Genomic DNA, 139,633 nt, shown 5'->3' on the forward strand with positions numbered 1-139,633 from the left:
AGGAGAGCAAACTGAAAACAAAATCCTTTACCAGAAGCCAGAGCCCTCCCATCAAATTGCCAAATGGGACAGGCAACAAATCTTGGTTAAAATGACACCTTGGCTTTTGCCACTAGGGTGGCGCCCACTTCCCAAGTGACTTGCAGGACGTGGGGTTGAAAATCTGCTGGCATCCCAGGACCAGGACCACCAGACACCCCTGCTTTCCACCACTGGCCCGGGATGTTGAACCTTCTCGATGCTGTTTACCTTGCTTACACGGAATTTTTGAAAACTCATTTGTTGTCTCCCAGTGGCTTTCTTTATGAATTGTAGCTGTTTGTTGTTGTTTTTTAAATTTTTTTTAATGTTTATTTATTTTTGAGACAGAGAGAGACAGAGCATGAACAGGGGAGGGGCAGAGAGAGAGGGAGACACAGAATCTGAAACAGGCTGCAGGCTCTGAGCGGTCAGCCCAGAGCCCGACGTGGGGCTCGAACTCACGGACCGTGAGATCGTGACCTGAGCTGAAGTCGGACGCTTAACCAACCAAGCCACCCAGGTGCCCCTTGTTGTTTTTTTTTTTAAAGCAGTGATACTATCACTGAAATAACTGTTCGCTCCCAGACCCTGCAGTGTTCCATCACCCTTACAATTTTTCTAACATTCTCATTAGCATTTTCAGCATTAAAAGGCTCATTATGTAGTGAAAAAGCATATATCCTAAACATATTTCCAGTATAAGGATTTGTTGGCTGGGTAACATTCGTCCTCGGGAATTGTGCCAATCACATTTGCGGAATTTGGAAGCTGGTATAGACATAGACATCATTCCGCCTGACTCGCGGTTTCTGTCTTTAACAAATATTGATTGAGTGCCTACAGCCACTCTGATAAGCACAGGATGTGGAACAGGGCAAGCTTCCGCCCTCAAGGAGCTTGTGTTGTAGGGAGGGAGACAGACACCAAGCGACTGGTCATGTGCTTACTTAATTATGATGATGGTTAAGTAGCACTGATTGATTGGTTGTTATACCTAGAGGTCAAGGAGGGCTTTGCCGGGGAGGGGGCATTTTACCTGAGATCTGAACCCTGAATTTGAGAGCTGAGTGTCTGTTGGCTTTGCCTGGAAGGCGCCTCCCCTAACACCCTCTCCGTCTATCCATTTGCTCTCTATCCTGAGATCCTGTTTCTTTCTGTGTTGTACTTACAATTACCTGGATTTATTGCCTTGTTTATTGTTGGTCTCCCCACCCCTAGAATGGCAGCTCTTTGAGAATAGGAGCTCTTCTCTGTCCTGGTCATTGCACCCTGGGGCCTGACGAGGCCTGAAGGAGTAATGAGCACACGGTGGCTCCCGGGCGGGTGCGAATCAGGGTGGGAGAGGAAGGAGGCCTGGAGGGGCCATACCGCAGGACCAGAGAAGTTAGGGAACAGCCACAGGGCCCAGTTTATATTTTAGGTCCCTGGTTGCCATGTGGCAAGTGGTGTGGAGGGAGTCAAGGGTGCTTGTAGAGAAAATTGTCGCTTACCACGCTAAGCACTGAAAAATGTACAGAACTGTTGAATCACCACACTGCGCACCCGAAAATAATATAGTACTGTAGGTTAACTATATTGGAATTAAAAATTAAAAACAAAAGAAAAGTGGGGCAGGGGGTGCCTGGGTGGCCCGGTCGGTTAAGCCACAACTCTCAAATCTCAGCTCAGGTCGTGACCTCACAGTTCATGAGTTCGAGCCCTGAGTCAGGCTCTGCGCTGATGGCACAGAGCCTGCTTGGGATTATGTCTCTCCCGCTTTCTCTGACCCTTCCCCGCTTGCACGCTCCCTCTCTCAAAATAAATAAACTTCAAAAAAAAAAAAAAAAGGAAAAGAAAACAGAAAACTGTGTCAAAGTGTTTGTTTTGTGATCTTTGACTCTCTAAATTTAAAATTATAAAACATTTGAAGCATACTGAAAATAATATCGATATGCATATACTCACCCACCAAGACAGGTGTTAAAATTTTGCCTTAAAAAAATTTTTTTTAATGTTTATTTTTGATATAGAGAGACAGAGCACGAGCAATGGAGGGGGCAGAGAGAGAGACACACACACACAGAATCTGAAGCAGGCTCCAGGCTCTGAGCTGTCAGCACAGAGCCCGATGTGGAGCTTGAACCCACGAACCACGAGATCATGACCTGAGCTGAAGTTGGTGCTTAACCGACTGAGCCACCCAGGCACCCCAACCTCTTTTTTTTTTTTTTTTAAAGAGAGCATGAATTGTGGAAAGGGGCAGAAAGAGAGGGAGAGAGAATCTTAAGCAGGCTCCACAGTCAGCACAGAGCCTGATGCACCGTCTGATCCCAGGTTCATACACCTGACGCAGGGCTCAATCTCCTGAACTGTAAGATCATGACCTGAGCCAAAATCAAGAGTCAGTCACCCAACCAACTGAGCCACCCAGGCACCCCTTTCCTCTTTTTTTAAAAGAGAAATCAAACATTATGGATACTAAAGTTCCCCACCCGTTTCTCTCTTTGTCCCTCTTCCACTCCCATTTTAGAGAAGAGGAACCTGAGGCACAGAGAGGTCAAGTTTTGTCCCCAAGGTCTCTTAGCGAGTAGGAGGGAGAGTCGATCTACACTAGGTGATCTGAGCTCTGGGCCTGTATGTTTTATAGGCTTTTGTACTTTGATGAGACATAAATTATATATTACCATGATGTACTATTGTTTGGTAAGTTTTTTAATTTCCTGTAAGTTGAATCATTCTGGGTATAATTTTGCAATTTTTTTTTCACTTAGCATTGTGGTTTTGAGAGTTCTCTGTAGAAGTCTATTTCTTCTTCTAGAACGTAAACTCCATGAGAATAGGAGTTGTTGTCTCTTATGTTCACTGTCTGGCACAGAGTAGATGCTCAGTAAAACTTGCTGAATGGGGCGTCTGGGTGGCTCAGTCAGGTATGTGTCCAACTCTTGATTTTGGCTCAGGTCATGATCTCACAGTTCATGAGACTGAGCCCTGTGTCGGGCTCTGTGCTGACAGAGCGGAGCCTCCTTCTGATTCTCTCTCTCCCTCTGCCCCACCCCTGCTCACTTGCACTATCCCTCTAAAATAAAAAATTAGGGGCACCTGGGTGGCTCAGTCAGTTGGGCATCTGACTTCAGCTCAGGTCATGATCTTGGGGTTCGTGAGTTCGAGCCCACGTCAGGCTCTGTGCTGACAGCTTAGAGCCTGGAACTTGCTTCAGATTCTGTGTCTCCCTCTCTGTCTCTCTTACCCTATCCCACTCGTGCTCTGTCTCTCTCTTTCAAAAATAAATGTTAAAAAATTTTTTAATATAAAAAATAAACAAAATAAAAAATAAAAACTTGATGAATGAATTAATTTTTCTGCTGTAGAGTATTCCACTGCATTTCTGAGATAATTTCTCTAGGGTAGATAAAAATGGAATTAGTGGGTCCCAAGTAAGAGCATCTTCAATTTAATAAGGGTCATTAGAATGACTTTCTGGAGAAGGTCTCCTGACAAATCCTTACAGAATATTCATGGTCAAGGTAGAGGAAAAACCCAACTCCTATGGGGCTCCATATGTCTAACCTCCATGAGGCCATCTCCCTGACCTACCTTTGTACCACCCTCGCCTTCACGCTACTCTAGCCACAAGAGCTTCCTCGCTCTAAGTCAAAAGTGCCTAGCACATCCCTACCTCAGGACCTTTGCACTTGCTATTTCCTTGGCCTAGAGTGCTCTTCCCTCACATGTCCACATGGCTCGCTCTCTTGACTCATTCTGGTCTCTGCTGTGTGTCATCTATTCATCCATTGGTCTATTCATTGTCATCTGCTTCCTTCCTCCTACCAGTCCTTTCCCTACCCTGCTTTCCTTTTGTTCCTATAGCACGTAACTCCAGCTGATAAATATGTATTAAGTATGTATTGTGTATGCGTTCCCCCATTAGGATGTGTTTCATGATGGCAGGGATTTTAGCCAACTACTGCTGTTGTCATTGCCTTGAACAGTGCTTGATAGTTAGCAGACATTGAGATAGATGGATGGATAGATAGACAGATTATTTTGGCAATAAGAAATAAGCTTTCTTTTTTTTTGAGTATAGTTGATGGACAATGTCACATTAGTTTCAGGTGTCATTGGTAAATATTTTTTGAATGAATGAATAATCCCAGGGAGTTTCAGAAATATGAACATGATGAAGTAAGTCAAAATTTCGCATTAGTATTTTTCTGTAGCACTTTTGTGTAATCATTACCTATTTGATATTTTAAGGGTCCCAAATGGCTTAAGAGAATTAGACATACTGGTGTCTACCAGGTGGAACTTTATGATTCTAATTTAAAATGTAAAATTGAATTAAGTTAAACTTGTGATTGTAGGTTAAAATCTTCCTAAATTTATGAATAGTATTAGAGTATTTAAGGGACCTTAAGATTCAACATATTATAAGTTTAATAGATTTGTAAGATACATTTAAAGACTTACACATTTTGTCAGAAAACTGAGATACTTAAAGGAAACCAAATATATTACGTTTATAAATGTAGTTTAAAATGTGTAAGAGGTTTTGGGGTGCCTGGGTGGCTCAGTAGGTTAAGCGTCTGACTTCAGCTCAGGTCATGATCTCGTGGTTCGTGGGTTCGAGCCTCACATCGGGCTCTGTGCTGACAGCTCAGAGCCTGGAGCCTGCTTCAGATTCTGTGTCTCCCTCTCTCTCTGCCCCTTCCCTGCTCACACTCTGTCTCTCTCCCTGTCAAAAATTAATAAACATTAAAAAAAAAACTTTTTTTAATGTTTAAGAAGTTTCAATTATTCTGTAGTTAAAAAGACCTTTAAAAGTATTGTCACAATTCACGAGAGTTGTAAAAAGAAAAATAAGGTTTGTAAAGTGAACCTGAAAGCTTGAGGAGGAATAAGGTTTCTCAAATATATAACTTTACAAGTCAAAAGAAAATCTTTAACTTTCCAACTAAACATTTATTTATTTATTTATTTATTTATTTAAAATGTTTATTTGAGAGAGAGAGAGAGAGAGAGAGAGAGAGAGAGAGAGAGAGAGAGAATCCCAAGCAGGCTCCGCACTGTTAGCACAGAGCCCAATGTGGGGCTCAGACCCGTGAACCATGAGATCGTGACCTGAGCCGAAATCAAGAGTTGGACTCTTCACCGACTAAGCCACCCAGGCGCCTGCCTTTATCTATCTGTCTGTCTATCTATCTATCTATCTATCTATCTATCTATCTATCTATCATCTTGCACACCCAGTGCAGGCCTAAGGCAGGGGTTGAACTCAAGACCCTGATAAAGATCTGAGCTGTGATCAAGAGTCAGATGCTTACCCGACTGAGCCACCCAGGTGCCCATTTGTTTATTTTAATTTGTAAAAAAAATTTTAAGATTTAATTTTTAAGTAATCTTCATACCCAGTGTAAGGCTCGAACTCACAACCTTGAGATCAAGAGTCACATGCTCCACCAACTGCGCCAGACAGGCGCCCTTCCAAAGAAACTTTTTTTTTTAATGTTTATTTATTTTTGAGAGCGAGAGAGAGACAGAGTACAAACCCTTAACCAGCTGAGGCACCCAGGCACCCCAGAAACTTTTTTTTTTAATCCTTATTTATTTTTGAGAAAGAGATAGAGACATGTGAGGGAGGGAGGAGCAGAGAGAGGGAGACACAGAATCTGAAGCAGGCTCCAGGCTCCGAGCTGTCAGCACAGAGCCCGATGCAGGGCTCGAACCCATGAACTGAGAGATCATGACCTGAGCCAAAGTCAGATGCTTAACAGACTGAGCCACCCAAGCACCTCCTGAGATGCATCTTTTTTTTTTTTTTTTGAGATGCATCTTTTAAAAGGCCTTTGCTTTTCCTCACAAGGTGGCATTTTAGGATGGGTAAGGCTGGTGATTTCAAGGGTGAGAGCCTGCCTTGTACTAAGCAAATTCTGAGCAGCAGTGCTTTAATAATCCTCCCAGAGGACACGCTGTTCTACATAAATACACGTTCTGGTTAAGTGCCCTCCGTATGCAAAGTTTTTCGTTTTAACGATTCTGTTATATTTTAACAATCAGGAAACTTTGAAAACCTGCTTTACACACTTCCTTGCCTTCTTGGGAAAAAAAAAAGGGAGGTACAGAATTTTTCCAAATGCTTTAGAGCCATCAGTACAGTGGCCATGGGATTTGGGTGCTGTGATGGGGCCTTGACCCCAGGGCTGCGTAGGGCATGTGGGGGACTATTTGCCCCACACGATAGATCCTGGTTCGTTAGGCTGTTTGGATTCTTTACTTCTAATTTTGTTCCGTTTGTTTATTCATCCATGCTCTGCCTTCTTCCTGTCCTCGGTCGGCCTGTCTGCCCTGACCTTCCTGGGGCTGCTTCTCAATCTGCTGAGGGGTGGGGGACCAGAGCACCAAGCTCATTCCTGTTTTGTCCAGTTACCCCTCCATCAATGACTGATGCAAGATAGGAATGCATATTTCTTTTCTTTCTTTTGAAACATTCTTGATTATTTTTAAGTAATCTCTACACCCCATGTGGGGCTAGAACTCACAACCCTGAGGTCAAGAGTCACATGCTCCACTGACTGAGCCAGACAGGCGCCCCAGGAATGCATATTTCTGTTTGTTTGCCAGTGCGGTGTCCAGATATATATACACATAGGCACATTACATGTAACGTACATAGTATTTGTAATATATAATGTGTGTATATATCATTGCTGCTTTAATTTTCACTTTCTTTTTTCAAGTTTTTATTTTAACTCCAGTTAGTTAACATACAGCATTATATTAGTTTCATAATTTTCATTTTCCTGATAAGCACATGTTAATATGTGCGTTGACCTTTTATATTCCTCTCCCGAGACTTACCTGCTTGCCTGTCTTTCTGTTCTGTACAAATTGTAAAGCTCTTTTGGAGAATAATTTGTCAATTTCTAGTAATGCTTTAGAAGTACACATTCTTGGGGCACGCGGGGGGCTCAGTGAATTAAGTGTCTGACTCTTGATTTCGGCTCAGGTTATGATCTCATGGTTCATGGGTTTGAGCCCCGAATTGGGCTCTGTGCTGCCAGTGTGGAGCCTGCTTGGGATTCTCTCTCTCTCTCTCTCTCTCTCTCTCTCTCCCTCCCTCCCCCACTCATGCTCTTTCTCAAAATAAATAAATAAACATTAAAAAAAAAAAGGATACATTCTCAGACCCAGAATTTTCTTCTAGAAACTTGTCTTACAGAAATGCTTACACACGTGCACAAAGACGTATGTATGATGGTGATATTCACTGCAGCAGTTTAGAATGGGGGAAAGCAGGAAATGAGAGAAAAGTCCATCTGTAGGTGGAAGGGGGAGGCCAGTTGTGCTGTGTTCATACTACGTAGTCACTAAAAAATGAAGGCCATCCTTGAATACTGAGCAGGAAAAGTCTCCATGCAAAAAAGAGTCATGGGAAAATATATATATATAATGCAGTGTATTTTTTTTCAGATTTTATTTTTAAGTAATCTCTACACCCAATGTGGGGCTTGAACTCGTGACCCCCCAGATCAAGAGTCACATGCTCCACCAACTGAGCCAGCCAGGCCCCCCCAATCCAATGCATTTAAAAAGAAACTTCATGTCCAGAAAGAACAAACAGTTGTGTTTCCCTCTGGGGATCTGGCAAAGGGGAGAAGGTTCAATCCATGAATTTCTGTTTTAATCTTCTGAAACAAGAATGATTTGTGAACCATTGGCATCCTAAAATATTTATTTCAAGGGTGTCTGGATGACTCAGTCAGTTGGGCCACCGACTCTTGATTTTGGCTCAGGTAATGATCCCAGAGTCATGGGATTGAGCGCCGCATCAGGCTCCTTGCTGAGTGTAGAGCCTGCTTGGGATTCTTTCTCTCCCTCCACCCCTCTCCCCTGCTCTCATACACACACAGACACACACACACACACACTCTCTCTCTCTCAAATTAAAAAAAAAAAATTATTTAAAGTAAAAAAAATGTTTTTAAGATCTTATTTTTAAGTAATCTCTATACCCATCATGGGGCTCAAACTCATGACCCCAACCGAGATCAAGAGTCACATGCTCCACTGATGAGCCAGCCAAGTGCCCCTCAAGTAAAAAAATATTCTGCCTAAAGTCTTGCCCCATCAGGTGTGGTACGGCGACATCCGTTATCAGCTGGGAGCAGGTCACAAATGCAGTTTCAGGAAGCATGGTCAAGGGTTCTCAAGCCTGGCTGCATAGAATCACCCAGAAGGTTTGACACAAATGCGGAGGCCTGGGGAGGGGGCGGGGGCACCACAGAGGTTCTGATGCAGTAGGTCTGGGGGCCCTGGCGTGCAGCAGGAATGAACCTCCGATCTAAGGCCTCCATAAATGATAAACATGATAAACTTAGGGACTCTAGTGTGAGTGGGGGTGTGGGGGCTCTTCCTGCAGAAGAGGGAGTACCAGGCCAGGCCCTTTATGGCTGCTCTGAGACTCCCTTCCTCCCTCCCTTCCTTTCTTCCTTCCTTCCTTCCTTCCCTCCCTCCCTCCCTCCCTCTCTTCCTTCCTTCCTTCCTTCCTTCCTTCCTTCCTTCCTTCCCTCCTTTTGCTTCCTACTGGGTTCTCTGTGGCATGGAATATTTGGACAGCTGGACCAGGGAGCCCACTTGAAGCTAAGAAGCCCTATACTGAGAAAAACTACATGTCCACACAGGATCAATTAAGGGTTGACTAACTGCATTTTGAAAACCTCACCCAGGGAGTTCGACACTTCTTTCTATGGCAATCTCCCGGACATTATTCTCAGCGTGAGGTCCCGTCCGCCATTTAAGACCACCTCCATCCACCGCAAACAGGGTGCTTCTCGGGTCCAGCCTGACCTGCTGGCATTCCAATGTGGGGGTGTATTCTGTTTTCCATAATCCCAGAAACGGCCAAGCATGGGTCTCACTGTCTGAAGAAGGCTTACTTAGCCGGAGCGTGCCCGCTCATGCGCACACAACATTCTTCGGGAAGGCCCTGAGGGTGTCAATTCCAGAAGGTGCGTCTCACAGGTAGAAATGTTTGCCTCATACTGGAGGTTGTTGGGTGCGGGGTTTAACTTTGGAAATCCTCGAGGCCCTGGGACATTACACCAAGACGGCAGCTTTATTATGCCCCAGGAAATGTCCTAGGTGTAGAACACAGGCTGTGGGATGGGGGTGGGGAGGACACAAGCGAGAAACAAACTGACGCTGTGTACATAAGGCACCAAAGAGTGGGGACTGCCATCCGCGGTGCGGATGCGTGGGAGCGAAGGATTCCATCTGGGGGGAGTCGCAAGTCACAGATGGCCACAGACACAGGTGGTAATAGAGCCACGTCTTTATCCAGCCAGCCAGCCAGCCATCCGTTTAGTCAACAAGTATTTATTTAGTAAACAGGACCAAAGTTGGGACCGTACCGTATCGGAGTGTGGGATACAGAAGAGGAAGAGGTTTAGCTCAGCACTGCAGATGCGGGGACGGGGGAGGGGGGAGGAAGGGAACTCTGAACCCAGATTTGGAGGGGAAGCATCCGGGACAGTTTCTTGGAGGAAGTGATGCCCACCCACGCCAGGCCCCCAGAACTCATTAGGAGTTATTCTCGGGGGAGAGTCCAAGAGGTGGGGCTGCCCCAGGTTCCAGAAAAGGGTGTAGTGCGCGCAAACACAAGAGCGGAGGGGCGGGGGCGGGGGGGGGTGTCTTCTAGAGAAGTCAAAGCTCACAGAGGTGGAGCAAAGGCTGAGCACCAGTACGGCTTGGGGGACGGCCGGAACTCCAGCAAATGGCCGAGACAAAGGGTGTCCAGGTGCAGGAAGGCCAGGTGAGGGGCTGCAGAGGTGGCCAGGCACGTCTGCAAGTCCCAGAAAGCCACTCCCAAGTCTCAAGCTGAGGAAGGCGGGATGGAGCCCTGATGATCGAGGAAAAAGGGGGGGGGTGGGGGAGCACCAGAAGGTGAAGCAACGTCCCGTCGCACTTGGAGGGCTCTGGAGTCCGAAACGGGGTCTCCAATCAGGGGTACGTGCTGCACATGCCCCCCCTACCACACACCCAGCCTATAGACGGGATAGAGGTGGGCGGGTCCCAAGTGAGCATTGTCCCGGACGTCCCCACTTAGGACAGCCCCGGCTCAAATACCACCTCTTCCCCACCACCCGCAAATATTTACATCCTGTTTATGCCGAGGCCTCCCAGGGCCTCAAATTTTCATGAATAAAATATGAGTTTCTAGGCCCAGCCGTGGAGGGAAGAAACCCCCGCCAGCTGGTAGGGACCAGAGGCAGTTTAGTGTTTCGGTTGCTGTCGCCTCCCGCGTGGTATTTGGAGGAAATTTGAATTGGCGGATCAAGGTGACCCAGGGCGGGAGATTTGGGCATTTTCTATACCTTCTGCGGGTTCTAGGAACTAAACCAGTTGCAGTGAACGTTCCCTATATTTTATTCCTGGGGCTGTTTCTTGAGACACTCAGCCTTTCACTTGTTTATCCTTCCGAAATGTTATAGGAAAGTCAGAGGTTTTCATAGGTGGAGGGAGACTTTTAGAGATAAGCCAGCCCCCAGTGCCCTCCTTTGAAAAAAGAGAAAACCCAGGCCCAGAGGGCAAGGGTCTCGCCCTGGGTCATTTAGGCTAATCAGTGATACGCTGTCAGGGTTCCCTGTCACCTGGTCCAATATTCTCTCCACCACATCACACTTCCTGCAAGTACAAAAATTTTGAAACTCATAGATGGTGTATTTCAGAGTGGTTTTGGGTTTTCAGAAAATTAAGCAGATAATCCAGAGAGTTCCCATATACCCCCTTCCTTCCCTGGCACACAGTTTCCCCCATTATTAACATCTTACATGAATGTGGTACATTTATTACAATTAATGAGCCAGTATCAATACATTAGCGTCAATTAAAGGCCATAGTCTGCATTAAGTTTCCCCTTTTATGTTCAAACAGTGTTATGGCTGCTGACAAATGCATGTCATGTAGCCACCATTTCAGTATCATACAGAGTAATTTCACCTCCTTAAAAATCACTTGTGCCCGCCTTACTCCTCCCTCCTCCCTCCTCCTCCCCATCCAGTCCCAAGCAACCACTAATCTTTGTATTCTCTCTCTCTCTCTTTTTTTATTTTTAATGTTTATTTATTTTTGAGAGAGAGAGAGTGTGTATGAGTGGGGGAGGGACAGAGAGACAGGGAGACACAGAATCTGCAGCAGGTTCTAGGCTCCGAGCTGTCAGCATACAGCCCAACTCGGGCTTGAACTCATGGACCACGAGATCATGACCTGAGCCGAAGTCAGAGGCTCAACCGACTGAGCCACCCAGGAGCCCCTAATCTTTGTGTTTTTTTCCACCACCTTGCCTTTTCCAGAATGTCATATAGTTGGAATCATACGGCATGTGGCCTTTTCAGACTGGTTTCTTTCACTTAGTAATATGCGCTGCAGATTTTTGTTTTAATGTTTGTTTATTTGGGGGAGACAGAGTGCCAGTGGGGAGGGGCAGAGTGGGGAGGAGGACAGAAGACCTGAAGCGGGCTCTGTGCTGACACCAGAGAGCCTGAGACAGGGCTGGAACTCACCAACCTGAGCTGAAGTAGGACACTTAAGTGTAGGGGCCCATAGATTGTTTTTTTTTTAAATATCCATAGAAACTTCTGTCATGAGTAATGGAGACCTTATAGGTTGGTTGAATATTCCACATTCTTATCCAATCCTGCTCCTTCCAAAGATGTGGCAATTTCTGGAAAATGACACAAATTTCTTCCTTAATTATAATTAGAGACAGATTCAGGTTGATGCCTGGACTTGCTTCTTGGAACTTCAGAGTTGTTTTCTTTTCCCCTTAGCCCTTCTGATGCCTTCCCTTCATCTGGGTCCTTTCCTTTTTCTTTTTGATCAAACTGGCTAGAGGTTTATCAATTTTTTGAATTCTTTCAAAGAACCAGCTTCTGGATTCCTTGATCTGTTCTACTGTTTTTTTGGTTTCAATAGCATTAGCTTCTGCCCTAATCTTTATTATTTCCTGTCTTCTGCTGGTTTTGGGTTTTATTTGCTGCACTTTTTCCAGCTCCTTAAGGTGTAAGTTTAGGTCGTGTATCTGAGACCTTTCTTCCTTCTTTAGGAAGGCCTGGATTGCTGTCTACTTTCCTCTTATGACCGCCTTTGCTGTGTCCCAGAGGTTTGGGGCTGTGATGTTATCGTTTTCATTGGCTTCCATGTACTTTTCAATTTCCTCTTTTACTTCTTGGTTAGCCCATTCATCCTTTAGTAGGATGTTCTTTAGTCTCCAAGTATTTGTTACCTTTCCAAATGTTTTTCTTGTGGTTGATTTCGAGTTTCACAGCGTTGTGGTCTGAAAATATGATCTCCGTCTTTTTGTTCTTGTTGAGGGCTGTTTTGTGTCCCAGTATGTGGTCTATTCTGGAGAACGTTCCATGTGCCCTGGAGAAGAACGTATATTCCTCTGCTTTAGGATGAGATGTTCTGAATATATCTGTTAAGTTCATCTGGTCCAGTGTGTCATTTAAAGCCATTGTTTCCTTGTTGATTTTCTGATCAGACGATCTGTGCATTGTTGTAAGTGGGGTGTTGAAGTCCCCTACTATTATGGTATTATTATCGATGAGTTTCTTTGTTTGTGATTAATTGATTTATATATTCGGGTACTTCCACATTTGGAGCATAAATGTTTATGATTGTTAGGTCTTCTTGGTGGATAGACCCCTTAATTATGATATAATGCCATTCTTTACCTCTTGTCACAATCTTTATTTTAAAGTCTAGATTGTCTGATATAAGGATGGCTATGACACCTTCACTTCAAAAAATTTCTTCACCAACCTTTTTTTCTCATCTATTTTAGCCTCTCCCTTGGTCTTATTGTCTCTTCTGCCCACTCTGTAAAACTTCGATTGGAGAGAATATTGGACCGGGTGACAGGAACCCTGACAGATTATCACGGATGATTAGCTGAGTGGCCCTGGGTTAGGGAGACATTTTTAAAAATTTTTCTAATTAAATTTTTTGTAACGTTTATTCATTTTTGAGAGACAGAGAGTGAGCGGGGGAGGGGCAGAAAGAGAGAGAGGGGGAGACACAGAATCCGAAGCGGGCTCCAGGCTCCGAGCTGTCAGCACAGAGCCCGACGCGGGGCTCGAACTCACAAACCGCGAGATCATGACCTGAGCTGAAGTTGGACACTCAGCCGACTGAGCCACCCGGGCAATTAGGGAGAAATTTTGTTTCTTTGGACACTGCGTGTTTTTCCTGTGCCATGCGTGTGCGAGAAGCCATTTCCTGTGACATTTTATTCAGTCTCTTACAAACATTAGTGAAGAAATCCTTATTCCTGTGTTTAATACGTGAGAGAACCACCGTGAGGCCATGAACTACTTGCACGAAGCCAGGCAGCCAGCAAGTGTCTCCGGGGGGATTTGAACCCAGGTCACCAGGAGGGACCAGGGCTGTAAACCTCCTCTTCTTCCTCGGGCAGGAGTTAATTTTCATTTTGACTCGAATACAAAAAAAAATGTCCCACATTTCCCTGGCTTTCACAGTGGCGTAACAGTGTCAGTAACCTGAAGAAACACTTTTTATGGGAAAGAAAGTTCTGGTTTAGGAACTGCTGACCTAAAACCAAACAGGAAATCGAGCATTCCCGGCTTAAATGGACCATCTGGGAATCTACTAGGATCAGCCGTGCCGCGGGCCTGGCAGTTCGCTTCAGCCTGGGCTCAGAGGAGAGAGGAGGTGGGCTCAAGGCTGCAAACGGGCCTGGGTCCTTCTGCCCTACCAAGGGCTGGAAGTCAGGGTGCGGGGGTGGGCGACATCCGGGCTGGAGCTCAGGGCACAGGAGAGAGAAGGAGCAAGAGGGTGCAACCCCCATGCGGATGGGGAGGCGGTGCTCTGGGAGGGGGCTGATCTCAGGGCGTTTGCCTGGCTGGGGCCGGGAGGCTCTGGCAATGCACTGGAATGTTCTGTCTCAGGGAGCCCTGTCTCTTGACTCCCGGCCTCTGGTGGAAATTCCTGGCAATCCCCGCTCTGAGAGAGCATAGTTACTCCTACAGAGTGCTCACACCATCCCAGGTGCCATGGGAACTCTAGAGAAAATGCTATCTCCTTTTGCTCACCCAGAGAGGGAAACTGAGGCACAACGCAGTGAAGGTCGTTGTCCAAGGTCGTGCAGACTGTAAGTGGCAGCAAATGGGGGAACAGGGATGAGGGTTCTCAAATGTCTGGGGCCTCCATCTGGTTGGCAATTAGTTCTCTTTAAGGACCGAATTGGCCCGGTAGTGGGGTGGGCATTCTGTGAGGGGTACATACGTGGCTTCTTTTAAATAAAGAGCCATGTGGCTGAAAAGTAAACTGAACCTCTCTGATTTAAACCGTGAAGAACATGATGATGAATGTGACTACGTTCATATTAAAATCTTCTGTCCGTTGGGCGCCTGGGTGGCTCAGTCGGTTAAAGCATCCGACTCTTGATTTCGGCTCAGGACATGATCTCACGGTTCATGAGTTCGAGCCTCGCTTGGGGCTCCATACTGCTTGGGATTCTCTCTCCCTCTCTCTCTGCCCCTCCTTACTTGCTCACTCTCTCTCTCAAGATAAATAAATAAACATTAAAAAAAAAAACAGGGGCGCCTGGGGGGCTCAGTTGGTTGAGTGTCCAACTCGTGATCTTGGTTCGGGTCGTGATCTCACGGTTTGTGGGTTCGAGCCCCGTGTAGGGCTCTTCACTAACAGTGTGGAGCCTACTTCAGATTCTCTCTCTCCCTTTCTCTCTCTGCCCCTCCTCCGATTGTGTATGCATGTGGGTACTCTCTCTCTCTCAAAATAAGTAAATAAACATTAAAAAATTAAAAAAACAAAACAAAGTAAAAAAACCAAACTGCTGTCAGTTCACAGACACGATGATAAGCCACAAAGCAGGAGAAATACTGGCAATTTTTCCAACCGGTAGAGGAATAACATCCAGGACGTTTAAAAAATCCTACAAATCGTCAAGGAAAAAGACCAAACAACCCAATAGAAAATGGGTTGTGGGTAACTATTTCATAGAAGAGGAGACTCCCGCCACCCACAAAGTTTTAAAAGATGCCCAACCCCGCCCATAATCAGGTTTTGTTTGTTTGTGTTGTCTTTCTACAACAGCCAGACGGGCCATGGTGAAAAGATCTGAGAATACACAGTGTCATCGTGGATATTGGACAAAAGGAACTTAGATTTTGCTGTGAGAAGGTAAATCACTACCAGCACTTTCGAAAACAATTTGACATTATCGTGTGAAGGGGAAGGCAGATGTTCCCCAAGATTCTGGAATTTCCCACCTAGACGTGCCCCCGGGCCACCTGTGCGGTGAGTAACACAGGACGGGGACAGAACAGCAAAAACAGAACAAATCTAGGGGCGCCTGGGTGACCCAGTTGGTTAAGTGTCCCACTCTTGATTTTTTTTTTTAACGTTTATTTATTTTTGAGAGAGAGAACACAGCGGGAGAGGAGCAGAGAGAGAGGGGGACAGATGACCCAAAGCGGGCTCCACACTGACAGCAGTGAGCCCAGCATTGGGCTTGAACTCGCGAACTGCAAGATTGTGTTATGAGTGCAAGTCTGATGCTTAACTGACTGAGCCACCCACACTCCCCCTGACTCTTAATTTCTGCTCAGGTCACGATCTCATGGTTCGTGATTCCGAGCCCCGTGTGGGGGGCTCTACGCTGACAGCACAGAGCCTGCTTGGGATTCTCTCTCTCTCCCTCTCTCTCTGCCCCTCCCCGTTCTCTCTCTCTCTCTCTCTCTCTCAAAATAAATAAACTTAAAAAAAAAAAAAAGAAAACCCAGAACAAATCTAAACAAGAACCCAAACTGGAAGCAAACTAAAGGTCCGTCAGGAGGAGAACGGGCAAGTACTTGAGGGACGGCACGTAAGGGGACGCTCGGTGGCCCCCCCCAATTTATGTGGACAAATCCACCAAAAATCATATCGAGCAACACAGGGAGCCCACAGAAGAATACCTCCAGCAGTTACACATGGGCTGAAAGCCCACAAACCTAACAGCATTGTTGAGGGGCAAGGTGAAGCCAAGGGAGGGAAACCAAATTCAAGAAAGCCTGCCTTTGGGGCGGGGACAGGATGGAGAGGTTCCTGGAGAGGATGCAAAGGCAATGGAAACATTTTATTTCGTAAGCCTAGTGTTTTTTATTTTATTTTATTTTTTAATTTTACTTATTTTTGAGAAAGAGAGAGAGAGTGTGAGCAGGTCAGGGGCAGAGAGAGAGAGAGAATCCGAGGCAGGCTCCAGGCTCTGAGCTGTCAGCACAGAGCCCGACGCGGAGCTTGAACCCACGAACCGTGAGATCATGACCTGGGCCTGATCAAAAGTCGGACACTTAACCAATGGAGCCACCCAGGGGCCCCAGTGCACGATGTTTCATATTAAAAACTGAAAACAGTTTACTCCCCACATGCTTATGAACCAAGGACGGGATGGGTGGGGAGAAACCTGCCCAAAATCACACAGGGAGTTGGGGGCAGAGCCCCAGGATTCCACCTCCAGCCTGACACTGATCTAGAGACCCCCCCCCACTACCACTACCCTGATCTTGGGTCCCTGGCTCGGCATCAGCACCGCCCCTCCCCGCACTGGGCTGGAGCCCTCTCACCCGTTGCAGGGCACCAGCCCTGGGACCCTGTGGAGCTTGGCTAAACGAGGAAAAGGAGCTGCATTGCCGTGGTCGGGAAACTGAGGCAGGGGCCGTTCGTGTCTTGCACAGAGCCCCAAGGAAGTTTCATGCAGAGGCTCTCCAGCTCTCCAGGCTGGGGGAGGAGAGGAACCAGCTTGCTGATGACATTCACAGACACCCTCCCTCCTGCCAGAGAAGAAAAGTTTGTTTCGGCCGCTTCCCCTGTCCCTTGCCACATCCTTGATCAGCGCTGACCCGCTCCAGACTACCTTCTCTGCTTCTGCCCCTCCTACCCCACCAACATGAAAGGACAGACACCAGTCATTCCCATTTTGCAGACAAGAAGACTGAGGCTGGGCCATGAGGCCCTCGTCCAGGGTCACATCATGACTACATCCATGTTACTGCATCGGTACCACAGCGCCAGAGGGATTCCCAGCGGGGTGCTCCCCACACCCGATCTGGACCCTTCCCCCCCCCCCCACCGCCCCGAAGCATCCCTGTTTGGGGAACCGCTTTTCTTTGGGTCCAGCCTCCGTTCCTGAGTCAGGGAGCTCTGTGCCCAGAGAGTGGGATTCTAACACGACACCCCTTCAGGAGCTGGGAGAATGCGGATTGTCAGGGCAGGGCAGCAGGCTTGGAAAAACAAGGGTGTCCTTGTCCCCGCCTGCCGGGCTGGGCTAATTACTGCCCGGACCCCTGGGAGCTTTCTTAGGCAGCTGGAGCCCACCCTTCACCCGAACTGCGGGGAGCAAAACCCTCCCCCGCCTACAGGCATCAGGGGCCGGGGGGCTTCCTCTTGCTGAGAGGAGCTGGGAGCCCAGAGCGTTGGGGGGGGGGGGTCCCATCCTCGATGATGTTCTTTTTCACAGCCCAGTCCCTGCCAGGGATGCCAGGCATGCCAGTGACCTTGCCTGTCTGTCCACAGGGCCTCTGCCCCAGCCCCTTGTCCTTGACCGCCGTGTTCCTCCTCCTAGGAGGCCTAGGGAGCCAGGCTTCAGGCCTAAAATTCATGTCCTTCCCCTGCTTAGAACCCTTCAGGGCTCCCTGTTGCCCTTAGAAAAAAGTCCACCTCCGCAGCCCCGCCCTTATGAGGCCCTCGCTGACCAGGCCGGCCGCCCCTCGGCCCTCATCTGAGCCCTGGTTTCCCTGTGTCCCTGCCTCCTGAGCGCCTTAAGATTCCTCCCAACGTCACCCTGAGGCTGCCCCCGCTGCCTGCCATCCACTTATCCTGGGAGACACATCCAGGCTGTCACCTCCTCCAGGAAGCTGCCTTTGAGAATTAGATGCAGCCCGAAGCATCCTGCCCATAATTCCGTCAGAGCTCCTATTACTTTATACCTTGTATACCTGGGGGCGCCTGGATGGCTCAGGCGGTTAAGCGGCCGACTTCAGCTCAGGTCATGATCTCACAGTTCGTGGGTTCGAGCCCCGCGTCGGGCTCTATGCTGACAGCTCGGAGCCTGGAGCCTGCTTCAGATTCTGTCTCTCTCTCTCTCTCTCTCTTTCTCTCTCTGCCTCTCCTCTGCTCACACTCTGTCTCTCTGTCTCTCAAAAATGCATAAACGTTGGGGCACCTGGGTGGCTCTGTCGGTTGGGCGTCCGACATCGGCTCAGGTCATGATCTCGCAGTTTGTGGGTTTGAGCCCCGCGTCGGGCTCTGTGCTGATGTCTCGGAGCCTGGAGCCTGCTTCGGATCCCATGTCTCATTCTCTCTCTGCCCCTCCCCCACTTGTGCTCTGTCTCCCTGTCTCTCAAAAATAGATAAAAAATGTAAAAAAAAAATTCTTTTTAAAATGCATAAACGTCAAAAAACATTTTATACTACATACACCTGAGTATGTAGAGCAATTTCGTAGCCACACGCCGGGCGGAAAAGGGGCCACAGGATTTAAAGCAGTAAAAGGGGTTTCGTTGCTGGGCCAACTGCAGTTTGAATGAGAGTGGTAGTTTTTGTATTTTATACACACCTGGACCACATCTGTGGGATGAAGGGGCCACAGGGTAAGCTGTAGAGAAAGGGACTGCGATTTTGAAGAGGGCCGGTAGCTTTCCTGATGGTGCTTTGCCTAATGGTACTTTATCTCTGCTGCTGCAAAACAGGGCTTGGACAGATGACCTCCTCGCTTCTCCCCAAACATCTGGCTCGCAGACATGGTGGCGGAGGGGGGCTGGGGGCGCGCGTAACGACATCCAAGGCTCAGAGGGGCCCCGGAAGGCAGGGGGGAAATGGAAGGATGTGTGAGCGGGTCTAAGAAAAGCCAGACTGGGCAGTGCAATTCCATTAGGAAAGCAAGATGTCTGAGAACACCAGGATTGGGGTGGGACCAGGAAAGTCACCGCCCTGGGCCCTCCAAGCTGGAGTGTGCACCCTCCACAGGACACCGGTCCCAAACGTTCCGGGAACGGCTGTCAACTTTGACCAAGTGTTCCCCCATCAGCAGCAAAGTGAACAGAACAAGAGTTTTCCAGAAAGCTAGAGGTACTTAAAGGGCCGTCCTTTATTCCAAAAGGATGCTCTCACCTTTTCCTGGTGCCCAAACACCCTTTCTTACAGGAAATGGTGACAGCACATTTCCCAGCGGCTTTTCGTGGTGAAGTAACAAACGGGTAACATTCCTGCCAGTCTCCGGTTTCGTGTTTTTGGCGCGGGTGATGGGTGATCGGTATGACTTTTCCGAAGAACTCAAAGGGACCCCAAGGAGACGTCCCCTTGGACCCAGGCCACTTGTGAGGGGGTGGGCAAGCCCTGGTGGGGGGGGGAGTAAAGGCCAGTGGGCAGTGTCCCAGGGAGAAAGACACTGGCGGTCTCCCCAGGCAAGAGGCTCGCAGAAACACAGAATAAACACGCCCCCAGGGTGTGACGCGAGGCCCAGATGTCCACACTTGGGGACAAGGAGGAGGAGAGAGGAATGAGGAATAACAGCTGTGAAAGCTGGAAACCAAGGGACTGCCCAGGGGCCCTGCAGCCGGCACCTTCTAGAAACTTTCCTCGGCAAGAGGAGACCAGGCGGCTGGCCCAGCTTGGGACCCAAGTAACTCCAGGAGGAGTGGAGGCCGGAGGCACCTGGGGCCTCTTCTCTGCCTCATCAGGAACCACCCAGCAGCAAAGCCCTGAGACAGGCATTTACCTGACTCTTGGTGAGTACTGATGTCATCCTCCCACGAGGGGTGGCCTGTGCCCTCCTCGTTCCCCCATTCCCAAAGTCTCCCCCACCCCCCGCATTGGAGAAGCCCATTCAGGAGTCACCCAAGGAAAAGCAACTCACCTCATCAGGCGCCCCTGCTGTCCCTTCAGTCTCTACTTTGTCCGAGGGGCAGGAAGTGCGGGCACTAAAACATCAAGTCTGGGCCCCGGGGGCCCTGGGTTCCACACAGCGCTGCTCCCTACCTGCCCTGTGAACCTGTGTCAGACCCTCGTCTGTAAACGGGGCCAGAAACAGACCCTGCTCCCGGGGCATCCCGAGGACGACACAAGTTTACAGGCTCTCAGTTGCTTAGACCCATGCACGGCATACAGTAAGCAATAGAGAGAGCACACAGTAGGCCCTCAGCAGGTGCACATGGAACTGGCACATTGCATGCAGAGGTCCCTGTCAGTGTGGCTCTGAGGGACCGGTTTCCCAGGCTGCCTGCTGCGGGTCACAAGGCCGGAAGGTGGCAGAGCTCACATCAGAGTTCAAGGTGGCCTCTCTCTGCTCTCTCTACGCCCAGCACTGAAGCCCGGAGGCCTGGCCAACCTTGCACCCAGGAGCTGTGTGGCCTTGGGCCTGTCCCTTAACCTCTCTGTGACTCGTTTTCCTCCTCTCTAAATACAACGGCCAGACCACATATGAAAATGAAGCGACCCACAATTTGCACCCTGCGGTCCGGGAAGACAAATGATTAACCCCCGTAGTGATCGGCCCCAGATGGGCTGGACTCCGTCAGTAACTGCCAGCTTCCTGAATCTTTGCCTCCACCACCAGCTCAGGACCAGCCAGAAAAAGCCTCACCGACGTTCCCCTCACCGGTCACAGTGGTGACATACATCCCGATTCAAGTTATCCTGCCTGCAGCTTCCCTGTGCTAACAGCCTCCCATCCAGACATCTTCCCTTTTGCCCACTCTGAGGCTCTCCTGCCCCCTGCCCGCCTGGAGTCTTTGCAAAAACACGAGTGATGGGGCGGACTCCTTTACTATATAGCTCTGGAGAAACTCCCTTTCTCCTCCTCCAAGGGGTCCCTCTTCCTTTATTTCTGCAACCCAAGCACAGTTCTTCGCTTGAAATCTACTCAGTAGATAATCAGTACTCAGCAATGCCAGCTTTTTGTTCACTCGGCCAGCCTTGGTTTACCATCTGTCCTCAGGAAATCAGGGAGGCCGCCCGGACAAAGCCCCCAGAACTTGGAAACCCCCAACAGAGAGAAGCACTCCAGTCTCCAGTAGCTGCTGGGCTCCTTACACTAAGGGGCCGTATCAACCCGGAGGGAGGTGCTGTGATTCTCTGGGAGGGAAGGCAAAGAAAGTCCACGTGTTTGCAAGACAGGGTGTGGCCTTCAGAGGGATGGCCTCAGCTGATATCTCCATGGTGATGTCACTCCCAGCCCGAGGCTGCCGAGACAGCATCCAAACAATCATTTTTTTGTGTTTTTAGCAGAAACACAACATCCAAACAATCATCTTAACAGAAGCGGGTTGGTGTTTAAATTTCTTTTGTTAGTTAAGTAACACATGTTGATTGTAGAAAAATAACAGAAAAGGGGAGAGAAATATCTCAGAGATCCCTCTCCCCTCCAAAGCCCACCAGGGTTACCAGTTTTTCCCTCTGTAGGTGACAAGGTTGAAAGTCTACCACACCCAGGGTTTTATGATGTGATTAAAAAAAAAAAAATTGAAGTATAATTAACTTCACAGGATTATGTCAGTTTCAGGTGTATGTGACATGCATTTTTCAACTGACCTAAATATAGGACCGTTGTTACAAATTCCTAGTAGAATAAGCAATTCAGAGGCTGTAAAATATTCCATCACGACCGATGTGGTGTTGATCCTCAAAATTCAAACAGTAAAAAGTGCAGCAGAGAGGCAGCAACCTGCTGGGCAGTCCGGCTTCTCTTGGCTCTGCCCTGGCCCCCCTCTTATTCCCAATGTGCTCTTCCTATGAAAGCCCCCCCCCACCTACCCCTCCTCCCCCCACCCCGTCCTGTGGGCTGCCAGTCAGGGCCAGTGTCAGCAAGAAAATGGCCAAATCAGCGCTTTCTGGGGAGACAAAGCCCTGCCTGAGAGGTCAGCTGGGAGGGCTCTCCTCCCCTGGTCCTCACCCCCCACACCAGCCCCACCCCAGGCCTGATGCCCCGGGGCATCTTGCCCAGCTCCACCCTGTACATCTACAGCATTCACGTGGCTGCAGGAAGCAGCAAACCCCAATCCAAGCTCCCGGGAGAGAGAAAGTATCTTTTCTCATCTACAACAAGCGTGGCAGCAGTAAGGGCAGAAGGTGGTGCTGGCCCAGGTGAGTTGCCCCTTTGCAACTCCACCCTCGGAGTCCGAGGCTGAGGAAGCTAGTACTCTGTGTGCACTGTTGGTCTGAATAGCACTGGGGGCTGTAAGTGAGGGAGGGGCTGGTGGGGGGTCAGGGGTGGGTGGAAGGCAAGAGGGGGTGGCTGAACCCCGACAGGCACAGGGGAGCTCAAATGCATCACAGCAGGACCTTGTGACCTGGATAAATCCCTGCCTCTCTTTATTATTATTATTATTATTATTATTATTATTATTCCTGCCTCTTTTTTTTTTTTTTTTTTGAAGGAGTGAGAGAGACAGAGCATGAGTGGGGGAGGAGCAGAGAGAGAGGAAGACACAGAATCCGAAATAGGCTCCAGGCTCCAAGCTGTCAGCACAGAGCCTGACGCGGGGCTCGAACCCACAAACTGCGAGATCATGACCTGAGGTGAAGTCGGACGCCCAACCAGCTGAGCCACCCAGGCGCCCCTCCTGCCTCTCTTTAGACCTCAGTTTATCCACCTGTGGAAGGAGGGGTTGGACTAAATGGTTTAGTTTCCAACAGGGAACCTTCTTGGTCTATTTCTGGTGGGTTGATGTCCTGGGAACTTTGGCCATTTTCCTGGTTCCAGAAGCTGTATGTGTCAAAGAAGGGAGAAGTGCCCCCAGAATACAGGTGCCATTTGATCTGGGCCAGAAACCCACTCATTTGGGTAAATCATACTCTTTACTACACCCTGCCCCCCGCCCCCCTGATGCACTCACCCCCATCTTTTCTGAGCTCTCTACCCTAGAACCTGGGTGTATGGACCAGGTGGGGATCCAAGGGGGTCTGTGAATTGCCTGAACCTGTCTGCAAAACTCTGTGTGTATATGTATGTGCATGAATGTGTGTGTGTGTGTGTGTGTGTGTGTGTGTGTGTGCACACGTGTATGTGCATGCGTGTATTGTACATTTCTGGGAGATCCTCCCCAGGGTTCAAAGTTTCGAAGGCCTGCGTGTCCTTAAAAGCTTGGGAAACCTCTGGCCTTGGGGCGCCTGGTGGCTCAGTGGGTTAACATCCAACTCTTGATTTCGGCTCAGGTCATGATCTCGTGATTTGCGAGTTCAAGTCCCACACTGGGCTCTGCGCTGACAACATGGAGCCTGCTTGGGAGTCTCTCTCTCCCTCTCTCTCTCTGTCTCTCCCCTGCTTGCACGTGTGTGCTCTCTCTTTCTCAAAATAAATAAATAGACATTAAAAAAAACTCTTAAGAGGTTAACTCATTTCTCAAAGATGATGGATACCAGAGCAGTGGAGGGATGGTGGGGGTAACTGAACCAATTCATTCATTCAGGTGTCGTTGTCTACCCTCGGCCAGGCACAGGACTGGGTGCCTTAGGGGACATGAAGAAGACTGCCTGGTGCCTGCCTGTCCTCCTTGGAGTCAGTGTCACTGTGTGGACCACAACCTTCCTCCACACACCCACCTTCTCATGCTCAAGGGAAATGGAGGTGAATTTGAGCTGGGCTTTTAAAGGGAAGGATGATTTGTCAAATAGAGAAGGGGACAAGGGCATTACAGGTAGAACTAAGAGCAATGGCTCCGAAGTTAGCTTATCAAGGCCGGGGAAGGTGGCACAGAGGCACAGAGGCCAGTCACAGTGCAAGCACCTATGGGTGTCGGGAGTCCGATATTTCTTGCTCCTGGGCTGCCACTTAACCTCTGCCCCCCCCCCGGGGTGTGTGGGGGGTGCTGGCAGCTGTGTCAACTCCTCTGATACCCCAGGAGACGGGTCTTACTCTGGGGAGGAGGGTGTAATATTCATCTGGGTCTTGAGTATCACTTTTTCCAATAACAAGTTGGGAGTGTATCACCAAGACCCCCGTACCTTTCCCCCCCAACCTGCCTTGGCCTCAGGACAGCTCAGTAAGACCTGGAGTTCTCAGCTCGGCTCTACCGGCAACATCATCCCCTCCTCATCAGTTCCTGTCCAGTTCAAATGTCACCTCCTCCGTGAAGCCTTCCGGGGAAGCTCCTCCCCATCTCTCCCAGCATCTCGAGTTTGCATCTCTCCCAATGGTCTGAGATAGCCTCGTGAGCCGAGCATCAGCACGATTTCGGCGTCGATAGGTGACCATCGCCGAGGCGGGTGTGGGCGCACCCCAGACGCCCCACAACTGACTGCCTCCGGCGGAGGACAAGGTATACGGCAGCGTTTTCCGCCCGCCCGCCCGCTTGCGGCGCGGCGCGGCGGCCGGAGAAACGCAAGGCCACGTGAACGCGCGCCTGACCCCCGCCGCGCCAGGCCCCGCCCTCCCGCGCCCGCCCCAGCGCCGGCCCCTTTTGTTCCCTCCCGGAGCCGGGCCGCTCGCTCCGCTCCCGCTCGGCTCGGCTCGGCTCGGCTCGGCCGCGGGGCGCGCAGGCGGCGGCCGGGGCTGCTCGATCCGCGCCTCCCGCCTTCCCGCCGCCGCCGCCCGGACGCGGCTGCGGCTGCGGCCGCGGAGCGTGGCCCGGGCCCGGAGCGCGAGCGCGGAGCCCCGGCCCCGGGAGGGGCTGCGGCCGGTGGGCAGCGGCGCGCGGGGAGGGGCCGCAGCATCCTCTCCCCCCGCGGCGTCCGGGCCGGGAGCGGAGGAGGCCGGGCGCCGGGCCTCCCGCAGCGCAGCCCGCAGCCGGAGGGGCGCAGGTAGGAGCGGCCGGAGGGCCCCCGGGGGAGGGGGCTCGCCGGGCAACAAAGGAGCGAGGGATGCGGGAGGCGGCGGCGGCCCGGCCTGAGCTGCAGCGGGGCGGCCGCCCGCAGGCATTGTCGGGGCGTGGGAGAGGCCGGAGGGCCGGGGGCCGGCGGGTGGGCGTGAGCGGGAGCTGCTCCCCGTGCACCCCCAACTTCCCTGTCGCCCGCAGGCGAGGAGAGGACGCTGCTGGCGTTGGTGGGGGGGGGGGTGCTTCCCGGGCTGCGAGTCCCTTCGGTGAAGGCATCTCCGGCACCGTCGGCGTCCGCATCCGCAGACTGGGGTTCGGCACATCTGTTGTGGGGGCTGCCTGTCCCGGCTCTCAAGGGCAGCGCCGGGAGGCCGGACGCGCCGCAGGGCTCTCTGAGCTCCCAGGCGGTGGGGGAATGGGGGGGGGGCACAGCCCGGTGGGCGCGGCCATACAGCCCCCTTTTCCAGACCCCGGGTCTGGGAGAACACGGAGCCCCCGCCCCGCCGGCTGGGGTCGCCCGGCCGATTCCCTTTGCAAAACTTGGTCGAAGTGCATGGTGGAGGGGGTATGGGGGAGACTGGGGCGGGGCGGCATCCCGCCAGGGGTGCCCCCCCAGGCTGGCGCTGGTAGCTGGTGAGGCAGCAGATTTTCTGCCCTCCCCACAGGGAGGGGCCATCGCCACCGAGATGCTCTGCTGGGCCTCCAGGGCGCGCCCGTTTGGGCCCTTCAGGCGGGGCTTGGGCGGGGCGGGTGCCCACTGGGCACTGCCACGCAGGCCCTGGCCCCACCCTGGGAAGGACGGACAGAGGGGGCACCTTGGGGGGGGGGGAGTCACACACCCAGCAGCGCGTTCCCAACCTTGGATACCCCGCTTCTCCAATATGAGGGGGGAGATGTCCTCACCCCTGTAAGATGCCCAAGGGAGGTTAGTGGGGGTAGCAGTGGCCTAGGGCTGCTGGCAGAGGAGGAGGAGAGTGCAGGGAACACCACGTGGGGCAAGACTCCTCGCCAGTTGTAATGTAAACAATGAGCCCTTCATTCATCCAGCTGCTGTCACCTGGCCCAGCACTGCCAGGAGCTGGCAGGTACACAGAACAGGGGCCTCGCTGCCCCCAAAGGGCACAGCCCTGCAAGTCTTGGTGGCTTGCTTGATGAGTGCCTTGGTGGGGTAGCTGGAAATACAGAGGAGGGACGCCTGGAGGATGGGGTGGAGCAGGAAGCTTGATGGGGGCACCGTGCATAAGTTTGCTGCCAGGATGCCACACAAGAGCTTCAGGCAGGAGAAGTAGTGGGGGTAAGTGCTTGGAGTCCTAAAAGGAGGCCTCGTGGCTGATGGGAAGGAGGAACAGTAAAGGATTTAGGTGATTGGGGCATGGGGTTTGAGGGAAGGGATTGTTCTGTCTCTTCTACTTTTTAAAAAAATTTTTTTAATGTTTATTTATTTTTAAATGTTTTTATTTATTTTTGAGACAGAGAGAGAGCATGAGCAGGGGAGGGGCAGAGAGAGAGGGAGACACAGAATCCGAAGCAGGCTCCAGGCTCTGAGCTGTCGGCACAGAGCCTGACGGGGGGGGCTCGAACTCACGGACGGTGAGATCATGACCTGAGCGGAAGTCGGACGCTTAACCGACGGAGCCACCCAGGCGCCCCTAATGCTTATTTATTTTTGAGAGAGAGAGGAGAGAGAGACAGAGCACAAGCAGGGGAGGGGCAGAGAGAGAGGAAGACACAGAATCGAAAGCAGGCTTCAGGTTCTGAGCGGTCAGCACAGAGCCCGATGTGGGGCACGAACTCATGAGCTGTGAGATCATGACCTGAGCCGAAGTCGGCAGCTCAACCGACGGAGCCACCCGGGTGCCCCGTCCCTTCTACTTTTGCACATGGAGGGGCGGGGGGGTGGGGGTGGAAGGGGTGGCCAGGCACCTTCCTCCAGGGGCTATAAGCCCAGATTGCGCTGGCACCCGCAGTGTCTGGCCCAGGAGAGACGTTGGGGTATGGGCTCAGGTGGAGGGGGGAGGGTTGGAGTGGAGCTTCAAAGGCAGGGACCTTGCAGAGGGAACCTGGGAAGAGCCTCGGCTCACACGAGCTTTTGCACCAGCAAGCTTCTAGGTGCACCCGGCAGGCTGGGAAGGTGCTCTCTGGAATTCTGCACCCGGAGCTCAAACTCCCAAGGAGGGCGACCCACCCACAGAGGTACCAACCCCCCTGCAGTATCTGCTGCCTGATTTGGCGGTTAAGCGTTTGGATGCTGGCACCTGACAGCCTGGGTTCAGATTCCAGCTGTGTTCCTTCCTAGCTGTGTGACCTCTGATAAGTCACTGCACCCCTCTGCCTCAGTTTCCCTGTCTATAAAGTGAGGGTGCTTATGGTATCCACCTTTTAGGGTTGTTGTGAGAACCCAACGGATGGATGTGTGTGAAGTACGTGCGCTATGACAGGGCGGGTGACCAGTGTTCATCGCTGCTCTACCCACATAGCTCCCGTCCACACACACGTGGCTCGTCCCGTCCCCCAGCTTGTGTCCGTGCTGGGGCAGCCGTGCCTGCCTGTTGGCCGCTCACCGCGGCCTCCTCCCAGAGCTGCCCCCTCCATTCTGGTCCTTGACGTGGGGGACAGTTCCCTCCTGGTGTCCCCTCCCTGGGCCCGCCACCCTGAAGGTTGACCCTGCCCTCCTGATGCCCTCTCCCCGCACCTCTGCTTCCATGCTCAGAGGAGGGGCCAGCGGCCTTCCTGACCCTGCTGGTTCCCTGCCGGCCTCATCTAAGCGGCGGTGACAAAATACCACGGACCAGGTGGCTTATACCCAGCAGAAATTGATTTCTCACGGTTCTGGAGTCTGGAAGTCCAAGATCAGGGTGCCAGCATGTTCCAGGGAAGGCCCTCTTCCGGGTCGCACACTTCCTGTATTCACACACGGCAGAAAGGGCTGCGGAACGGTCCGGGGTCCCTTTTATGAGGACACTGATCCTGTCCTGGAGGGCCCCTCCCTCCTGACCCTGTCACCTCCCAAGGCCCCTGGCCTCCTGACAAACATCACATTGGGGCTTAGGTTTCAACATATGAATGTGGAGGTTGGGGGGGGGGTAGTCACAAACGTTCAGACCGTACCACCTGCCTGATGGCTCTTGAGGGGGATGGGGAACCCCAGCTTTCGTGTAGGTTTTTAAGAAAACAACACATACCGAGGGCTTACTCTGTGCCAGGAACCGTCGGCGAGCTCTCTAAATGCGTGTTTCCGTTTGTGGATATCTTCACGATGCTGCCTGCATTTTACAGATGAGGACGTCGGGGCACAGAGAGGTTTCCCTGTTGGCCTTTCGTGCGTCAAGCACCTACCGGGTGCCTGGGGGACACGCTGCCATGTGCGTTTCACTAAAGCCTGGTTTGGGCTGTGCCTTCCTCAGACACCACCCCGGTTGCCCAAGTGCAAAGTCCAAGCACTTTCTGGCTCCTGGCCCCCCTCCCCGCCCCCAGCTGGCTGTGCCTTGGCTTCCCGGCCGGCTCTCCCCACCCACCCAGGCTGGCCTTACCCAGACGTGTCTCAGCCTTCATGAGCTGGGAGCGGTGGGCGTGGCTTGGTGAGCAGGGAGGGCCCTGACCCACGTCTTCGGGATTATTTTCTTACAGGGGAACAGGAAGCTTCTCCAATTAGGTTAAGTGAAAGGAGAGTTCGGAGGGAAAGGAAACTTCTGCAGCAAACAGTTGCAGGCCGCCCGGCTCCCCCAGGACCTGGGATGCTGGCAGACAGCCCCTCCTCTGGTTTTCCTCTTTTCTGGACTGCGGTTTCATTTTCTCTGCCTCTCATCTTCTCTCCTGGTAGGCTGTGTCTCTCTGGGTTGCTGATGTGACTGCCCTGAATGGGGGCTTTAGCTTGAGGCCACAGGACCTCCTGTGGGCACTCCCCTCAGTCTTGGGGTGCTGGAGAGACCAACCCGGCACCGGCTTGGGCGCCCAGCTGGTGGGCGGCAGGCCACGTGATCTCTGGGGCTGGGGGTGGGGGCGGGGAAACGGTGCCGGGCACCAACTACAGTGTCAGCCGCTGGAGGATGCCCACGTGGTGTGTGCTGGGGGAGGACGGGTGAGCGGGGCATTGCTAGCCTGGAAAACTGGATCTGACGGGAGAGGCGGACCCAGAGCCAGTTAACTGCGGTCTCCACTGCGGTCTCCACCTCTAGGCAGCGGCATTTCTTGGGAGTAGCTGGAGTGGCCCAGCCTGGCCGGCGTGGGGACCGAGGGTGCCCTCCCCACCCCCAGCCCTGGCTCAGGAGCAGATGAGGCTCCTCCCTTCAGGACCTGGAGACCTGGGCCACCCCACTGCCCACCCTGTCCCACCACCCCCTTCCAGGGCTGCCAGGGTCGGTGCACAGAAACAGGAATACAAAACTCAGGATCTCAGAGGAAATGCTTGAAAACGACAATGAAGAGTGTCCCTTCTGAATAGAAAGCTGATGGGACGCCTGGGTGGCTCCGTTGGTTAAGCGGCCAACTTCAGCTCAGGTCACGATCTCACGGTCCGTGGGTTCAAGCCCCTCGTCAGGCTCTGTGCTGACAGCTTGGAGCCTGGAGTTTGCTTCGGATTCTGTGTCTCCCTCTTTGTCTCTCTCTGCCCCTCCTCCACTTGTGCTCTGTCTCTCTCTCTCTTTCAAAATAATAAATAAGCATTTAAAAAAAAAATAGAAAGCAGAGCATGTCAGGTGGTTTTTATCAACAAGGTGTAAATTCGGGCCCTTGTCCCCTAATGCTTCTGTCTTCCCTGGGCAGCTCTTGGTACATCCCTGGAATCTGCCTTTGGCTCTGCCCAGGAAAACACCTGCTCTGCACACATCCCTTTTCACCTTCGTGGCCTCTTTGCCACGAGGGGGTGGGCTTTCAGGCTCACAAGGAGTCCCTGTTTTTCCAGCCTGGAGTTCTCAGCCTAAAGCCCACCACTCGTGTGGTCCCTAAGTCACTTGTGGTCCCACAAGTGTGTCACCCTAAGTCAAGTGTGAAGCTGGACGCTGCCACGAGGGAGGGAGCAGCATTTGGTGCCCGGGGATGTTTTGCTGCCTTGTGTCCTCATTCTGCTCAGGCTGTTCCCTTTTCTACTGTGGACTGTTCCTTGCATAAATTCGTTGGTTCTCCGACACAGCTCACACTTCAGTTTCTGTGCCAGGGGTTGTGCCCAGTACCAGGAGCTCAGGGCAGAGGAGGGGAGACATCCGAGAGGGTCTTGTGTGTTCTTGGTGTGACTCCAGAAAGGGCTGGAGATGATTCGCAAAGGTAAACGCCCCATAACGAGATGAAAATGACCGGGGTAAAGAGCAAAGCCGGGGTGGCAAAAATCAAACGAAGCTGGAGGGGCTGCCGTACCTTCCGTGGCAGGTAACTTGCCTCTGAGCTTTCTAGTAGCCTGATCTGAGGGCGAGGCAGGTATTTTGAGCGGTTGTATTGTCACCTCGCTCCTGTGAGCCCTGCTGTATATACCACTAAAGCCTAAGGGTCGGGCTGCCAGCCATTGTGGTCCTGGTATGGCCCTTGGTCCAGAAGGTAGAGGGTGAGAGCGGCTGCCTTCTGATCTTCCTTTCTTTAAATTTTTTTTTTTAAAGTTTATTTATTTGTCTTGAAAGAGACAGACAGCGTGAGCAGGGGAGGGACAGAGAGAGAGAAAATCCCAAGCAGGCTCCGTACCATCAGCGCACAGCCCAATGTGGGGCTCAAACTTCATGAAACCCCGAGATCATGACTTGAGACGAAACCAAGAGTCGGACACTTAACCGACTGAGCCACCTAGGCGCCCCTGTATCTTTAAATTTTTAAAAAATATTTGTTTATTTTTGAGAGAAATTGAGAGAGAGAACAAGCAAGTGTGAGTGGAGGAGGGGCAAAGAAAGACGGAGATCCAGAATCCGAAGCAGGCTCCAGGCTCTGAGCTGTCAGCACAGAGCCCGACTTGGGGCTTGAACTCACGAACCATGAGATTATGACCTGAGCCAAAGTTGGATGCTTAACCGACTGAGCTACCCAGGTGACTCTGCCTTCTGATCTTTCTAAGCCTCCTCCTGGAGGGTCCCTGTGGACCGCTGAGAGCCAGGGTTCGTGCTCACAGCCAGCCTGTTCACTGGGGTCTGCCTGGCCCCAGGGGTGCGTGAGAGCTGATGAGCTAGGAGCCACACTGGCTCCTGCCCAAGAATCCCCATCTCCCGAGGAGGCGTGGGGGACATGATACAGGGAGTGTACCCAGTCGGCCCCAGGAGTTGGCTGAAGGATAGAAGAAGGGTGAAGGCGTCTGGCAGAATGAGCGACGGGGGGAGGGGTCTTAGGGAGCAATGAGAAACTCAAGGAAGCTGGAACGAAGGGTGCTGGTGGACAGGGTTCCCAGGAAATGAGGCCAGAGGCAGGCAAGGCCTAGGCTAGTGGGCAGAGAGACCACAGGCCATGGCCTTGGCACCCAGGGCTGGGGGGTGTCCTCCTGGCCTTGTCCTTGAAACCTCTGCCCTGTCCCCCCCAACCTGGGTGCCAGGAGGAGAGTTGGTCTTGATTCTGAGGAAGTCAAGAAAGGAAGTCAAGAAGGGTGGTTGAGAACTCAGGCTGTGTGGCCAGAGGGCCCGAGTTCGAATTCCACGTCTACTATTGGATCAGTTGTGTCACCCTAAGCAAACTATTGACCACTCCAGGCCTCAGTTTCCCACTAGTAAAGTGGATGGAATTCATAAGAGGGCTGTTGCAGAGGTTAAACGAGGTAGTATTTATAAAGCACTTGGGCTGGCGTGTGGAGCAGAACAGATATTGTGGGTCTGTGTCTCCTTAGGCTGGAACAGCTCAGCAGAAGAGGGGGGGCCCATCCCACCTGGACCCCCTACACCAGGTGCACCCACACAGGCTCTGAGTCCAGCACACTGAAGAATCAAGCTCTGTGACAGAGAGTGGTGTGGACATGGGGTCACCCTTCCAGCCCTGAGTAGGGGGGCGGTGCTCAACATAGTTGGTTAGTGTTGTTATGGACAGTAATAGTAGCTGTGTGAGTTTGGGAGAGCCTCGTGGGGCAGCTGTGCCACCTGGAGCAGATACCTGCTCTGAGAACAGGTCTTGGTCTCTGCTTGATCTCCTCCAGTGATGGGGGGCTCACCGCCTGCCTCTTTGTTCATTGGACCCAAATGTGGTTAGCATCCACTCTGTGCCCGATGCTAATTGTTGGGAACCTTCTGCCCTTCCCAGAGCTCGCTCCAAGCCGGCCAGTGAGTGCGGCTGTGGTGTGTGAACAAGCTGCCATGGATGTGGAGAGGAAGAGGGTGGTGGCCGAGGGAGGGCGTTTCCACGCGTTTGTGTTTCCTTCATTCATTCGCGTGCTCGTTAGGCGTTTTGAGCTGCTGCATGTGCTGGGCGCTGTCCTAGGTACCGAGAGCTCAGCAACGGATACGATCTGCAAAGAATCTGCCCTCTTGAAGCTGCCGTCAGCGAGATATGAGGGAGTTTGCCAGCGAATGAGAGGACCTGCGTTAGGCAGAAGGAACAGTGTTTGCAAAGGCCTGGGGATGTGGTAGGATGCGTATGGGTGTGGGTGGGCGTCTGTGGCATTCAGGCAGCTTTTGGTGGCTGGGGGTGGTGGCTGCCTTTCTGGAAGCACTAAAACACCATGAGGGCTTCTTAGTGACTGACCTCACCCCTGGGGCCACCAGGTTCTGCCCCTCCTCCGCCCATCCCGTCCCATCACCCACCCACAGCCTTGGGTTGCCCTTTGTCCTTCAGAGGTTTAGATGGTGCCCCTGGCCCCCTGGCTGGTTCATGCGTTCTCCAGGGTGCCACGTGGGCCCTGGTTTGTATTCTGTCCCCACAGGCCCAGACCTCAGGGGGGCTCAGCCTCCTCCCTGCAGGGCAAGGCTGGAGAGAGGATGCTGGGGTGCTGACTTGGCATGCCTCGTTCAGGGAGGAAGGTTGGTGTTCGGGAAGGTTGTGCAGTGAGCACGGCACCGCTGTGGGTCAGGCCCCGGGTGCTTGACGTCCATGGGGCTTGGGCCTGCCCGCAGGGAGCTCGCAGAACCGTGGGGAGCCAGATGCCCCGTGGGTCCCCATGGTTACGCACCACCGCCCGGGGCTGTCTGATAGGCGGGAAGGACCCAGAGGGGCTGGGACCACCCCTGCTTCCTCCACTTCCGCTGCCACCCACCCCCAGCCCAGGTAATTAAAAAGAATTTTAGGGGCGCCTGGGTGGCTCAGTCGGTTAAGCAGCCGACTTCGGCTCAGGTCATGATCTCGCGGTCCGTAAGTTCAAACCCCGCGTCGGGCTCTGTGCTGACTGCTCAGAGCCTGGAGCCTGCTTTGGATTCTGTGTCTCCCTCTCTCTCTGACCCTCCCCCGTTCATGTTCTGTGTCTCTCTGTCTCAAAATAAATAAACGTTAAAAAAAATTAAGAAAAAAAAGAATTTTAAAGCCTTTTTATTGAAATACAGTATCCACGCAGAAAAGTGTGCATGACATAAGCATACTTGTTGAAGTTTCCAAACTGAAATCCTTGTATAATGAGAGCCTGCTGGCTCCCCAGAACCTCTCCTGTTGTCCTTCCGGTTAGTACCCCTGACCCAAGGGGAACCCCTTCCCTGATTTTTTTTTTTTATGTTTATTTATTTTTGAGAGACAGTGCTAGTGGGGGAGGGGCAGAGAGAGAGGGAGAGAGAGAATCCCAAGCAGGCCCCACACTGTCAGCAACAGAGCCCGATGTGGGGCTCGAACCCACGATTGAGTGAGATGATGACCTGAGCGGAAATCAAGAACCATATACTTAACTGACTGAGCCACCCAGGAGCCCCCCCTGGTTTTTGATATCATCAGTAATGATTGTCCACTGACTTCATTTTTATTTATTTGTTTGTTTATATTTATGTACGTATTTAAAGTTTCTTTATTTTGGGGTGCCCAGGTGGCTCAGTCAGTTAAGCATCTGACTTTGGCTCAGGTGATGATCTCACAGTTGGTGGGTTCGAGCCCCGCATCAGGCTCTGTGCCGACAGCCCAGAGCCTGGAGCCTGCTTCGGATTCTGTGTCTCCCTCTCTCTGCCCCTCCCCCACTCACACTCTGCCTCTCCCTCTCTCAAAAATAAATAAACATTAAAAAAATTAAAAAAAAATAACACACAAGTGTATAATCACAGAGCTCAGACACGTGGTTGCATAGAGTTGTAGTTCATTCATTTGCATTGCTGTATTTTCTTCCATTGCAGGAAGAGAGCCCGCCTTAGTTACTCCTTCTCACGGGGTTGGATATTTTGGTTACTTTCAGTTTAGGAGCATTAGGAACAGTCTGTCTTTGGGGCACTTATGTCTGCATTCCTTTTGGGGGCGTGCCTAGGAGTGGAGTCTCTGGGTCGCGATCAGGGTTAGTAGGTGAGATCAAACTGGTTTCCAAATCGCTTACCAGTTGACTCTCATCTCAGCAGTGGGCGAGCGGTCTGGACATTCTGCAGCCTCACCCACCCCTCGTGTGTCTGCTTCACTTTCTGCGTTCTGGTGAATATGGCGTTAGCCAGACGAGCAACAAAGGAGAACGTCTTTCCATGTTTGCTGGTCTTTTAAATACCCTCTTTTCATGTAGTGCTCTTTGAGGTGTCTTGCTGATTTTTCCAACTTGATTTGTTGGACTTCTCTCTGTATTCTGAATATGAATCATTCTTGGAATGTAGGGCTTGCAAATGTCTTCCCTTTCTGTGGCTCGTTCCTCATACAGTACTGTCTCTCTGTCTCTCAGTGGTATCATTTGATGTACAGAAACTCTTAATCTTTTTTTTTTAATTAAAAAAACATATGTATTTAGGGGTGCCCAGGTGGCTCAGTCAGTTAAGCCTCCGACTTGGGCTCAGGTCGTGATCTCGCGGTTTGTGAGTTCGAGCCCCGCGTCGGGCTCTGGGCTGACAGCTCAGAGCCTAGAGTCTGCTTCGGATTCTGTGTCTCCATCTTTCGCTGCCCCTCCCCTGCTCATGCTCTCTCAAAAATAAACAAAAAACATTAAAAAAATTTGTTTTATTTTGAGACAGAGAGAGCAAGCAGGGGAGGGGCAGAGAGAGAGGGAGAGAGAGAATCCCAAGCAGGCTCTGTGCTGTCAGTGCAGAGCCCGACATGGGGCTTGATCCCACAGACCATGAACTCATGACCTGAGCCGAAATCAAGAGTCAGACACTTTACTGAGCCACCAGGTGCCCCCAAAAGCTCTTAATCTGGTCCAATTTATCCGTCCTTTCCCTGTCTTCTGGTATTTTCTGTGTCCTGTTAAGAAATCTTTGCATATCTCAGTCTTTATTTATGTCTCTTAAATACTGTATTGTTTTGCCTTTCACGGTTAGACCTGCTGTCCCTCTGGGATTGGTTTTCGTGTATGATGTGAAGTAAACATACTAGTCTCCCTTTGCTGCCCTGACAAATGACCACAAACACAGTGGCCCTCAAACAGCACAGATGTATTATTTTATATTTATGGAGGCCAGAAGTCTGAAGTGGATCTCTCCCGGCTAAAATCAGGATGTCAGCAGGGCCGTGTTCCTTCTAGAGGCTCGGGGAAGAATCTGTTTCTTGCCCTTCTCCAGCTCCTAGAGGCTGCCCGCATTCTTTGCCTGGTGGCCCCTTCCTCCATCTTCAAAGCTACCAATGTCACCCTGAGTTGTTGGCACGCTGCCATCCCTGTGATTCTGTCCCTCCCGCCTCCCTCTTGCACTTGTAAGGACGCTTGTGATCACATTGGGCCCGCCTGGATAATCCAGAATAATCTTCCCATCTGGAGGTCGGCTGACTAGCATTCTTAAATTCCATCTACAACCTCAGTTTCCCTTTGCCATGTGTAAGCTAACATCGTTAACACATTCCAGGGATGGGGACATGAAAATCGTTGGCGGGGGGCCATTTGTTCTATCAACCACGGGTGGGTCATGATTTGTTTTTCCCCATGTGGTTATGGGGACCCAGAACCACTTGTTGTAAAGATCATCCTTGGCTCAGGGGTATTTTTTAAGTTGCTTGTGCAGATTCTAACCCTAGGGAGGAGGCCCGGCTGGCTGGGTTAGGGAGGAGACCCCGGGTGTTGGGGTATTTCCTGGCCTACGTGTGTTGGATGTAGTTGCAGCGAAAAGAGACTAGGTCAGGACACTGTCCTGGGAGACAGGACGCAGGAGCACTTTCTTGCCTGTTCTGCCTAGATCGCTAGGTGACCTCAGCAGGCCCCTTCCCTCCCTCAGCCTCTGACTGCTTCTGGTCTCAGGGACCCCTCTGCCCAACACACGTTTTCGGTCACTTGGACGCTTGAATCTCATCGTCCTGTTCACTTGCTCTGTGACCATCAGCCTGGGCCTCAGTTTCCCATTCTGTGAAATGGGAATAAAGGTGGGTCAGAGGGCAACTTGAGTCATGTTGTTCCCAAGCCCTTCTCCTTGGGCCTGGCCGGGACCTCATCCAGTGGAGCCAGGCTGGGTCAGTGGCAGGAGGGCCCCAGCTGTCCAGTCGCTGGGGCCATGAGTGGCCCACAGTCAGGAGCGGGTTCTCGGGGCCATGGTTGCCCCCTGGTTCTGAACGTGCCAACTGTGTGTGTGTGTGTGTGTGTGTGTGTGTGTGTGTAAGTAAGTGTGTGTATAAGGCCAGGAAGTATATTGACATTGGTGTCCCTTCCCCTCCCCAGACCCGACACAGCCCTGGTCCCCTCTGCTCTGCCGAGGACAGCATCTGAACCACCTCCAAGCTTGAGGGACGATGGCCGCGCTCCAGTGTGTGCAGCTCAGGTGAGACTGACAGGCCGGTCACTCCCAGGGCTCCGTGGTCACCCCGGGCCACGGGCGGGACAGGGAAGATGCCAGCTTACAAACTGGGATCTACAGCCCTGAGCTCAGAGGCCGAGAGGTGCGAGGATGGTGAGCACGGGAGCCCCGTCTTCTGGACGGACTTGGCCCTGCTCGTCTCGCAGCCTCAGGCGCCGGAGAAGCTGGGGTCATCTGGGGCCCCGGGGCTGTCCCCTGCTCCGCCCCGCAGGTGCCCCGGCCTCCGCGTCCATGCCGTCTTCCCAGCTTCGGCCTGCACCTCCCGAAGCCCCGTTGGCTGGTGGAGCCTGGGTTCCGGCTCCAGCTCTGCTGTGAGGCTCGGGCGGGTCCCTTCCCCGGGCCGGTTCTGGATGGCTGCCAGGCTCCTCGTACTCCCAGGGTGACCCCGCACCCCAAGCAAGGCCCATCACCACCCTCTCCTGCATTGGTCAGCGGCCATATGCGTGCCGGGCTTGCACCGCCTGGACTGGCTCCAGCGTCCTCTGGGGCCTCGCTGACCGGGTGGGAGCGGAGGGTGGGTGTGGAGGCACAGGCACGGGCCGACGGGTGCCACGTCCCCGGCCATCCCGGGCCCACCCGAGGGGCAGCTGGCACGGGGCTCCGGACTTTGGCTTTCACCTCTAGCTGGCAGGACTCACAGGGAGGGGGCCTGTCTCAGCCCCACCCTGCTCTGGGCTCCCTCCCACGAGGGGATTCTAGCCTCACCGCCGGTCAAATGCAGGCAGAGTGAGCCCCCCTTCCAAGCAGGATGGGACAAGCAGCGAGTGCCAGCTGGGAGTAGGCCTGTGCGGACGGTGGTCACGCCTGTCTGCTAGGTTCAGGGGTTGGGGAAGCACTGGGTTTCCAGTGCAGGCGTGAGTGCTGGGGTCCCTGCTGGGGCGGGGTTTGGTGAGCCTTGGCCTGGTAGTTGGCCCCCCTGGGGGTCACTGTCTGGTTCCTCAGGGCAGGTGTATACGGCGAGGGGAGGGACTCTTCTGTCTTGAAAAAAATTTTTTTTTAATTAAAAAAAAATGACTATGAAATATTTTAGGCACTCAAAAAACAAAAAAAAGAAAAACAGGGCACCTGGGTGGCTCAGTCGGCTGGGCGTCCGACTTCGGCTCAGGTCATGATCTCACGGTCCGTGGGTTCGAGCCCCGCGTCGGGCTCTGTGCTGACAGCTTGGAGCCCGGAGCCTGCTTTGGATTCTGTGTCTCCCTCTCTCCCTGCCCCTCCCCACTCATGCTCTGTCTCTCCCTCTCTTTCAAAAATAAACATAAAAGAGAAAAGGACCTGACAGAATATGATGAACGCCCATGTACAGTCTGCAGGACTCAAGATACAAAGAAATAAAGCCCCCAGTTACCCCCGCCCCAGCCCTGTCTCCACCCCACACGCTGGCTGCTGCATGGAGCCCCGTGATGTACGCCCGGCAGGTGCCTCCCGGGCCACGCCTCGCCGCCCCTGTTTGGGCTCCGCGCCCACCGGCCCCTACTCTCCGCCCCTGCTCTCCGCCCCTGCTCTCCGCTCGCCAGCTCTTGGTATCACCTGGCTTTTTGGCTTTTTGCCCATCTGATTGGGCGGGAAATGGGATCTCCTCCTGGCTCGGATTTGCATTTCCCTGCTGACTGGGAGGCCCGGCGGCTGTCCGGTCGCGTCCTCTCCTCGAAGGCTTCCTCGTCTTACCTGTCGGCTGTTCTTACCTGTCTGTCTGGGGTGCCCTCACGTCATCCTCCGTCACGTCACGTACTGGTGGGTGCTCCCAGCTTGTGATGTTCCCTGGCCTTGGCCGTCCCCGGCGACTCTCCCAAGGGCCCCATCACTCTGCCCCTTGCTGCCCCTCCCCAGGGTCCCTCGGGGACCTCACGCCAGCCCCCGCCTCCTCCCAGGTCCCACCCAGTGGGACCCTGGGTGCTCCCTCTGCACCCACACTGTTTGCCACCAAATGCTGCTCGGCACCTCTCCCCTCTCTGTCCCCTCCAGCCCCCGCCTCTGCGCGGTTCAGGCTGCATTGTCGTGTCCCTTATGTATCCCAGCAGCCCGCGGGACAGTGGCCTCCCCTCCCTCGCTCCCCCCAGTGTCCTCATCCCCTCCCGAGCGGTCTTGCCAGTGTGCACATCTGATGTGTCGCACCCCTTGTTTGACATCCTCCGTGGACCTTCATCCATTGAGGCTGATGCCTGTGTGTGGCTGGGAGACCCCACTGTCCCTCCCAGTCTCTGGATTAACGCCCCCGCCACACGCACACGCACACGCTTTGGCCAGTAAATGTCCAGCTGTTTGGCTGACCTGCAGAGCACGGCCTGCTCCTTGAGGTTCCCCTGCCTGGCCCCTGGTGTGCTGGGCTCCCTATTACAGAGCTTTCCCTTTCCGCCCCCAGGGTGTTGCTGCTGCGGCCTAAGCCTTAGGGCTTGCGGTGAGTGGTCAGGGGCCACATGAAGTTCATCTGTGGGTGCCACATTGCCCGGCACTCGGATCACAGGGTCAGGAGAGGAGGGGGGAGTGTGGGCACCCTGGCTGCTGACAGCTGAGGCAGGAGGAGGGGGAGGAGGGCCACCCCTGTCATTGGGGGTGGCAGGCCTGGACCTGAAGGCTGGGCTTCGGCCAGCAGCCCGGTCTTGCCAGAGTGCCTCCCTCCAGCCAGAGGCCCCGGGTGTGAGTGGCGGCCGGGTCTCCGGAGCCGGATTCCTGGTGCCGGCCTCTTGCACGCCCGCCCCGGGCATGGGCTTTCCACTGCCCTATTTGGCACCTTCCCCCGTTCCGTCGGGGCCACACCCTGGGCCTCCGATTGGCGGAAAGTTCTTGGGCCTCGTCCCCACTCAGACTGCGGCCCGCCCACCCCCTTGCAGCTGAAATGGAAACCCTGAAATGCAGCCCGGGTTTGTCTTCGGTAAATGGCGACTGAGGGCGGCACAAAGGGGGCCTGTTGGTCTGAATGCCGCCCGCCCTCCTCCGCCCCTCCCGTGCCCGCCTTGTCTGGGCCCTGAGTCCCTGGGGGAGGCGACGTGTGCACCCCGGGCCTCCCGAGATCTCAATAGAGAGCGGTTGTAGTGGCAGCTGCCCTTTCCCGGCGGCTCCCGTGTGCCAGGCACCGGGCGACACCTGTAGGGCGTGTTTGGACTCGCTCATCTGTGCCCCCCACGGGGCAGCGGTACCTTCACCCCGTCTTACGGGTGATGCAAGAGCCTCACGCCGGGCCAAGGACCCACAGCCACGCGTGGTGGGTTGGGGTTTGGACCCACATTGCCTTAAGCCTGTTCCCTCCTGTCTCCCAGGCCTGCCCCGCCCCCCACAGTGTGGCCAGAAGCCAATTTATCGCCAGGTCCCAGCTTTTCCCAAGAAAGCCCTTCCTTCCTCTATCCCACGAGGAGGGCTGAGTCACAAAGGGGTGATTGGCCCCAGGCTCCTCCCCTTCTTCCTGTTCACCATGTGTTCTCTCCTCCCCTCTCCCCTTTGCGCCCCCCCCCCCCCCCGGCTCTGGAGACCCTGGGGGGTGGGGGTGGCTGCTGCCTGTCCTCCCTGGCTGTCCCCGCGTCACCACCCAGCACTGGTGGCGGGACCAAGCGAATGCAGCCGGCTCCTCTGGTTTCCTTTGTCCGCGAGGCAGTGAGGCCACGGGTATCACAAATGCTAGCTCGGGCCCAGGGAGGCAGAGGCGGGCCAGCCCCGGGTCTGGTTCCAGCACAGCCGCTGAGCAGCAGGTGACTTTGGGTGAGTCCCTGAACTCTTCTGAGCTTCCGGCGCCTCTCCCGTGAGATGGCTCCTGGCTCATCAGGGCTTGGGAGGACTAACGAGGCCACATTCCTGCGAGGCCTGGCAGGTGTATTTCTGCATCCTGGAGGCTTCTGGGATCGTCAGGGTCCGGGAGGGAGGAGGGCAACTGTGGGAGCCTCTGGAAGCCTCCCCTGGGAGGAGTGTGCTGGGGATTTGCGGCCTCGGGGGCCTTTGTCCTCTGGGCAATGGCCGGTGTGCATTCACACGAGGTTTCTGGATCATGGGCTCTGTGCCAGGCCCGGTGCTGGGACTGGGTCCTCAGAGAAGTTGTGGCCCTGCCTGGGGTTGCCCATGGGCTCCCAGGAGGCAAGATGAAGATAAACGAGAACAGTATGATCTCTCCTTGGCTCAGTGTGCAGTCCTGAGGTCTCTGTGAGCCAAAGGTTCTGGGAGACTTCCTGGAGGAGGCGGCATTGGGCTAGGTACAGGGGAAGGGAGGCAGATGGGAGAAAAGTCAGAGCGGGGTCTGGGAGGTAGGAAAGTGTCAGGTGGGTGGTGAGGGAATGCAGGGTCATCAGTGGCAGGTGCTGGGGACACTGTCTTAATGCCTGGGCCTTGCCTCAAAGGGCGTGCTGGCCAGCGGGCAAGTCAGACGGGCCACGTAAAAAGCCACAGCATCAGACTGTCAGCTGGGCTGCTCACCACCAGCCACTCAGTCCTACGTGCTGAGGAGGTGAGGGGGGGCCTCCTAGGTCTGTCATCCCCGTGGGCCAGTGTCATTCATTCTTTCAGCAGTGATCTATTGAACACCTGTATTCACCAGGCACCCTTGTCAGGACTAAGGGTACCATAGTAAACAAAACAGACCCTAGTCCCTTTCCTTGATCAGTGGCAAAAAACAAAGGAGGCTGGAGATGGGGAGGAATTGGTAGGGGTTGTAATTTCAGAAGGGGACATTGGAGCAGATGCTCGAAGGACTTGAGCAACGAACATGGATATTTGAGGCAGAGGGAATCGCGTGTGCAAAGGTCCTGAGGCTGCAGTGTGCTTAGTGTGATCCAGGAGGGGCCAGAGGCCAGTGGGGCCAGTGTGAAGTGAGCAAGGGAGGACCGTAGTGCTGGAGGGAAGAGATGAGGAGGGCTTTAAAGACCCGCACACTAACGTCTATGGGGAGCCTTCAAGGATTTTATTTTTTTATATGATTTTTAAAAGTTAAGATTTAACTTCCCATAAAAACCATTTTAAATGTACAGTTTGATGACAGATTTGCTACTTAGTACAAACATAAGTTGTATGGCCATTATAATCCATTTTTAGAACCCTTCTACCTTCTGGAAAGTTCCCTCATGCCTGTGTGCAGTCCATCCCTGTTCCCACCGCCAGGCAGCCACAGATCTGCTTCTGTGTTTATGGTTTTGAAATTCCCTATAAATAAGAATCAACACGTACTGTTTTGTGTCTGATTTCTTCCAGTTAGTGTAACATTGATGAGGGTGGTCAATATTGTTTCATATGTCATGGTCCTTATTATTGGTGAATAGGGTTCTCTCGTATAGATTTGCTGTTTTTCACTCACCAGTTGATGGATGTTTGGGTGTTTCCCTTTCTTGGCTATTATGAATAAAGTTGCTATGAACATTGTTCCTTTTACAAATTTTTGTATGAATATGTGTTTGTATTATCTTGGGCAGTTGGGTCATGTGGTAGGTATACAGTTAACTTTCTTTTTTTAAGTTTATTTAATTTTTAAGTAATCTCTGTACCCAGCGTGGGGCTTGAACTCACAATCCCCGGATCAAGAGTCTCATGCTTTACCGACTGAGCCAGACGGGCACTCTGGGTGTTGAAATCTTGTGTTCATTTTCCATGAGGTTGTTTGCCTTCTGATGAGTGAGTGGTGAGAGTTCTTTATGTGTTCTGAATATAAGTTTTTTGTTTTTGTTTTTTAAATATGAGTTGGGGGCATCTGGGTGTCAGTCAGTTGAGCGTCTAACTTCGGCTCAGGTCATGATCTCAAGGTTTGTGAGTTTGATCCCCGCATCGGGCTTTCTGCTGTCAGCACAGACCCTGCTTCAGATCCTTTGTCCCCCTCTCTCTCTGCCCCTCCCCTGTTCGTTTTCCTTCTCTCTCTCTCTCTCAAAATGGATAAATAAACATTAAAAAAAAAAAAAAGGAAACAAATATAAGTTTCTTATTAGATGTATAATTTGTAACATTTCTCTCCGGGAGAGTTTTAGGCAGAGAAGGGGCCCAGAAGGCATGTAGAGGGGGCTCCTTCCATCTCGTCCTAATCCCAGCAGGAGGGTCCTCAGTCACACACGTGGGGCCCTGCATCAGGATTTCCTGGGTCAGAGGCCCCCCTGCTACACTGCTGGAACAGGCCAGTTCGGCACCCGCAGGGTGGGATATTCGCCGTCCCCAGAGAGCATGCTCATTCGCCCCTGCTGGCTCAGCGAGTTGCTAGGGCTCGGGCTCGGGGGTGTCGACACAGCCTAACCCAGCCGGAGAGGGATGTCTGCAGTTCCCCGGGGAGCGCGCTTCCTAGAGGGCCGGGTTCTGGGGAGCCAGGGAGTAGCCTCATACTCTAGCTGGTTGAGTGACTCCTGGACCCCAGAATTCTGGGGGTGTCAGAGTCGTCCATCGGGGGATTGGCATGTTTGGTTTGGCCGGCTGCAGGACCAGACTAAGGCCGGCAGCCGTGTCTCCTGTTGGCTCACCTGGGCGCGTAGGTGGCTGTCCCCACTGTGTGCCTTGGGGGGGAGCGTGCTTGTCTCTGCTGTTAGGGCCGTCCAGCCCCGCGTGAGGAGCGACTCCTTCCCACGACTGTCGCTTGTTCAGCCTGCTGACCCGAGAGCCGTTCTGAGGGCACCGTGCAGACTCCCGCCCCGAGCACTGTGGGTTGGCTTGTGTATTCGTCAGAACTTTTTTTTGGTTGCAAGCGACCGTGTCCCTCAAGTAGGTTTAGGCGAAAAGAGCAAAGGATGCCCACGCGTGAGGATTTGTCGACTGGTGTAAGTGCAGAGCTCAAGTGACCAGCTTCAGGCTCAGCTGGATCCAGGCCCTCCAAATGCAGCAACTCGGCTCCGCTCTCTCCCTGTTGGCATCATTCCCTGGCAGGCTTCTCTGTGCAGTAGCTGGGATGGCCCTGTAGTCCCTGGCGTCCAACCCACACCCAGGCAGCCCCCAAGAAAGGAAAGAACCTTCCTAAAGGTAAAGGCAGCCAGAGTCCAGACCCTGATGCTCTTTAGGTCGTATGATCTTTCCTTAACTAACCGCAGGGGCTCTGGCCAGGCCTGGGTCATGTGTGCACTCCCCGCATGTGCGGCAGGGTCAGCCTCTAGAAGTCTTGCGGATCGGGGCACCGGGGTGGCTCCGTCGGTTAAGCATCTGGCTTCGGCTCAGGTCACGATCTCACGGTTTGCGAGTTCGAGCTCCGTGTTGGGCTCCGTGCTGAGAGCTCAGAGCCTGGAGCCTGCTTCGGATTGTGGCTCCCTCCGTCTCTCTGCCTATCTCCGGCCCACGTTCTGTCTCTTTCTCTCAAAGATAAATAAACCTTAAAAAAAAATTAAAAAGTTTATAGAAGTGTTACAGATCAAGAGCGGAGGAAAGGTTCTCTGAAAGGGAGGAACATTCTGGGTCCACGGACAGGTAAGGAGGTGGCTAGACGAGCATCTCCTACTGCCCCAGAGTTCAGCAACCAGAGGACGCTGATTTCCTTCTTCCCAAGGGCCCCGGGGGGGATGCTTTTGCCCAGAATCCTCTACCCATCTGGCGGTGCTCTGTATCCTGTCTCCTGAGTAGACAGCGTGCTCCCCAGACAGAGCCCCGCAGCTCTGGGACAGGACAGGGCCTGGCCCCTGGTGAGCCCTCCATGAACATCGGGTACAAGAGAGGGTGTGTGCGCGGGAAAGCGGAGGGGGCGGCCAGGGGACAGCGGGTCTGTCTTGCCCGCCTCTCCTCCAGTCCCCCCGCAGCCAGCCAGCCCCCTCTTGCCGGCATCTGGTGCCCTGAGTCGATTGCCTTGGAGACGAGGCTTTCTTGTGTCAGGACGCACCTTTGTCAAACGCTGCCGCGTCTGTGTTCCTATCCTGTCCTCTGCTTGCTTGGAAAGGCAGGGGCTGTGATGGTGGAGGGCGGGCAGAGGGCATGGTAAGTCCATCCGGGCAGGGGGACGAGGCAGGCATAGGCGTCTGTGTGCATGAGCCCCCACCCCTGGCGTGGAGTGGGCAGGTGCTGGGAGGGTGGGCACAGGGGCTCTGGGGTGACAGGGTGGAACCGTGATTGAATTAGGGGTCCCCCTGTCCAGCCCGCATCGGGAGAGATGTGAATCATTGGCTGGTCCTAGAGGGTCTAGGGGACATCGAAGAGTGACACCCGCCCCCACCCCGTCCCCGGCTGGCCTCGTGTGCCAGAATCCGTACCGGCCCGTGCTCTGTGAGCGCCACACTCAGCCGTCGGTGGCTGGGCCGACCTGTGTGGTCCTGAGGGAAGGCTGCAGGGGCTAATACAGCTGTTGCGACAGACCGTCCCCCCCACCCCCACCCCGCCAAGCCAGCTTGCTCCTGACTCTCGCCTCCCGGGCCCAGGAGGTGGGCAGAGAGAGCACACCCGACCTCGGGGTGCCGCAGACCAGGACACATGTCGGGCAGGCCACACTGGGCCCACGCTTGCTGCTGCTGCTCAGGGCCTCAGTTTCCCCGTCTAGGAAAAAGGGGTGGGGTGGTCCCTGGCCCACTGGGTAGGGGGTGCAGGAATCCTGCTGCGTCACCATCGGCGTGCCCCGACAGGTGGTGACATTGTGACGCGATCCCTCTCGTCTGCCTGCAGGTGAATGAGGATGACGGAGAGGACGTGACCCCGCGGACCTTTATCCACACGCCGAGTGGCCCCACCATGCAGAAGCCCAGCGGCCTGAAGCCCCCCGGCCGCGGGGGGAAGCACTCGAGCCCCGTGGGCCGGACGTCCACTGGGTCGGCTGCGGTGTCGGCTGCCGCGGTGGCCACCGGCTCCAAGGAAGGTGCGCGGGGCCGGAGGTGGTGGGTGAGGGGCCGGGCGTGGGGAGTGCTTCTTCTGGAAGAGCCGCTGGGCGGGGGCTAACGGTACGTGGAAGTTCTCTTTTCTGTCCGGCTGCGATCCTTCTCATAGTCAACTAGCACCAGGTACCGATGGATGCTTTATGCGCATCGCTCTGTCTCATGCTCCCTGACCGGGAGGCGGGACGGGACGACTGCTGGCTGCCCTCGGGGACAGGGGCCTGGGAGCCTCCTAGTGAGCCGGCCCCATCTTCCGCCCGCCTTCTTGTCTGCCACCCAGAACCTCGCCCTTCAGCCTTCCCGTGTCTGACCCCTCGTCTTCCTGCTGGTGGGCGGACGTGAGGGCCGGGGCCGGAGGCTGGAGGCTGGGGGCACCGGCCCCGACAGCAGATGGATAGAGGACCGCTGTCTGCTTGTGTGATGGTGCAAGTGAGGTGGTCCCGGGTGGAATATTTAGGAAGTTTGATGCAGAGGTTAAATTGCCTGAGATCCCACCCCCTACCGGCCAGACTGGTCCTTCGGTTTATGTTCTCTATCTTTTCTGAATTGTCTGCCATCATGCTGCGTGTGTAATTTGAAAATCTGCTTTTTTTTTTTTCTTTTAATGTGATCAAGTGGATTTTTCCGTGCCGTTTTTAATGGCCGTAGAATATCCTGTCCATTCAACAAATACAAGTCAAAGGCCTGCTTTGTTGACACGGTCTTAGCCATCAGAGTTCTCATTCTGAGCAAAAATGGATGTGGGCCCAGCCCTCGGGGCTGCCGGTCTGGCAGGGGGTAGGCTGAGTGTCATGAGATGCTAGAACTGGGGACTGACCAGGTCTGGGAGGTCAGCCCCCAGGAGGGGGACATGTGAGCTGAGGTCTGGAGGGTGATAGTTTACTAGTTGAAAAGGGGAGGGTATTTTAGGCAGAGGGGACAGCTCGTGCAAAGGTCCAGTGGCAGAACAACGCATGGCAAGAGACTGGCATGTGGCCAGTGACAAGTGTGCTGGTGGGAGAGCGTGGGCCAGGGTGGGGACAGCTTGGGGTTGTCCGAGTCATTTCACTTCTGTCACAATAACAACGGGAAGCCGTTGTTTTAAATCAAAAGGAATATGGTAAAAAAAAGAAGTGGAAACGTGTTCTTAACCCATCCTTTGCAGTTGGGGATGATTCTTTCTTATTTTTCACTTTGATAAATGATGTCGTGATGAATGTCCTGGGGCACAAATCCTTGCTTTGATTACGCTGCAGCTGGCAGGGTAAGGCACTGTCCGTCCCATCTGATTGGAATAGAAGTTTAGGGAGACAAAAAGTAATAGCCAGGGACCAGACTAGGCAATCTGGGCCCTGGGTGGGGTCAGGGGAGGTTTGAGCTGGCAGAACCAGGGCCCCGGCAGAGACCGACAGCCAGGGTGGGAGGGTAAGGAAGTTGCACGGTGTGGCCCATGCACAGGCCCCTGCCAGCAGGGCTTGCCCGGAACAGCCTGTTGGAGGCCCAGACTTGCTTTCCAACGTGGCAAAGCCTTCTTTACTCATGGGAGGCATTCCTGAGCACTGCGAAGAGGCCGGAGAGAGGAAATGAAGGGGAAAGGATGTTCCAGGTAGACAGAGTGATGCAAAGGCCCTGAGGCAGGCGTTGACTTGGTTTGAGGTGTGGTTAGAGAAGGAAGGGAGACAAGTCTGGGTGGAGAGGAGTCTGACGTGAGGTTGGGAGGGCGGGAGAGGCAGATTGCGGAGGGCAGGAGTTTGGGTTTGTTTTCAGAGTGACAGGAGCTGTTGGAGGAATGGCCGGGCGCTCACATCCCTCAGCCCGCTGTGCGGAGGACAGATCGTGGGGGTTCTGAGCCGGGTGGTGAGACCATCGAGGGAGGCATATGTGGCCGCCCGGGAGAGGATGCCTGCGCTCGCTGCCAGGGCTGGGAGAGGTCAGGGGCTGACCACCAAGAGTGGGCCATCAGGGAAGGCTTCCCAGAGGAGGTGGAATGAGCTCAGCCTTCAGAATGGGAGGAATTGAAACATGGAGTGGAGGAGGAGGAAGGCCGGCCGGCAGTGGAGGAAGAGAATGGGCAAAGGCACTATGTGGGCTGAGCTTGGGCCAGTAGGGGGGTGAGGAGGTGGGGGTTGTGTAGCCCCCTCTCTGGAGAAGGTCACCAGCCAGGCCTCACCCTCTTGTCTACTGGAGAGAGCCCCGTAGCACCTTCTGGGGTTATTTTCATCACTTCTCCCTCCCTGATCAACAGGGGCCTGAATTCCGGCTCTGATCCAGCCCTTAATGCCCCTTCTGACTGCCTCCGCTGTGTGACCCTGGAAGAGTTACTTAACCTCTCTGAGCCCCAGATGGGATAATAACCTCTCTCTGGTGGGATCCAGAGAGTTAACGAGTGTGAAGGGCCTGCAAGCTACAAAACTCATTAAAGACTCCTTTCTGTCCCTTTCCCCATCCAGGTTCTCCTTACTGAAAAATTTCTAAGTGTCAGGCACCCACCTCCCTTCCATTTAACCCAGTCACAGCCACCACCGTGGCAGATTTCCTTCCAGTCTTTTTTCCTATCGCACTTACTGTTTGAAGCGGTGAAATCACGGCTGTGCCCAAACCTATGTGTCACTTTTCCATACCTCTTGTCTCCCGCTGCACTGCCACACGGTCTTTGCATCATCTCGAAGGGCTACGTAGGCTTTCGAGGGACATGGGAAAGGGCCACACGGTGTGGCATACGGGCTGCTTCCTAGTCACACCGCAGGGTGGTCTGGGAGCCCCTGAGGGTGGGGGCTGGGTGGTCTGATTCTGCCTGGGCCCCCCGCCCTGCAGGACTGTTCCAGGGAGAGGAGGAGCGGCTCAGTGAATGCCCGATTGATTGCAGAACTGGGCCCGCCCATGCCCGGCGCTAGTCTACAGCTGGGCTTGGCGCTCCCCTCCCTCTGTCCCTGGCACCCGCTGCCTTTGCTGCCTTTGCAGGTCAGAGCAAGATGTCCAGGCTCAGGGAGGGAGCAGGGAGCCCAGAGCAATTGGCCTGGTGAGCAGGGAAGGAAGATTTGTGAGGCCCACAGCTGCTTTCGTCCCTCCCCCAGTCTCTGGAGAGGGGGAGGGGCAGGTAGAAGAAGAGGACAGTGTCATCCTCAACAACCCCCCCCCCCCCGCCGGTTCCTCAGGCTCCCTCACCTCCCCCATGGCACTGGCCATCTGCCCACCCCTGCAGGAGGCTGGGACCCTGTGTGGGGGACACTGGGGCCTCAGAGGTGAGTCTGGTGGAGGCTGGAGCCTGGGGTGGGGGATTGAGGGGGTACTAGGCTCTGCTCTGGGAATCGGGCAATGGCTGCCTCCCAAAGCATGAGCTCAGCCTCCGGGCAGAGGGTCTGGCCAAGGGCCGGGCCTGGACTGATGCCCCTACCTCCCGCCCTGTGGAGATTGGGGAGGGGAGGGGAGCTGTGTCAGTCCCCAGAGCTGTGACACACAGGAAGCGGCAGGAACAAGGGGGCCATTGGAGGGGGACTGTCTTCCCGGGGGGGAGGGCGGGAGGGGGCCCGGAGGTGGTCATAACGGCAGGTGTGCAGGAGGGCGGGGTCTGGGCCCCACCAGTGGGCAGAGACTGGAGAGGTCAGGGGCAGCGTGGCCAGACAGGATGGGGCACACCCCTGGAGGCTGCTTCAGATCAGACTGTCAGGGAGGGTCTCGCTCCGGAGGTGACATTGGTGCAAAGATCTGAGCCACGAGCAGGAACCAACCCAGCCGAGGTTAGGGGAAGAGCATCCAGGCAGAGGGAATAGCGTCTGCAAAGGTCCTGAGTCTTGAGATGCCTGGGGGCTGGAGAGCACCTCGAGTGGGCGAGGGGGGAGTATTGGGAATGGGTCAGGGGAGGCGCCGGGGCCCCAGGGCCCCAGCAGAGAGCTGGAAGCTGGTGCCAGGGCCGCCTGGGGCTTTGCAATGTATCCTGGGCCTGAGGGGGGAGAAGGGGGTCCAGGCCTCTAGGCTGGCGGCAGTCTTGGCTGCTGGGGAACAGCCCTCCCTTCAAGTCAGGAGCCGTCTGTGGGGATCGGGCAGGGTCCACCAGGGCCCTGTGATGGTGGGAGAGAAGGGACAGATAGGGGCCCTCAGCCCTTCCCTGGGGCCTGCTTCTGGGCGCCAGGTGGAGGCAGGCCAGGCCAGCAAGATTGGCCACGGTGACATGGGGAGGCTCAGGGCTGCTGGGCCAAGGGACCGATCCTAGGTCACTGCCGTGCTCCCTCCGCCCCTGCCCCTCCCCTGCAGGTCCCTGAGGGGCCTCTCCCACCCCCTGTACTGTGGCCCGGCCCCGAGGCATCTCATTTAGAAGGCTCGGCATTTGCCACCCTCTACTTCACAAGCAGGCGTCTGACCATGTTTCTGCTCATTAACAACCCAGTGGGATAACTCTTCCTCTCATTTTAAGGATGGGAAAACTGAGGCTTCAGCTGTCATCGAAGTTGCCCAGAATAACAGGGCCAGGGAGTGGTGGCGCTGGGATGGAGACTCTGGGCTGGGGCTGAAGCTGGCTCAGGCCGCCGGTACCTGCCGCCCTGCCACAGGGAAGGCGTGGCCGGGACCCCCAGTTCAGTCCCAGCCCCGCACACTCGGCTCCTGTCTTGGGCAGCTGGCAAGTGGGAGGAGTGATCTGTTCTCCGTAGGCTGGCCACAGCTGTCCCCCAATGCGCCTGTGGCCTTTCCTCACGCTGGGGACCCAGGACATAGGAGGTCAAGGATGAGTGTGCATGGGAGCTCCCCTCAGGCAGGGAGCGGGCCACACGGGGCTTAGAGGGTTCACCTCCTATACTGTGATCCCCCGGAAAGGGCCTACACAGGGCTGGTCCCAGAGCGTTTTTGGCTTATGGAACTGGGGCCCGATGTCCTTCATCCCCTGTGGGCGCTGCAGACACGGGAGCCAGCCTGCTGTGCCCGAGATGGGGCCGGCAGAGCTTGGAGCTGGCCTGTAGCCTTAGGCACTGGCCCTACCCTACTCCACTCCTGGACGATTATGTCTTTCACCTTGGTGCCCGGCTCCCTGGGAGAGCAGGTGGCATCCTGCCCGTGTTTTCAGTGACTTGTCCCAGATGCCGTGCAAACCTGGGCAGAACGGGGACAGACCTCCCGCCTTTGATCCTGCCCCAGGCAGCACTCATCTCCCTTCAAGGTCAGCTTCTCCAGCCCTCCTCCCCTAACCACATCCTAAACTTTTTAATGGCATCAGGATGGGGAAAGCCAAGCTGAGCTTTTCTGTGGCTGGGCTGCAGGGCAGGTGGGGGGTGGGGCAGCCTCCTAATGCTCCTGACGTCGCCCAGTATCGACCCGGGGTGGGGGGGACGCGCAGGGGCCCATCTTGCCCGCGCCTGTCTGCCGTGCTGTGGCCGGAGCAGGGCTTCTCCATGGGGAGCTGGCTCTGCTCTTTCCAGGGTAAGCCTCCCACATCTTTCTCCTCCTGGGTCCCCACCTGAGTCTGTGGGTGGGGGCTCTGTCCTCCTGGTTCGGGAGTAGGGGGAACCGAAGGGGCCTTCTGAGTTCAGTTTGGCTCAGGAAGGAACAGTGAACAACCCTTGGGACAGGGCACAACCTTGGAGTGGGCGGATAGAGGGTTCCTTCTTCGGGGAGGGATGGCTGAAGGCAGTGTAGCAGGTGGATGCCAGGCCTGTGTGGCCACAGAGGGTGGGCCAGGGGAGGGGGGTGGACTCAGTCCTCCCTGGAGGCCATATTAGCTGGTTCTGTCAGAAGGACTGACTGGGGAGTGGACTGGACTGGGAGGTTCGCGGTGGGAAAGCCGGCACCCTTGAGGAATGCGATGGGGACCCTGTCCCTTCCTTCGTAACCTCTGCCTTAAGCATCTGCTGGGGACAGGAGAGGGCTTAGAGCAGAAGGCTGCTTTGGGGTTTGTGCGGCATTTATGTCATGTTGCTTTGGGGCCCCCGGGGAGGGGAGGTCAGTGTTGTGGCCAGTCTGCATTTCGGCCTGGTCCCAGGCTCCGAGGATGGAGAGGGGAGTCGGTGTGGGACTCAGATGTATACCCTAGCAGACTGGGAGGCAGCCTGTGCAAACCAAGGGAAAACAGAGTCCTGTAGAGTGGCTGTGCCAGTGAAGAATGTTGGAGCTGCTGTGATGGACAGGCAGGGTATCCTTAGGTGACACAGAGAGGAAAATGCCAGGGTGACCGTTCTGTCTGGGACAGCCCTAGTTTATGTCTGTGGTCATGGCACGACGCTATAGTAATAACACCTCCTTTCTCTTCAGGGTGTCTGGTTTTGGATGACGAATCATATCGTCACCTCCTTTAAGCAGTCATGGTGCTCATTAGCACGTTAAAGGCTCTGACAAGTCCTGCAGCAAAGTAACCTCAACTTTATTTAAGCTACAATTTCTCAATCTTCTTTGAATTTGGAGGTTCAGTGTTTATGTTCATAATATCTGTTATCCCTTTGTGGAACTATGGTCTGTAGAACATTTAGGGAATGCTTGCTTCCTTGGGGGACTGGGTCTTACATAGGCATGCTTTTTTCCCTCTGGCCTTCAGGGACAGAGGGCAGACTTCATTACACCCTTCAGTTCATGACATACCGTGTCTGTGAGGCCCTGCAAGGCCCCTCTTGTGTTTTTGTAAAGTTGGTATCTTTTTATCGCGTTTTCTCTTCCCACCACCCACATCTAGGCATCCATGTCTATGTTAGGACACTCTTTCTTTTTTTAAACAAATTTGTTTTTAATGTTTATTTGTTTTTGAGAGAGCCAGAGAGAGAGAGAGCATGCGTGGGGAAGAAGCAGAGAGAGAGGGAGACATAGAACCTGAAGCAGGCTCCAGGCTCTGAGCTGTCAGCACAGAGCCCGATGACAAGGGGCTTGAACCCACAGACCGCGAGGTCATGACCTGAGCCGAAGTTGGACGTGTCATCGACTGAGCCACCCAGGCGCCCCTTGAGCCCTCCTTTCTGCCCAAGTATCATATCAGAAACACCTTTCTGTATAACCTGGGAGAAGTATTTTTAAAGTTGCTCAAGAATCTGAAAGACTTGGGGCGTGCTGACAGCTCGGAGCCTGGAACCTGCTTCAGATTCTGTGTCTCCCTCTCTCCCTGCCCCTCCCCCACGTATGCTCTGTCTCTCTCTCTCTCTCTCCCTCTCTCTCTCTCTCTCTCTCCCTCTTTCTCTCTCTCTCTCAAAAATAAACAAACATTACAAAATTTTTTTTTTTTAAATTTTTTTTTTCAACGTTTATTTATTTTTGGGACAGAGAGAGACAGAGCATGAACGGGGGAGGGGCAGAGAGAGAGGGAGACACAGAATCGGAAACAGGCTCCAGGCTCTGAGCCATCAGCCCAGAGCCCGACGCGGGGCTCGAACTCACGGACCGCAAGATCGTGACCTGGCTGAAGTCGGACGCTTAACCGACTGCGCCACCCAGGCGCCCCACAAAATTTTTTTAAAAAAAAGAATCTGAAAGACTTGACCATAATTTATATAACTGCTTCCGTATTTGGGGGCACTTAGATTCAGGGTCTTGTTGCTGTTGTTGTTTAAGATTTTTTTTTATGTTTAAGTCATCTCTACACCCAGCATGGGGCTTGAACTCACAACCTTGAGGTCAAAGAGTCGCATGCTCCACCAGCTGAGCCAGCCAGGTGCCCCCAGGGATTTCTGTTGTTGTCTCTCTTGTGAATGACAAGTCAGTATGTCCGTTTCTTCGTTTAAATTATTTCTTTGGGAAATGGACCAAAGATGACACTCCCTACTTAATTTTTTCTTATTGAAAATATTGTATTTCACTTTTAAAACATTTTATTAACCAAATTAACACACGCTCATTATACCCGTCCAAGGTTAAACTAGAAAGTATTCCCTGTCTAGAGTTGAAATGACCAGGGTCGGGGGTGATGACGCGAGTGGGTTTGTGTTTAGCGGGGGTCCCGGATGGCTTTGGAGAGGGGTGAAGCAGGGCAGGGGGTGCTGGAGGCTGAGAGAGACCCTTCTGGAGGTTTCTGCGGCAAGCTGTGTGGAATCTTGCAGGCCTGATCTCAGGAGGGCCCTCTGAGACCCTAGAGGGAGGTGTGGATTTCAGAGTTATTTCTTCTGTGGAATTGCGAGATCTGATGAATAATTGGATGGAGGGTAACAGTAGGGGAAAGAGCAAGGAAGATTTGTGGTCTAAGTGGGTGTTGGGGATGCACTCCAGAGATGAGGGGTACAGAGGAGGCACACTTGGAGAGGGGATCACTGTGGTTCAGAACGTCAAGTGTGAGAGAACGTCAAGTGTGAGAGAACGTCAAGTGTGAGAGATCCCAGGGGACGTCGAGGGGATGCTGCTGGAAGGGGCAGGTCTAGAAGGGACAACTGCTGGAAGGGGCAGGTCTGGCAGTAGGGAAGGGATCTGGACTGGAGAGAGAAATTGGGGCCCTACTTCTACTGTATCTTCCTGTGTCATTTGGATCTTTTACGAGGAGAATGTATTCACGTCTTTCAGGAAGGCAGGGGTGTGGCAGCGTGTAAGTAGCTAAAGGTGTAGGCGTGGGTTAGATCGTAGGGGGCACCGTGTAGATCAGGGCTCCCCAGGTCCTGACCTCCTGCAGCTCGCCCCTCCCCTCCTACTCCCTGCACTGGAGACGGGTCAGAGACTTGGTGCTTGTGTGCCTTCTGTCCTGCCTGTCATTCAGGGCGTCTGTAGAGAATTTTGGTGGGTTTTGAGGCTGGCCACCTGTCCAGGGTGTGGGCTGGCACCGGCCCATATCGGCTCACAAGAACCCATGGTGAAATTGTCAGGAATTTTACGAGCCAGATGTTAAAGGCAGCCTTTCCCTAAAAAATTAGATTGTGTGACCTTACAATTTAATAAATTCTATTAAGAACATGGGTCATAAATACTCAAAGCTCATGACTTCTGCTAGTGCTTTTAGTAGTGTTTATACCACCATTTTATTACTGGTGAAATATTTCTGTTTTACTACGGGTAGGATTTTATAGTATCTGTGTTTTTAAGGTTATTGCTCTGTGGTAGAAACACCATATGATCTCTTTCCACATCCGTGTTCAGTGGCATCATGCTGGTAGCTTGAAATTGACCATGGTGGGAGAATTTACGTTATGGAAATCGGCAAACTCTACAAATCAGGATTATTGTTCTCCTGGAGAGCTAATTATTTTTGTTCAAAAAAAAAATATTTTTTTAATGTTTATTTATTTTTGAGAGAGAAAGACAGTGATAGAGCGTGAGCAGGAGAGGGGCAGAGGCACAGGGAGACCCAGAATCCAAAGCAGGCTCCAGGCTCTGAGCCGACAGCACAGAGGAAGCTGTCATTTTGCGGGCTGGGGGGTGTTCGTGGCGCACATGGGGAGCCAGTGACCGGAGGAGAGGCGAGCGATGGTGGGGAGGCGGGTCCCTGGGGAGACCGAAGGGGGACGGGAGTTTGCCTCTAGAGGGAGAAGAGCGTTCCAAGCTAGAACAGTGAACCTTCCCTCCCCAGCCCCAGGCCCCCACGGATCTAGTTCCTTCTAGTCAGGGAGGTGGCCAGCTGAGTTGTGGCTGCGGTTCTCTTGTTATCTGGACCCCACCCCGGTGTGAGCCCCCATTTGGCCGTGCCTGTAGTCCCTAGCGTCTGACCCTGGGTGCTCAGAGAACTGGGTCCCTGGGAGCTGGGGTTTGGAAGGCCTGTCCCCTCTTCCTGAGGCAGGGTGGGACCCAAGTCCCCGCCGGGGGAGGGGCGGGTGCGTCCTCCCACAGGCCGCCAGCTGCCGCCACCCCACCCCACGCCCCTTAGCCCTTTTTTCAAAGTCCTGCTTTGAACTTGAAACCAGCAGTAGATTCCCTCGTGCCTGGAGTCTGGGGAAAGGACCAAGTGCTCAAATGAGGTTTAAGTCTGTTGCCGCCTTTCGCTTTCGCTTTCGTGGGGGCTTGCCGGGCCAGGCTGCTCTCTGCAGAGGCTCCGAGGGCGGGGGGCGGGGCAGGCCCTGCCGTCAGGGAGCTTCTGGAACCTGCCTCAGAGCCCGGTGGGTGTGACAGTGGGTGTGAGGGGAGAGCCGGCCAGGTCTGACAGCCCTGGGAGAACAGGGAGGGATGCACAGACTGTCAGGTCCTGGCCGCTCTGCCCTCGCCCTTTGCCGTCCTGTGGGGAAACAGGTGCAGGTCCAGGAAGGGGCTTGGCCAGGCCTGGCTCCCTGGATGGAAGGGGACTCTATCCCTGTTTTCCATGCCTCCCCAAGCCCTGGTCTCTGGAAGCTTCCTGGTGTGAGGGGGGAATTTGATGAGGGTTTGTCCCATGAGGCTGGGGCCGCCAAGGGCACCGAAGAGGAAAAATGAAGCAAAACCCCCGCGCGCCGTCGCCAGGGGCTTGGGACCTGGATTTTAGCAGCTGTTAGAACAACTGGTCTCTGGGCCTATGACCTTAGAAGGGGCGGGTGGGGAAGAAAGATTACCTGAGGGTCTGCCTGACTCGGGACAGCTGGGGAGGACAGCTGTGTGGGCAGCTTCTGACCGAGAAGAGCCACACTGGGTTCCCCTCGACCTGGGACCCTCCTCTGTGCTCTGAGCAAAGAGGCCGTGTAGGCACAGGTGCTCACCTGCGTCACAGCTGCCCAGGCCAGTTAGCAGACATCATGGAGCCGCTGGGCACAGGCACGTGTTCTAGAAACAGATACCGGAAGGGCAGGTGCCACACATGCGAGCCTTGTGGGAGAGCTGTTGAGGGGGAGGGCTCTGAGCCAGACCAGCTGGGCCTGACTCCTGCCTGGGTAACTTTGGACAAGAGCATCTGCATGATAAGAATGTAACGTAGAGGGGGCGCCTGGATGGCTCAGTCGTTAAAAAAAAAATTTCTTTTTTTACATTTATTTATTTTTGAGAAACAGAGTGAGACAAAGACAAAGCGTGAGCAGGGGAGGGGCAGAGAGAGAAGGAGACACAGAATCCGAAGCAGGCTCCAGGCTCCGAGCTGTCAGCCCAGAGCCCAATGTGGGGCTCGAACCCACAAACCGTGAGATCATGACCTGAGCCGAAGGCGGACGCTCAACCGACTGAGCCACCCAGGCGCCCCTTCAGTCGTTTAAACGTCCAACTCTTGGTTTCAGCTCAGGTCACGATCTCGTGGTTCCGTGACTTTGAGTCCCACGTCGGGCCCTGTGCTGGTAGTGCAGAGCCTGCTTGGGATTCCCTCTTTCCCTTTCTCTCTGCCCCTCCCCGACTCATGCTGTCTCTGTCTCAAAATAAATAAATAATCTTTAAAAAAATCTAAAAGAATGTAACGTGGAGAAAGTATCCAGCCCGTTGATCCAGACCGGTAGCTGCCCGACTCTTCTCGTTGATGGACCACAGCACCTTGGGCATGGTTATGATGGGGGCCGGGGCTGGGCCATACTCCAGTATGTGGCTTCCTCCGGCTGCTTTTCAGAGTGGCTTTTCGTAAGGAAGGTGCCCGCCTGATCTGGTGAGTGGGAGAACCACTGTGGGGTTCCCAAGGTCAACAGAACCTGCCTGGGAGCCCTTCTTCTGCCTCCTGGGACCCTTTGTGGTTCTTAAATGTTTAAAAATACTTTTTAAAGTTCATTTATTTATTTTGAGAGAGAGCACGTGAGCAGGGGAGGGGCAGAGAGAGAAGGGGAGAGAGAGAATCCCAAGCAGGCTCCACACTGTCAGCACAGAGCCCGACGCGGGGCTCGAACCCACGAACCATGAGATCATGACCTGAGCTGAAACCGAGAGTCAAGACACTCAATGGACAGGGTCACCCAAGTGTCCCTTAATTTTTTTTTTTTTTTTAATTCTTTAGTCTTCGTATAAATCATTGTTATCAAAATAACATCACAGTCAGCCCTCACTGTGCCCTTGCTTGGGCCAGGCACCGAGAACAGCCCCAGAAACCAAGGTGCAGATGAGGAGGAGACCCAGGTGGGGCTAGGCCTCTGCCTCATGGCATCTCAGTGGTGGAAGAGAGCCTGGGGGGGCCCCCCTTCCAGGGTCCCGCCTAGGGGTCTTCTCTTAACAGGAAGCAAAGGGGACGTCTCTACATGGGATGGAGTAAAAGACAAGATTGTTCCCTGCTTATAAGGAACTGTAGGGTTTGGCCAGATTCTGGAAAACGGGTTCATTCAAGGGAGTCCAAGATTTGGGGTGATTGTAGTTTGAGGCTTGGCTTGGCAGGTGCTTAGTGGTCTATTTTTGGTTTAATACACGTGTGTACCCTACACCAAGAGCCAGAGGCCTCTAGCCAGGCAACCTAGGTAAAAGTGCCTGATCTCTCTGAGCCTCAGTTTTCCTCATCTGTAAAGGGGGGATAACAAAATGACTTCACAAGATTAACCGTGAAGGTCAGACGGGCTACTGTATGTCAGGCCCTTAGCACAGAGCATCAGTTAGTGGGTTGATCACCGTGGTTGTTAGTCAAGTTCAGCAACGGAGCCCGTTGATCTCCCAAGAGCCCAGTCCACAGTTGAGAGGTCCCCTTTGTCAGGACCCCCCCATCCCGGCTGTCCAGGCCTCGGGTGCCACGTGCTCCCCCATTCCCGCCACCAGTGCCCCAGAGAGAGAACCACATGCTTGGTCTTGACTCCGGGCTGGGCCTTCGAGTTACGTGGCTTCCCCAGCGCCTAGAAGCTCTGGCTTCCAGTCCTGAGCTCCTTGCCAGGCCTGGGCCCAGGGTCTCTTGGCCGTGGCTGAAAGGAAGATGCTGGTGGGAGCTGCTTCCCTGTAGCCCCTCACTGGCTGCCCCTGGAAAGGACTAGAAACATACGCATCACTGTTTCACAAACGCATCAGCCTCTGGAGCAGAGAAAGGTGGGTCCTTCTCTGCCTGATGCTGAGTCTCGCAGGAAGTGGGGGGCAGCCTCCAGACCTCGTGGTGCAAATGGGGAAGTTTCCTGAGCCCCGTAGCACAGGAGGCCCTGCGTGGGGCCCAGATACACATAAGGCATGTGACCTTGAACAAGTGAGTGACCTTGAACAAGTTGCTTCTCTTGCCTTCCACGTCCTCGTCTGTAGCATGTCAGGGCCCGGGCCCAGGGGGCAGGCCCCTTCCCTGGGTTTGAGTCCCATTTCTGCTGTGTGACTCTGGGCAAGGCCCTGGCCTCTCTGAGCCTCAGGGTCATTCTTCTTCTAAAGAGGGGCTGGGTCAGGGCAGAGAGAGCCCAGAGGTCAGCCCCAGGATGTTGGAAGTGAAGGACTTGTCTCCCATGCACCTCCCCCTCCCCCCTTTTCCTGGTCTATGCAGTCCTGATGCTTTGGGCTGCAGCTCAGGGAGGGGAGACTCAGCAGCAGAGCAAGAGGCTTTTCTGGCTCCTTCCTTGCCCCAAGGTGTCTGTGGCTGTCCCCAGCTGTCAAGGAATGGGTCGGAGCCGTTTGTATTGGGCCCCGAGCTGGCTGGGGTGCAGGGTGGGGGACACAGAGACCACTTCCCCTTGGTGGCGGGCCATGAGTGGTCTCAGGTTAACAGCCAGGAGCCTGAGCCTGCTGGGAGGGGGAGGTGGCAGTTTGTAACCCTCGAGAATGGGTTCATTCCTGGCCCTCGATCCTGAGTGACCCTGAGCTGTGAAAGGTGAGGCTCTGAGGAGGTGCTTTCCTGAGTTTGCCCTTTTTTTTTTCTTAAGTTTCCTTATTTATTTTTGAGAGAGACTTAGCGAGCGCAAGCCGGGGAGGGGCAAAGAGAAGGAGAGAGGGAGGAATCCCAAGCAGGCTCCGCTTGGTCGGTGCACCAGCCCGACTCGGAGCTCGAACTCACAGAGCCGTGAGAGCAAGACCTGAGCTGCAGTCGAGTCGGACGCTTAACCGACTGGGCCACCCAGGTGCCCCCTGAGCTTTTTTTTAATCCTTGAACCTTCTGGAGGGATTGGGAGATAGGGAGAGACCTCGGGGACGCCCAAGGCCGTGCTGCCCCCCCCCCCCGGGCCGTGCCTGCCTCAGTTTCCCCACCCGTCAGCCGGCGCGGGGGGCGCCTCCCGGTTCTCACCGTGCACCCCGGAGCCCTGACCGCTGCCTCTCTCCCGCCCCGCAGGCTCCCCCCTGCACAAGCAGGCCTCGGGCCCGTCCGCCGCCACCGCCGCCCCCCCCGCCGCCGAGAAGCCGGGCCCCAAGGCGGCCGAGGTGGGCGATGACTTCCTGGGGGACTTCGCGGTGGGCGAGCGGGTGTGGGTGAACGGCGTGAAGCCAGGCGTGGTGCAGTACCTGGGCGAGACGCAGTTCGCGCCGGGCCAGTGGGCCGGCGTGGTGCTGGACGACCCAGTGGGCAAGAACGACGGCGCGGTGGGCGGCGTGCGCTACTTTGAGTGCCCGGCCCTGCAGGGCATCTTCACGCGGCCCTCCAAGCTGACCCGGCAGCCCACGGCCGAGGGCTCGGGCAGCGACGCCCACTCGGTGGAGTCGCTGACCGCCCAGAACCTGTCGCTACACTCGGGCACGGCCACGCCGCCGCTCAGCAGCCGGGTCATCCCGCTGCGGGAGAGCGTCCTCAACAGCTCGGTCAAGACGGGCAACGAGTCGGGCTCCAACCTCTCAGACAGCGGCTCCGTGAAGCGGGGCGACAAGGACCTGCGCCTGGGAGACCGTGTGCTGGTGAGTGCTGCCTCCACCGCCCCGCCTTCAGGGGCAAGCTGGACCCCGGGGGCTGGGTGGGGAGGGGACTCGGGGGGGGGGGGGGGTCCGGGCTGGGACGCCCAGTCCTCATCGGAACCACACGGAGTGACCGGGGATGTCGGTCCAATGGGCTCTGGAGACTGTCGCCGTGTGACCCTGGGCGAGCGCCTTAACCTCTCTGGACCTCAGTCTTCCCATTTGTAAAATGGGTTGGGATGCACGAATATGTGTAATGCCTCTAGACGGTGCCAGAAACTTAGGAGGTGCCCCATACATGTTAGCTCTTGTTGGTTTTATCCACGGATCCCACCCGATGGTATTTCCCAATGGTGTTATCCGTTGACCAGCATGGATGCCCCAGGCCTATACTATTTCCTATGCCCCAGGAAAAGGCCCAGGACCGCAGGGTCGGGTGGTTCAGACACCTAATAGGCTGTAACGCAACGATCACTATTGGTGTCGGGGACAGAGTTGGGTCACTCTTTGGAGCCAAAAGGACCATCAGCCAAGTCTTCCTGCCGGGGGCCCCTCTTCTCTGCCGGTCCCTGTCATTGGGGACACATTGGAAGGGGCAGTGGCCCCCAAGTCCTTTAGAGTCTGGATTCATCATCTGGATTCATTCATCAAGTCCAAATGAAGCAGTGTTTCCCTGGCACCTGCTGTGGGCCGGGGCTGGGCTGGGGGGGGGCGGTGCCAAGGTCATGGCAGGACAGGGTCATGTTCCTGCTGTACCAAGCCCAGGGTTAGGGTGGCCGAGGTGACCCCAGAGCTGACCCTGCCCCCCCCCTCAAGAACCACAGTGTTGGGAAGGAGAGAGTAACCCACGAGGCAGTCTCTGAAGGGCATCTGGTGGGCTTGGGTGTGAGAAGCCAGTGGGGGTAGAGTCAGCTGGTGGGGGAGACTGTGTTCATCAGTCTTCTGCAGGACTATGGGGACCATATACCTGGAGCTCCAAGGCTGAATGGGGAAGGGTTTGGGGGGCTCCAGGGTCCCCTCGTGGGGACTGCAGGAAAGTATTGTTGCCTGGGATTCTCCCTCCCTACCCCGAGGACCTCACACAACGCCAAGGCTTCCCCTGGAGGCTTCTGGGTAGGGTATTTGGGGCAGGGGCAGGGGAAATAGAGGAAATGTTTATACCCATTGCCTTGTTGAATCCTCAAGCCCACACCGTGATGTAATTTTATCCCCACTTTGTGGATGGAGAAACTGAGACTCAGAGAAGTTTAAGAACTTACGTAGTAACTTACAAAGACTCAAACCAGCCCCCGCAGCCTGCCTTCCTGAGTCTGTCTACCCTGGTGATCTCTCTGGGGTCTGCCCATCCCAGGGGCCGGTTTCCCAACCTGCTTCCCTGTGGACAGAACTACCCACTTCGGTGATCTGGTGGAGGGCGTGGCCAGACTTGGTCCCTGCCCTCCAGCTCACTGTCTATCAGGGGAGAGAGACAGACGTCAGTGTTTCCTGATAGATCCGGGTGAGTGCCCATCACAGAGGCTTGACCTGGTGGGGGGCATCCCCGAGGCTGGTGTTTGGGCTGAGCCGAGGGAACAGACTAGAGAAACAAAAGAGTAGCAGGGCTGAGCTGTTGTTAGCAATGGTGCTGGGCAGCATTGTGCCTATGAGGCTGGTGTAGGCTTGACCCTGAAGGAGTGGAGGGGGTTTGCTCTATTTGCAGAGGGACCATGGCATGGGCAGATCCACCTTTAAGCGCATCCCGCTTGCTGCTTGACGAGGAAAGGATGGGAGGGGGCAAGAGTGGAGCAGGGGAGAGGCAGAGGGCTGCGGTGGCAGCTCCGGGGACAGGGGGCTAGACTCTCGGGGCACTTGTGACTTCCTAGTCAGGGTCCTTGTGGTGGGGCTGTTGCTCTGCTGTTGCTGCCACAGCTCCCCGGGAAGCCGTCCCCACCTGGCTGATGGGACCCGGGCAAGCTGGCATACAGTCTCACTGAGCGGTCTTGGGGGTGCCCGGGGGCCAAGGGCACCTGCTGGCTGTTGACCACTATAGGGAGATCAGGTACAGGTTGGTGCCCTTGCTGCTACTTCCCGCCTTTGTGATGCTGGGCAAGTCACTTAACTGAGCCTCGCCCTCTTCCATTTCATTCATTCATTCATTCATTCATTCATTCATTCATTCATCGTCTGTCCATTCAGCAAAATGGGCGTAGAAGCACCCTTGGGCTGCTTTCGTTGAGAACATTAAGAAAGCTGGTGGACGTGAAGTGTTCACAGTTACACGGGGCCTGGTGAGTCCCGTGAGTGCCGTGGGTGTGGTCTGAGACCTCTTTGGGGTGGGAAGTGGAGGCTCAGGGGGTTATGGGCCAGCACTGGTTGGTTCTCAGGTTGCAGGAGCGGGGAGGTTGATCCCCAGTTTGATCCTGTCTGGAACTCCCTTTGCTTCCCTTTTAGGGAGTGGGCAGGGGGGCATACAAGCCTGCACAGGGTGGGCACTGCTCTAGAAGTCTCTGCCAGGCCCTAGCCCATCAGCAGGGCTGGTGGCAACCAAAGCAGATGGGCCTTGCTGACTTCCTACCGCGGTCTTGGGGGCGTCCCTCACGCTGGGGGCTGTGCCCAACACTTTCTGTACCTACTCTTTTTGGGTCCGGCCCACTGCCTTAGAAGCTGGGAGTTACCCTCCCATTTCATAGATGAGGAAACTGAGCTCAGCCCTGGAAACAGCCGGTCTGGAGTCACGCAGCCAGGAGGTGATAGCCATTCACTCATTCATTCATTCATTTATTGATGTTTATTTATTTATTTATTTATTTATTTATTTTTTTAATTTTTTTTTTCAATGTTTTTATTTATTTTTGGGACAGAGAGAGACAGAGCATGAACGGGAGAGGAGCAGAGAGAGAGGGAGACACGGAATCGGAAACAGGCTCCAGGCTCTGAGCCATCAGCCCAGAGCCTGACGCGGGGCTCGAACTCACGGACCGCGAGATCGTGACCTGGCTGAAGTCGGACGCTTAACCGACTGCGCCACCCAGGCGCCCCTGATGTTTATTTATTTTTGAGAGAGAAAGAGAGAGGGAGGGAGAGCGTGTGAATGCGCACGCGGGGGAGGGGCAGAGAAAGAGGGAGACACCGAATCCGAAGCAGGCTCCAGGCTCTGAGCCGTCAGCACAGCTGAACTCCCCAACAGCGAGATCACAACCTGAGCCGAATTCGGACGCTCATCCGGCTGAGCCACCCATGCCTCTATTTATACTTACCAACTGAGACTGCGCTAGAAACAGGATATCCGTGGAGTCTGGGTGGGGGGGAGGAATTTACACCCGGGGTTTGCTTCTAGCGAAAGGATGGAGCCCCACGTGTCCCCCGTCCCACCGGAGTGTGCAGCTTCTCCAGGGTCGGTCCTGCAGCCTGGTCCACTGCTCACGGCCAGGACCCAGCTGGCTCAGCCGACCCCAGGACTCGCTTCTCCCTGTGCCTGCTGTGGACACCTGCTACGTCACCTTCCTGTCCCTACTCCACCCTTTAAAAAATTACATGCTGGATGTGGGTGACTGTGGAGGCTGGAACTTACTTGAGGACAGGAGACAATATCAAAAAAATATAACTGCTTTTGCGGATTTTCTAAATCATGTGATCCTATAAATGCATTATCAGGGCCCTTCCCAGGGCCTTGGAGGAGGCCGGTGCAGAAGCTGTATTAGCTTCACCAGCTGTTAAACCTGCTTCTGAACTGGGTCAAAGGCATGAGCAGTATTATTTATGGTCTTTAAGTCACGTTGCTCTTCAGAGGTACCTATGGATCCTGGTGTCACTGGGGCCTCAACGCTACCCCCTGAGGTGCAGGTAGCAGCTAAAGAATCACGGGCAGTTTATTTACGCTCTCTGTGCCTCAGTCCCTTCACCTGTAAGATGGGAGAATAGTTCACCTGCCGGGTGTGCAGGGCGTTTAGAAGCCGTGCTCTAAGTCAGCTCTGCGTGTTAGTTCTTACCAGCCTTAAAGTCCTTGGAGGGTGGGTGTTCCCCTCGGCCACGGGGGGTCCCAGGTGCAGTGAGGGGCTCGGAGCTCAGAGAGCCTCCCTGAAGTCACAGCAGCTCATGACGGCCTGGTGTCCTTGGCCCTCCTTGGTCAACCACTTGCTCGGGCCCACGGGCTGGTTGCCCTGCCTTTGTCCTTTTCCGCCCCTCCCCTGCCCCAGCACACACACGGATAACCTTTCTGATCCATGCCTGGAATTCCTCCAACGATGAGCCACGCTTTTCTGATCGCTTCTTCTACTCCCCACCACCCTCAGCCCTCCGTCTGGGGCCCCCGCCGCCAGCTCCTGCCCGCCCCTGCACAGGGGCCTCTTTTTTCCTTTCTGGGTCCCCCTTTCCAGTCTCCCCACGCGCTTGCCCCGGCTGCGCCCACCTTAAAAACAAACTGAGGGGCGCCCGGGTGGCTCATTTGGTTGAGCGTCTGACTTCGGCTCAGGTCATGATCTCGCGGTCCATGGGTTAGCCCCACGTCGGGTTCTGTGCTGACGGTTCGGAGCCTGGAGCCTGCTTCGGATTCTGTGTCTGCCTCGCTCTCTGTCCCTCCCCTGCTCGTGCTCTGTCTCTCTCTGTCAAAAATAAATAAACATTAAAAAAAAAAAACCCAAAAACTGAGCCCCTGCCCCATGTCTATTCCAGCCGTGCCCACTTCTCTGACCTCCCTTCAGCTAAACCCTTGAAAGCCCCCTCTGTGCACGCGGTCTCCACCCCTGCTGTCCAGCACCCTCTGCTCCGGGGAAACTGAGGCTGCCACAGATCTGCACAGTACAAGTTAGAGCGACCGGTTCCCTGTCCTGGCTTTATGTCCCCTCCCGACAGAACTGGCCACCGTCCGTCTCCCTGCCTCCTTCTGGAAGCACTTTTTTCCTCCCTCCCTCCACCCCAGCTTTCCTCCTACCTCCTTGGCCAGCAGGGAGGTGTTCCTTGCCTCGGGTCAGGTCCAAAGTCCAGCCGTGGCTCGTCTCCCCCTGTGCAGTCTCCCTGCTGGAACCATCTGGGCCTGTGACTTAGAACAGTCGGGACACATGGGGCGTCCCACTGCCCAGGGGTGGCTGGTGTCTTAGATCAAGTGCTTACGCAGCATCCCTGCTTAGCGTGTGTTACTTTCCCGGGGCTGCTCTAACAGCTGCCACCAACTAGTCCTTTACAGGAAGGGGGTTTTCTCTCCGTTCTGGGGGTTAGCAATCTCAAGTCAAAGGTGCTGGCAGGGCCGTTCACTCTTTGAAGGATCAAGAGAAGAACCCATTCCGTGCCTTTCTCTTCGGTTCTGGAGGCTGCTGGCATCCCGTGGCATTCCTTGGCCGGCAGCCATCTCACCCAGCCCCTCCCTGCGCCTTCACACAGTCTCTTCTCTCCGTGTGTCCGTGTCTCTCCTCTTCTTATAAGAACAGCAGTCACATCCCATTAGGGCCCATGCTAATGACTTCCCCTCACTTAATCCCATCTGAAGGACCTCAGCTTTAAATAATATAAACATAATATAATTAATAATAATAAGATCACATTCAGGGCGCCCGGGTGGCTCAGTCAGTTAAGCATCCGACTCTGGATTTTGGCTCAGGTCATGATCTCGTGGTTTGTGAGTTCCAGCTCCACACTGGCAGTGTGGAGCCTGCTGGGAATTCTCTCTCTTTCCCTGTCTCTCTCTCTGCCCTTCCCCCACTCACGCTTGCTAGAGAGCAAAATGCTCTCTCAAAATAAGTAACTAAAATAAATAAACTTTAAAATAAATAAGTAAGGTGGGGTGCTTGGGTGGCTCGGTGAGTTGAGTGTCTGACTTCAGCTCAGGTCATGGTCTTGAGGTCTATGAGTTCGAGTCTCACATCGGGCTCTGTGCTGACAGCTCGGAGCCTGGAGCCTACGTCCGATTCTGTGTCTCCCTCTCTCTGCGCCTCCCCTCCATGCTCGCTCTCTCTCTCTCTCTCTCTCTCTCTCAAAAATAAACATTAAAACAAAATTTTTAAAAATTTTGAAAATAAATAAATAAGGTCACATTCACAGGTATGGGGAGGGGCGGGGGAGTCAGGACTTGAATGTATCTCTTTTAGGGGACACGGGTCAGCCTGTCACACATGCCCCAGACAGAACTCATCTGTTTATCCCCCACCCCGTCCCTGACCTGCTCTTCCCGTCCTCCCCGTCCTTGTGAACACTCACCTGCCTCTCCAGTGACCAGGCCAGGAACTTGGGACTCAGCCTTGTGCCCTGTTTTTCTCTCCTCCCCAACCATGCGACTCATCTGGAAGTCCCCGGTGCTGTCTCGAAAACACACCGGAATCTGTCCCCATCCTGTCGCCTCCCCTGGGAGGCTCCTCTCTCTCGGATGGAGGGCCCGCCTCCTCCTTGGTCTCCCTGCCCCCACCCAGGTCCCTGCACCCCACAGGCTCCCATCTCACCTGAGATAAGGCCCACCTGCCTTCCCATGGCCCCCAGACCCTTGTCAACTGCCCGCCCACCCTCGGGCCACCCGGCGTCCCTCCCTCCCTGGCCGAGCCCGGCCGCAACTGCCTTCTGTCCTCTCCTCCAGTGTCCCGGGCTGGTCCCTGCACAGGGGACACTGTCCTCCAGAGCTTCCCACAGCTCGATGCACCCCGTCTGCGAGGCCTCTGCCCCATGGGCTCTCCTCGGAGATTGAGGCCTCTGATGTCACCCTGCCCAGCCCCTCCAACCGCCTGGATTAACAGCAGGAGTTCACTTCCTCCTCCTCCACTGCCGGTTTTCTGCCACGGCCGAGAGCGCCTTGACCACGGGCCTTGTCCGTTTTGTCCACAACGGCTGGGCCCCTAGTGCCCACCGCAGAGCCTGGTGCCAGGAAGATGCTGAATGAACCACTCAGGGCCCCGGGGGGTGGTCCCGAGCGAGCAGGGCACCGCTGGCCCGTGTTGGGGCTGCACAGGCTAGTTGAACCCCAGGTTCTTCTCGCTGGCGGTTGGTCAAATCAGCAGCTGTGGACACCGTCAGGAGGGCCACCGAGGGGCCGCCGGCCTCTGTCCCCTCATCTCCCGAGAGCAACTCTTCTTCCCGGCCAGCCCTTCTTCCCATCAGTACCACCCCCTCCCCCCAACACAGCATCCCGGCAGGTGTTGGTCCGGCCTTGGCCGTGAGCCCCTCGCCGTGCCCTCAGCAGCCCTGTGACGTGGGCCCGGCGTGCCCCCCCCTCACCCGCCCCTCCTCCTGATGGCAGAGCTGAGCTGGACGGCCCGGGGGCCCTGTTCTCTCGCCGTGTGGGCGCTACCCTGATCTGCGGCAGAGGCGTGCATTTGAAGTGAGTCACCAGTTTTGACTTCCTCAGAGGAAAGTCCCCGAGAAACAGATGAGCCTGGCCTGCCCACCACCATTGCTCTGGGAGACCTGGGATGCAGTTGGTGTTTGGCCCAAATAACCTGTGGGTGGCACAAAGGGGAGGCTGGGGCCTGGCACGTGGTGAGGGTGGGTGCCAGGGAGTGTTCTCTTTTATTTATTCATTTTTTTTTTTTAAGTTTACGCATTTGGAGAGAGAGAGCAGGTGAGAGACAGAATATCCCAAGCAGGCTCCCCAGTGTCAAGCCCGATGCGGGGCTCGAACCCACAAACAGATCATGACCTGAGCCAAAATCGAGAGTCGGACGCTTAACCGGCTGAGCCACCCAGGCGCCCCTAAAGAGGGAGAATCTTGAACAGGCTCAGTGCGGAGCTCGATCCCCTGACCCTGGGATCATGCCCTGAGCCAAAATCAACAGTCGGACGCTCAACCGACTAAGCCACCTAATCACATTTTCTATAGACCTAAAATTGCCCCCAAGAAGTCTATTAACTTTTTTAAAGTAAAGAAGGATTATAACAAAAAAAGAGAAGAGGCTGATGTCCTCCGTCTGGAGGGCGAGGCCTGCCACACCCGGGCTGGGGTCTCGGTGAGCAGACTCTCGGGGGTCGTCGGGGAGACCGGTGTCCCGAGGTTGTGCTGACCAAGGTGGGGCGGTCAGTGCCACACCCATCCCCTCTGGAAACTTTTCCATTGCCTCTGCCTTGCTCCCAGCTCGGGAAGGGTACCCACCTGGCTCCGTTGTGCTGTAGGAGGAGGAAGGGACAAGGAGAGGATTTGGGTCCGGAGGCAGCTGAGGACCAAGGGTGAGGCAGTACCCTCCCGGGCCGGGGAGGGGTGGGTAGTGCACTTGTAGCCACAGACCCCCGCCTGAGGGGAGCCTGGTAGCTGTGCCCCGCGAGGACCGCAGAAGCAAGAGAGAGAGGTCCAGCAGGCTTTTCCGCTCCCTGACTACTCTGAACCTCAGTCTCTTCATCTAGGAGTGGAGTAATGCTGCGCACCGCATAGCGCTGTGACGTTTAGAAATCGTGTCCTCGATGTGCCCGGCAGGCAGTCGGTGTGGGAGAGACGTTGGGAGTGGAGTGAGTTTTGATTAGCGAGCTGGTCCCTTTCAGGCACACGTGAGGCACACTTGGGGGTGTCAGAGGAGGTAACATTTAGGTTCCAGCAAACGCGGTGGATAAGCACGTGTGTCTGCCTCCACTCTTCCCTGAACCTGCCTGAGAACGACAGGGAAGGGAGGTTTTTTTTTTTTCTTTTAATGTTTATTTAACGTGTGTATGTATTTCATGTTTTATTTGTTTATTTTTTAATGTTTGTTTTGAGAGAGAGAGAGAGAGCGCGTGTGCATGCACACACAAGCGGGGGAGGGGCAGAGGGAGAAGGAGACACAGAATCCGAAGCAGGCTCCGGGCTCTGAGCTGTCAGCACAGAGCCCGAGGGAGGTGGGGCTCGAACTCACGGACCGCAAGATCACAACCTGAGCTGAAGTTGGACGCTTAACCGACTGAGCCATCCAAGTGTCCCAAGCTATGCACATTAAAAAAAATTTTTTTTTGATGTGTGTTTACTTTTGAGAAGAGACAGGGAGCAAAGGGAGGGGCAGAGAGAGAGAGAGAATGAGAATCCCAAGCAGGCCCCACACTCTCAGTGCAGAGCCGGACATGGGGCTCGATCCTGCAAACCAAGAGATCATGACTTGAGCTAAACTCAGGAGTCAGACGCTCAACCGACAGAACCGCCCATACACCCCAATTCAAAGAAATTTCTATCCTGATGGCTGACCCCCTTTCCCCGCTGGCGTCTTCTAGAACCCTCCTCAGGGTGAGAACAAGAAGCTTTTCTGGGGAAAGTGGCCAGTCCTCTAACAAATTAGAGAAGGTCCTACAGGCATTAGATCTGAACAGAACACCATTATGTACGTGAGTATGAATGTTCAATGAACAAAAATGCTCTGGGAAAGTGAAAAAATATGACACGTATACGAAACTCCACAGAAGCATTAGAAGATCGACTTGAGGAGGCGCCTGGCTGGCTCAGTCAGTAGAGCATGCAGCTCTTGATTTTGGGGTCATGAGTTCAAGCCCCACTTTGGGCATAGAGATGACTTTTTAAAAAAAAAGATAAATTAGGGGCACCTGAGTGTCTCAGTCGGTTAAGCATCTGACTTCGGCTCAGGTCTTGATCTCACGGTTTGTGGGTTCAAGCCCCACATCGGGGTCTGTGCTGACATCTCGGAGCCTGGAGCCTGCTTCAGATTCTGTGTCTCCTCTCTCTGCTCCGTCCCCACTCACACTCTGTCTCTGTCTCTCTCTCTCTCTCATAAATAAATAAACATTAAAAAAATTTTTTTAAGAGATAAGTTTGAGGAAATCTCCCAGGAAGTAGAACCAAAAGTCAGATGGAAACAGGAGAGAAAATAATACCCTCAGAGAACCTTCCAGGTGATCCAGCTTCCAAATGTAGTGGTTCCAGAAAGGAAACAGGAAGAGGAGGGTAGAAGTCAAAGAAGGAATGCGAGAAAATTCCCCGGGATTGACAGGGGTTTCTTGGTTGAGAGGGCCCACGGGAGCCCAGGCAAGGGACGAGGCCCACACCCAACGCACCTCACCATGTGCCTGCACAGCCCTGAGACAGCAAGCTCTGCCCGTTTCTGGAGTGGGCAGACAGGCTCGCCCAAAGGATCGGGACTCGGGTCGGCTTGGAACTTGTCAACAGCCACCCTGGAAACAGAGAGAGGGAGCTTCGAAAGCCTGGAGGAAGAGACCCAGCCCGACTCCTTCAGCCGTGAGGGAAGCAAGAGAATTGGAGGCAGGCGTTCACACAACGACCTGTATGTGGATGTGCACAGCACCTTGATTCACGGTGGTTTACTGGAACCACTGGAAACGACCCACGTGTCTTAAGAGCCGACGAACGGACGGACAAAATGGGACGGAACCCGTATGCTGGAATTCATAAAAAGGAAGGAAGTGCTTCCACAGATAGACGTGGGTGGACCTTGAAAACATGATGCCAAATGAAGGAAAACTAGACACAGAAGGTCACATGCTGATAATTCCACTTCTGGGAAATGGCCAGAATAAGGCAATCTGTAGAAAAGAGTGGTTGCCAGGAGCTGGGGGTGGGGGTCTGCTTCTGGGCGCAGGGTTTCTTGGGGGGGGGGGGGTGATGAAAATGTCGTGGGACCAGAAACATGATGGTTGCGAATGTACTAAAAAGCCCCAGGGCTCTACACTTTATAGTGGTCAAAGGGGTGAATTTTATGGTATGGGAATTTTACCTCAATTAAGCGAAAGGGAGGCTAGAGTAAAAATTATTGTCGATTATGCAAAGGCTCCAATAGGTTATTTCTTCATGTGCTTTTTTTTTTTTTTAATGTTTATTTATTTTTGAGACAGACAGAGACAGAGCATGAACGGGGGAGGAGCAGAGAGAGAGAGAGGGAGACACAGAATCGGAAACAGGCTCCAGGCTCTGAGCTGTCAGCCCAGAGCCCAACGCGGGGCTCGAACTCACAAACCGTGAGATCATGATCTGAGCCGAAGTCAGATGCTTAACCGACTGAGCCGCCCAGGCACCCCATCCCCAAAACTTAACTTCTAATAGCATACTGTTGACCGGAAGCCTTACCAATAACATGAGCAGTCAATTAACACGTATTTTGTATGTTACACGCATTACGTATCGTATTCTCACACTCAAATAAGGTAGAGGAAAAATGTTATTAAGAAAGTCATAAGGAAAATACATTTTTACAGTACTGTACTGTTTTTATATAAAAAAAAGAAAATCCTCATGTCAGTGGACCCACACAGTTCAAACCCATAATGTATATAACTTTAATTGTTAAAAATTTAAACTTTTTGAGAGTAATGTTTTTAAAATATTTATTTATTTTGGGGTGGGGAAGGAGACAGAGAATCCCAAGCAGTCTCCTCACTGTCAGTGCACAGCCCCATGCGGGCCTCGAAATCGTGAACTGTGAGATCATGACCTGAGCGGAAATCGGGAGCCAGATGCTTAACTGACTGAGCCCCCCAGGTGTCCCTAGAGTAATATTCATACTTACTGGCCTGTTCTGTGAGTTTGTTTTAAAAAAAAATTTTTTTTTTAATGTTTCTTTATCTTTTGAGAGAGACAGAGACGGAATGCAAGTGGGTTAGGGGCAGAGAGAGAGGGAGACACAGAATCGGAAGCAGGTTCCAGGCTCCGAGGTGTCAGCCCAGAGCCCGACGCGGGGCTCGAACCCACAAGCTGCGAGATCGTGACCTGAGCCGAAGTCGGACGCCCAACTGACTGAGCCACACAGCAGCCAACCGTCATGTAACCATTTTTTAAGGATAACGTTTATCAAGACGTTATGTATTGATAATGGTATTGCCAGACAGCGCACATTCAGTGCTTAATCCTCAGGAAGGGGGGAAAATAAATAAATAAATAAATAAATAAATAAATAAATAAATAACTTTTTAGAGGCGAAGATGCTGAAGCTCAGAGAGGTTAGGCAACTTGCCCGAGCTCACACAGCGTGTAAGTGGCAGCATTTCAGTGCACATCTGTCTGTCTCCAGAGCCCTTGCACGGGACGGCCCTGGGAAGCTCTGGTTTTACCCGTATCCCTCGCTGCTGTCCTCGGGCCTCTCCTCCTCCTCACCCCCTCTTCCTTCTCCCCTGCACACTGGAAGGGAGAGGGGAGATGAGCCTGGCCATCCCTGCCTGTGCCCGCTGCGTCCTCTGGACCTGAGTGTCTCTGTGCGCCAACAGGTCGGCGGGACGAAGACGGGTGTGGTGCGGTACGTGGGGGAGACAGACTTTGCCAAGGGCGAGTGGTGCGGTGTGGAGCTGGACGAGCCCCTCGGGAAGAACGATGGGGCGGTGGCGGGCACCAGGTATGGCGGGCTTCCCCCGGGGAGTCTGGGAGGGGGCTGCTCTTCCGGGGGTGGGTGGGTGCAAGGGCTGGGGCATCGGAGGAGGTCAGCATTGAGGGTAGCTGGGTAGCTGTGCCACTCACCACGGTATAGATGCTGCCAGCTTCCTTCTGCCTGAGGCAGGCGCTGGGAAAAGCACCCCCATTTTACAGGTGAGAGAACAGAGGCCAGAGAGGTCATTGCTCAAGGTCGCACAGAGTCACGGGCAAGTGCTAAGTGGGTCATTGGTTCTGTGTTCCCTCTTCCATGCCACACGTGGGGTAGGAGCCCTGGAAAAGAGGAGGCGGTTCCTGCCTTCCGGGAGTTCCCCTGGGTGATACAGGGAATAATCCGATACTGGCCCGTGTCCAGCAGCTATGAGTGGGGTCACCACTGGGCTCCAGGTCCCTTGCTGTCCCTGATTAGAGCTGACTGCCTGTTCTGCTGGGTCAAGAGGGTCTAAGGCTGGGGCTGGGGGTGTGATGTTCTGGGTGAGCAGTGTGTGGCAGGGGCGTGGGGCTAAGGCCCAGTGGCCCAAGAGCCTGTGTTGGCTGTCCCGAGGCTAGATTGTGTGGCCCAGGGGAGGCTGTGGCAGCTCTGAAAAGGAGTGGCCAGGGTGGTGCAGGCCAAACTGCCAGGGGAGGAACCACACTTGAACCAGGTCTTGAAGGAAAGTAGGGTTTTGTTTTTGGAACGGGCTTGAGGAAGATCTGCTCTATCGGGGCGGGGGTGGGGGGGGGGAGGACGGTCCCAGCAAAGACCTGCATACAGGAAGAGGCGGGATGGGGTGGCAGTTTCGAGGAGAGTCAGAAACTGGACAGCACCAGCTCCCTGGTCCCATGTGGAATCTGTGCCCAGGAAGGTTCTGGGAGAAGACAATCCAGAGTTTCCGGGACAACACTTGGCCTTCCTGTTCTCAAGATGGATGTTTCCACTCACTCTTGCTCTCAGAATTCAGGGCCAGGTTGGAAGCCTCAGCCGCCACTTCCAAGGCATCTCCTTCAGGCTTTTGTTGCTCTGTGCTGGGAGTATTGTGCACAGAGGGCCAGTGGCGTTCCTTGGGGCTGGGGTAGCCCAGGGGCAGTCATGAGAGTGGGGCTGTAGATGTGGCTGGGGGGGGGGCACTGAATGGTATGAGGGAGCCAAACCCAGAAGACTGGGGGGTCCTGTCCTGGCTTTGCCACTTAACCAGCTGGGTGACTTCAGGCAAGTTACTTAACCTCTCTGAGCCTAAATCTCCCCATCTGTGAAATGTGGATACCAGTAGAGTGGTTGGGGGATTGAAAATAGCACTCATGTAAAGGGACTGGCACAGAGTGGGTGCTCAATAATTCCCCTCCCCTCCAAAATATGCCCACTGGCTACTTATGGCTGTAGAGAATCTCAGAGCGTACTCACTGTTATTCCATTTCTGGGAGTCCCATCCATTGGTCGTGGGGTGAGGGTGCTGGGACCCCCAAGGCCAAACCTCTCTGCTCAGGTAGGCTAGGGGTGGCTCCAGGCTGTGGGACCATGATGGCAGCGTGTGTCTGTCCTGCCTCCCCAGGTACTTCCAATGCCCGCCCAAGTTTGGCCTCTTCGCCCCCATCCACAAGGTAATACGCATCGGCTTCCCGTCCACCAGCCCTGCCAAGGCCAAGAAGACCAAGCGCATGGCCATGGGTGTCTCGGCACTGACCCACAGCCCCAGCAGTTCTTCCATCAGCTCTGTCAGTTCGGTGGCCTCCTCCGTGGGGGGCCGGCCCAGCCGCAGTGGACTGGTGAGGGTGGAGCTGGGGAGGGTTAACCTGGTGTGTGTGGGGGGGGGGGGGGGCGTTGGGACAGAAGGAGCCAGGTGAGCCAGTGACCCCTGACTTGCTCCTGCTCTGGTTCCAAGTATTCCTCTGTGAGTTTGGTTTTTTGCTTTTTGTTTTTTGTTTTATGTTTATTTATTTATTTTTGAGAGAGAGAGAGCAGGAACACAAGTGGGGGAGGGGAAGAGAGATTGAAACAGAAAATCCTAAGCTGGCTCCAAGCTGTCAACACAGAGCCCGATGCAGGGCTCGACCTCACAAACCGTGAGATCATGACCTGAGCCAAAATCAAGAGTTAGACACTTAACCGACCGAGCCACCCAGGCGCCCCATCCCTCTATGGGGTTTTTGAACAAAGATGAAAGCTTAGGGGTGTCTGACTGTCTCAGTAGTGTATGTAACCCTTGATCTTAGGGTCATGAGTTCAAGCCCTACATTGGGCGTAGAAAAAGAAAAAAAAAGATGAACGTCCATATCTTTTAATAGAGAAGATTGATCCATTTACGTTTATTGTTATTTTTGTGTTACTGATTTATCAGTAGCCTAACCCCTTTCCTGGGAGTTAAGGAGGGTCATACAGATACAGGACAAGTGATATGGGTAGAGGGTAGGTAATACAGGTGCAGAGCAGGGAGTCGAAAGGTTGCCACAGTCACCCTGGGTGAGGGGAGAAGGTGAGGCTGCCCTACTGGACAGAGGGTCTTCTGTGCAAGCCCAGTCTAGGTTGGGGGTCTAGGATGTCTCCAGAGCATGCAGTCCAGGTGAGGGAGGCCACCGTGAGGCAGAGCCCGGGAGCCGTGACCATCAGAGGCCGTGACTCTCCTGAGATTTGGGGAGCGTTCCTTGGATCTCAAACATCACGATTCCCCCCTGCGTAGATTGTCTAGGGCACTGGCAGGGAGGAGCAGGACCCTGGGAGTTGAGGGGCTCCAGCTGTCGTCTGGATGGTACTCCAGATCCCTGAGTCCTGCCTGCACCCACGCCTTCCTGCAGCTCACGGAGACCTCTTCGCGTTATGCCCGCAAGATATCGGGCACAACTGCCTTGCAAGAGGCGCTGAAGGAGAAGCAGCAGCACATCGAGCAGCTGCTGGCTGAGCGAGACCTGGAGCGGGCTGAGGTGGCCAAGGCCACGAGCCACATCTGTGAAGTGGAGAAGGAGATCGCCCTGCTCAAGGCCCAGCATGAGCAGGTAGCTGGGCTGGCGGGGCGGTGGGGGCACCCAGAGGGCGCCAGCAGCCTCCCCGGGCCAGTTCTGTGAGTCACCCTCATGCAGAGAGAACCAGGGGTGTGCAGAGGATACGAAGACCCCTCCTCCTCCTGATGGATCCGGAACCTGGGTGTATCGTGCTCTTTCTGACTTGCTATAGCGGGAGCGTTTTCTTCCCCGTTTGAACGGCTGTGTTGCCATCCATCACGGGCCGTGTCCTTACCGACGCAGCCTGTCCCCTGTAGTTGTTCAGGTTATTTCCAATTACTCACTTTGTCTGAATATACTCGTCTACACGTTTTTTGTCTACAACCGTCCACGTTCCAGATTGTGCCCTCAAGTAGCTCCTTGTGCTGGATTTCAGGGAGGCGAGCCCTCGCCCGTAACCTTGAGTCTCCTGCTGTCCAGTGTTTCCTCTTCCCTGATGTAGATGTTTGTCTCCTGCGTGAGAGATCCTTCCTGGGTCCCCGTCCCCGTTCGGAGCCTGGCTCACCCCACCCTCAAGTGCTGGAATCATTAAGGCCAGGCTGTCACAGAGGCCTTTAGCAGACAGCGGAGTCTTAGACCCTTAGGGGTTGAGGGACATGGAGGGGATTGGGGACCGGTGGGCCAGAGGCTGACCTCTGCCATGCCCGGCACTCAGCCGGGCCCTCCTCCCTCGCAGCTTGGCCCACGGTCTGTGCCTGGCCAGCTGGCAGGGGCGTGGTGGTGGCGGGAGTGGCCTCTGCCACCTGGAGCCTGGTTCCGGGAGGAGGCTGAGCCCGTCCCGGCCCTTGCTCGGGGCCCAGTATGTTGCAGAAGCAGAGGAGAAGCTGCAACGGGCCCGGCTGCTCGTGGAGAGTGTGCGGAAGGAGAAGGCAGACCTGTCCAACCAGCTGGAGGAGGAGAGAAGGTGTGTGCCACCCCTGCCCTGGTCCCGGGGGGCACTTCTCTGGACCTTGTTAGCGATGGCCAGGCGGAGCCCGGGCTCAGGACCTCCGCCACACCCTGGCTGCGTCACCCCGACCAGTGGCGTGAGCCCCGCGGGCCTGTCCCTCATCTGCAAAGTGGGGTGATGATCCCCATCTCTGCAGGCTGGAGGGAAGCGCCCCGCCTGGGAGTCACCACGTCCGTCCGCTGCTCTCCATCCAGACTGGGGGGGGTGGTTTGCTGAACTAGGGGTTCTCCCGTGCCCCAGACCGGTTCACATCGCGGAGCACCCCTCTGGGCTGTGTGCTGTGTGTTCGGCTCCCAGCTCGTCTGCGTCTGGAGACTGAGGCTCAGAGAAGCACCATGTTTTGAGGTGTCAGCCCCCTGCTGAGCGCTTTCCCTGGTCCCAGGTCTCTCTCAATCCTACCACGAGCCCAGGAGGCAGGTATTGCCCCCGTGTCACAGATGAAAACACTGAGGCTCAGAGCAGGCGAGGGACTCGCCTGAGGCCACCGGCCTGCTGGTGATGATGCGGTTCTTTCCCTCCTGCCTCGGTGACGAGCCGGGACTGTGGTTCCCTCGGTGTAGGGCCTCTGGCCTGACTTGATCCTGGGTCACCCGATGGGACAGAGCTGACGGGGGACAGGGCTTCTCTCGGCCCGAGGCTTCTGTCTCCTGGCTGATACTCAGATTTCTGTGGCTCCCTCCGCTCCCCCACGCCTCAGGCAGCCCCCACCCTCAGCCCCCGCCTCGGGTCTGGGTTTGGGCTTTCGGCCGAGGCCTGTGAGCCACAGGCTGTTGTTACGGTCTGACTTGGAGAGAGAAGAGTTTATTTATATCTGCCTGAGACTGTTCTCGGGGCCCACACATCTGGTTCCCATGGCGACACGCTGATGCTGACAAATAAAAACTTGAAGATGCCCCGGGGGTTGTGTTCAGGGCCCTATACCTGCTGGGTGACCTTGGGCAGGTCTCTTGCCCTTTCTGGGCCCCATCTCCTCACCCGTATGCCGGGAGCTGTCAGGAGGCCCCGGGAAGAGCAGCTTTGTGAGCTGTTGCCGTGTCTGTGTCTCCCCTGTGCTGTCTTGGCGTGTGGGTGGGTGAATGTGTCTCCCGGAGGGTCCCTGCCAATGCCCGCAGCGGGGCAGTGGGGGCCCTCATCACGGAGCAGCCCTGGCCGATTTTGAGGGGAGGGGATGAGAATGAGGTTGGCAGGGGAAGAACCCCCCCCTTCCCTCTGTCCCCGCAGACTGGTCTGTTCGGTAGGCAGTGAGGTTCCCAGCACCACTGTGCTTCCATTTACAGCCTGTTCTGCCGCCTGGTCCCACCACCACCCTAGGGAGGAAGGACGTTGGCTTCCACACCCCCATTTTAGAGAGGCCGGCGGCCTCTGAGTAGAGCACACAGTGGGAATTTGGGAGGCCCGGAGCTTTCCAGGAGGTTCTGCCCCAATCAGCCATGACCCTGGGACAGTGCCTTCTGCGGGGTCTGAGCACCTGGTGGCCTCGCCCATCTCTGCCATCACTGGGCGAAGCCCACCGCTCTGGGCGACGCGCGCTCAGCCCCGTCTCCCCCTGCAGGAAGGTGGAGGATCTGCAGTTCCGAGTGGAGGAGGAATCCATCACCAAGGGAGACCTGGAGGTAATGGCCAGAGGACCGCCCCTCCCCGCCTCTCTCCGCAACCCCGGCCCAGCCCTCGCAGGGCAGATGGTCCTGAGGTCCAGGCAGCAACTCTGGCCCCTTGGGAGGGGGCTGGGGGCATGTGGGGAGAGAAACCCAGGAGGGTCCCCTGGGAGAATGGGGAGGGGGCAGGTCACAAGAGACTTGGGTGTCAGAGGCGGGGTGGCTCAGCTCCAGGAGCCCCAGAGGGGCCGTGGTTCCTTTTGTTTTGCACCTGGGCGGGATGAACTGAGTATCCCCAGGATGAGGCCTGAGGACATAGTGGCTGGACTCTCCTGTCCCTTCTTTGTTGGACAATAGTCCTAAAAGGTATCCCTTGGGTTCTTGGATTCCAGGTGAAACTTTGGCTGGGGGTAGCTTGCTGTTGAGTCACAGAACTTGTAGATGGCCAGACAGCCTCAGAAAGCCAAAGGTTGTCACCCAGGCACGGGGCAAGGCAGCAGCCCCTGGGACCAGGACCCAGGACTCCTGGTTCCTGAGCTCAGCCCATAAGGATGACCAGTGATGGCACCTCAGTTACAACTGCTGGACGGGTGGTCTGGGCAAAGGTGAACCTTCCACCCTCCATTCCACACCCTCCTGAGCTGAGGGACGGGGGATGCTCCCATCAGTCAGTAAACGTCCCCCGCCGCCCCCAGCTCTCCTCACCACGCTGTGCGGAGACCTCGGGGCTCACGAGGCCACGGTTGGGCAGGCAGGAATGGCTCGCTGCTGTGGTCCTCCCTGCTCCCTGGGAGGCGACAAGGGACGAGGACTCCTGGAGCTGTCGGATGGGGCAGGGGACAGTGATTCAGTCCTCCCCACGCTGGCCGGGCCCTAACTGACCTTGGACAGCCTCTTCCCTTCCTGGGCCTCAGTTTGCTCATTGGGAGGGACATGTGTGATCTGTATAGGGTCACTGCCAGCTGCCCCTCTGGGAGCAGATTTTGTTGCCTGAGCCTTTTTAAAGGATGGATGTTGGGGTGCAGCCCCGATGTAGGAGCCCCAGCCTGGCGTTAGGACGATCTGTTGTACGTCTCCCTCTTAGCCAAGGGGACCGGTCACGTGGTTGCGTCTGGCTGGCTTTCCTGCTGGGCGGCTGCCCTCTTGCAGGAGTTGGGGTGGGCTTCTGGCAAAAGCGCCCGTGGTTGCAAGGGACAGAGACCCCTGCTCACTTCGAAGGCTACAGGGAAGTGTCACCAGCAGTTCAAGGACGCAAAGCAAGAAATAGCCTCAGGAGCCAAGCCAACCCCTTTCCTTCTCTGCTCAGGGACTTCCCTCTTCTCTTGCTTGACTCGTGCTCAGGCTGCACGTCTGTGTGTGTGTCTCTCTCTCACTGTGTGACTCCTGGCCACCCCCCCTTCAGCCGATCCTACAGCTCCAAGTGGGGGACACAGGGAGGGACAGTAATAGACGGCAACAGTCAGTCAAAGGGGCACTGGAGTCGCCTTACTGCTGCTTTTGTTATGATCTTATTCGTGACAACCATAACACAAATGGTCCCAACGTTCCACTCATCCCCACCCATCTTAAGAGTCAAAAATAAAACCCAGAACATTCCTGCGAACTCCTGGTCTCCCTCCAGCTGTCACCCCCTCTCTCTGCTTGTCCCCCTCCTGGCCTCACTCCCCAGTTCCAGCCTCTTAGCCTCCTTCCTGATCTAAATGTTGGCCTGTCCAAGGGCCCGTTCGCCCCTCGGTCTGCGCTGCCCCTGAGACCTTCCAGTCCGTGTCAGTCTGTGTCCTCTGTGAGCCCGTGATGCCTCCGGTCTCCCCCCGAGCTCCACACCGGCGTGCCTACTGGCCATCTCCGCCAGGAGCAGGGGGCGACTGCCACCTGCAGCATTTTCCTGGGGCGGCTGTAACAAATGACCGCAACTCGGTGGCTGAAAACAACGCAGACTTACTCTCTCACTGTTCTGGAAGCCAGCAGTCTGAAATCAAGGGATTGGCAGGCTTGGCTTCCCTCGGAGGCTCTGAGGGAGAATCCGTTCCGTGCCTCGCTCCCAGCTCTGGTAGGGTCACTGGCAGCCCTTGACGTTCCTCGGCTTGTGACCGCGTCACTGTCTCTGTCGCCGCATGGCCCTCGTCCCTGCGTGTTCCCGTGTCTCTGGCTTGGCCCTTCTTATAAGGACACCAGTCCCTGGGTTTGGGGCCACCTTAGATCCAGGATGACTTCTTCTTCACTAACTACATGCGGGAAGACCTTCCAAACAGAGTCCCATTCTGAGGTTCCGGGTGAATGTGAGATGTGGGGGGACGACGTTCAACCCAGTAGAGCATCCCAAACGTGCCGTGTGTTCCTGCCCCCCATGCCCTCCGATACCCAACTCAGCAGTTGGGCCCACGGCTGATTCGTCTTGAATCTTCTCTTTCCCTCATCTCTCCGTCAAAAAGTCCTCTTGACCTTGACCTTGCTTCGGAAATTATCTTCTTCCCCGCGGCCACCTACTTGGGCCAGGCCACAGCACCTTGCCTCGGACAACTGCACCAACCCCGACTTGGCACTTACGTCTCCTCCCGTGTTCTTCTACTGCCCATTCTCCACGCTGAAGCCAGACACCCTAGCTTGTTAAATTTTTTTTTTAATGTTCACTTATTTGTTTTGAGAGCATGAGCGGGGAGGGGCAGAGAGAGAGAGAGAGGGAGAGAGAGAGAGAACCCCAAGCAGGCTCCGCGCTGTCGGCACAGAGCCCGATGTGGGGCTCGAACTCACGGACCGTGAGATCATGACCTGAGCCGAAATCAAGAGTCTGACGCTCAACCAACTGAGCCGCCCAGGTGCCGCTACAGCCTTTCGATTTTTAACGGTGGGAAAGTTTGAACCTACATAAGTAGGTTCATTCGCCCGTCAGCGGGCTTCAGTGATTATCAACTCACGGCCAGTCTTACCCTAGCTACCCCCACCCCCAGCCCTCTCTCGTGTTATTTTTAAAGCAGACCACAGACATCTGTCCGAATCTCTTGAAAAGGTAGACCAGACCCTGCCCCTTCCCTGCTCACCCTTCCGGATCCACGGCCCCAGATAAGCCGAGGCTCTTTCAGGGTGGCCCAGAGAAGACGCTTGGACCCAGGCCTTGTGCACCTGTGCTCCAGGCACCGAGCTGCTCTGACGCCCCCAGCTCTGCCTCTGAGCTTCTCCGTGTGCTGGTTCCTGCTTCTCCTTCAGGCCTCGCCTCTAATTGTATCTCGGAGAGGCCACCTCTGCCTCTCTGCTCTTCCCTCCGTCCCCTGTGCCCCCTGCCCGGTGCCTTGTCCCCGGGTCCGACCACAACCCGGAGCCTCGTCAGTAGTGCTGCATTGTTTGCGTCTTTCCCCGCAATGGGCGCCCTGCGGGGGCCGGGACCCTTTCTGTCTCGCTCACCCTTATGTCCCCACTGCCAGAACAGGTCAGGAGTGCGGGCAAGTGCTTCTCCCAGGGTGGCAACCCCAGGCCACGGGCTGCGGACGTGTCTTACGGTTTTCTGGAACAGATCTTTGCCACCTTGCAGCAGGGAAATGTGCGTACCGCTCCCTGCTGCCTCCTGAGTGGGGACGTCGGATAGCCGCCTTAGACGTGACCTTCTTGGGGTTTGGTGGTGGTGGTTTAATCATCCAGGGGTTTCGTGTTATGATTTTGCTAGTTACTTTTCACTTGCATGGGAAGCGCACGGTAACACTAAGGGCCGGGCTTAGGAACTCAGAATCCTCTTTGTTGATTCGTGCTGTGTGAGACCTCAGAGAAGGTCACGAGCGGTGATGTGTGCCTTTGACCTTCGGGAGCCCCCAGGGCAGGTGGGGAATCTGTTTCCCCCACTAAAGAGCATTTCCAGCCCTCAGTTACCCGAGGGGTACCCCAAGGCGGTGGCTCTGTGCCTCGCAAAGGTGCGGACACAGGGTCTGCGAGGAGAAGACAAGCTACAAGTACAGGGCGTAGGTAAGGCTTGGCTGAGCTCCCGGATTTGAGTTGCGGCAGGAAGTGGGGGTCCCCGACTTCAGGACCCTCCTTTGATGGCCCGTGTTGCTGCTAGAAATCTGTGTCTCCCCTCCATGGAGTGAGGCCGGCTCAGGGGAAAAGACACCAGTCCTGACATCTGGGGCGTCTGAGTTCTGGGCCTGCCAGCGTTGTGTGATTCTGCACCCGAGGCTCTGACTCCGGAGTCGCCGCTCCCTCCTGTGACACGGGGAGACAGCTGAGACGCCCCTTATGCGGGGGTTGGGTTCTAAAGTTAGCGCACCAGACAAAAGTCGCAGCCACCCCTGCACCGCCTCACGCAGCTTGACCGTAGCTTTACGACCATCGACTCCAGGGGACCCGCGAGTGACAAGCAGGAACGTGGTGGCCTCGCTCCTCCCACCCTGCCCGGTGTCCCCAGAGCAGATGGAAGACCAGGTCCTTCACCCCACCTAAAATCTAGCCTCTAAGGCTATTTTCCGCCCTCCGGGGTCCGGTGGTTGCGTTTATCTTAAACAAGCATCTGAAGCAGTTACACTGGACCCCCCTGTGCCTCCATGGAGACCCCAACCCGCAGACCAGGAGTCTAGAAGTTGGGAAAGTGGTTGATGGGGCTGGGTGGGGGGGTGTGGGGAGTCCTGTTGGGAGCACCAAGTAAAGCTGCCTTGAAATGTGGAGCCACCAGGCATGCGCCACCTAGCGTGGGTCCCGGGCAGAGTGGCGGTGCCCAGCCTCTGTGGGAGAGGAGGGTGGGCGCGAGGCCCCGGAGACACCATGGTCAGCCTGTAATTTTCTGGAAGAGACGGAGCATGGCTGCTCGTTAGCGCTGTGGCCTGCCTCCCTCTTTGAGAGAGAGAGAGTAGAGTACTTTTTCACTTGTTCCTTTAGGAAAACTGGCAGACATAAGATCACAGGCCAGAGGACGTTAACATCTCTCTAGCTCTGTATGAATGGCAAGCGTGTTTCTCAGATGGGTTTACACTGTCCCCGTCACCCTTGCCAGAGACGGGCATGTGTGTGGCTAAGTCCCGCCTCGTCGGAATGGCCACACAGATTGGCCTTAAACTGCTTCTCCTGGATGAGGGAGGCCGAGGAGGACTCTCTGGCTTCTCCCCACGATGAACTTGGGTCTCCAGATTGCCCCGGGGGCCCTGGAGCCGGCACCCTTGGCCCCTGCCACCCTCGCAGATCTGTTAGAGGAAACCCAAATGCCAGGCTGGATGCCCTGAGAACGTCGGGCTTTGTTGGCCTGTGAAGCTAGGACAAAAGCATTCTGGTGCTTTTGGGAGACCGGGCCTCCTCCGCGGGGCCCCCGGGGGTGGGCACTGACCCTCCGGGCTCTGGGCAGGGCAGCAGGAAGCAGGGCCTTGCAAGGGGGGTAGAGAGACTTTTTTAAAACCTTCCCATTGGCTTGGTTCTTATACTTTCAACTCAGGCCCCCGGGGCCAGGAGTCCTGGGTTCATTTGCTGACACGTCTATCCTGAGGGCCTCCTGTGCCTAAAATGAGCAGTAGCCCAATGAGGAGCGCGAGGAGGCTGGGGCCCCTCCCCAGAGCCGCCAGGGGAAGGACTGACCACCTGGGGAGCATGGGAGGAAGCGCGGGGCCCTCTTGCCACCCTCTCCAGGGGCAGGGTGGCTGGGGCGGGGTTGCGGCAGCCCCTCCTCTGCCATTAAACCCACCCAGCCCGGTCCCCTCCCCAGACCTCCTCTGTCCCGGAGCCACCCTCTCTCCTTGACCCGCTCTCCTGTCTTGTTCACGGAAGATGACGCCGCCTCTCTCTCTCTCTCTCTCTCTCTCTCTCTCTCTCTCTTTTTCTCTCTCTTCCTCTGGCTTCCTCTGCCCTGTACTCCTCTCCCCTGGCCCGCCTCCCCACCCGCCCCGGGTGGACCAGACCCAGACGCAGCTGGAGCACGCGCGCATTGGGGAGCTGGAACAGAGGCTGCTACTGGAGAAGGCGCAGGCCGAGCGTCTGCTCCGGGAACTAGCCGACAACAGGGTAACGCCGCCCTCCGGCCCCATCACGCCTCCTTCGGCTTCTCTGTTTTATTATTTTCTCTGTCTTTGGCTGCTTTCCTCATTGTTTTGCCTTCTGAGCCCCTTCTAGGAGGGAAGTCGAGGCTTGGGAACCCTTCCACCCCATTGCCATGTGACGCCCTTTGGGGAGCAGGGGGTCTTGATTGTCCGGGACTTCGGGCCCCGGCTCAGGGTCCCACTGGCTGGGAATGTCCTGTGAGACCCCGCCCCCCCCACCCGCCCCATGCACTGCCACAGCAAGGCTTTGTCATGTTCAGAAATGGGGTGCCTCTCGGGAACGTCCTGCCCCTTATATGGGGCACCTCCTGTCTCCCTGGGCTGGGGAGGCTGAGGAAGGTGGGTGGTCAGGGGTCTGCAGACCGAAGTTTCTCTAGCCTAGGGGGGTATTTTTTTTTTAATGTTTATTTATTTTTGAACAAGAGAGGATCCAAAGCAGGCTCTTCACTGACAGCAGCGAGCCTGTTGCAGGGCTCGAACTCACGCACCTTGAGATTATGGCCTGAGCTGAAGCTTAACCGCTTAATCGACTGAGCCACCCGGGCGCCCCCTAGGGGATCTTAACTATGGTTGCGGGAGGGGCCAGCCAGAAGGACCTGGGGCTTTTGGGGAGTGGGGATGTCCATAGGGCGTGAGGTTCTGTGTCAGACCCAGGGTGGGGCTGGTGAGATACAGCAGACTAGGGAAATGTCTGCTGGAGCAAGGGGGGAGGTCCTGCCAAGGCCCAGGTCCGGGTTCTGGGCCCAGCTGGCCCCTCGGTGCCCACCATACCTTTCCCGGGGCCGGGCCCCCTGTGCCAGGTACCCACGTCCAAACAGCTGGCCAGCCCAGGCCAGCTGTGGTTCTGGCAGTGGAGCTAAACAGCCAGCTAGCAGTGATTAGCTCAAACCATCTGAGCAGGGAGGGCTATGGGGCGAGCCACGGTCGGTTTCTGCAGGCCCGCCTCGGCACGCAAGTGTGTGCGTGTGTCAGGGGGAGTCTGGAGACACACACGGGTCCCTTTGCACACCCTGGCCGTTGCTGGGTGACCGTACGTGCTCGTGTGGTACACACACATATGTGCACGGAGGCTCTGCCTGCAGAAACCGACCCAGTCACGGTTGACAGGCTGGAGCCCCCCACACTGAGGCGCCTTGATCTAGGGTTCAGCCTGATTATAAAAACAAAAGCAGATTTATTGAACTACAGGTCACCTTCAGAAACAGTTTTAAGTTAGCGAAAGACTTAAAACGTGTCGATGAATGTACTGTTTCCAAATCCATGACCACTGTCGTGATCCAAATGGGTTCTTGGAAGACGGAGCCTCTGATCTCAGTTTTCCATCAGGAGGTGGGTCTGGGAGCATTAACTTTGTACCGCCTCAATTAAACCAGACCCTTCTCTGGCCAGCCCCTCCGCGAATCGACCCATCCGGCTGCCAGATAATGCAAAATTCCCTCCTAAAGAAAGCCAGAACCTCCAACAAGTGGTTTCTTTTAACCACTGATGTGTCCTAAGCCACCAAGGGCAGCGGGGACCGTCCCGTCCCGGAATCACAGGGCCGCAAGCCCAGGGAGTCCTTCCGGAGGCTGGGACGCCCAGGCGGGGTGGGCGCCCTTCCCCTCCACGAACCTCCCCCGCGGGGCCGGGGTCCGCCCTTGCTCCGGCCACGGCCCCTCGCCCTCCCGCCGGCCCGCTGACCTCGGTCTCCCTCTCTCCCCGGTAGCTGACCACGGTGGCCGAGAAGTCGCGCGTGCTGCAGCTGGAAGAGGAGCTGAGCCTTCGGCGCGGCGAGATCAAGGAGCTCCAGCAATGTCTGCTGCACTCGGGCCCGCCACCCGCCGACCACCCCGAGGCCGCCGAGACCCTGCGGCTGCGCGAGCGGCTGCTGTCGGCCAGCAAGGAGCACCAGAGGGAGAGCGGCGTGCTGCGGGACAAATACGAGAAGGCCCTGCGGGCCTACCAGGCGGAGGTGGAGAAGCTGCGGGCGGCCAACGAGAGGTACGCGCAGGAGGTGGTGGACCTCAAGGCCAAGGTGCAGCAGGCCACCAGCGAGAACATGGGGCTCATGGACAACTGGAAGTCCAAGCTGGACTCGCTGGCCTCGGACCACCAGAAGTCCCTGGAGGACCTCAAGGCCACCCTGAACTCGGGCCCGGGGGCCCAGCAGAAGGAGATTGGGGAGCTGAAGGCCGTGATGGAGGGCATCAAGATGGAGCACCAGCTGGAGCTGGGCAACCTGCGAGCCAAGCACGACATCGAGACCGCCGTGCACGTCAAGGAGAAGGAGGGGCTGCGGCAGAAGCTGCAGGAGGCCCAGGAGGAGCTGGCGGGGCTGCGGCAGCACTGGCAGGCCCAGCTGGAGGTGCAGGCCAGCCAGCACCGGCTGGAGCTGCAGGAGGCCCAGGACCAGCGCCGCGACGCCGAGCTGCGGGTGCACGAGCTGGAGAAGCTGGACGCGGAGTACCGGGGCCAGGCGCAGGCCATCGAGTTCCTCAAGGAGCAGATCTCCCTGGCCGAGAAGAAGATGCTGGACCACGAGCTGCTCCAGCGGTCGGAAGCCCAGAGCAAGCAGGAGGCCGAGAGGCTGCGGGAGAGGCTTCTGGTTGCCGAGAACAGACTGCAGGCCGTGGAGTCCTTGCGCTCATCCCAGCACGGCAACGTAGGCGGCCGCCTCTCCTGCCGGGCGGGAGGGGGCGCGGGGGGGGTAGCCCCCACAGTCACGGGGGCCCCGGTGTCGGCCGGCCCCCTCTTCCCAGCCAGGCCCGGGCGAGAACGGAGGGCACCTCTCGTGCCTCCATCAGTAGTGCAGGGTGACCGTGGGGACCCGAGGTGGTCTGAGCTGACCTGGCTGGGTCCCCGCAGCCCAGGCCTGCAGAGATGCGTACCCCAGCACAGAGCACAGGCTTCCTCCTGATCCCCGGGTCTCTGTGTCTCCCCCACGTGTCCTACTGCGCAGGCTCCCGGCCCTCCCCCAGGTGCCAGCAGCCAGGAGCTCCGTGGGGCTCGAGCTCTGTCCCCAGGGTGGGTGTTCCGTCTCCCACCCTAATGCCGACCCAGGTGACCTGAGCTGCGGGTGGCTCCCTCTCGCCTGTCCTAATGAGCCCGAGCAGCCGTCCAGCGGCCACAGTGTGGGGGCCTCCAGAGTGGGCGCTGGGAGGTGGAGGGGGGTCAGGACCGATGTTGCCTTTTCTCACCTTAACTCTTGCTAGGTCAGCGTTCGCTCTGTTTCACAGATGAGCAAACCAAGACTGAGACGGAGAAATTTTCCCAGGGTTTCCCGCCCACCAGAGGCAGAGGTCAAGTCCAGCCCCACAGCTGGAGGCCAACAAAGGGTGCCCAGGATGACAAAAGTCAAACCCTACCCGAAGGACAGCTGGCAGCATGGTCATTGCCTTCATACGGGCCCTGGGGCTTCGCGAGCTTCTGATTCCCCTTGTGCCTTTGAACTAGAAGTTAGCGTTCCAGCAATAAGGAAGTGTTTGGGAGTTTCAAGGAACAGGATACCTTTTTCGTAAAAGGAGCCCTGCCTGCATGATGCCTTGTCCTCCCAGGGTGGCAGCCTTTCTGCCCCCTTTCTCCCAGGGAGGGACTGTTTTAGCAAGTGCTGTCCCAGGATCCTGGGCAGAGAGAAAAGGAACAGTCTCTGAGCAGCTTGTGTGCAAATGGCCTCACTGCCTTCTCAGAGCAGGGGTAGTCAGGCCTGGGACCCCAGCAACTGGACTCCTGTAGCAGAGGAGGTTTCAGACTGCTGTGGTTCCAGAGGACAGCCCCTTCCTCTCGGTCACAGACCTTAGGCCGAGGAGTGGGCGGTGATCTCAGCAAGGCCCTTCTCTTCATTTCCACACACCTGGGGCCTTGGCCGGGACCCACATGACTCCCAGATGCAGAGGTTTCAGTGCAGAGACAATGGGCTGAGACTTAAAAAGGGGCTTGGGATGTATGAGCAGAAGTATGAGTGGCAGGTTGATGGAGGTGACTGCCTGCTCAGCTCTGGGCCCGTCTGATCCACAGTGTTAGACTGGCAGACACTGTGGATCAGAGGACAGCCTGCTTGGGCAGGAGGCTGAAAACTTTTTTCCAAGAAGCCATGGGGAGCCTGTTAATGTTTGCCATTCAGATTTTTTTTTTCTTAATTGATCTTTTCTTCTTTGGTTTCTGGGTTTATTATTAAAAAGTAGCATTTATTAAAGTTCCTCGGGAGCTGGCCCCGGGGCGTGCTCTGCATTCGTTCGCAGCCCTCGGACAGCCGATGCTGCTTTTACGGGTAGAAACCAAGGCTGGGATTTTGCCTCTGGAAGATGATGGAAATAGACTTCCAGGACTAATCTCTGTGGGCGTCCCAGGGAAGGAGACATCTGTTTAATATAATAGACGTTTTCAACAAAGGAAGGAGTGGGAGGTGTTCACACAGAAGCTGCACAAACAGCCTTCAGGGGCGCTGGGGGCAGGCGGGGGTCCTCTCTTGTCAGGGAGGCAGGACCGAGAACATGTCTGCTCCTTGCCACCGTACCAAGTCCCTGAGAGCCACCCTGTGTAGGCGTGAGGTGGGCCGGCTGGGGCAGGGGCAGGGGCAGGGGCCAAGCATCCCCCTTACCAGAGCCTTCTTTCAGATGATCGAGTCCAACGACATTTCAGGGGAGAAGGTCAGGATGAAGGAGACTGTGGAGGGTGAGTGGCTGCTGGGCTGGGTGGGACCCTGGGCTTTTTGTTTTACATCATCTGCCCACCCTCTGCTCACTGCCTCCCCCCACCCCTGTCCCCCCTCCACATTGCCGGAGTTCCCTCCCTAAAGGCACCGCGTTGGCCAACCTCAGTTTACTTTCCAGACACGTTTATGCACATCCAGACCCGTAAGTGCCGGAGGGTACCACGCCTCCCTGCTGTCCAGCCCCCCTTTCTCCTTTCCATTTAATGGTGCCGCATCTTGGAGGCCGTTCTTATCCACGGTTTCCAGTCTTTGTCTATTGTCAACACTGCTTCAGTGAATTACCTTCCCCTCTTTGGGTCTCCAACGGTTTTAACTCCCAAATGCTGTGGTTCAAAGTGTGTTTCCCCACAAGCCTTACCGCCAACAAACTTCATCAGACTTTGTGACCTTTGCCAGTCCGAGTGGTTCTCCCATGAGATGACGTCACCTTGCCTCTCTCTTACTGTGAGCGAAGCTTCCTTTCCAGTTCCACTTGGCGTCTTTTGCCCGTGTTGTTCCTCGCGGGTTGTTCATCTTTCTGTTGATTTTTACAAACTATGTACGACATTGCAAACATTCCTTTCCCGTTTTGTGGTTTGCCTTTGGACTTTTCTCAGGGTCGTATGTGCCGTGTGGATTTGTTTCAGATCAGTCTTTTCTGGGGCACCTGGGTGGCTCAGTCAGTTAAGCTCCTGACTCTTGATTTCGGTCCAGGTCACGATCCCAGGGTCGTGAGATTGAGCCCTACATCAGGCTCTGTGCTGGGTGTGCAGCCTGCTTAAGATTCTCTCCCTTTCCCTCTGCCTCTCCCCTGCTCACGTGTGCACATGGGCTCTCTCTCTCTTTCTTTCTCTCTCTCTCTGTCTCTTAAAAAATAAAATAAAAATAAATAGGGGCACAAGGGTGGCTCAGCCGGTTAAGTGTCTGACTTTGGCTCAGGTCATGCTCTTGTGGTTTGTGAGTTCATGCCCCGCTTTGGGCTCTGTGCTGACAGCTCAGAGCCTGAAGCCTGCTTCAAAATCTTTGTCTCTCTCTCTCTCTCTCTCTGCGCCCCCCGTCCCCCCGCTTGCACTCACTCTCTCTCTCAAAAATAAATAAACGTTAAAAATTTTTTTAATAAATAAATCATTTAAAAGTCAGTCTTTTGGGGCGCCTGGGTGGCGCAGTCGGTTGAGCGTCCGACTTCAGCCAGGTCACGATCTCGCGGTCCGCGAGTTCGAGCCCCGCGTCGGGCTCTGGGCTGATGGCTCAGAGCCTGGAGCCTGTTTCTGACTCTGTGTCTCCCTCTCTCTCTGCCTCTTCCCCGTTCATGCTCTGTCTCTCTCTATCCCAAAAATAAATAAACGTTGAAAAAAAAATTAAAAAAAAAAAGTCAGTCTTTTCTTTTTTGGCTTCTGGGCTTCTTATTTTTAAAATGTATCCCGTGGTTTCTTCTAGTACTTCTTTAGTTTCATTTTCTCTGCTCAAATCTCTGGTCCACCTAGAATTCATCCTTCTATAAGGTGTGAAGGAGGAACCATTTTTCCCTCCCTAAAGGGTACCTATTTGTCCTATTACCAGTTTTGAAAACCTCATTTCAAGCTCTCCACTGATTCGAATTACTAATCTTACCACCTTCAAATTCCTTTATATAACTGACTTTATTTCTGGTCCTTCTATTCCATTAGTAACCTGTCTGTTCGTGGGCCAGTTCTATAAGGTTTTAATTATTGAAGCTTTATTTATATCATCATGACTGCAAGCCTAGCCTTTCCCGCTCTGCTTTTTCAAAATTTTTTGCCTGTTCTTTTTTTTTTTTTTTAAGCTGATGCAACATTAACATAGAATTAACTGTTTTAAAGTGAGCAATTCAGTGGGCATTCGGTACATTCACGGTCTTGTGCGACCACGACCTCTGTCTAGTTCCAAATCATTCTCATCTCTGCAGAACGAAATCCCATAGCCATTATCAGTCACTCCCCAGCCTCGGACCACCACTTTCTGTCTGGATTTGCCCATTCTGGATATCGACATAAATGGCGTCCCGAGACACCTGGGTGGCTCCGTCAGTTAAGCATCCGACTTCGGCTCAGGTCACGATCTCACAGTCCGTGAGTTCGAGCCCCGCGTCGGGCTCTGTGCTGACAGCTCAGAGCCTGGAGTCTGCTTCGGATTCTGTGTCTTCCTCTCTTTCTGCTTCTCCCCTGCTCACGCTCTGTCTCTCTCTCAAAGTAATAAGTAAACATTAAAAAAAATTTAGAAGGCATCCTACAACATGTGGCTTTTTATGTCTGGCTACTTTTACTTAGCATACTGTATTCCAGGTTCATTCCTGCTTACGGCTGAGTAATATGCCGTCATACGCTACACTTTTTATCCACCCGCCTGTTGGTGGATGTTTGGTCTGTCTCCACCCTTTGGCTATTGTGAGTCGCGTTGCTGTAAGCACACATGTGCAGGTGCTTTGCAAGCGCCTGTTTCCAGTTCTTTGGGGGGTGTGCACCTTCGAGTTGCTAGGTCATATGGCATCTCTGTGTTTAACCCCTTGAAGAAGTGTTTGCCAGACTCTCTCGGCTAGTCTTGCTTATTGGCCAGGTGACTTTAGAATCAGCTAATTCTAGCTGATTCTGGGGTGGCTCAGTCAGACATCCCACTCTTGATTTCAGCTCAGGTCACGATCTCACGGTTTGTGACGTAAAGCCCCGTGTCAGGCTCTGTGCTGACAGCCTGGAGCCTGCTTGGGATTCTCTGTCTCCCTCTCTCTCTCTGCCCCTCCCACTCGTGCGTGTGAGCGCCCGTGCCCTCTCTCTCTCTCTCTCTCTCTCTCTCTCTCTCTCTCTCAAAATAAATAAATAAGCTTTAAAACAAAAATAGAGGGGCGCCTGAGTGGCTCAGTCGGTTGGGCGTCCGACTTCAGCTCAGGTCACGATCTCGAGGTCCGCGAGTTCGAGCCCCGCGTCGGGCTCTGGGCTGATGGCTCGGAGCCTGGAGCCTGCTTCCGATTCTGTGTCTCCCTCTCTCTCTGCCCCTCCCCCGTTCATGCTCTGTCTCTCTCTGTCTCAAAAATAAATAAACATTAGGGGCGCCTGGGTGGCGCAGTCGGTTAAGCGTCCGACTTCAGCCAGGTCACGATCTCGCGGTCCGTGAGTTTGAGCCCCGCGTCGGGCTCTGGGCTGATGGCTCAGAGCCTGGAGCCTGTTTCCGATTCTGTGTCTCCCTCTCTCTCTGCCCCTCCCCCGTTCATGCTCTGTCTCTCTCTGTCCCAAAAATAAATAAACGTTGAAAAAAAAAATAAATAAATAAATAAATAAATAAACATTAAAAAAAATTAAAAAAACAAAACCAAAAATAGAATCAGCTGATTTAGTTCCATAAGAACTAAAATCGTATTGGTATTTATATTGGCATTACATTACATTTATAAAGTAGCGTACAGAAATGTAATGTTTCTTGCGCTTTCCATAGATTATCTTTTTTAGCACTGCTCTGAGGCTATCCAGTATTCGAACCCCCACGACTGGGTGACACGGTACCAGGACCCCAATTTCTCACTCGAGGAAACTGAGACTCTGAGAGTTAAGTGGCCCGAGACCACACAGTGTAGGAGTCTCTTACCCAGAGCGGGTTACCCAGAGAGAGGGCTGGTGTGGGGGAACGTTTGGACCCTGGAGGCCAACTGTGGCCTCGTTTTAGGGTTCTTGCGGGAAGGCCACCCCCTCCGCCCCTGCACCTGGAACACTGCAGGCAGACCCCTTGTCTCTCCCTCCTCCCCTAGGCCTGCAGGACAAGCTGAACAAAAGGGACAAAGAGGTAGTAGCCTTGATGTCCCAAACCGAGATGCTCAGGGCCCAAGTAAGTGGTAAGTCTCCTTCCTGCAGGGCAGGTGTGGGGGGGGCTTTCATGGGGGGCCTCAGCCGGTCGGGCGTGGAGTGGGTTGGCTCCTGGGTCAGGGCGCCCTCTCCCGTTCTGCCCCGAGAGGGCACCATGGACCAGTCCACCCGCACTGGGTTTGCACCTGAGCCGTGGTGAAAGGGCCGGTGTGGCCCCCACAGTGTCCATGAGACAATGAGGGACCCCGGCCGGCCTCTTCCCCCGGAGCCAGTTCTCCGTGTTCTCTCAGTGAACTCCACCAGGTTGCTCTCTGGTCTTGAGGACCATTTCACGGGTGACAAAGATAGAGTGGCTGCTGCCCCCGGTGCCTTTCTAGCTGAAGTACCAGGATTTCAGATTCCGGGGGAAGGATGCCGGCCACGGCAGGGGACGAGACACAGAGGACACGAGGACAGAGGGGGAGCCCGGGGAGAGGCAGGGGTCTGGAATTGGTGACTTCGTGAACCGGCCCTGCTTCTCCCACCAGAACGCCAGTGGTGGTGTCCACGAGACGGCCCCCCTCCTGGGGAATGGTTCCCACCCCCACTTCTGTCCAGTTCCCACCACATTCACGTGGCCTCATTGGTCCCGGCCAAGGTCAGCTGACCTCAGACCCCTCCAAGGAAGGCTACGGTGAAGATTTTGCTTTCCCTCGTCCAGGACACGGTCGTAAGCGCCCGGGTCCTGTCTCGGGCAGGGCGGACCGCTCCCCCGGCCCCGAAGGGCCTGCGCTGCTGTGCTTGGGGCCGTGGCCTGCTTTGTGCAGCTGCCCCCTCGGCCCCTTGCTGCCCGGCCCTGCAGGACGAGAGAGACCCGCTCAGTAGAGCGTGTGGAGTTGTGTGGTCCCCCCGAGAAACCCGGCTCCCTGCCCGGGGCCTTCGCCGCCCTCCCCCCCCCCCCCCCGGGTGGGACAGATTCCCATGGCGATCCTGCCCCTCTCTCTGCTTTCCCTGCCGGCCGACCTCAGCACTGGAGGCGAAGTGCAAGGCGGGAGAGAAGAAGGCGGAAACCCTCCAGAAGGAGAAGCGGCGCCTGGAGGCTGAGCTGGAAGCCGTGTCCCAGAAGACCCACGACGCCTCGGGCCAGCTGGTCCTCATCAGCCAGGAGCTGCTCAGGAAGGAGCGGTGAGTTAGCCGTGGGCGCCGTGGTCCCGTCGGGCCCGACCCTGGCGCCGCTCCACCTGCCTGAGAGGCAGGGCAGGGGCGGGGCGGGAGGGATAGGTGGCTGGCAATGGCCAGCGCCCGCCGTAGTCCCCCGCTGAGCTCGGATGCAGCCTCGGAATCCTTCTCGACACGGATCTCCAGGCAGAGCTTGTAGGCAAGATGAGTGGTTCCCACACTTCTTGGTCCCCGCACCCCTTTCAGCACTTCAAGGTCATGAGGATTCCCCCACAGCGTTTGCTTAATGCTTCTGTATTTGCCATGTTATCAATTAAAGCAGAAATTTTTAAATATTTCTTAATCCATTTAAAAGTCATAACAAGCTGGGGTGCCTGGGGAGATGAAGCGCCCGACTCTTGGTTTCGGCGCAGGTCGTGATCTCACGGTCTGTGAGTTCGAGCCCCGCATCGGGCTCTGTGCTGGCAGCATAGAGCCTGCTTGGGATTCTCTCTCTCCCCCTCTCTCTCTGTCCCTCCCCCGCTTGTGCTGTCACTGTCTCTCATGAAATAAATAAACGTTAAAAAATTGTAGCAAGCAGGGGAACCTGGGTGGTTCACTCAATTAAGCGGCAGACCGGCTCAGGTCATGATCTCACAGTTTGTGAGTTCAGGCCCCATGTTGGGCTCTGTGCTGACAGCTTGGAGCCTGGAGCCCGCTTAGATTTCTATGTCTCCCTCTCTCTTTGCCCTTCCCCCAACCCTAGTCTCTCTCTGTCTCTCGAAAATAAAGATTAAAAAAATTTTTTTTTTGATAATAATTTTTTTAAAAATCTTAAAAAGTAAAAAAAAAAAAAAAATAGAATGTCTTACCACATGAGCTCTCTTGGGTGAATGTTTTATTTGTTTTGTTTTATTTTTTTAATGTTTTATTTATTTCTGAGAGAGAGACACAGCATGAGCAGGGGAAGGGCAGAGAGACAGGGAGACACGGAATCTGAAGCAGGCTCCAGGCTCTGAGCTGTCAGCACAGAGCCCGATGCGGGGCTCGAACTCACAGACGGTGAGATCATGACCTGAGCTGATGTCGGACGCTTAACCAACTGAGCCACCCAGGTGCCCCTTGTTTTATTTTTTAATTAAACCTTCTGTTCTCTCTTTATCTTTTTTTTTAAGCTTATATATCTATTTTCACAGAGAGAGAGAGAGTGCACGTGTGCATGTGAGCAGAAAAGGGGCAGAGAGAGAGGGAGAGCACAGAGCTGGACATGGGGCTCGATCCCACAAACCATGAGATCATGACCTGAGTCGAAATCGAGGGTCAGATGCTTAACCTACTGAGCCCCCCAGGGGCCCCTGTTCTCTTTTTTTTTTTTAACTTGAAAAACATTCCGGAAGAGACCCAGTTCTCTTGACCATCCCATCCCCAAATCTGGCCCCTCTTGGTTTCATGCCTCGTGTTTCCACAGCGGCCCCTCGTGGCACAGGTGCTGTGTCCCTGTCAGGGTGGCCTGTCTGTAGGCACCCGGTGAATCTCCACAATGTGGGAACAGAGGGCCAGGGCTGACTAGCTCTTCTGTGCCCCTCACTGGCCCCTGCCAGGAGCCTGAATGAACTTCGAGTGTTGCTGCTGGAGGCCAATCGCCATTCGCCAGGGCCCGAGAGGGACCTGAGCCGCGAGGTGCACAAGGCTGAGTGGCGGATCAAGGAGCAGAAACTCAAGGATGACATCCGGGGCCTGCGAGAAAAGCTGACTGGGCTGGTATGTGGGCCAGGGGGTGGCCTGGGGATGGGGGGATGGCAGGGTGGGCTGAGGCTGCCCCAGCTGTGGCGACTGGCAGCCTCCTAGAGCCAAGTCACAGGGAGGGCTCAGAAGGCCCTAGAATCACAGGTCAGCGATGTAGCCGGTGGAGGGGCCACGGCGACCCGTTTGCAGACGTTGTAGCCGGCCATGTGGTCGTCTGGGGGATTCAGGGCAAAGGAAGACTTCCGAAGAACTTGAGCTTGTCCAGAGCTAGGATGGACTGCTTCAGGGTGAGCGCCCCATGCAGGGGAGGAATCAAGCCAGAAACCAACTCCTTGCTCAGGGCTTGGCAGTGGGGACTCACGCATCAGTCGAAGGAGGGAGATGGGTATATCAAAGCACCTTCTGACCCTGGGGTTCTGGGAGCTGAGACCCCTCCATCAGGAGCAGGAGCCTGACTGGGCTGAGTCCCCGAGGTGGGGGCCGGAGTAAGCGGGCTGTGCGTTGAGGACCAACCTGTGGCCAGTTACCGCGCCTAGTCCGTTGCAAGAGAAGGACAGGACCCTGTCTGGGAAGACAGGCTGCTGTCCTAGGAAGTTGCTCCAAAGCCCCTCCCTGCCCTCCCGCTCAGCCGCTGGGGTTTGGCCATTGGAGGAGACAGAAGAAGGGAGGCCTTGAGGGCCGGGGGGAGGAACAGGACCCACCCACAGCTGTGGGGGCCCGTAGGGTCAAGGGCTAAGGGGTGTCACACACCCCTCCAATCCTGGCGGGTCTAGCCAGCAGGCAGGATTCCAGGGCCCTTGCGGTCCTTGTGGCTCTGTGAGTCTGGACCTAACTCAGGAGAAGACAAGGCCCTGGGGCTGGTGGAGACTTCAGAGTTTTGATTCTGAGACTTTCCCTGAGCTTCATGGAGTGGGGGCAGTGGCATTCTGGCTCCTCTCCGTGGGGAACGGGCTGGTCAAGTTTACATGGATGTGGGAAGTTCCCCTTTACCCGGGGGCGGCCTCTCCTGTGTCTCTCTGAGCTGTCTCTTCCCCACCCCCCCCCCCCGCCCCGTGCCACAGGAAAACCGGGGAAGGGCTTGGTGGTTAGAAAACCCCCAAAGTGAGGGAGTTTTAGGTGGACGATCAGAGCGGAGCGGAAGGATCTGGAAGCATGCGGCCCAGGGGCAGTTTATGTGGGAGCAGGGAGGCTGGCGGGTGTATCTCCAGGCACCCTGGTGGGCAGGGGTCAGTCGTGGAAGACTTGGGAGCTGAACGTCACAAATGTCCTGTTGGGGAGGGGAGGAGGGTAAGAGGTGATGAAGCCGTGGATCTAGGGGTGAAGGGAAGGGACCCACCTAAAGACAGTGGGGGAGGGGGAAGGGGGGAGTGGGGGCCACAAGAAGGAAAGAAGGGAGGGCGTCCTGCATTTCAGGACCTGGAGAATCTGAAGCATCTGACAGCCTGGGAATTCAGGGCAGGGGACAAAGAGGATACTTCAGTGGGGACCCTCGAGTGGGGGAGGAAGGCCTGGCCCAGAGAGCAGGGGGGGCCAGGAGAGCTTCCTGCCTGGAGGAGAGACCGCCCTCCCCCCAGCACACATGTGCACAGGTATGTGCATGCGCGCACACACACACACACACACACACACACACGATCGCGTGCGTACTCCCCCTCCCTTCCCTGCTGCTTCCAGGACAAAGAGAAGTCCCTGTCGGACCAGAGGCGCTACTCGCTCATTGACCCGTCCTCGGCGCCTGAGCTCGTGCGGCTGCAGCACCAGCTGATGAGCACAGAAGATGCGCTGCGGGACGCGCTGGACCAGGCTCAGCAGGTGGAGAAGCTCGTGGAGGCCATGAGGAGCCCCGACAAGTCCCAGGTGAGCCGTGGGCCAGGGCGGCTGACCCGGCGGCCAGCCACGGGGCGCCGTCCTCGGGAAGCGTGGCCCTGTCCTCCGGGAGTCCCGGCCCAAGGGGTACGTGGTTTGATCTTGAGGAGGAGCTCAGACTAAGCTGGGGATGCAGCCTTGGTCCCCCGGGGTCCTGGGACCCGCATTCTGAAGAGCCTCTGATGGCCCCAAGGGGAAGACCTCGCCACCTAGGGGCCAAACCAGGAACTGCTGCCTGGTGAACCTCTCAGCATCTGCGCGTGACTCTCCCTCAACAGGCCGTCCCCAATTCCGGATCTGCAAACGGCATCCACCAGCAAGACAAGGCCCACAAACAAGAGGTAAGGGGCGCCCTGGCCCCGGGGAGACACCCTGGCCGACTCCTCTGGCCAAAAAACCCCGAAAAGCCACCAAAATCATGACGGTGCATTTGCGCCAGAGGCTTCACCGTCGGGTCGCTCACGACCTGGGGCCAGTGCAGTTAAAGTTGGCTCGGCTGTCATCTGCTCTTTTAACCTCGTGTCTCTTTTTTTAAGGACTTTCATAATAAAAGTTAAAACATGTCTATTAGGAAACGTTTGGTGGGGGGAAAGACCCAAAATAGATAAAGAAGATAGTCCTCCTGCCCAGAGGTGACCAAGGTTGACATTTTGAAATGATATCCTTCTTGAACTTTGCTGTGTGTGTGCGTGTGTGTGTGTGTGTGTGTGTGTGTGCATACCCAGTCGGTCCTCATTATTCACAGATTCCTTACTTGCAAACCTACCTCCTCGATAAAATTTGTGACCCCAGAATCAATACTCACGGCACTTGTGTGGTCATTCACGGACACGTGCAGAGGGGAGAAAAATTCGAGTCACCTGACATGCACGTTCCCAGCTGAGGTCCAACAGACGACCCTCTGCCACCCTGTTCCTGCTCTCAAAAGTCAACAAGTGTCCTTTCCACGGTCTACTTTGTGCCACATTGGCCGCATTTTTGTGTACACGGGCACTCGGTGCTCTTTGTGAGACCCATCTGCTCTCACCCCTTCCCCTAAACTGCTCCCACCCTACCTCCTGTCTCACTACACCCCAGACACCGCAGAGTGGCTTTTCCTGCCCCGGGGCCTTTGCATGTGCTGTCCCCGCTCCCTGGCACAAGTGGGCTCTCAAACAGCCCACCCCACTCCCTTCACTATCTGAGACACGCTTGCTGATCAAGGCCTTGCTCCCCCCAGGAGAAGCACTGACCCTGAGGGACACCGTGGAGCAGCCGAGTCCACAGCAGAGCCCCTCCGGCCTGCCCCGGCGGCGCCCCCTCCAGGCAGGGGCCAGGACTGTCACTTTGGAGACAAGAACAGTGTTTATAACGATAATGTGCCCACTGCCGCGGACAATCCCCCACCCCGACCCCCCTGCCGGACCGGGAGGCTCCCTCAAGCACCACCTTCCACAGCGAGCGGTACAGTCCTGGCCTGGACCCCGGGACCTTCAGCCTGGACACCCTGGACGCCCCGGCAGTTTCTGGAGTTTGGGGAGGCTGAGGTGATCCGGCCAGGCCCCTCTCGAGCTGCCCTGAGGACCATCTTGGCACCCCAGGTGTGTCCCTGCCCTCCCGTTCTTCTCCTTCTTCTCCCGGGTTCCCCTGAGACCCCAGAGAGCCATCGTCCTGGGAAAGGGTCAGAGGGGGCCCAGCTAGGCACCAAGGAAGGCAGGCCAGGCCTCAGGAGCCCGGTGGGGACCCCCTTTTCTGCAGCCACTTCCGGGCCTAAGCAGTCCCCAGGCTTCTTGCCCCCACAGGCTGAGCCTTCTTCAAACAGTGGTCCGAGACCCGTCGGCCTGTCTGCCCAGTGAGGCCCGGGTTCGAGGTGTTGGGGGCAAGGTCCTTCTCCCCCCAGCCCCCAACACCATCTCACATACACAGCTCCAAGCTGCTGGCCAGAGGGTAGCCACCAGGGCCAGGAGCCACAGTGTTAGGAAAGTTCAGAAGCCCCTCTCCCCATCCCCCACCACGCACCTGGCTTGGAGCGGGGGCAGGGTGGCCGCAGGGCGTTTGGACTGGTCTGGAACGTGTCTCCTGGGTTGACCAGACGCTCCGAATCTGGGCCTGTGCCCTGCGCCACGTGCACCCCCTGACCCTTGGCACACGCACGGAGGGAGCAGGCGCGCACACGCGGTCGTGGGGGGTGGGCATTTGCAGTCAGCCGCGCTCAGGACGCACACGCTGGGGTGCACAGGACACACGCTCTTGGGACCGAGCGCCAGGTCTGGCAGGCCCGCGCCCACGTACATCGCAAACGTTGCTGCCACCTGGCTGCGTGCCCACACGCCCAGGCATACGTAGGTGGGTGAGCGTTCAGGGATGCGTGTGCCACACACGTGCATCGGAATGCACACGTACCAACAGCCCCCTTTCTTACCAGGCACCTGTCCAGAGCTTTGTAAGCCCGTCTCCTATAGCCAAGGAAAGAGCCCAAGGGATGTTGATGACGAGAAAAATCTAGCCGCCTCTCTCCTCTGCCCCCCGAGTCCAGCTGAGTTACTCCAGACCTGTGTGTAGCGGGAAAAGCCAGTTCAGAAAAGCCTCTAGAGCCGGAGGGCCCGCAGGGTACTGCTTTGGGCCTGCCTCCACCTCCCGCAGCTCAGGGAGGGTTTTCGTTCGGGGCCCTCCCCTGCCAGAGGTTCGCAGGGGAAACCTGATGGCCCATGGTGGTGTTCCCGAAATGCACCAGGATGGGTACGCAGACTGTGCCCTGGGAACAACCTTGGTGGCCTTTGGGTGCTCCCAGGCACAGATGCGTGTGGCTCCCATCCTTGCCCAAACTCAGCCCATCCTGGAGGGGGCAGCCAGTTCGTCCCATCAGCCCCCCACCTCCCCACTGGCTTCTGGTAGCTCTCGCATGCGGTTTTATTAACAACAGTCTAGAAGCGATGCTTTAGTGGCCTAACCCAGAGTCAAATACTACTCTTTCCAGCAAAATCTGGCAGCTCGCCCCTCCTACGGGAGGCACTGATTAGTCTACTAACAGCCAAAGGCCCACACCAGGAGGGGTTGAGCCCCCAAGGCGGCTGGCAGGTGGCAAAGAAGCCACTTGGCTGCGAGCGTCTCCGCCTGTCCGGTGTGGGCTCAGCCGTGCCCCGTCCCCAAGCCCTCCCGCACCCTTGCCCTCCCCAAAGTGGAATTGTTGAAGTGTGGCGAGTCTGTGCTCGAGACAATAAAGCTTGTGACTGAGGTCTGGGGCCTTCGTTGTCTGCTTTTCTCTGTGGGCGCCCCAGTGCATGCCAGGAGTCGATAGTCCCATTAGCTGCCAACTAATTCCTACTCAGTTGTGAATGACTGATGGGGGCCTCAGAGGGCCTGGCATTAAGAAGTCCGGGAGACTGCACCTGGCCTTGTCCAAAGAGCAGGAACCCAGCAGGGACGGGACGAGCACGAGAGATAGGTCAGCGGGACGGGAGGCGTGGCAAGGCGGCCGGGCAGGGCTGGGGGTCTGGATTTGAATCTGCTGGAAGTATGACTGGGCCCAGAAGGAAAAAAACAAAAAACCCCTGACGTGCCAAATGACGAACACGAGTTCAGTGAGTTCGGGGAGAACGTTTAACCTTAGTGAGCAAATTCTATCTCCTGCAGCAAGCTTTCTAGAGATCAAATGAACAGTCGAGGTTTTGCAAGCTCTGTGGTCATTTTACAGGTTTTGCAGTAGACGTTGCCTCCCTGGGAGACCGAATGAGGCTATCGAGGTTGACAGCTGAGTCTGGAAGCGTCGTGCGGTCTCCCGAGCGCTGCATCAGCACAGTGGGAGGAAGCAGAGAGAGGAAGTCCTCGGGTGAAGGGCTTAAGGAAGGGGCCGTGTGCAAGGTGTGGCCACGGCTAAGGGAACCCACAGGGCACCACTGCCACCTCAAAGGGGCAAAGGAGCTGTGAGTGAAACCAAAAGCTGCAGCTGTGGAGGGGACCCCACCCCAGGCGGTGCGATCTAGGCGAGCAGGATCTGGAGGGTGATGAACCCAACCGGGAGCCCAGGCAAGGCAGCCTGTTGGAGGGCGAGAGGCCAGCCCCTGGGCGCACAGAGCCCGGAGAGAGGGGGTGCAGAATGGGTCTGGGGAGGGGGTGGGAACAAATGGGGAGCTCTGGGGCCTCAGATGTTAATGGGCTCTGTCGTTCCGGAACCGACCTTACCAGCCCGGCATTTTGAGATTCAGAGAGCTCCTGCAAACAGGATTCTTTTCCTCTCCAGGCTTCTCGGACACCGCTGTGATTTCTGGTTCCTTTCCATTGCCTCCCCCTGCCCCCCGCCCAGGCCCCATCACCGACTGAGACTAAGGGCCCTAAATGCGTCACTCTTGCTGATGGGGGCGGGTAGTGTTGTGGAGGGTGGGAGGGCAGTGTTTCTTTGACCAGTTCAGACTTCAGGGCAAACTGCATGCTGGGGGCCTGTGGTCAGAAAAGAGCGGAAGCCCCCGCCCATTCAAGGCTCCTGGAGCCAGCAGTCAGGGTGACCCCGTGTTACCTGCTGGGAAGAAGAAGGTGCTGGGTGCAGGGAGGAAAGAAGAGGGGAGCAGGCAGGGAGTGTCAGAGAGAGTAGGGGACCTGGCGGCTCAGGGAGAGGCCCGGGGCAAGGCTGGAGCACAAGTCTTACTGTCACCAGCGCTGAGGGTGCGGGGCACACGAGGCCAGAGGGCAGAGGGCCCGAATCTCATGGAAGGAGCCCCCAAGAGGTGCCGGATAGAAGACACCTGTGCCGGGATGAGAGAACTCCTTGAGGGGCTGGTGAGGAAGGGGAGATGTCCCGTCCTCAGGGGCTCACAGCCTCGGGGACAGAAGGCTGCAGGGATGGGGGGTGGGGGCTTCGGGATGGTGTGTGCAAAGCGGAAGGCCTGGAGGGTGGCCTTGACCCTGCGTGTGTGTTCGGGGTGGGGGTGGGGGTTCTCAGCACCCCTCTGGAATGAGCACAGGCACCCTTGTCAGGACATCCTTGACAGCCAGCCCAGCTGCCACCCTCTGACTGTGTGGACCAGGCCCCCCATGCTCTTCTTCCCTGAGCCTCAGTTTCCTCATCTGTGACATACAGAAAATAAAACCGTTCTCACACACTGTGGGATCTAAACGAGACCCCAGAATGGGGCGCCTGGGTGGCTCCGTCGGTTAAGCGTCCGACTTCAGCTCAGGTCATGATCTCGCGGTCCGTGGGTTCGAGCCCCGCGTCGGGCTCTGTGCTGACAGCTGGGAGCCTGGAGCCTGCTTCAGATTCTAGGTCTCCCTCTCTCCCTCTCTCTCCCGCTCTCTGTCTCTCTCTGCCCCTCCCCCACTTGCACTCTGTCTCCTCTCTCTCAAAAGTAAGAAGAACACTAAAAATATTTGTCTTGGGGCGCCTGGGTGGCTCGGGTGGCTCAGTCGGTTAAGCGTCCGACTTCGGCTCGGGTCACGATCTCACGGTCCGTGGGTTCGAGCCCCACGTCGGGCTCTGTGCTGACAGCTCAGAGCCGGGAGCCTGTTTTGGATTCTGTGTCTCCCTCTTTCTCTGACCCTCCCCTGTTCATGCTCTCTCTCTGTCTCAAAAATAAGTGTTAAAAAAATTAAAAAAAAATTTGTCTTATAACTGGGAGTTTGTACCTTTGACCCCCTTCGCCCATTTCACCCACCCTGCAAACCGCCCCCCACCCCTGGTAACCACCCATCTGTTCTCTACATGTATGAGGGCTTTTTAAAAATTTTACTCCACATATAAGTGAGATCATACAGTATTTGTCTTTATCCATTCCTCTCGATGCTCAGCCGGGTTGAGAAATACCGTGTACTCTACCCACGAAGACATGGGAAGAGACGAATGTTGGTAAGAACATTATTAATAAAATAGGATGGACAAACTGACGCCAGAGTCTGGACGGCCTGTCGCCATCAACCAAGCCCCCGAGTCCCTGACTCAAGCCTTGAGAAGCTGCCTGGGGCTGGGGGGGGCGGGGACAGGGAGGAGGAGGCGGTCAACCCAACGACAGCCCCCAGGAGGCGGAGCAGAGGCACATCCTGAGGGTCCCAGTGAGGAGGAGGCTCCCACCCACACTCCAGCTGGGAATATCAGCTTGGACCAAACCCCTGCATACAGAGCCCTGCTTCTGACTGCACTTCCCAGACCAGTGAGGCAGGAAAGAGAAAGGAAAGCTCACCAGGGTAGAGCAAAGAAAGGCAAGGGAGCAGCTGCTGGGGGGAGTCAGAGCGAAAGAACCAATCTCTGAACACAATCTGCCCGCAGAATCCACAGGAGTCACGAACGCGCTGGAAGACACGGTGAGATCTGTTTCTGGCCGTAAAGCCGGCTAAACCTCATTAAACAAACAAACAAACAAAATTCCTCTTGATATAATTTCTCCTGATGGAATGTGCCGGATGAAATACAACCCACATGCTTCCCAGCCTATAACTGAGCCTGCAGGCAAGTACGGGAAATCCTCGAGGGCCCAAAACAAATGTCTGCCCCGGAGAGTGGTTAAGCCCCTTGTAAGCGGCAGCTGCCCCAGGGCATTTGCCAGTGCTGGAAACCCCGAGGCTTGGGATTTTATGGCCACAAGGGGCTCAGCGGACAAAGCTTTGCAAGGTGGAAAATTGGGACCAAGATGCCTGTCAAAAGTCAAAAATGACTGAGCTACAACTCCCTAAGAAATAAGGACTAGGGACGTCTGGGTGGCTCAATTAAGCTAGCGCCTGACTCTTGATTTTGGCTCTGGTCATGATCTTACTGTGCGTGTATCGGCCTCGACACTGACAGCTTGGGATTCTCTCTCTCCCTCCATGTCCCTCACTCCCCTCTCAAAATTAATAAGTAAACTTAAGAAAGGAAGGAAGGAAGGAAGTCCCACCCAATGTGGGACTCAAACCCACAACCTGAAGGTCAAGTCACGTGCTCCACTGACTGAGCCAGCCAGGCACCCCAAAATATATTTTTTTTAATTTTTTAATGTTCATTTTTGAGAGAGAGAGTACAAGCAGGGGAGGGGCAGAGAGAGAGAGGGGGACACAGACTCCAAAGCAGGCTCCAGGTTCTGAGGGGGTCAGCCCAGAGCCAGACACAGGGCTCAAATTCATTCACAAACCACAAGATTACGACCTGAGCTGAAGTCGGACACTTAAACCGACACCCTGTAGAGGGACGTCATTTAAAGAAGACACAGCTGAGAAATTTCCAGAATTGGTGAAAGATATGAAATGCAAAGAATCCCGAGAAGTTTTATTTATTTTATAAATAAAAAAGAAATCCACACCGAGGCACGTTACATTGAATTTGCAGAATGCCGGAGACAAAGAGCCAAGCAGGACTCACAGGGTATAATCCTAAGGGCAACTTGACTTGTTCGAGCCAGTGGTTCTCAACCTAATGTAAGTTTTCCCTTAAGGGGACATTTGGCAAGTCTCAAGACATTTTTGGTGGCCACAAAAATGTCCATCATTTGAGAGGTTGTGCTACTGGTAGAGGTCAGGTTGCTACTAAATTCCCTTCTTCTGGGGCGCCTGGGTGGCTCGGTCAGCCAAGCGTCCGACTTTATCTCAGGTCATATCACAGTTTGTGAGTTCAAGCCCCACACCGGGCTCTGGGCTGATGGCTCAGAGCTTGGAGCCTGCTTCAGATTCTGTGTCTCCCTCTCTCTCTGCCCCTCCCCTGCTTGCGCTCTGTCTCTCTTTCTCTCAAAAGTAAATAGACATTAAAAAAAAAACAAAACCCTTCCGGACAGCCCCCCCCAAAGAATTATCCAAAGCAATTCTCCTCTGACTCTCTCTTATCACCCTCGACTGGAGTCCCCTTTTATGTTCCTGATGGGCATGAATTGCCTAACAGTGCCTGAGAGCTAACATTTGTCATCAAGAGACAGCACCACACTGCGGCTTGAGCCCCTGACTCAGGCATTAACCCACCTGTGACCTTGGGCAACCCCCAACCTCAGTTTCCTCATCTGTAAAGTGGGGAGTGTAATCCCCAGGCATGGGGGATCGCGGAGGGAAATGTCAGCAGTTTGCAGGTGGCAGGGGTGTGGGGGAGCATCCTTCCCTGGGTCACTCCTCCTGGGATGGGATCGGGTGGGGCCCTGGGTCCCGCTTTGGGAAGATTCAGAACTCGGAGCAGCAGTGTTCTGGTGCGGGGTTGAGCCACTGTGGGTGGCAGTGGGGACCAGGGGTCCCTTCGACACCCCACCCGATGCTCACAGCACTGGCCCCCTGAGCTAGGAAAGGAACCTGAAAAGGCTTAAGAATGAGACCATCTGGGGCGCCTGGGTGGCGCAGTCGGTTAAGCGTCCAACTTCAGCCAGGTCACGATCTCGCGGTCCGTGAGTTCGAGCCCCGCGTCAGGCTCTGGGCTGATGGCTCAGAGCCTGGAGCCTGCTTCCGATTCTGTGTCTCCCTTTCTCTCTGCCCCTCCCCCGTTCATGCTCTGTCTCTCTCTGTCCCAAAAATAAATAAATGTTGAAAAAAAAAAAAAAAGATAAAAGAATGAGACCATCTGGGGGCGCCTGGATGGCTCAGTCATTTAAGTGTCTGACTTCGGCTCAGGTCCTGATCTCATGGTTCATGAGTTCGAGCCCCGCGTTGGGCTCTGTGCTGACAGCTCAGAGCCTGCAGCCTGCTTTGGATTCTGTGTCTCCCTCTCTCAGTTCCTTTCCTGTGTTGCCCCCTGCCCCCTCAAAAATAAATAAAGATTAAAAAAAAAAAAAAAGAATGAGACTGCCCGGGTTTGAATTGCAGCCCAGCCACTTAGCTGGTTTACGACCTCACCAGAGCCCCTAAACTCCTTGAGCCCCTGCTTTCCCATCTCCAATATGACTAGGACAATGAAATACACTGCACTGGCTTGTTATGACAATCAAATGCCACATCCCTTCCTCCCAGCCCAGGGTCTGTCACATGCTAGGGAGTGGTCTCAAGAACAGGGGACTCTCTCGTCCCACTTCGCCTCTTTGCTCTCCGTGACGCCTGGACCCCTGACTCCACGGGGACCCATCCAGCCCTCTTGCCTGTAACGCTGCCAGCTCACCACCAGGTGTCGCGCTCGGCTCTCTCAATCCCCATCCGTGGATGGGAGGGACGACTGAAATCCAGAGCGCCGAAGGCTCAGGGCCAAGTTCACAAGCCAGCCCCACCTGGGGACCCAGATGTCTCAGCTCCTGACCCTAGAGTTCTAGGCAGATGTGGCCTCCCAGATGTGGTTCCCAGATGTGGTTCTGGCCTCTCTATGAGTGTCCATCTGGGACAGTAGGGGGAGGATGGATGTTCCTTCTATCACCAGGACCCCAAGAGGCCAGGACTTGAAGTCTCCCCGCTGCCGTCACAGTGCTCCTCCCACCCCACCCCTGCGCCCACTCCCCACCATCGACCCTGACCCTGGCCCTGCAGGATTTCAGGCTGATTTGCCCTCCTGACTCCAGGCACTGCCCCCATCCATAGAGCTGGCTCCGGAGCCTGGAGTCTCTGTCTTAAACTGTCACCACTCCGCCCTCTCCATTCTCAGCTCTGGACACCCACTCTGGTCCCTCTCCTGTTCCCCATGAGTGGCTGAAAAATGTCTTAAGACTGTAATTTGGGGTCCAGAGTAAATTCAGAAGGCAACATGGGACAGGGCAAATAACCGGGAAACTTAGATCCCGGCCCAGACACCCCCCCCCCCCCAGAGAAGCCATTCCAAGTGACGCACACCCACACCCTTTCCTCCCCTGCCTTCCCCCACCCCCTCATGGCACACATCTCTGTCTGAGGGGACATCCTTGTAGGGAACCATGGGTTCTCTCCATGGTCAGGCCCCACAATGGGCTCCCTCATATCCCTAACTTTTAGCCTAGTGCCTGGAACATCGTAGATGCTCAATGCACCCCCCCCCACACACACACCCCTAAATCTTCAATGTTGCCCCTCCTCTTTGCTACTCCCTGAGCTCCAAACATTGCCAGGCTCACCCTCCATTTAAAAAATGTTCAGAGCACCTGGGTGGCACATTCAACTGAGCGTCTGACTCTTGATTTCGGCTCAGGTCATGATCTCAGGGTTGTGGGATTGAGTCCCGTGTGCACTGAGTATGGAGCCTGCTTAAGACTCTCTCTCTCTCTCTCTCTCTCTCCCTCTGCCCCTCTCCCCAGCTCATGCTCTCTCTCTCTTAAAAAAAAAAAAAAGTGCTTCCTGGGGCACCTGTGTGGCTCAGACAGTGGAATGTATGACTCTTGATCTCGGGGTCATGAGTTCAAGCCCTGTACTGGGCTCTGTGCTGGGCACGAAGCCTGCTTAAAATTTAAAAAAATATGGGGGCACCTGGGTGGCTCAGTTGGTTAAGCGTCCGACTTCAGCTCAGGTCATGATCTCGCGGTTTGTGGGTTCGATTTGATTTCGCGGTTTGATTATTTAAAGAATAATCAAAAAATAATAATATCAAAAAATAATAAAAAGGCAGTGAAAACAATATGTGCCCACATATATATGGCCAGCCACAGAGCCTGCTTCAGATCCTCTGTGCCCCTCTCTCTCTGCCCCTCCCCTGCTCGTTCTTTCTCTCTCTCTCTTTCAAGATAAATAAACTTAAAAAAATAAAAAAATATATATAACAAAATTAAAGTAACATCTTCATGTTCAGAAGATGAACTGTGTCTTTGTTCTCTGAGTAGGTTCATCCACGGTCCCGTCCTCTGGGAAATCTGTCTCATGGGTGGTCGTCTGGAGCTTCTTAAATTCTTACGTCTTAAGGTTCACGGGTTTAATCTTTTAATCTCAGACTTCAGGCTTTGATCTTCTACCTTAAATCACATTCATTTTGTCACTTTATTTTACCATTATTTTAAACCTCTTAACTTCTCTCTGTTGCTCAGGGTGACTTTTCAGCCCGACTTCCTGGTTTTAAACCTTTAAGTTTGTATTGTGGATTTTCACTTTGATGGTGGCTTTAGATTTTCTCAGTTTATTTGTCTATTTTTATGTTTAATTTTTTGAGAGAGAGAGAGGGCGAGCGAGCGAGTGGGGAGAGGGGCAGAGAGACAGAATCTCAAGCAGGCTCCAAGCTTAGCGTGGAATCCGACGCAAGTTTCGATCCCGTGACTCTGGGATCATGACCTGAGTCAAAATCAAGAGTCGGACGCTTAGGGGCACCTGGGTGGCTCAGTGGGTTAAGTGTCCGACTTCGGCTCAGGTCATGATCTCACAGTCCGTGAGTTCGAGCCCCGCGTCGGGCTCTGTGCTGACAGCTCAGAGCCTGGAGCCTGCTTCCGATTCTGTGTCTCCCTCTCTCTCTGCCCCTCCCCTGCTCATGCTCTGTCTCTCTGTCTCAAAAATAAATAAAAACATTAAAAAAAAAAAAAAAGAGTCGGACGCTTAACCAACTGAGCCACCCGATTTCCTCCGTGTAAAATCCCCACTCTTCTCTGTGATTCCTTCTCTTTAATTGTCCAGGGATTCGGTTCTCACAACCCGGGTGCAAGCAGGGTTCTAGTATAATCATCAATCCCGTTTCACAGCTGAGCAAATGAGACCCAAGAAGGGTAAGCATATGCTCGAGGTCACAGGGCTGGTGAGTGGCGGGAGGGATGGCCGGTCCAGGCTCCCCCCCTCTGCTTCTCCCCAGGTGCCGACAGTGCCCTCCAGGAGGTGCGGGTCCCCCTGGCTATCTCTGCCTGGCCCCTCGCCAGGCTGCCTGCACACTGATTTCCTGGATGGTCCAGACCTGTCCTCCAGAAGGCACTGTGACACCTGGGCCACCATGCTGCACGACTCCAGGGGGCACTATTCACATAGCAACCTGCAGAGATAGCTTGTAAGGACACGCCTGCCGGGCTGAGGGTCAGGGAGCACGGGACACCTGTAGCGTGTGTCCCAAACGGGGATCATCTTTGGGGTCACCTACATTGCTTCACCTGCGGGCTCATGACTCAGGCTGTCCAGTTAGATACCCCGACTCAGCACTTTCCGCCATGACCACCACTGGGATCATGTGGCTGAACCAGGGTCATGGGACCAACACCAGGATTCCGCAGAATATCCGTCCTTCAGGCACGTCTGGCCTCCTTCCCCACCCCCCACCCTCAGCTATAAAGGAGAGAAAATAAGGTTTTGGGTTTTTTAACATGTTTATTTATTTATTTATTTCGAAAGACAGAGATAGAGAGCCAGCAGGGGAGGGACAGAGAGAGAGGGAGACAGAATCCCAAGCAGGTTCCATGCTGTCAGCGCAGAGCCCGACGTGGGGTTTGAACCCACGAACTTGGAGATCACGACCTGAGCCGAAGTCAAGAGTCAGACGCTTCACTGAATGAGCCGCCCAGGTGCCCCAGTAATAGTGTTTTGTTTTTTTTAAAATCTTTTTTTAAGGTTTATTTATTTCTGAGACAGAGAGAGACAGAGCACGAGTGGGGAAGGGGCAGAGAGAGAGGGAGACACAGAATCGGAAGCAGGCTCCAGGCTCCGAGCCGTCAGCACAGAGCCCGATGCAAGGCTCGAACCCACGAACTTGGAGATCACGACCTGAGCCGAAGTCAAGAGTCAGACGCTTCACTGAATGAGCCGCCCAGGTGCCCCAGTAATAGTGTTTTTTTTTTGTTTGTTTTTGTTTTTAAATCTTTTTTTAATGTTTATTTATTTCTGAGACAGAGAGAGACAGAGCACGAGTGGGGAAGGGGCAGAGAGAGAGGGAGACACAGAATCGGAAGCAGGCTCCAGGCTCCGAGCCGTCAGCACAGAGCCCGATGCAAGGCTCGAACTCACAAACTTGGAGATCACGACCTGAGCCGAAGTCAAGAGTCAGACGCTTCACTGAATGAGCCGCCCAGGTGCCCCAGTAATAGTGTTTTTTTTTTTTTTAAAGTACTGTAGATCCGTTGAAATGAAAGATGCCAGAGAAAACAGTACATCCCGTGGGGCTCCTTGCGTAGAAGAATAAAACAGGCATCAGTAATTGATGCTATTGGAAGTCAGAGTAGTTTTCCTCCAAGGTAATGACCAGCAGGAGGTATAAGGAGACTGCTGGGGGTCTGGCATCTTCTATTTCCCCACCTGGGTGCTGGTCCCACGGAATTGCTGTTTATGAAATCCAATATGCTGTGCACGTATGATTTATATACTTCCCTGTATGTAACACCTCAATTAAAAAAATTTTTTTAGGGGCGCCTGGGTGGCTCAGTCGGTTGAGCGGCCGACTTCAGCTCAGGTCACGATCTTGCGGCTCGTGAGTTCGAGCCCCACATCTGGGCTCTGTGCTGACAGCTCAGAGCCTGGAGCCTGCTGCGGTTTCTGCGTCTCCCTCTCTCTCTGCCCCTAACCCACTTGCATTCTGTCTCTCTCTCTCAAAAATAAACATTAAAAAATTTTTTTAATAAATAAAAAAACATTTTTTTTTTAAGCAAAAATGCAAGTATTCTCCTACAGACAGAGGATATGGCTTTCCCAGGGCCTGGACCAGATCTGGCCAGCCCATTAATTATCTCCATGAGAACCCACCATCCTGGGCCACAACGCTTGGAAATGCTCCAGGCTTTTACAGACTTTTAGGTAAGAACTCATTTCAGCAAATCTGCCCCCCCCAACTGCTGCCCCCCCAGCTCAGTTCCTGATGCCTGATTTAGGGCCAATTTATCCCAGGGGGCTTGTCCGGAGCCACAAGGCTCCCACCCACACATCTACAATGGACTTACTGAGTGTTCCTCTTTACTCCTCCTTTATTTTTTTTAAAACGCTTTCTCGAGCTGTAATTCACATGCCGCACAACTCACCCCCTTAAAGTGCGCGGTTCGATGGTTTTTCGGAGATTCAGAATCGTGACACCATCCTTAACTACATTTTGGAACATTTTATTATCCCCCCCAAAAAAACCCTGTGCCCTTAGCTGTACCCCCCCCCCCCCCCCCCCGCTCCACCCGCCCCTGCCTTCCTACCGCTCCCAGGAACAATGTATTTACCTGGTAACGATGTAACGATTTTTTTTTTTAATCCTTTAGATAAAAACGGATCATGTTTCCCCGTGTATTGGTTGCCGAAGATTTCGAAGGGAAACGTGTGACCGGCATCTGACAAACTCATGAGCCCTCTGGTCTGATTTTATTCTCCTGCCCTGATTCCCCCTCATTTCCCAACTTTTTTTTTTTGTTTTACTTCACCCTTGCATGTACACCTTGGAAAACCCACATCAGGATTTTTTTTTAATTTTTTTAAATGTTTATTTATTTTTGAGACAGAGACAGACAGAGCATGAACAGGGGAGGGTCAGAGAGAGAAGGAGGCACAGAATCTGAAACAGGCTCCAGGCTCTGAGCTGTCAGCACAGAGCCCAACGTGGGGCTCGAACTCACGGAGTGTGAGATCATGACCTGAGCCGAAGTTGGCCGCTTAACCGACTGAGCCACCCAGGTGCCCCCCACATCAGGATTTGATTCGGAAGGCTTTGACTTTCTAGATTAATTCAGGAGGGAATTATCTTCCTATGCAAGAGCATGGTATATCTTTCCGTTTACCTACATGTTTTTAAAATTTACGTCGCCGCATTAACGTTACAGTGTTATCGATAAAGGTCTGGAGGAACTTGCACTAAATTTCTTCCAACACACCTGATGTCTTGTTTCGGACTATTTAATAACTGATGCGGGGACAATTAGCTGTCCATATGGAAAAGAATAAAATTAGATTGCCACCTCCCACAGAAGCAAAAACTGACTCCAGATGAATTAAAGAACTATGTGCGAAAAGTGAACTTGTAAACTTTTAAAACAAAGTGTAGGATAGGGAAGTGTATTCGATTGGAAAAGCCCAAAGCAATAGTGGCTTCAGTAAACTCTCTTCTTTATGATCACTTCGGGTATAATCACCCTAGAGGTAAGCAACTAAACAAAACAAGATAAAACCAGAAATGCTGTTGTGACTGATACAGTGATATCAAGACTTTAGCTTCTAACTGTATGCCCAGGGCCCCTGGGTAGCTCAGTCGGTTAAGCATCGACTCTTGGTCTCAGCTTAGGTCATGATGTCATGCTTTGTGGGTTTGATTTATTATTATTATTTTTTCAATGCTTATTTTTGAGAGAGAGAGACAGAGACAGAGTGTGAGTGGGGAGGGGCAGAGAGAGAGGGAGACACAGAATCCGAAGCAGGCTCCGGGCTCTGAGCTGTCAGCACAGAGACCAGAGACCGGCGTGGGGCTCGAACCCATGAACTGTGAGATCGTGACCTGAGCCAAAGTTGTATACTTAACCAACTGAGCCACCCAAGTGCCCCACACAGGTTTGAGCCCTGCGTCTGGCTCTGCACTCACAGCACAGAGCCTGCTTGGGCTTCTCTCTCTCCTTTTTTTCTCTGCCCCTGACTTGTGTTCTCTCTCAACATAAATAAATGAATGTTAAGATAAATAAATAACTATGCCCTTCCATCCTCAGCATGTTGTTTCCATATTGAGATTACCTCAATATCCAAGATGACTGTGGGAGCGCCAGCCATTACATTTGCCTTCCGAAATTAAAAAAAAAAAAAAAATCGTTTTTTAATTAAGTAGGCTCCACACTCAATGTGGGACTTGAACTCAAGACCCAGAGATACAGTCTCATGTTCTACCAACTGAGCCAGCTAGGCACCCCACCCACATTTGCCTTCTGGATGGCAGAATGAGAAAGGTGAGGAAGAGAAATGTCGTATAAGTCCCACAGAGCAGTTTCATTCACATTTCATTGGCCAGAGGTCAGTCTAATGGCCAGCTGAAAAGGAGACTAGGAAATGTAATCTTTCAGTTACGTCTAGCTAAAAAACTGAAATTCTATTTTAAAGGAAGAAAACTAGAATGGATATTGGAGGCCACCAACAGAATTGGCCATAGAAAGTTTTTCTGAAACAAGATGCAAAAGGCATCAATGTTAAAGGAAAATATTGACAAATGTGACTAAATTAAAATCTAAAACTCCGAATACATAAAAGATTTAAATTATCGTAATACATAAATATCGAAAACAAAAATGAAAGACGCATCTTAGTTTAGGAAAAGATTTGCAGAGTGCATGATTGACAAAGAGCTGAGGTCTATCATATATAAAGAGCTCCTACAAATCAATAAGAAAAAAAAAAAGATAAAAACCCAGTACATGAAATTTACTCTCAGGCGCCCAACAGAGACCAGAGGGTGGCTTTGGTCTGGGCAGAGGGTTCCAGACAAACCAGCCGTGGCAACACTGAGCCCCAGAGTACACAACAGGAGGCTGAATGGACCAAGCCCCTGCAATGGGACAGTGTCACTTCATAAGGCACAGGGTAATCCCAACTGCCATGAGTGCTATATATGTGTGCATAAAAGTGGGTTTCAATCCTCTCTGAAATGCAGTTTGGACAACTAAGTACCTGCAAGTGTCTCCATAGATCCTTACGTCTGGAGTGTCTCAACCTTTATAGCGAGAGACACCCGCTCTTCCCCATGGCTTCCGCAGCTCCACCTTGGGCGACTTCTCCCACCTCTTCCACGATGCCTCTTCTCCTTCCTGACAGAGTTGGTCTCAGGGACCTAGGAATTTTGACCGTCTTCACTTGGATTCCCCAAGGATTTGGGTGCAAGTGGTCAGGAGGGGACCCTGGGGTGTCTGTGAGGACCCTGGGAAGCCAGTGAAGAATGCATCAGTGAGCAGCTGAGTTTGGGGGCTCAGTCTTGCTAGGGACCCTCTGAAAGCTGGGCACCATGTGCCTGAGGATCGTCCTATGGAGGGGGCAGCCAGGGGTGGGGGGCGTTCAGTCACCAGCTTCCGCCCCTCAGGGGTCAAGGGTCTCCCCCTCCCCCCTGGGGAATTCAGGAACTCACCTGGAGCCAGACATCACCCTCAGGCAGAGTCCCAGGAAGCTGTCGGCAGGTGACTCCAGGTGAGTCAAGGGCATGTCCCCTCCACAAGCAGCGCCACGTCCCCTCCAACATTATGATCGAGCCACCCCAGAAACTTCAGGGCCCTTTCTGAGAGGTTTGCGGCTTCCCTTTCCAGCCTTCTTTCCCTCACTTGGGTCCAGCCGGACAACTCCTTCCCGACGTTTCCTGCACTGTCTTCTGTCGCCAGGGTTGTGTTGGAGTTGTTCCTTCCCTCCTGTTCCAGGTCCTCTCCCACCATTTATGTCCAGCTCAGACACTGGTGTCTCTCTCTTCTCCATCTTCCTCCCTCTATCTCTGTTCTCCTCTCTCGTTTTCTAATGACCTGGTATTTATTCCTAGGTGTGGCTGTCTCCCCAACTAGCGCTGGGCTCCGAGAAGACAGGGGTGGTGAGATCTGCTCTGCGGGTCCCAGGGTCTGTCACTGCACCCGGCACGTAGCCGATGTTCTGTAAAATACCCGTGGGTTTTCCTTTTGCAGATGAGAAGCAAACTGACTGAACCCCCCCGAGCGCCTTATGGAAGGAACACCGACAGTGTTCCCCACACAAGGAAATCCTGGGGTAGGAAGTGTGGGCCAAAGAGAGGAGACAGAGTGGTCCCTGCCCTTCGGGACTGTCGCTCATCCACACGTCCAGTGCGTGTGGAGTATCCTGCCATGTGCTGGAAATTCAGGTGTTCGAGGACGGCTGGTCCTGTTTGCCCGGGCCTGCACGAGGCCACACGTGGGACTAGGAGGCAAGAAGGCCGGGAAGAAGGGGACCCCAGCGCTGCCCTGGTGAAGCCATGGTCCAGAGGGGAGACCAGTGCATCCTGGTAGAAGAGGACGATGGGTGACATTGGGCAACGTGGGCAGCGGGGGATGAAGGAGCTCAGGGAAGCCAGAGATCTGGGAAGACTTCTCGGAGGAGGCAAGCTGGGGCTGAGACCTGGAGAACACAAGGAAAGTTTTCCTGGCTGGCTCGGCCCTCAGGGATCATGTGGTCCAGCTCGGCTGCCTCGCTCTTTCTTACAGGGTTCTCCCATGAGGGTCTGGTCTCCCCAAATACCCTGGGAGCCCACAGGGGTCCCCACTCCAGGAGATGAAGGCACTGGGTCTAATTGTACCACCAAAGCCCTGAGTGACTGCAGGCAAATTCCTCCTTTTCTCCAGTCTCTGTCTCCTCATCTGTTAAATGGGTTCATCCTCCTCATTACCCTCACAAGTTTGCCAGAAGGAAAGGAGACTATCCGTGTGGTTTCTGAGCGAAGAGTGGGCAAATCGCCTTAAGGATCACAGCACCCAGGCCCTCACTTCACAGATGGGGAAACTGAGGCCCAGGGAGGCCGAGAGCCCGCCCAAGTACACTTAGCCTCAAGTCCCTGCCTGAGGCTCAGCTCTTAGGACAAGGGGACTGTCTTCTCTCCCAGGAAGTCTGGGTCCCTCCAGAGTGAGGGGGTCCCCACTTGTGAGTGTGTGTGCTGTCTTCTTTTTGGCACCTTGGAAATGTTAATTGAGGGAAATTATGCAAAGGAGCCCAGATTGGAGATGCTCATTTGAATCTCAACAAGGTGGCTACATTAAAAATAGCAGGAGCAAGGAGGTAAGCCTGGGGTGGGAGAGAGGCCGCCAGGCGCCACGGCTGAGAAGGTCCAAGCTCCTGGGCCCCTGGTGTGGTGAAGGGGCCTCGGAGCCTCAGCCTGGGCCCTCCGCCAACATCCCGGGGCCTCCCCTTGGTCTTGTTCCCCACTAGTCTCTTCCACACACTGGACACCCAGACGATGGTTCTATAGATCAGATGTGACCATGTCACTCCTCTGTATATAACCTGCTGAGGCTGCCCATTGCCCCCAGGATAAAAGCCTCATTCCTGCGCTCAAGGCCTGTTGTGTCTGCTCCCTCTCCTCCCCCCCCTCCCCCCCCCCACCCCCCAGGTCCCCAGGTGCTCCCAAGTGCTCCTGCCGAGGGATCATCCATTTCATCACTCCGGCCTCACCCTGGTCTGGCCTTTGCACAGACCACTCCTGCCGCCCAGAACAGCTGGTGTCTCCTCTTTTCCACCAGGAGAGCTACGTCATCATTCCAGCTCCAGCTCAAAGGCACCTTCCTGGTGCCTCTGGGCCAAGCTGGTTGTTTCGGGCTCTGTTCTTCAGATGCTTCTCCCATAGCATCTGCTGTCGGGGTCGATGTGCCTGTGGGTCTGGCCACCCCCGGGCTACAAGCTCCCCAAGGTCGGGGGCCACGTGTGGGGCATCCCCTGGGCCCGGCCCTGCCTGGAGCCCACTCTTGCACCCTGCGCAGAGAATATCTGGGGTGTATGCAAGGGAATGGCCACAGGACTGCCTCCTTGGGCTCCGCCATTCACCCCTCCCTCCAAAGCTGGCTGAACTGGTCTGGGTGACTCTGGGCCCCCCACCCCAGGCTGTCCTCAAGGACAGCAAGGGGAGGGGAGCAGAGTGAGGAGGGAGGCTGGTTATTAATTAAAAAGCAAGTCATGTGTAGGCCCTGCTTCATTCCAATAAAAACCGTCAAGGGTATTAATTACCAGATCTGGCGATAGACGTGGGCTAGGTTTGCTCAGGCCGGGAAGGATCCCGGTGGTAGGAATGTCAATGAGCACCGGGTCTCGTGGCTCGGGCCTGGGCTGAGGCGGGGTGGGAGGTGAGGGGCACCCTGGCTGGACAACCGGTCGTGGATGCAAACAGCACCACCACCAGTTACCTCCTGCAGAGCGGTTACCACGGACAGGACAGAAGCCACATGACCACCTGACCACTCGCACGTACCTTCTGTCATCTTTTTTTTTTTTAATTTTTTTTTCTTAACGTTTATTTATTATTGAGAGACAGAGAGACACAGAGCGTGAGCAGGGGAGGGGCAGAGAGAGAAGGAGACACAGAATCTGGAGGAGGCTCCAGGCTCCGAGCTGTCAGCACAGAGCCCGACGCGAGGCTTGAACTCACGGACCGCGAGATCATGACCTGAGCCGAAGTCTGACGCTCAACAGACGGAGCCACCCAGGCGCCCCCCTTCTGTCATCTTAATCCCAACGGCCTCATGAGATCGGTCCTATTTTTATCCCCATTTTGCCGCTGGGACATGCAGGCACAGAGAGGTTTTGTGACTTGAGAGGGTCACACAGCTAGCAGGTGGCTGCACCAGGACACCAGTCAGGGTTCCTCTTAACCTCAGGGAAACAAGAACCCGGACGTGTTGGTCAGCCTCACTGAAGCAGCCCATCATCACGCAGGTGGGGAAACTGAGGCAGGAGAGGACATCACTCGCCAAAGTCATATCCACACATTGGTGAACATAGACTAAGTCCTCCGAGGTTCCGTCCAGGGTGCCCTTCCCTTCTCACCAGCTAAGTGGGTGTCGAAGGTCTCCCAGGAAGAGTGAGGGTGAGGGGGCTTCAGACGGGCCAGGGTTTGGGGGCCAAGGCTGTCTGCCCCTTCCTGCCTCCCTCCACACCTCCCTCCTCTTCCCTCTGCCGCCTCCGGGGCTTTCAACAGCCCCGCTGGGCTGAACCAACCAGCCCTAGCACTTGTCTGTGTCAGCCCCGGAAGGCCAGCTCAGCTCAGCTCCGGTCCCAACGGAGTTAAAATAGGTCTGACCTAAATACAAGCACAATGCCGGTGCTGAAAATACGGCTGTGTCAGCGGAAACTCCAACCGGGTAAGAAACCATCGCACTTTGGGATGAATACTCCCTCACCCCAAGAAGGGGGCCGGGCTGTGCGCACCGTGAACTCTGAGAGTTCCCGAAAACGTCTCCGCGTGTGGACAGGTGGACAGGATAGACGGACAGCCGCTCCCCTGACCTGGCCGATGGCAAGCCCACAGCCCTACGGCCGTCACCCAGAGAAACTGGTACTCAGAGACGGGAGGGGCCTACTCGAGGTTGCACAGCTCGTGTGCAGCTGCAGGTGTGGGGAGGCAGGTCTCTGGTTTCTGGGTGGGATGGAGGGCCGGGGGGGAGGTGGAGACGGTGGGGGAGTGGGTGGGAACGTAAACCAGCCGAAGCAGGAGTTTGGGCCCAGTACTCGGGGAGGCCCGCTGGTGGCAATGGTTTTGACCGGCCTTGGGGTGGGGGCCCCAGGTGATGGCAGTCCTGCAGGTGGGCACCGACGTTGTGCAAACAAGTGTGTGGCCACCTGTGCTCTCCTTGGCACAGCCTGCTGGGCTCAGAAGGGCTCTGTGCTTGGTTAAACGCTCTGTCGCTGCGGCCTTAAAATCCTTAAGAATTTTATCTTTGAGTGTGCGTGGGGTTTTAAATTTTTTTTTAATGTTTGTTTATTTTTGAGAGGGAGAGACAGAGTGTGAGCAGGTGAGGGGCAGAGAGAGAGAGGGAGACACAGAACCTGAAGCAGGCTCCAGCCTCTGAGCTGTCAGTACGGAGCCCAATGCGGGGCTCGAACCCACGAACTATGAAATCATGACCCGAGCCAAAGTCGGACGCTTAACCGTCTGAGCCACCCGGGCGCCCCTGGATGTGTGTTTTGGTGAAGTCCAATAGGACAATGAGCATGAATGGGACAGAGGGGGTACTTAGAACGGTGTGCCCGTGTCCTATGCCACCATATTCGCGTGGGGTGTGGTCCTCATCATTGGGAACGACGCACGGGCTCGGAACTCCACGATGAGCAAGAATTCAGTGAGACTCGAAGTACAAAGTACACGTATCATGTCAAAGGGCTGCGGACAGACAGCTTCGAGAGGCCCCCTTTCTGTTCCAACTTGCTCCGGATGTGGAAAGAAGGGGATGACTGTCTCACAAAGTGTCCAAGGCTCCTCTGTGCATCATCAGCCAAAGGGAGAGGCCGCTGGTCGAATGCATGTGTATCAAAAAGTGAAACAGACAGAGTCGAGTAAGTTTGGGACAGTGTTTCCATTGCCGGAGAAAGAACGAAATACAGACCTCCTGTGCTCGATTGTGCTTCATAGATGCTGTGGTTTTTTTTTTTTTTTAAATTTTTTTTTAACGTTTATTTTTGGGACAGAGAGAGACAGAGCATGAACGGGGGAGGGTCAGAGAGAGGGAGACACAGAATCTGAAACAGGCTCCAGGCTCTGAGCTGTCAGCACAGAGCCCGACGCGGGGCTCGAACTCACGGGCCGCAAGATCATGACCTGAGCCGAAGTCGGCCGCTTAACCGACTGAGCCACCCAGGCGCCCCAGATGCTGTGTTTTTTACACATGGATGGTTTGTGGAAACCCTGCATGGAGCAGGTCTATTGGTGCCCTTTCTCCAACAGCACGCACTCCCCTGTGTCTCTGGGTCGCGTTTTGGTAATTCTCACAATATTTCTTTTCCTATTTGTTTATTTCCACACCCAGCGTGGAGCCCAAGGGAGGGCTCAAACTCATGATCCTGAAAGCAAGACCCGAGCTGAGACCAAGAATCAGGTGCTTAACCGATTGAACCGCCCAGACACCCCAATTCTCACAAGATTTCAAACTTTTTCGTTATTATGATATTTGTTACGATGATCTGCGATCAGTGGTTACTGAGAGCACAGGTGAGGCTTAGCAGTTTTTAAGCAATGAAGTACTTTGAAATTAAGGTATGGGGGTCCCTGTCGGTTGAGCATTTGACTTCAGCTCAGGTCATGATCTCACAGTTCGTGGGTTCCAGCCCCGCATCGGGCTCTGTGCTGACAGCTCAGAGCCTGGAGCCTGTTTCAGATTCTGTGTCTCCCTGTCTCTGACCCTCCCCTGCGTGCACTCTGTCTGTCTGAAAAATAAATAAACATTAAAAACAAAAAAACAAAAAAAGAACGTTGGGGGGCAGACAAGGAGGTTTTCAGGACACCCAGTGGCTGTTGGTCTCGGAGCCTTGGGGTTCCGAGTGCCCGGCTGGCCCTGGCACGTGTGTCCCCCTGAGCAGTGGCTCCATGAAGCCTTCAGGACTTCGGGGGGGAGCCCCAGCACTCCAGATCCAGGCCCACCACCCCTCATTCAGTGAACACCCAGCTACTGACCCTACTTAGGCAGGGAGTATTCTAGAGGCAGGACACAGAGCCGAGAAGAACACGGAGCAGAACCCTGGCCTCGACGCGACAGCTGGCCGGAAAGGACCAAGAGCTTGGCGCGAGGTGGTCTTGGCCGTCAGCAACAACATGAAGCTTCAGGTCTAGTGGGTGGGCCCGGGCAGAGGGTTTCTCAGAGCCGGATGTCGCTCTAGGAGCTGGGGCAGGAGACCTACAAATGTCCGCAAATGTCAAAGGGCACCTCTAAGGCAGTCCCGGTGGGCAGGGCGCTGGTGGCCTCTGAGCAAATCAGAAAGGGGCTCTGGTCCAGGCAGATGCAGTGGACTGCGGAGGTGCCCTGGGACTGAGCCCTGGTGAGCTGTGTGGCCCCGGCTTGCCTGCCCGCGTGCTGCCCGACCTCAGAAGCCTGCAGCAGGCGGTCTACGTGTCAGTGTGTCTGGCTAGCCTCCCCGCCAGGGTCCCTCAGGCTGCAGAGGGCTGGGGGTGCTGAGGCCAGGTAGCGGGGGCACCCACAGCCAATGCCACGGGGCCTTATACGTGCCAGGCACAGTTCTGACCACTTGGCCTGCAGAACTCATTTCATTCCCACGGCACCCCCTCGGGGTGGGCACGCTCCTTGCCCCCGTTTGATCAGTGAGGTCGCTGATGCACAGAGAGGTGAGGTTATTTGCCCAAAGACACACAGCTAGCAAGGGGCAGGGCTAAAATTAGCATTAAAATTTTTTTTTCTTAATGTTTTATCTTTCTGAGAGACAGAGAGAGACAGAGCGAGACAGAGCACGAGTAGGGGAGGTGCAGGGAGAGAGACCCAGAATCCAAAGCAGGCTCCAGGCTCTGAGCTGTCAGCACAGAGCCCGACGCGGGGCTCAAACTCATGAACTGTGAGATCATGACCCTAGCCGAGGTCGGACGCTTAAGCTACTGAGCCACCCAGGCGCCCCTAGAATTGGCACTCTTCACCACTCCGCTGGACAACCTCATTCTCTTTATCGCTTGGTTCTCTTTGGTTCTGGCTCAGATGGACACCATTTAGGATGAAACTGGGGGGAATTCATTAGAATGTTAGAGAACGCGTCTCATTTAAAAATGAGGAAACTGAAGCCCAGAGAGGGGAAGGGACTTGTCTGTAGTTGCACAGCACAGACACAGAGACAGAGTCTCCAATGGGAGCAAACAGGCCCCCATCTGTCGCCTGAGGGACACCGCCCCTTCTGAGACTTCAAGGGGTCTGGGGCTCAGTCTCGGGGGCCTGGCAGGCGAGGCCTCAGCGATTAGGTGGTTTGTCCCGAGAGGACAGACCGGGGCTGAAATCTGGCCCACACTCAGCTGGCCAACCTCGTGGGTCTCGGGCCCGCCATTCAGGGGCCCCGGGTGAGGGGACAGAAATAGGCCATCTGTGAGCTTTCCCAGGGCTGTGCCGCATTGGGCCCACCGCCTCCAAGCGCGCGGGCATTCTCTGCTCATTTATTTATTTTCAGAGCAGGAAAGTGGATTTGAAACGCTCCTCCTGAATGTTTACCCCTGCGGGAATGTCGGGCTTATGAATAATGCAGCAAGTCAGGGGCTGGGGCCAGGCGAGCTCTGTCCTGTCCCTGAAGTTGCCACATGCGGGCCTGGGGCAGAGCTCGCCCTGCCACTTGCTGCTCAGTGATTTTGGGGAGATGCTCTGAGCCTCAGAGCCCCCAGCTATAAATGGGGGTCCTGAGCCTCTCCCCGCCTCCACAGAGAGGCCCACGGAGGCTGTCCCGTCCTTGCCACCTTGGCCTTCCCCTTGGGCACTGCTGTTCTTGCTCGTAGACTTCATCTGGTTCTCAGTGTCACCAGCCTCTCCTGAACATGTACTTGAGCACGTCAGCAGTCGAACAGAGCAGAGAATGAGGCAGTCCCCGGCGGCTGGAGGGCGCAGGCCGAGGGAAGGCCTGGTTCCATGGACCGAGTTGGCTCAGCTCTAAGTAGGGCTGTTGGGTAGCTGCCCTAGGCACCTCTCGCCCCAGGCCTCGGGTTGTCTTGGGCTCTCTCAAAGGGGCTATTTTTTTTTTTTTAATTGAGAGAGAGAGAGAGAGAGAGAGAGCACATGAGCGAAGAAGGGGCAGAGAGAGAGAGAGGGAGAGAGAGAATCCCAAGCAGGTTCCGTGCTGTCAGCACAGAGCCTGACACGAGACCGGATCTCATGAAGTGAACCATGAGATCACGACCTGAGCCTAAATCAAGAGTCAGACGTTTAAACAACTGAGCCACCCAGGTGCTCCTCAAAGGGGCTGTTTTTATGTCCAAGGAAGTCTGGAGTCCATGTTCCTACCCTGGGCCTCCAGACTCGCTTCTCCTGAAGGAAGGCCCCTGGATGCAGGAGATGTCTCCTGTTCCCCAGGGAACTGTGCCTGGGACAGTGGCCCTGTCCTGCCCCTTAGCCCCCCGCCAGGACCCCTAGGCCGCCTCTGAGTTCCTGTGGGACTGAATCACCAGTCACACCAACTTGGGTGTGGAAGGACCATCCTTGGGCCACCTCGCCTTCCAGGCAGAAGTCACAACACAGCCTTGGAGTGCCCTCTGTTGGTGGGGTGACAGATGGGGTCCCGCACACCCCACACATTTCTAAATGCTTCCTGCTGAGCCTAAAAGCAGGAGTGACTTAAGTTAGATTTAAGCAGGGACGACTGTTGGGTGTTAAAATGGATGAGCCAATGGTCGAGCAGCCGCAAGTTCTCTGGAGAGGGCGGGGGTTGGGGGGGTGGGGGCTTGGCTGGGGGCGAGGGAGGGACCACGCAACCCCTCGGGGTGCTACCATCCTCCACGCCATCCCTCAAGCCCTGGGAGGCAGTGACCTCACGCTACTCTCTATCATAATATTTACCAACAGAGCTGCAATTGAGCCAGGAAGCTTGGCAATTATAATCATGTTATCATTATTGCTGATAATTCCGATCATAAGCATAAATTATAAACAGGAGCGGGGCACAGTGGGTAAGAGCAGGGGGCAGGGACAGCTGCGTGTGTGGGCGGGGTGAGACCGGCCTGTCTCCCCTGCTCCCACTCCTCTCCTGTTTCTGGCTGAGGCCAAGTCCCCTCCAGAGCCTGGCCCAGGGATACGGTGGCTGCAGGGGGGTGGTGGGGGGCGGGGGGGGGGCTCCAGGTGGCCTTTTCCTGCCAGGGTCCCGAGGTTGTCCTGACAGCCTCACACCAAGCCCCACTCTGCCGCGCAGAAACTATTAAGGCGCAATTATTACAGAGACAGTCTTTCCGAATTGATCTTTCAGTTACTCCACGGCTGCAGCCATGGAGACGGCCCCAACTCAATTACATGCCTCTCTCTGTTCTTGACAGATTCCAGCGGAGAGTCGGAGGAGGAGGCAGAGAGAGGAGGCGTGAGGTAGGGGGGGTGCAGAGAGCGAGGGGTAGTGTTGAAGAGAGCGACCTACAAAGACAGCAACAAACAGATGGGGAGAAACATCTAGGGAGAAAACAGAGATCAACGAGGCACCTGACAGTAGACAGAGGAGGCCTGTGTCGATCCGTTCATTCATTTCGCAGATGTTTGTACACTCACTGGCCAGGGTGCTTGACAGTGTCCGTCCCACCTCCTCCCTTACCTGAGCTTTGGGTTGAATGGGTGAATCCAACGGGGAGCGAATAAGCATCACCCAGCATAAAATCAACGGGGCCGAGGACTCAAGAGTGCCTGAGGGCACTTAGGCGGGCAGCCTGGCCGGTGAGGTCAGGAAGGCTGAGACCTACCGGAAGAGGGGCTGGCCCCGTGGGGGACAGGCAGGGCACTGGGTTCAGGACACTGTGCAAAGGCCAGCTTTCCTTCCACGACGCAAAAGCTAAAATCTGACTCCAAGGCCTGGACAGACCCCTCTTTTGGGGGAAGAGGGTTTTGGAAGACTGGTGGGGGGGCCCAGGAGGGACCCTTCTCCTGGGGGTGAGGACCCTGGGTTCCCAGAAAATCCCGAGGTGGGAGAGAAATATTTTAGCGAGCCCCGAGGCCCTGGCCCAGTGGGCCTTTGGCACAGGGGCCGGAGGGGGCCGTCTGCTTGGTTCCCTATTCCCCGTGGGGTCAGGGGCATGGCCTCAGACTGAGGTGGATGCCCCCTCTGGTTCATTGCCGCACACACCACAGCTGCCGGCCCAGAGCCCCAGGTTCAGGGTCTGGGTCTGCACGATATCCAGTACAGACAGGGTGCATTGGTATACAACCCAGGCCCTCCCATCTCAGGGCCAGTCCGATCCAGGCAGATGCCAGGCCTGTGACAGAGAGCCAGCACCGAGTGCCCCGTGGCACAAGGGACGTGGCAGTGAGCCAGTACTGCGTGGCTGAGTGTGGTTAAATCAGAGACGCCAGAGCTTGAACGGCGCTCCCTAAACTTGACCGTGTATCACAAGAGCCAAGGTTAGGGTTAGGGTTAGCAGTGCAAAGTCCCCGGGCCTCTCTCCCACCCGGCCAGTGTCTGAACCAACACATCTCCTGGAAGGGCCCGGACCTGCACCTTTCACAGGCACACGAGGCGAGGAACCTGAGGCCCAGGATCTTGCAAATCAGCAGCGAGCTGAGACCGAAGATGCTTCCAGGTGACCCCTTAGCCGCTAGCCACATATGAAAGCCTGTCTTGTCCAAATTGAGATGTGTTGTGTTACAATAGACATTGGGTATCGAAGACTTCGTACGAGGGAAAGGACGGAAAACATCGCAGTCTTTAAAAATATTATTACGCGCTCAAACGAATACAATTTGGATATGTCAGGTTACATAAAATATATCGTTAAAATTAATCTCACCTGTTCCTTTCTCATTTTTGCAAACTACGAGGAAATTTAAAATTTCCTCTGCGGTGCGCATTTGTGGCTCGCGTTCTATTTCTGTTGGCCAGCGCTGCCCCAGACTACTCACCAGGGCCAAACCCTGGGGCCTGGGAGGCTGAAGTGCAGATCTGCCCGTGTCCTCGCGGAAGACCTCCTGGCTTCCTACCCCAGCTTGCCAGCTTCGGTGCCTGAAATCCCAGAACGTGGGCTCTATTTTGTTGGGGTCCGGAAGCCTCGGAGGACTCGGAGAGGTGACTCGACTGATCAAATACCCCAGAGAAGGAAATGATCTCTGTCCTTGGTGGCCTGGATAAGCCACGGAAAGAAAGATTTGGGAATGAAAAGAATTGCTGCTGGTGACCTGGGGGATGGCCCGCCTTGGGAGGCGGAGGGAGGATTTGGAGGTCCCCAAGCAAGCCCATCAGCTACGCTTTGCTGCCATGCGGCCCCCATATCACCTGAGCACCCTGGCCGGTAGGGATAACATTTACCATCTGGGCTACGGGTTCTATGGGTCCTGCACATTCCATACACTGAATCTTATTTTCCCTTTGATTTCCACGATGGAACAGGAGGTATGCTCTGAAGAGAAAGAGGCGTAGCTGGTTCCAGAAACCGTTTGAGTCTTATTTTTAAAGGATGAATACTAATTATCAGCTAAAATCACTTCCTGAAAATCCAAGGAAACCCACAGAGATGGCAAAACGGAGTGGCGGGAGATGAAGGTGCTGATTTCACTGTCCTCACCTTTGGCCCCTGTGGTCACGTCTAGGGTAGCATATCCTAGGCTCCTCCCCACAGGCTTGCCCCAAGGTAAGGAGGCTGTCCTTCTATCTCTTCTATGACTCCCTGGAGTCTTACCTCCAAGGAGCAAGGACCCAAGAGACGTGGCCAAGATCGTGGGAAAGGAAATGATGCGCACAGGAGGTCAGGGAGCCAGGACTGGGCCCAAACCCCAGGGAAGCAGGGAACTGAGTCCCTGGGGGCAGTTCTGGCCAGTCTACTGGTCCGAGACCCTGGGATACAGGCACTGGGCCAGGAGAGAGAGACCAGCTCCTACCGGGGAGCCCCTGAACTGACAGGACGCACAGGTACACACTCACTTCCGCAGATGCCCTGGCATCTTACGTTCCCATCTGTGAAATGGGGATTGTCAGGTCCACCTGCCGGAAGGGTTGTCAGGAAGGTGGGATGAACGAGGGCACGGAAGAGGCTTTGTGATGGAAGGAGTCCTGTGACTTCCAGGTTATGAAGGGGAAGGCAGTGAGAGCAGCCTCAGTTTCCACATCTGTGTAGGACAGGGATGCAGCCAGGCCTGAGGGAGGGTGAGGCCAGTGGAGGCTCCTATAGGTGGGGAGCAGCCACCGGCAAGGACTTCTCAACCAAACTCCCCTCCCGGCCGAGGGAACTCCTGCTGCCCTTCTCCGGGGAAGGAACCGAACTTGACAAAAATGGAACGCCCCTGACCTTGTCCTTAGAATCCTCACCTCCGCAGGAAGACCCGGTCCAGCAAGACTCTGAGTGGGGCTTTGCCCCTAGAAGAAGCCAACAAATTAAAAAACTGAGAACTACTCCGTGCCGAGTACCTACTACCCAGCAGGCGCTACACTAAGCATCTCCCCTGTGGCACATGTCATTCAGCCCTCCCAATCATCACACAGAGAAAGGAGTACCTTGGCTCCATATTACAGATCAGGAAGCCGAGGCCCAGAGAGGGCAATCGCCTTGGCCTAGGACATACAGTTAATGAACGTGAAGCCAGGGGTCATACCCTAGTCACACGTAGCGGGGCAGGGCCTAGACGTGCCCGGCCAAGGCCTTCTGCTGTGGCGCGCTGCCCCCCAGTCTGCCTGGGCAAGGTTGGGGGCAGACTGGCTGTTCTGGACGGGGAAGAACAGCCCAGAGGTTGGAAGAGGGCATCCGTCAGCAACACCCCACTCGCATTATTGCTGCTCTGGATTCTGCCTGCAGAGGGCAGTAGTGAGCACACACCGGTACTCCCTCCCCACCAGGCCTCTCAGCTCCTCCCGGCCCTGGGGCACACAGGCTTCCGGCACTCTGCCCCAGGACTTGGGGGTCTGGAAAGCATTCTCCCTAGAAACCAACAGCCCAGCCAGCCCCTCCTGACCAGTTTGCCCCAGCTAGACCCACTGAGGCCACGCCTTACCACCATTGCAGTTGGATGGAAGGACCGTAGGCCTGTGGGCTCAACCGGGGCTATGGAGACAGTCCCAGCCGCGCCATGCACATGCTGTACGTCCCTAAGCGGGTCACCTCCCCTCATTGTAAAACGAGGCCAGTACAACAACAGGGTGTCAGGATGTCCCCCAGGCCTTCTGGTGATGAGGGGGATAGGGAGGTACCCCCGAGAGGGCAAAAGGCAGTGTGTGACGAAAGGGGCTTCTGTGGCCTCATTCCTCACTCCCACTCCTCTGACCAACACCGTGGGCAAGGCATTCTGGGCACCAGGGGCCCCTCTGGGCTTGGCCTTGGGCTGGGCACTGTGGACCTGGCCTGCCCAGGAGAAGCTCTGTCTGATGCGCTTGTGGGCTAGACCTGCCCAGCCAAGTTTATCCTTTACCAAGTGCCCGCTGTGCGCCCAGCAGGGCCCCAAGGAGGTTGGGGGAAGACTCCGTGGGCTTTGCTGGGACCTCGAAGGTTCTCAATCTCCATCTGGCTCTCTCCATCTAGGCCAGGGGTTCCCTGGGGTTGGGGCCTGCCTGGCTCGTGTCCCTCCCAGGAGTGCCCAGCATAGCAAGGGCCCAGCACAGGGCTCGGGGCACCACTCCCTCTACTGAACGAAGATGCACAGCTTTGGACAGGATGAGAGGTGTGCTCCCTGATTCCGTAGGACGGCTGGTATGGTAGGGGAAGGGGGTGGCAAACGCCTGAGTCGGGGATCAGAAGGAGGGCTGCCCAGGCAAGATGGGCCTTGGAGCCTCCAGCTGGATCTGCTGCGACCTTGGGCAGGCCACTGCCTTCCTTCACATCCCCGGGGACAAAGGCTGAAAGAGGTACCTGGACCGGCCACCGGAAGCCAACCTGGGCAAGGTGGGAGTGACCAGTCAGCAGACGACTTCGGTTCTCCAGCCGCCGCCGCCGCCTCCGCCGCGCAGGGCGCCGGGCCCTGCTCCAGGGTGTCTCCCCTCGCCCGCTGAGTGACCTTGACCCTGCGCCCCGGGAACCCCGCGCCCCGGCTTCCTAATCCGCCCCTGACGGGGCGCTGGGGAGGCGGAGGGGCGTCGCCGGGCAGCCAGGGGGCGCCGAGGCCGCGGGCGCCCCTCCCGCAGGCCCCCCTGGCGGCGGGCGCTGGGGCGGCGCGCGCTCGGGGCGCCGGGGGCGGGGCGGGGGCGCGGCGCTCCCCCCGCGGTGCCCAGGCCGGGGCGCGGGGCGGGCCGGGCGGGCTAATCCCGTATGTAAATGGCAGCCAATGGAGGGTGGTGTTGCGCGGGGCTGGGATTAGGGCCGGGGCGAATGGCTGGCAATCTTACTGGGATTACAGAACAAAGAGCCTCCCTGCGCTCCCGCTCTCGGCTCCGCTCCCCGCGCCGCGCCCCGCCCTCCGCCGCAGCCCGCGCCGGGGGTGGGGGCCGCCGAGCGCCAGCCCCCCGGCCGGCCCGAGAGCCCCCGCCGCGGCCCCTCCCCGGCCGGCGCCCCGCGCCCCGCGCCCCCCGCCCCCCCGCCGCGCCGCGCCGCGCCGCGCCTCCCTCCGCCGCGCCTTCCCCCATTCTCCCGGATTAATTAAGGAGGCAGCGGCAGGAGGCTGAGTCCTGGCCGCGGGCCGGGGCCGGGGCGCCGCTGGCAGGAGCGCTTGGGGATCCTCCAAGGTAGGAGAAACTTTTGCGGGGGGCGGGCGCCGAGGCCCTTCTCCCCTTCTCCTCCCACCCCCGTGGCCCCCGCCCCTCCCCCTCAAGGTGTTCCAGAATCTGGGTCCGGCTTTCGGGTGCCTTGGGAGGCACGTGACTGGGATTATAATTCGGGCCGGGTGGGGGGGGGTGGTGGCGGCGGGGAGGGCCGGCCGCCCTCACCTGCCGGGAGGGGGGGTGGGAGCCGGGAACTGTCACCCCCCCGGTCCTTCCGGAGGTGGGGGGCGTCCCGGGCGGGCGGCGGGCGCCCGCAGGCTGCTGCAGTTGGCGAATGAGGTCAGTCGTGCTGCCCGCGGCGGCGGGCGCCAGTGTGGGAGCAGAGGGGGGCTGGGAAGGCCGCCGGTCCCCGCCCCCCCCCCGCCCCCCACCTCTGCCTTCCTCGGGCTGGGCCATCTCCCGGCCGGTGCCCCCCACTCGCAGGCTGAGTCCGACACAGCGAGGACTGCCCCGCACAGTGGTTCCTGTTGGGGTACCCCGGGGAGGGGGCTGGCCTGAGTGGCGGCAGCTGAACCTGTGGAGGAGGGCGGGGAGGAGTCTCAGAGGATGGCGGTGGGGGCCACAAAGCATTCAGAGGAGCAAGTTGGGGGTGCCCCGCATGTAGGTGGTCTCTGAGTTCCCGCACACGGGCAGGGAGGCCTGTGGAGCGTCATGGGGTGCTTGATGCCCCCCCACCCCCCATCCTGAGTCCTTCGAAATGATGGGCTCGGTGCCTCTCCTGGGCTCCGGCCCCGGCGTGTGGCCAGGGACAGGGATGATGCCCTGGCCTGGGCCCAGGGCAGAGGGGGACGTTGCAGCTGAGAGTTCTGCCCTCCTGGACATCTGGCCATGTGACCTAACCTCCCTGGACCAGACCTGGGTGGGGGGAGGCCCCTGTGTCCCCCATCACCGCGGAAGTGAGGGAACTCCGCACGCAGGGGTCTCCTTGCCAGGCAAGTGGGGGCAGCGCTGTCCTTGGATGGAGTGGGGTCCTGGTGGTGGGGGGCGTGGGACTGCCCTGGGCCTAGCAGCTGGGTGAGGGGCAGGCGTGGACCGAGGAGTGGGCACTGGCAGGGGCCTTCCCTTGCTGCTCACAGTGGAAGGAAGAGGCGGCCAGAAGCTGCTCTGACCTCCTCTGGTGGCCTCCGGGCTGGGACTGCTTGCTCCTCGGCACTGCCCAGGTCCTCGGGGCTTGGGAGGTGCCTTCCAAGCAGCCATTTATTTCAGCAGTGTCATTCCCAAAGGGAAAGGGCACTGGCATTGATTATTTATTCGGAGCAGGAGGCAGCACTGGCTGGGAGGCTGGTGGCTGCTGGTGGGGATGGTCTGGGCGCAGGGGTGGCCAAGATGGGTGGTCAGGTGCCCATCCCAAGCCACCCACTGTGGGAGCCCAGGAGGGTTTGAGGTAGACTCTGACCTCTTCCGAACAGGGACCACTGGACCAGGGGACAGACTTGGCTCCAAGGTGAGGGGATGTCAGAACCCCCCACCTGCTTTTGGGATTTGAGAGGCTTAAGACCACACCCCATTCTGCAGCCCGCTAGGAGAGTGACCTAGAAAGTTGAGGCTGTGACTCAGAGGGTCCCAGAGGACCCCAGCAGAGGAAACAAGCAAAGGTTGGAACTCTGCTGGTACATTTAAAATGTGGGAGGGGCACCTGGGTGGCTCAGTCCATTCAGCGTCAGACTCTTGATTTTGGCTCAGGGCATGATCTCGTGGTTCGTGAGTTCGAGCCCCACATGGGGCTCTGAGCTGACAGCACGGAGCTTGCTTGGGATTCTCTCCCTGTCCCTCTCTCTCTGCCCTTCCCCTGCAAATGCACTTTCTCACTCTCAAAATAAATAAAGTTTAAAAACGAAATAAATAAAATGTGGGAGACCTGGGGCCGAGGGTGGCAACCCTGGGTCTTAACGACAGCGTTGTCGGGACACGTTTAACCTACTTAAGAGGACTGTTCACCAGGTGGTAGAGGAAGGGTCGTTTATGTGCAGTGTGCTCATCGCAAGTACTTTTTATCTGTTCTTGGAAGGCAGTCTCTCCCAGAGCCAGGCTCGCCTTCCGGCACAGTGGCGGATGTTAGCGTTCGATGCTTGGAGATAGTCAGAAAGGGGGTCTCGGAGGCAGATGTTCTCACAGCCTGTCCCCAGCAGCCAGCGCCTGCACAGTCTGGCAGCAGTCCGGGGGGTAGTCAGAAACCCCAGGTGAGGATCTCAGGGTGACGCCATGGGGCGTTCGTCTCCTACAAGTGTGACCTTGGAGCCACAGACCGCATCGCCTGGTCCATCCCTGTTCTGGGTTCCGTCACTCATCCGTCCATCCACTGCCACCTCGACCGGTTCATTGAGTCCTTCAGTTTTCCTGAATGCCCTTTGCATGAGCTGTTCGTCTTCCCTGGAAGGTTCTTCGCATCCTTCCTCTGAGGGGGTGGGAGACTTCCTTTGGTGGCCCTGCCTAGAGGGGATACGGGTGGTAGGATTTGCCTGTTTCCTCTCCATGAAGACTACGCTGACGGTCCTCGGGCTGGAATCCCAGGGCTGGCCTCGGTGCTACCTCTGTGTCCCCCGTGGCGTCCTGTCCTTCCTCTGTCCCAACGTTGATCTCAGAGGCTCCACATCTGTCTCCCCAGGTGCCCTAAGGGCAGGGCAGGGACCGGGGCTTGCTTTCGATTCCCTGGTGCCCAGGGCTGGCACCCAAATACTTGTTGAATGGCTGCTTGAGGGAATGAATGGATGAAGTCTGGCTTCAGAGCCTTGGCCCGTATTGCTAAGCCTGTTATCCCTGAATCCCTATCTGTGGGGAGGATCCCCCCCCATGGTGAGACTCCTGAATATCCTCTGTCCTGCTTCTCAGACCTCTGGTTCTTGGCTGTCTGTGGGCGACTCTTCAATGCCTCACGCCAGGTTCCCTGGGACAAGCGGGAATGTGTGCCCAGCTCCAGGGGCCTGCGGAGGCCTCAAGGGGCACCCGGGAACACGACTTTCAGGGTGAATTCACAAACACCGGGGAGCAGAGCAGGACTCGGGGCCGGCCGGGGGCTCGGAACCTTCCGGGAGGCTGTGGGGCCCAGGAGACGTGGACCCTTAGGGCAGCCGCAAGGGAATTCCCAGCAGGAATTAATTCATAAAGCAGAGGTGGAGTATTGGAAGGATTGTTTTATGTGGGAGAACTGGAGAAGAAATGGAATTGGTTAGAAGCAGCAATGAGATGTGTGCCCCCTCACCCCCCCTCCCCCACCTCCCACCTTCGGTGGCAGGGAGACAGTGCAGACATGTGTGTAGATGTTGGGGTGTCCAGGCGGGGCCCAAGGGGAGCCAGCTCCCCCACTTGGTTCCTAGGCCCCTCATTTGCAGGCGTGTCTGGCTGGGACCCTGAGACCCTCGTGCTCGCTGGGGTAGCTACTCTGTCATTTCAGACTCAGTGCTGTGGGTTGTGGCTGATGACAGTAAGGGACTCAGAGCCCCGGGGGATGGGGGGCTGGCGCAAGGGGCTGAGCCCTTGTTCACTTTGTGGGGACTTAAGTTTGCTGAATGGGCTGGGTGGGGCTGTACTTTGTCCCCACCCGGGCTGGGGATGGCTCGGTGTGTCTCAGGCAGAGCCCTTGTTCCCGACACTCTTCCTCTTGGTCCGGAGCTGGGCCTGGCCAACCCAGAGCTATTTGTGTGCCCACCTGTCTCCCTCCTTCAGGACCACCTGCTTCTGGTTGCCAGATCTGGCTAATAAAAATAGGGATGCCCAGTTAAATTTGGATTTCGGATAAGCCACAGATAATGCGGGATTGAGGATGTAACTTTGTTCAGCTGGAGCTGAACCGGGGGTCTCGTATTTTATCTGGCAACCTTGCAGCTGTGACCTCTGGGCAGGGGGACTGTCGGGGACTGGGGAGAGAGGCTCAGGGAGTGGTTGAGGCCTGGAGTTGGGGTCAGGGCTCAACCCAAAGCTCCAGGGGATGGGCTGGGGGAGTTTGAATCAGGCAGCACTGACTCCGGTTACCTCGGTCCGGCTTTCTCTAGTCTGTGGTCCCAGGGTCCGGATCTCCTGTTAAGCTTGGGTGGTGTGGGGGGCTCTGGGAAGCCCTGATTTTCGGAGACTTCTGTGCCACTGTGGTTGGGGGGGGGGTAGAGGGGAAGGGAAGCTGCTGGAGACACTATCGGGCACCCAAGTTAGGATTTGCCATCAAGGTTTACAGAGCGAGGCCTGAGCGCTGGGAGGCCGTTTCTCTGATGGTTCCCCCCACTTCAAGACTTAGAGATCCTGCCTCAGGGCCCCTGGTAAGGGAGCATCTTTGCCGGGTTGGGTCACAGGCGGTGAGGGGCAGTCCCTTGAGGGATGCCCCCGTGGCTATAGCCAAGAAATAAGAGGCAGGGTCCTGTGTACCATGTCCCTTGCCCCCAAGTCTGGGTTGTGTGCTCATATGTAGCATGGAGATGATACGCCCTCTCCTGCCTGAGCCTCAGATACTGTGGATGGACGGGGGGAGCCTCCAGAGCGTGGATATGTGGGTCACCCCAGTGCAGGCCTGGAGTGGAGACCATGTGGGAAGCCAGAGGTGAGTGGTCCTGGCTCAAGGGCCTTGGGTCTTGGGTAGCCTGCAGGTGCACAGCAAGTCTGTATAGTTGGGGATGGGGGGCTGAGCCCGTAGCTGGAGGAGGCCCTCAGGTTGCTTCTGTCCTGGAGGCTTGGATGGGGCCAGGCCTGTTTGCTGATGGGGGGGAGGGGGCGTGTCTCAAGGTGTATTTTCTGACTTCTGGCAGAACCACCATATAGGGGAGTCTATATCTGTCCATCTGTCTGTCACTCCACCAGGCAGTGAGAAACTTGCAGATGCCCCAGGTCTGCAGATTCTCAGGTCCTGGCATCCAGCCCCAGGCCTGCACGTAGGAAAGGCTCACCCCATGGGTGGGTGTGTATTTTGGTGAAGGATGAGGGAATCCCCCGAAATGCTCAAGTCTTAAGTGTGCTTTCTAAGGGGTTTGACCACTGTGTGTACAATGTGCTGCTTCACGCAGCCCGGCCTCTGCAAAGACATGGAACGTTCCACCACCCCTTAAAGTTTCCTCAAGCTCGTTTGCAGCCAGCCCCTTACCTTCCCCCAGCTCCTGGCAATCACTGTGTTTTCTTTTTTCGTTTTCTTTCTTTCTTTCTTTCTTTCTTTCTTTCTTTCTTTCTTTCTTTCTTTCTTTCTCTCTCGCTCTCTCTCTCTCTCTTTCTTTCTCTCTTTCTTTCTCTTTCTCTTTCTCTTTCTCTTTCTCTTTCTCTTTCTCTTTCTCTCTTTCTTTCTACCTCTGTGTGTTTTCTGTCTGTAGTTTTGCATTTTCCAGAACGGCACATAAATGCAGTCACACAGTATGCAGCCTGAGTCTGGCTTCTTAGACCCAGGCGTATTGGAATCTGCTTCCTTTTGGTTGCTGAGGGCCATGTCACGGTATGGATGTGCCACATGGCCCCACCCAGCACTCGGTGTTTGCAGAGCCCTGCTTGGGACCACCCAGAGAAGAAGAGGGGTGCCTTTGCTCGTTTTCACAGGGGCACTGCCTGCACCCCCATCCCCTCCCCCATTGAGAGCCGGTCCTGAGCCAAGAAAGGTGCACACCTCTGTCCGCAGAGCCTAGAATTTCATCCTCCGTTTCTGGTGACTCACACAGCCAGCGAGCCCCCGATGAAATTACACCCTCCTGCGGCTGCCCTCTGCTGTGCAGGTGGGCTCCTGGGACAGCGATGCTCCTGGGGCTGGGACAGCTGGGGGGCGGGTGAGGGCCTGGAGGGCGGGGAGCTTTGTGTGCCCTGTGGTGTCTCACCCATCTCCGTGTGCCCTGCTCCCCCGGAGTCTGGGGGTCCCTGGCAGTGCCTCCCAGGTCTCCACGCCTGCAACTTTGGAGGCTGGGGTTGAACTTCTGTGTTTTCCTGAAACAAGGCCAGGGCTTGTCCTCCGCAGGGGGTGGGGGGTTCGGGGAGAGGAGGGTAGGGCAGGACAGTGAGGCTGGCGTTGCAGTCAGGAGCATGATTTAGGGTCCCTTGGGGGGGGCTGTGTGACCTCAGGCAAGTGACTTTTCAGCTCTGTGCTTCGGATCGGTCGTCTGTAAACGGAGGGCCAGTGAGGGACTTAGCTGCGGTTACACCAGCCGGGGGGCCTCCGCAGAGCCCTAGAGGGCATGGGGGCCGCTGGGAGTGGGGAGGAGGTGGGGATGTGCAGGCCTCTGGTTCCCTGGCCCCTTTTGAGCCAGAGTAGGGCCACTTGTATCCACGGTACCTGTTGGGGTATTCTAAATAAAATCGTCTGCCAGAAGTTGGCCCTTCGTGGACAGCGGCTGTTCTGCACGCTCGTGCGGGCAGTCCTGAGGTTTCGATTGGTCACAGAAGCTTCTGGTCAGGCTGATTCCCGCTCTGCCTGCCCGCTGCGTGTGCTTTGGAACACTGCACAGTCGCTGGGCCTCAGTTTGACCGTCTGAGAAAGGAGGCGGCAGTACCTGGGCGGGTCGTGGGTGGGCGTCGGGAACTGTGGTGTCGGACAGCAGGGGGCCCAATGGGAGCTTTGTCGGCCTCCCGGGGTGTGCGGGCTCCTGAGGAAAGGGAGCTCCTTGGGGGCTGACACGGCCTGCCTGGGTGCCTCAAGAGATTTGAGGGGTTTTAACTTTGTTTTTTTGTAAACAAGTCGTTTGCTTTTCCTGATGAGCCCAGCTGCCCCCAGCCCCCCTCCCCTCCTCCCTCCCCCCTCCTCCCTCCTCCTCCCCCGGCCCAGTCGCAAAGCCTGCACCCCTCAGTCCGACCCCGGAGCTGTACCTGGTGGGAAGTCAGGAAGGACTGTGCAGACTAGGCCCATACAGAAGGGCCCTAGGGTGCTCCTGGGTGGCTCCCTGGAGCAGGCAGGACCCCTGCCTGCCCACCCACCCAGCTCCAAGGTGGTCCTGGCGGGCTCCAGGGGGGCCTTAGGACTGGGCCAGTCTGGTGTCTCTCTCATGTTTATCCAGGAGCTGGTTTTTCAGGTGTGCCGGCTTTCAGCCGAGAGGCCCAGGTTGGGAGAGGTAGGGCCTTTGGGAAGGGGGGTGGTTGCCCCTCTTCCCCGGGCTCACCCTGCCTTCCAGCTGGGGGTGCAGCCCTCTGGGCGGGGAAGGCTACCACATCGTCCCTGTGGTCCTGTTCCATTGTCCAAGGGAGAGATGCTCTTCCTTGCCCCGGTCAGAGGCCGGTGCCCCTCCTTGGAGCTCCTTTACCTGCCACGGGGCTTCCCTACTTCCCAGCAGGGTGCCATGGAAACAGCAGGGCCTTTGAAGCCAGGCAGGCGTGGTGCAAGTCCCAGTTCTCACCACTGACCTGCTGTGTGGCGTCAGGCAAGTGCCTTTACCTCTCTGAGCCTCATCTGAACCACTGAGGCTGCTTGTTCCTACACTGCAGTGTTCTTGGGAGGACAAGCGCGTTCGTTCGGGTGGGGACTGGGAGCCCCAGTCGTGCCCAGAGAGGAACCGGATGCCATCATTTCCTGCTTTGCTCTTACCGCCTCTGCTCATGGAGCATGGGGTGTGCCATGCCTCAGTTTCTGTTTCTGCAAGCTGGGAAAACCCCAAGGGTAGAGCTGGTTAGTCCCCTGGGGCTGGGGCTACCCAGGGGCAGTGGCCCTGTGGTTGGTTTGGGGAGAGCCGTCTTTTCCCTATGGGATATGCCTGAGGGCAGCCTGCAGGAGGTGACTTCTCACTGGCCCCTGGAGGATGGGTGGGGTGTAGACCCAGGAGTAGTCTGGGGTGGACATTTCGAGGAGGGGGGTGACAACCTAAGGGTCCAGAGACAGGAGTGACGATGCATGTGGCCAAGTGAGCATTTTGCTGCAGAAGCGGCGAGGTGTTGGGTCCTGGCAAAGACCTTCATCTGATCGCCTCCCTCCCCGACCAGGCATGGCCAGGCCCCACCTGTTTCCGTGCCAGCACAGTGAGCTTCCCTCGGTTTCTAGAACATACCGTGCTTCTGCCTTGCTTCCCTGTGTGGTGTTGCTTCTCCCTGGAACGTATTTAATGCTCCCTGTCCGTTTCACTGGGCCGATTCTTACTTGCAGGGCTCAGCTTGGATGCCACGTGTCTCTGGAAGCCTTCCCTGTGCCCCCTTCCGAGCCCGCGTTAGGTGCCCCTCCTCTGTGTTCCGACAGCCCCTGAGGGTTCCAGCTGCCCTTGACCTGGCCTGTCACCTTCCGACGGGTCCAGGCCTTGGCGCCTCATCCCTCCACATCCCCGCCCCCGGCACCCTGCCTGGCCCAGAGCGAGTGTCCAGTGTAAACTTGTTAAGTGAGTTAGAAGCAAGCGAGGTGTCGGGCCACTAGGGGTGGGGCCTTGGAAGGTCAAGGGCCTTCTCTGCCTTCGGATACTGATTCTCACCGGCTCACCCCCCCGTGCTCCCCGTTTCTGGCCTGGCTGTGACTCTCAGGGGCATCTGGAGGGGGGTGGTGGTGGGGCCCTGTGTCTCCCTGGGCCGGGTGTAGACTGGTTTGGGGGGGTTTCCCCTCTGTGAAGGGCAGCTGGTGTGTGTATGGAGAGAGCACAAGTGTGGCGCGTCAGAACAGTTAATCCCCTGGGCTATTTAGACACACACGCTTGTGCGCGTGTGTGCGTGTGTGCGCTCACACACGTATGTGTGGCATTCTGGGGGGCCGCCGGTGGGGACTGTGTTGGATAACTTGGCATTTAGCCGAATCCCGACCACCAGCCTGGCCCCAGGGCTGCTCAGGGTACAGAGCCCCTGTAGGCCCGGCAGGTGGCCACGGGGGACGAGTCTGTCGGTTAGGAGTGCGTTTGACTCCAGGTAATAGAAAGACTGAACTTTAATGGCTTCGACAAGGGCTTTTATTCCTCCCAAGAAAAAAAGCCGTGGGTAGGCGGTCAGAGGCTGGGATGGGGGCTCAGTGATGCCTTCAGGGGCTCGGTTCTTTCCTCCTTAGCTTGTTAGATTAAGTTCTTTTAAAAATTACTTTCTTTAGGGGTGCCTGGGTGGCTCAGTCGGTTGGGCGTCCGACTTCGGCTCAGGTCATGATCTCACGGTCCGTGGGCTCGAGCCCCGCGTCGGGCTCTGTGCTGACATCTCAGGGCCTGGAGCCTGCTTCCGATTCTGTGTCTCCCTCTCTCTCTGCCCCTTCCTTGCTCACGCTCTGTCTCTCAAAAATAAAGAAACATTAAAAAAATATATTTTCTTTGAAGCATACGCTGAAGTATGATTTCATACATTCGCAGAGCTGTGCAGTCAAATTTCTGAGCATTTCATCCCCTCAAAAAGAAATCCCAACCCGTTACATCGTCAGCCCTCTGCTGCCTCCGCCCCCCGCGCCTGGCAACCACTGGTTCGCTTTCTGTCCCTGCATGTGCCTATACTGGACGTTTCATGTCAGTGGAACCCTATATCATGTGGCCTTTGTGTCTGGCTTCTTAAGCTGAGCATCGCGTTTTCGAGGTTTATCCAAGTTGGGGCAGGTGTCACAGCATCTCTCCTTTTAACGGCCAAATAATATTCCGCTGTGTGGACGGGCCACCTTTTGCCTATCCATTCATCGGTTGGTGGATGCTTGGGTCATTTCCACTTTTCGGCTGTTGTGAGCACTTGCGCACAGATTTCTGTGTGCACTATGCTGCCTGTTCTATTGGCTAAACACCTGGGAATGGAATTGCTGGGTCATAGTGGCAGTTCTGTGTTTCACATCCTGAGGAACTGTGTGACGGCTGCACCATATTATGTTCCCACCGGCAACGTGTGAGGGTTCCAGTTTTTCCGCATCCTTGCCAACACTTGGTATCGTCTTTTTGATCATAGCCATCCTAGTGAGGGTGAAGGGCTATCTCATGTGAATTGTTTTTTCTAATGTTTTTGTTTATTGGGAAGGAGGGGCAGAGAGAGAAAGGGAGACAGAGGATCCGATGTGGCCTCCACGCTGACAGCCGCGAGCCCCTTGACCAACAAGATCATGACCTGAGCCAGAGTCGGACGCTTAACTAACTGAGCTATGATTTTGTGTGATTTTGATTTAGCTTGTTGGATTTTGTCTTCATGCTTATGCATCGTGGTCACAGAATGGCTGCATACCCTCCAGTCCTCACACCCATGGTCCAGATGGAGACAAGGAGTTAGGGCAGAATGCTTCTACTCTCAAAGGTTTGCCTTCATACACACTCTCCTCAGGAGCTTTAGTTTTGCACAGATGGGACTTTGGGCCTCTGATGCCCCCTTGCTGTAAGGAACTGGGAAGAAAGAGGCATGCCTGTTGGGGAGGAAGGGGGTCGGGAATGCTTTGGGCAGGCTTTGCCCCTCGTGGCCCAGACTGGTGTGGACATCTTCATTTCTCCAGGAGCATGAATGGGGATGGGAGCCCCCCAGTAGGTAGGGTGGGGACTTTGATCATGGGTGTGTGGCTGTTCTACAGACCAGAGTTACCACTGCCCATCTGGGGCCTTAGGGGACCCCACTTTGTCAGTCACCTGCCAGACTTTTGTGACTCTCTATCCAGAGACCTCCTTTCTACTCAACCCAGGAGGCCTGTAGCCCAGGGCTCACTAGGTCCTGCCTCAGGTCCTGTGCCCCTCTGTGCCCCGCAACCCAGAACAAGCCATGGGACGTCTTGCCTTTACAACTGGCTGGGGCTAGAGCTCAGACACATGTGGCTGGTGGGAGTATAAAGCCGCATGGCCATTTTTGGAAAACAGTTTGGCAGTTATTTATTTATCATTTTTATGACATATAATTGCATCATAAAATTCACCATTTCAAAGTATTCTATCCAGTGGTTTTTAGTATAGTCACAAGGTTGTGCAACTGTTACCACTATCTAATTCCAGAAGAATTTTTATCACCCCCCCCAAAAGAAACCCCACATCTATTAGCAGTCTCTCCCCATTCCTCCCCACCCCCCACTCCCTAGCAACCACTAATGGTATCTCTGTGGAGTTGGGGCATCTTTTTATACAGTTGAACACGGGCTTGCCGTATGACCTGGTAATTCTGTTCCTCAGTATTTGCCCAAGGGAAATGAAAACTTGGGTTTACATAAGAACCTGAAGAAGAGAAATATCTCAAGTGGCTGTATTCGTAATTGCCCCACACTGGAAACATCTCGGTGTCCAAACGGTGCGTGGATAAGCAAACCCGGGTAGGTTCATACCGAGGAAGACTGGTCAGTGCCGAGAACGACCAAACTCTTGATCCGGACAGCAGGGGTGAATCGCAGAAGCGTCGGCCTGGGTGAAAGGTGGCAGACTCGGGAAGTCGTGTCCCGTTGCATTTCTGTGACAGGTTGGAAGAGGCGCAACTATAGGGACGGAGCAGATCCCGAGTTGCGTGGGGGCGGGTTGACTTGGGGTGCTGATAGGACTGCCCTGTGCCTTGATTGTGGTGGAGGAAACAGCAGTATGCATTTGTAAAAACTCCTAGCACAGTACGC

General features: G+C 55.4%; 1 protein-coding gene across 6 annotated transcripts; it reads left to right on the forward strand.

Annotated features, from left to right (window-relative positions):
- Positions 1-24,706: 24,706 nt before the first annotated feature.
- CLIP2 (CAP-Gly domain containing linker protein 2) lies at positions 24,707-100,021 on the forward strand. 6 transcript variants are annotated; one of them, XM_047089105.1, is made up of 18 exons: positions 24,707-24,813; positions 36,460-36,559; positions 45,116-45,305; positions 59,270-59,826; positions 71,902-72,026; positions 73,591-73,804; positions 74,831-75,028; positions 75,835-75,938; positions 77,536-77,596; positions 83,441-83,545; positions 85,286-86,221; positions 88,173-88,230; positions 92,004-92,087; positions 93,066-93,222; positions 94,797-94,956; positions 96,616-96,798; positions 97,086-97,148; positions 98,027-100,021. In XM_047089105.1, the coding sequence occupies exons 3-18, from the start codon at positions 45,182-45,184 to the stop codon at positions 98,036-98,038; spliced, it is 3,141 nt and encodes a 1,046-aa protein (XP_046945061.1). In that variant the 5' UTR covers positions 24,707-24,813; positions 36,460-36,559; positions 45,116-45,181; the 3' UTR covers positions 98,039-100,021. The 6 variants fall into 6 exon arrangements, 5 of the variants coding, with proteins under 5 accessions (XP_046945061.1, XP_046945059.1, XP_046945063.1 ...); XR_006964032.1 differs by lacking the exons at positions 24,707-24,813; positions 36,460-36,559 and adding an exon at positions 40,051-40,285 and having other exon boundaries at positions 98,027-98,387; positions 99,212-100,021; XM_047089103.1 differs by lacking the exons at positions 24,707-24,813; positions 36,460-36,559 and adding an exon at positions 40,051-40,285.
- Positions 100,022-139,633: the final 39,612 nt, after the last annotated feature.

Source organism: Lynx rufus, unplaced genomic scaffold (genome assembly GCF_022079265.1).
Source record: "Lynx rufus isolate CCGP_SWC_20201006 ecotype Redwood Valley unplaced genomic scaffold, mLynRuf1.p SCAF_27, whole genome shotgun sequence".
In the NCBI taxonomy this organism is placed as follows: Eukaryota; Metazoa; Chordata; class Mammalia; order Carnivora; family Felidae; genus Lynx; species Lynx rufus.

What these genes read in the sequence shown, in the direction of transcription:
- CLIP2 (XM_047089105.1), top strand. Translation starts at nt 45,182, where the DNA reads ATGCAGAAGCCCAGCGGCCTGAAGCCCCCCGGCCGCGGGGGGAAGCAC. An exon ending in TCAAGGCCCAGCATGAGCAG is followed by an intron (nt 75,029 to 75,834) that starts GTAGCTGGGCTG and finishes CTCGGGGCCCAG; the next exon opens with TATGTTGCAGAAGCAGAGGA. An exon ending in GGGAACTAGCCGACAACAGG is followed by an intron (nt 83,546 to 85,285) that starts GTAACGCCGCCC and finishes TCTCCCCGGTAG; the next exon opens with CTGACCACGGTGGCCGAGAA.